This window comes from Tachypleus tridentatus, chromosome 7 (genome assembly GCF_004210375.1).
Source record: "Tachypleus tridentatus isolate NWPU-2018 chromosome 7, ASM421037v1, whole genome shotgun sequence".
NCBI lineage: Eukaryota > Metazoa > Arthropoda > Merostomata > Xiphosura > Limulidae > Tachypleus > Tachypleus tridentatus.
The window spans coordinates 48788174-48932352 of record NC_134831.1 but is presented as its reverse complement, the minus strand read 5'-3'; the positions used below and the strand labels follow the sequence as shown (position 1 = coordinate 48932352).

General features: G+C 33.1%; 2 protein-coding genes across 15 annotated transcripts in view; both read right to left on the bottom strand.

Annotated features, from left to right (window-relative positions):
- The window catches only part of LOC143255611 (homeobox protein HMX3-B-like), a 13984-nt gene extending 763 nt beyond the window's left edge, over positions 1–13221 (bottom strand). The window contains exons 1-2 of the mRNA XM_076511512.1: positions 12543–13221; positions 1–1102 (exon numbers count right to left, since the gene is read on the bottom strand). The exon at positions 1–1102 is cut by the window's left edge and continues 763 nt beyond it. Coding sequence (XP_076367627.1) covers positions 510–1102; positions 12543–12924 — 975 coding nt within the window. The 5' untranslated portion in view covers positions 12925–13221 and the 3' untranslated portion in view covers positions 1–509. The remainder of the gene's footprint in view (positions 1103–12542) is intronic.
- Positions 13222–39731: 26510 nt separating this feature from the next.
- On the bottom strand, positions 39732–123761 carry LOC143255610 (uncharacterized). Of its 14 annotated transcripts, XM_076511498.1 has the most exons (5): positions 123524–123720; positions 120371–120523; positions 106889–107033; positions 73797–73859; positions 73459–73483 (listed from the first exon to the last, which is right to left on the bottom strand). In XM_076511498.1, the coding sequence occupies exons 1-5, from the start codon at positions 123576–123578 to the stop codon at positions 73474–73476; spliced, it is 426 nt and encodes a 141-aa protein (XP_076367613.1). In that variant the 5' UTR covers positions 123579–123720; the 3' UTR covers positions 73459–73473. The 14 variants fall into 14 exon arrangements, with proteins under 14 accessions (XP_076367616.1, XP_076367619.1, XP_076367622.1 ...); XM_076511501.1 differs by lacking the exons at positions 73459–73483; positions 73797–73859 and adding an exon at positions 39732–39789; XM_076511504.1 differs by lacking the exons at positions 73459–73483; positions 73797–73859 and adding an exon at positions 42263–42504.
- Between the last annotated feature and the right edge of the window lie 20418 nt (positions 123762–144179).

Sequence of the window (144179 nt, the reverse complement as noted above, 5' to 3'; positions counted from 1 at the left end):
TTTATTTTATTTGACTAGTACATGATAGAATCCTATATTCTAAGAACAACTAATTACATGGGCCTTTTTGTTGATTTATTTTTATACTGATTTATTGATACAGCTAGGCCTAGTTTAAACAGCTTTCACACAAACAACATCTTAGCACTGTTAGTAAGGAAACAAAGCCTCACGGTGCGAAAAAACATTTTGACAACAAAACCGTCAGGTTTCAAAAGTTTTATACAAACATCTGTGGCAATATAATGGAATATTCCTCTATATTTTGATAGCACATAAGATAGTTGTTACATCCACGGACATACTTAAAGAACTAGCGATATAGTTATGAAATATTGTCATAATTTGTTTTCTTTTTCTGAAATGTCATCGTAAATCAAAATATTTCATTTCTGACTTACTTCCCGCTAGTCTTTCGGTTGATTTTCAATCCCATCATTGTCTTTCACCTGATTCTTTGATGTAATTAGTGCCTTTAGAGAAATTTATATGAAATTGTAATTTATAACTCACACCAAAGATGACAGAGGGCGCATAACATGTTGACTGTGGTTGTAAGAAGGGTGGTAATACAAAGAAGTGCAGGTGGCCAGGCTTACTGGTGGGCCAGGTGGTAAGGTGGTTGTGTCGGGAGAATGAGAACCATTGACGGACGTGCCGCTATCGTGATATAGGATCGGCACGCGGACAACTCTCTGGGCAGCCGCAGCGGCTCGCGCCATGTTAGCGGCTTCAAGCTCGGCAGCCAGCTGCCGCTTCCACTTATTCCTCCGGTTCTGGAACCATATCTTCACCTGGGTCTCAGTGAGATGAAGGCAAGCTGCCAATCCTGCCCGTTCAGAGCTGGAAAGATATCTCTTCATATCGAAGGTCGACTCTAGCTGGAACACCTGGCTTCGCGTGAACACCGTCCTTGTCTTTTTCTTTCTCCGATTTTTCTTGTTCTTGTCGTCTCGTGATCCGGTGCTAATGATCATCTCTTCATCCTCCTCCCGACTATCAGCAGGTACTGTTCGTGATTGGACAGGTGCCATCTCAGGAACTGATGACTCGGCAGGAGGATCTATTACAGTTGGAGAAGTATTCAACGAACGGCTTCTCCCTGTACGAAAAAGATGTATTTGTTGAATTAAAAATTAGCTAGGTTGTTTTCAATTAACAAAGGTTTATGCTCTACTGTTATAAAACACATCAGTTACTAATACAACCAATGTTTTTTGAAATGATGACGATTTAGATGTCTTATCCATTAGAGGTCGAAGAGTTTAACTAATGTTACAATAAGAATCTAAAAAAAGTAAAAATTAAAAAAGGAAAGATCATACTGACATTGATTTATGTATAAAGTATCAGGACTTGATCCTTTAAAACTATGTATATCATGATTAAACTGATTCCATTAATGTAAGTGATAAAACTACTGATAAGATAATTAAATGTTTAGGCAGAATACATATTTATCTTTCGCAAATATTTCATTTCCAGTGTTTTGTAATATGAATAACACTTGTACGAATATATTTAAATTTGAAAGTTTAATCAAAAACATAGGGAAATTATATTACAAGTTAGCTTAAATATTTTAAGATATCTTTTGTTTACGTTGAAGACAGATACGTGTGTGTGTATGCGTGCGCGTCTATGAAAAAATCATTGTTTGTAAGTATTTATACACTGTATATTTAGAAAATGTGTTCTGTTTACAAGAATTTAACTACATTATTTTAAACTACTTTTCCTTAACAATAAAACTTTATTCTTACCTCGAAACAAATTAACTTTATTTTTTCATGTCTTTCCTGTAATTAGACGAAAATTCGTAACTTGTTCCATGTAAATTATTTACTTCAAAGTTATTTTCCACTCAAATGTGCTTATCAGAGAAAACGTTTTGGGAATCGAAAGTAGTATATATCAGTGTCAAATCATATCACACTTTCATATTGTATATCTGCCCTAAAGTACCAAACGTTCACAAATCGTAGGCTTGACTTTAGGTTAGGGTAATCTGATGTACTTGTTGCTATTGTTAACACCTCGGTAAAGTACCCTTGCCGACAGGAGTTTTTGAGATAAAATATTCGAAACCGTAATATACCTGCTTAACATTGCCAAACATTATACGCCAGTATTTAGTGGCTACATAATGTATTTAGTAATTCTAATACTCTACGTGTAATATTAGGTTGTTTATCATGTACTTTTTGCTTCTTTTTTATATAGCGCCATCGTCTTTACATTAATTAAAAAATAATTTTGAAGCCTAATCAGTATGTTACAGTTAACTTCAACACGTCCGGGCATTGTTTATGATTATCGTAGATTCGTGCAGCATAATTTCAATTGTAAAAGGCTCCATCGTAGAGCTTTCATGTCCAAAGTACTACACTCTACGTAAACGATGGTTTCGCAGTGTATTTTTCAAAATTCCATACGCACAAAAATCCACAAGCGTGTGTTTCCGTATGGTACAGCGTGAACACCTGTTTCAGTCTCCAGCTGCTCCAGATTAGCAAGAGTTGAATATGTCGCGAAAGCACCCAGTATAAACGTGTTCTTTTCCAGACGGAGTTCCTTCTTTATTATGTGTCGTACACTGACATTTATGTTCATGGGCTCTCATCTGTGTGTGTTTTCTTATAGTAAAGCCACATCGGGCTACACCGAGGAGAATCAAATCCCTGATTTTAGCGTTGTAAATCCGTAGACTTACCGCTGTACCAGCGGGGAACTCTCATCTGCTAGAACATCACAAACTGTTTTTCAAGATATGGTACGAATTGCAGATTTTTTTAGGTGATCCTGGTGTCCTAAACTGGTCTGAATTCCTTTGATTTTCAATTCAAATAAATACAAAAAATTCTAAATTCGCACACCTTTGTGACCTGAGCTTATGAATATTTTGCATCGGAGAGAACCGTAATCTACCTTTTCGAAAATATATCGAGTTTCGATGGTATCACACCACCAACATGACACTCAAGTGTCGATGGTATCACACTCCCTACAGCAAGTCAAGTAATACTGAAAGGTATTTATGAATCATACATTTCCTCTGCAACTTTACATCGGCTATGGCTGTCACGCGACTTGCTGACATGCAAATTAAAGATCATATTCAGTATAACGAAAGCTATCCCCTACTCTCATTGCACAAAAGAGACAAACCTCATTAGCTAAATTTATCTCACACAAGTAACTACGTGTACAAGGTAATTCAAAATTTACCTCAGAGTATAATTTGAAAAAAATCTACTATAATTGGTACATACAAGTTTCTATGAAGTAATTTAGCTTTCATTAGGTTGATACGATGACTTAAAAATATAATGAAAAATAAACACAACAATATTTTAGTTTATTTGTAATGTGAATTATGTTTTTAAGGAGAAAAACCTTATCTGTATCATATAATACGTTTTTTCAGGTAATTTTAAAATATCTTTATATGGATAAGACCAACGACTCTGATGTTGTTTTGAATTAAGCACAAAGCTACACCTTGGAATATCTGTGCTCTGCCCAACACTGGTATAGAAACCCGGATTTTAGCGTCGTAAGTCCGCAGACGTACCGCTGAGCCATTGTGGGACCCAACGACTTTGAAGGACATCTTATTTTACTTTAAATCAAGCATCTCAAAGCTAATGCATTTTGGTTATAGATGAAAAAGCTGTTAATGTTAGATAACTTACTTAGAATGTGTTACTTTGAGAGTAGCTACTTTTAATGTCAGATAACTTACCTAGAATGTGTTACATTGAGAGTAGCTACTGTTAATGTTAGATAACTTACTTAGAATGTGTTACTTTGAGAGTAGCTACTGTTAATGTTAGATAGCTTACTTAGAATGTAAGTTTATTTGAAAGTAGCTGCTGCTAATGTTCGATAACTTACTTAGAATGTGTTACTTTGAGAGTAGCTACTGTTAATGTTAGATAACTTACTTAAAATGTAAGTTTATTTGAAAGTAGCTGCTGTTAATGTTAGATAACTTACTTAGAATGTAAGTTTATTTGAAAGTAGCTACTGTTAATGTTAGATAACTTACTTAGAATGTGTTACATTGAAAGTAGCTGCTGCTAATGTTCGATAACTTACTTAGAATGTAAGTTTATTTGAAAGTAGCTACTGTTAATGTTAGATAACTTACTTAGAATGTGTTACATTGAAAGTAGCTGCTGCTAATGTTCGATAACTTACTTAGAATGTGTTACTTTGAGAGTAGCTACTGTTAATGTTAGATAACTTACTTAGAATGTGTTACTTTGAGAGTAGCTACTGTTAATGTTCGATAACTTACTTAGAATGTGTTACTTTGAGAGTAGCTACTGTTAATGTTAGATAACTTACTTAGAATGTAAGTTTATTTGAAAGTAGCTGCTGTTAATGTTAGATAACTTACTTAGAATGTAAGTTTATTTGAAAGTAGCTACTGTTAATGTTAGATAACTTACTTAGAATGTAAGTTTATTTGAAAGTAGCCACTGTTAATGTTAGATAACTTACTTAGAATGTAAGTTTATTTGAAAGTAGCCACTGTTAATGTTAGATAACTTACTTAGAATGTAAGTTTATTTGAAAGTAGCTGCTGTTAATGTTAGATAACTTACTTAGAATGTAAGTTTATTTGAAAGTAGCTACTGTTAATGTTAGATAACTTACTTAGAATGTAAGTTTATTTGAAAGTAGCTGCTGTTAATGTTAGATAACTTACTTAGAATGTAAGTTTATTTGAAAGTAGCTACTAATCAAATTGTCAAACAAGAATTTACGCGATATTGCCTATGAAATTATGATTTTATGAACATTATGTTATTCATATGTCAAAATAAACACTATGCTATTAACTTAAAACCATACGGTACACAGTATAAAACATAAAAAGAACGCAATAAAACAGAATTGCAGCAAGCAGAGGGATAACATAGAAATTCAGAACATTAAATAAAACAACTTGAAGTACCTGGTAAAGTGGCAGTAACATTTATGTCAGTTATTTGACTACAATAAATTACAACAGGTAAAAATCATATTTACGTTCATTACGTAATTTACAAGAATACTTTTATGACTTTAAGAACAAAGCAAAGCAAATACACAGAAAACTTTAAGAGATCTGTTCTTTAAAATAAACTAGATGATCTTTATGGAGTTTATTTACTTCTGAATAAGCTGATCTTTCCTTAAACGGTATTCCAGTGTAAAGTAAAAGAAAAAGCTGAATAGATCATACTTTTAAAAACGTTTGTTAGTAACTTATAAACATAGTACAAGCTTATCCTTATAGGAAAGTAAGTAGGTTAAAGAACAAATTGGAATCAAATTAGTTTGGTTTGGTTTATTTTGAATTTCGCACAAAGTTACACGAGAGCTATCTATGCTAGCCGTCCCTAATTTAGCAGTGTAAGACTAGAGGGAAAGTAGCTAGTCATCGCCACACACCGCCAACTCTTGGGTTACTCTTTTACCAAAAAATTCTGGGATTGACCGTAACATTATAACGCCCCCACGGCTGAAAGAGCAAGCATGTTTGGTGGGACAGGATTCGAACCCGCAACCCTTGAATTACGAGTCGAGTGTCTTAACCATCTGGCCATGCCGGGCCGAATCAAATTAGAAAAGACCTGTAAAACAGAGAGAGAGAGAGAAGAGGTCGTTTTTGAATCCCTGTAGTATGTAAACCATTTGTTTCACGCAAGAGCGTTAGTAGGGTAAACCTGAAAACACAGATGGAAACATATTTTGATGACATTTAAGAGCATATATAAAATGCACGACTTTGTTTGAGGCAGGGGGTTTTAACTGCATGAGGATTGAATTACAGAAAGGTTTAACTAATTCCCAATAGTTAAAAATACAAGAGAGTTTTATTCACAATCGCAAGTTTTGTGTGTGATATAAGTATAGAAGCTAGCTTAAGATATTCACCTAATCACCTAATAATCACGCTTAATCGCTTAATAATTCCGTATATTTTACATTAAAAACAAAGTTCATTTAATAACTGTAATAACCACACCACTTAAGGGCGTTGTAGCTACCAATACTGTTGTTGTATATGCTTTTGAATGCTAATAGTGTTTCAAGTTATTTCTATGGCATAATTAATAGTTTAAATAAGAAGTAAAAATTTTACCTGAAGTAGAAGCATCATTCTTAACATTACTAATACATTACATATAAAATTATTTAAAATTAGTGGAATTGCATTTCAGGTATCGCCCGAGAATCAAGTTTCAATTCTACGTTTATTTTACAAACCGCGACGAATACAGATTCCATTTCTTGTTTTGTGTTTAACAAAATTGTGGTGGATTAATTTTAAACAATGCTAAAAGTTAGGTTACTAGTCAGCATGACCAGACTATGAATCCAGGTGCTCGTGGTTTCTGATCCAATCACTCTCCATACTTTGGGACTGTGTTTATGCTATAAAAGTGACGGCTACAACAAATTACTCTATAATCCAAATTTTGGGATAGCTATGTGAAGACAATCCTTGAATAACTTTACACGAAATTCCAAAACAAATAAATTTTAAATATTTTTCTGTTCGGAAAATCTTTCAATCAATTTCAGTGGAAGTCATTTTAATAATCTAAATGTTTATGTAAACTGAATTTGAATGAATCTTTTTTATACAACAGCTAGCAAAACAATAGCAATAAATTACCATAACTGTTGAAAAGACGAAGAAGTGAAAACGAATCAGAACAAAAAGTGGCTTCTTCAGAAATATTTTATAAAAAAAATGTGATATTTCAACAGAAAGCTCTAAATAAAACCATGTTTCAGATCTGTCACCTTTCACTTAAACTGTTTTACCGTGTGATTTTTTTTAATTTAGCAATTTACAATTGTCTTAAATTTACGAAATTATTCTTTGCTAATTCAAGACATATTTGGAACTTAATTTAAACTTAAACTAAATCAATCATTAAGTTTGTCAATGTATATGTGTTTTTCGAAACATAAAACAAAGTAATCGTAGACTAATAATTTTCAAGGTGTTTTTGCTATGTTCATCACAAAAGTATTAATTGCCATTACAACGTTCGTGTAATGTCAAATATAAGAATGTTAATTACGAATATGAAACAAATCTTTTTACTTTAGACTCGTTTCAGGAAAGTGCACAATACACTGGTGTTATGATACTTATGTGAAACTTATTATGTTTCTTGTGAAACTTATGTTTCATAATAAAATACATAACAGTTTAGAATTTACAATCATGGTTTTCTCATGATATCGTAAGCGAATAAATCAAGATACTTGTTATTTTTTCATCACAAGTAAACGAAACTTTTGACATTCGGTTCTTATTGGCTTTATAATTCAGCGGAAAATGTGAGATTGTAACTATAAGTAGCTGATTGACGTATTAGGTGTTGTGTGGTATTGCAGTGTTCACAGAGTGAATGACACATATCAAATCGCAAGAACATTTTTTTTTTACAAAAACCTATAAACGTGTTTTTCAGTTCAGACTATTGTTCAAACCACTGGTTTATTATGTTAACTTAGTAAAATAGTGCATTATCACGAACAGAACAAATCACCCTATGGCAGCACGAACATGTCAAGTAAACAAAAACCCGTTATACAATACCTAAAGAAAATCAATGCAGTTTTTCTTAACTACATCTTTCTAGCAGATTTGTAAATAATATAAATTTCTAACGTATACTGCAATGACATATATATTAAACCTATTTTATTTTATTAAAAAAATGATTTGATGTTAGAAAAGAGTGTTGACCTGTATTAAGTTTAATACAAAAGTAGTAGAAATGTAAAAAAAGCCAAGATAATAAAAAACATAACATAAAAAACATAAAAAGTAACACGTTTGGAAATCTTTGTAAAAGAATTGGTTTGTATAAAATAGCATTGAAAAAACAAGAGACATGATTATTCTAAAAATAATTCCTTGAAAATTTTATTTGTTCTCAAATTAAAACATTAATATTTTCATTTGAGTAAATGGATAAAATTAGGCATTTACAGGCACAAATAAAGACAATTTAATATTAATAATAACATTTTAAGAAAATGCTCTTCTCAACATATCTTATAAACACAAATAACTATTAGTTATCTCTTCATGTTTGTGTCATTTCGGAATGTGTTTGTAGTCATTTCTTTTTTAAAACATTTGTAAGTCCATCACTAGGCATGTATTTTATGTTTTTGTTTTCTTAAAATACATGTGTATATAAATATTGCTGTTGATAACTTTAAGATATAAATTATGAGAAAAGTAGTGTATTTCTATACAATGTAACTTAATGCTTTTTGTGCATTGTAAAATATTTACTTTCTGATTTACGCTGTAGTAGGTTTTCAAAATAAGGAAATGTTTTACCACGAACAAAAATATTACTTTATAGATTTTACAATTTAAATTGTGTTTTCTTGTTTGTTTAAATTGTTTAAAAAGCTGAAAAAATCACTGTTAACATCGTATCAACAAGCACAAAAACCAATATTTTAAAAGCTGAATTGGTATGAAATGCTTGTTAAAACTAGTTCTTTCCCATGCTTATGCATTTTAAAATATATATAAGCTACACAGGTGGTCATATTGTATATATATTAGTGTCTCATTTGTCATTCACAGATTCATATTCAGGCCAATTTATCTCTCATGCTCAGCAGAAGTATTTTAAAATTTAAACAGTGAAAAATGACCTGATAGTGCCATCCTGAAAATACATATAGCCAATTGAAAAGAAATAGATTCTGGTCATTTTACTCACATTCTGACGAAATTAACATGCACAGTTCCATGAGTAATTGATCATGTATTTCCAGTTAACATCTGCAATTGATATTGTACTTTCAGTTAGCTTATGTAATTGATCGTTTCTTACACTTTACTTCCTTCGGCAAAAGACAAAACTTGGGATAATTAAGGAAAGCTGTATGGATATCCGCTTTGAAAAAGTGTTTTATTTATGTTTACTCCATCTAAAACACCCTGTCTTATACTTCTGTACCAATTTTGTTCAGATGCAAGCATAGTATCTCTGTAAATAGTTTTGAGTATTAGGTATTAAATAGCGGAGATAGCCCTCGTGTAGCTTTGAGCGAAAATTCAAATCAAACAAACAAACAGGTATTATATATTGGTCTACAGAGAGACCGAGAAGGGTTCAGGTATTTAGTGTAAAATATTAGGTCACGAGGGCCAGAAACATATTTCGGTGAGAAAATTGCAGGTATTTAAAGTTAGATATTGCATCATTAGGGGCAAGAACAGGTGTTTTTGATAGAATATTTCATGAATTTAGTGTAAAATATTATTTTACGAAAATACAAGAACGGCATATCTTGGAGAGCGGGTTTTAGATACTATACGTAAAATATGAATTCATGCATGACATGTAACTGCATTCACTGAAAGATGCAGTTGTTGAGCGTATATGCTTCACTTAAAACATATCTTTGTTTGAACATTTATACTTAATCAACGAGAACGTGAATTTTGAAATTATATGTGTAAGGTTTTGGCTAAAATGTTTGCCTAGTGTTCTATATTGATGTTATTGTCTACATGCATGAGTAGTAACAGAGAACGTAGCGTTAATTTAGGCAAACATGTACGAGTTGTTATTCTGGTATGTATAAGCTGTTTTGAGTATTTGTTCGTCAAAACACACACATACCCACCTGTTTTATGAAAGCATATGCTTTGGTATGATATTTTTCGAAACAGATCAACACTTTGCTCAGATAAATTACTTTTACTGGTTTAGAGTCATGCCTTATCACCTGGCAGAAGTCATAGAGCAACAAATTGTTCGACTGCCCAAAAACGGCATGAAGCAAACGGGCATTGCCAGAATAGTAGACTTCCCCCATCGAACTACTGGAACCTCTGTTCGAGGTAAGTTTACTGGTAGTCGTCGATAAACTACCGCCCGAGATGACCATATTTTGACCCGGTTAATACGTCAAGGTCGAAAGAATTTTTGCAGTACCTTACAATAGGAAGGTAATGAAGACGTTCATTTTAGGGTTTCCAGAAAAACAGTAAATGGGAGACCGAGGATTCTTGTTCGTCTCTTGCTTGGAGAACAGATGAGGAAAGATTGTCTTTCCCACAGGGAACACACATAAGGTGGTGCAGTATATGTTTGGGTCATTATTTATCATGGTGGAAAAACTACTCTTCATACCCTCCAGGGAAATGTCAATGTTGCCTCCTAGAGGCGTCGCTTGGAGTCGATATTTCTTCCATATAGTAGGGCAAGATTTGGTGATATTTGTGTTCCAGGATGATAATGCTACTCCTTATAGTGTGAGTATTCTACAGGATTATCTCGACCAGGAGGACTTTACAAGACTGACGTGATCAGCAAATTCTACGGATTTAATCCCGTTAAGAACTGTGGATTTAGAGAACTGAGCCGCAAAATTGCTAACCACGTCCATAAACTAGTTGCTGTAGCTGAATTTCAGTGCTCTCTAGCAATAAGCTGGGATGAAGTGATGGTGAATTACAACAATAACCTCATCAATAGCATGTCACGTCGCCTTGAGGAGGTTTTTAAAGTGCGAATAGGATCAACCAAGTTCTGCATGTTTAATACGAACTGATATGTGGTTACAGGCACTCTATTATAATTTGATGTTATATTTGTTATTATATATGTTTTGGCACGATTTTGTTGCGATAGATGAAATGCTGAATTACACATCTGATAAAATTATAATAAATTGTTCATGATGTGCACAGAACCTGTCTCATTATATACATTACATGTGTAGATGTTTAATATAAAACATATTTTTTTTAATTTGACAACTCTAAGTTTATTTGTAATCCATCTTATTATTAATGATCTTATTTGCTACAAAATATACAAACATTTTGGTCAAGACTGTATTTACTTAATAAGCTCACTCAAAATATAACCGAAGGAAATAAGCATAATGAACAGTATCATTTAGCAGGAAATAACGTAACCACGTTATATTTGAAAGATATACTTAGTTAACTTTAATAAATGGTATATGATCGTACTGGTATGCACTATAATAATATTTCACGTTAATATTATTAACACTCTATTAGGGTACGTGTCGCTACTTTACGTGATATATATACATATAATACAAGTCTGAGTTTTGATAATTTCTTAGAATTGCAAATGCACGTAAGAAAAATAAGTAGCAAGAGAAAATACAATAAAATTCATTCTGTTCCAATAATAAACACCTTGCTTACGTTGGTTCCAGCACAAACTATCAGATTCTTCAGTAATTCAACATAGCTTGAACTAATAGTAAATTTTTCGCCTATTGAACCTTGAGTAATTTTTTATATCAGATTTGGATTATGTCGAATTCTATAGTAGCTATTATGAAATATAATTCATATTAAACGCCATTGATCTGAAAAGTATTGAACCATTTGAGGTTAGAAAGTATGGTGAACGGCAATGAAATTATTATGAATAATGTTTATTTTATTTCATGCTTAAATGCCTAGAATATATTTCAAGTAAAATGTCTTTTTAACACTGCAAGTATTTATTTTTAAGTTTCCATATTTAACTAAGCAAATATTTTTAACTTCTTTAAGTGTTACATATATGAATTAAAATTATTCTATTGATCTTGAAGATGACGTATTTTAAGACATAACGGAACACTTTTCTCAGTAGTAGTAGTGACTCTTTTGTTTAAGTTTCTTGATAGTTTTCTCGAAACAACTGTAAATTAGTTCCACTAAGCCTTCAACCTTCAGTTGGATGGGTAATTGAGAGAATATTTAAGTAGGAGCGCAAACAACGCTCTCTATATTTCATTTAATTTTCTATTTTTAAATAATTATTAGATAGAAATATCATATCAGATATCATATAACTAGAATCATTACAATCAAAGTTACGTTTAGTTATTTTGCCTGTTGGTTTCTTATGAGGACTTCCTTTTTTATATATACCTGACGTGTTTATCGTAAATATTTCGTTTCGCACGCAGCATGTTCCCAAGCAGATTGACAACTAATGGTATTTTTTATTTACTCTTTACGTTTAAATTTATTAAATTAAAGGTCCCATATTATTACAATTATCATTATATTAAAATGTATTTTTATATAGGGTGTTTCCACGTTTCAAGAGTGGAAGAAAGTTCCATTAAGAAAACTATATATTTTAAGTTTCATGCTAACCTAACTTACTAAGTTAAAATTGACAAATAATGAAATTATTTATTCCTCAAAGTAACAAATAGCTCTTTGTTAGTACAATAATCACGAATGAAACTTTTCCAGTCCTCATGCTAAGTTTTATAAATTTCTATGTTAATCAATAATTATATATTTAACACTTGACGTAGATTTATTTTTGTCACATTTGATGTTAGATAGTTTGGTTAACAAGCACGTTCCCCATTCGAACGAATATAGATTACATATGTGTGTTATTTTATATTATGTATGTTTGTCTAGCGTAAAGGATTCGTAAAACAATGTTTTTTTTACAAGTTAGTGACTTTACAACAACACGTTACCAATAACTTACCCGTTTCACCGTAGTTTTCCCTTGACACTAAGGTGACGTATTTAGAATTCACTTGCGACCATGGATACCACGGGATGCTGGTTTTCTGGGGCACATGACCAGATTGTAGGGGTAATAACATCGGTGGTCGGATGATGGCGTGAAGGTGAGGGTCAAAGAATAATTGAGTCATGGAGCTGTCAGAAATATTATCATGTTTAGGAAGGTAAGGGATCACTCGTTTTTTAGGTTCAGTTCGATTCAGTATGCTACTTATAGAAAAAGAATTTTTTGAAATAGGTAGGGCAGATTTGGGAGGATCAACAGCTTTCATTATTCTACGCTTATCGTTTGGTTCTGGATCTAGGGCTGAGATTTTTCGATTATTTTCTTCTTGATCCATATCCGTCCACACGTTGCTACTAATTCTAGTACTTAATTTTGCTATACGAATTAATTTCTTGTAAGATTAAAAAAATTGTAGTGTCTAATCATAACTGTGTACTATCATATAATCTAAATGATAAATCACTGACAAAAAATAAAAATCGAATGTCTGGTTAAGACGTCAGGGGTTGGGTGAATAATAAAAAAACGGAGTGAAATAAGCTACATGGACATTAAAGTCCAGTCTTGATTTCACTGTAGACCTTATATGGCGTCAATATTTGATACGATAGACACCGTTTCACAAAGTTGCCCGGTTTGGTTTACGCTTAAACCAGCTCGTGATTAAGTTACTGAGTGCAGTTGATGGTTAGCTGGTTTGGCTCCTGACAGAAGCTCAACTCGCGTGCTGTGGCGCACTCGATTGGCTACTTACAATGACTTGCTGAACGGTCTGAATGGTGCTGAAGGATCAAACCACGCCTCTCATATTACAAGTCAAGGGACGAGGAATAGCTCTACTGCCGGGCGGTTAGGGTTGAGTGGATCATAGTAATCCGTTGTTTGTGTGTACTCAATAGTAATTACTTTAGCTTGATTTCTCTTTGAATGAGAGGAAGAGCTTGGGTGTCTATCAGTGGTATACCTAACCTTTCGTAAGTGGAACTTTTTTCATATTTAAATTGTGTGCAGTTTTTTTTAGTGCATTGAAAGCCCTCTAGTCTGAACTTTTAATGGTCACTGCATAGAATTTACGTTTTAGATATTTAAATTTTATATTAATTAAAATTTGACAAATATTATTCTATATTATTTTGAAATGTTGGTAGACAAATTAAAAACAAAACCCAACACCATAAAATTTATGAAAGCATCAATCGCCAAAGTAATCAAGAACGTGTGTAGTATCTATGTGTTAGGGGATTGTTACACATTAACATTAATTATAATGTTTTTTCTCTGTGTTAATTATTAGGAATTCACACAAGTTTTTTGGTAAATTACTTTATAAAGTTTACCTTTGCTTAATCACGTTTGTAGATTACTATTGTTATAGATTGTTCTGTGATACTTTTTTTTTAATTAAAGTATGCTAGCCTTGGTTCTTTATATGTTTACTTCATATTTCCTAAACGTTATAATATGTATTAATTTTAACAATAGTGTCACGAAGCGATAGATGCTGTCTGCGCCCAAAGTGTGAGTAAATTACGTGCTTCTTTATAGTACGGATCGGAGTAAATATATTATTTAAAACACGTCACACCAGTCAGGGACGAGAAATGAAAAGTAGCGTCGATTAATCAAAACGGAAAATACTCTCCTCTCTTTCACGTGGTCCTTCTAGTTTTTAAGAGTTCATTTATCTTATCTCAAGATGAGTATGAAATCCGGTATCACTGCTGGTCCTATTTCTTTCTCACTCATAATTTTTACAGGTAGATTTTTTTGATAATGTGTGTAATATTAGCAATTATTCCCATATGCATATTAGTTTCCTGAATGAAATAAAGGTCTTGTTAAACAATAAAGTATTACATTTTAAGCGTTTTGGGTTGATGTAACACACACAAATTTCTGAAATCTATCCAAAAACGCTTAAGAAGGAGAGAAAAAGTCAAAATTATGGTTCAGTTTAAATGTACGTAGTACCTTAAGAACAGGCCCGGTTAAGGAACTTGACTCGTAATTCGAGGGTTGCGGTTTCGAATTCCCGTCACACCAAACATGCTTTCCCTTTCAGCCGTGGGAGCATTATAATGTGACGGTCAATCCACAATTCCTTGGTAAAAGAGTAGCCCAAGAGTTGACGGTGAATGGTGATGACTAGCTGCCTTCCCTCTAGTCTTACACTGCTAAATTAGGGACGGCTAGCGCAGATATCCCTCATGTAGCTTTGCGCGAAATTCAAAAACAAACCAATCTTATGAACATAGCAAATCAAAGCAGCTTGAAATTACTCAACTTGAATAATTTTATTCGTGTGCTGCAAAACTGAACTACGTTCAGTTTTGCTCCTAAATCACTATAATTGTGATTAACGTCTGTCAATCGGAAAACCAGGTACGTTTATAGATTTCAAACATTACTAGTTGTTCAATTTAGTGAATTATTTTGAACGTTATTATTTCTATAAGGACATTAAATATCTTCACCAGCCAAGAAACAGAAACAACAGCTGGCTTGTTTGAGCGTGGTGTGGCAATATCAACTCAGAATTAATTTGTTCGTCGATAAAATATTTAGTTCTAAAGTAGATATATGACTCAGAGTTGTTTTTAAGTTTGTAAAACTCTTGTACATTAACCATCATTTATAATAACTATTAGTAATAACCGTTTTTATAAGTTGTATTGTTTTTATGTTTGTATATTAAAATATATTTGGGCTGGAAAACAGAAAACTTTGTGCATCAATCTTGTTAGTAAATAACATAAATTTAATGCATATTAACGCTCAATTAACTGCCAAGATCAAATTCAAATTTGGGGTTTTTGTGTTAGTAATACAAAACGTACATAGTGTAAAAAATTGGAGACTTGTCCGAAATAAAATTATAATACATAATATTGGTATCTAGTCCATACAGAAATTACATTTGACACGTGATTGGGTGCTTTCTTTACAAGGAATAATATTTTATTGGCATCCAGTCTATACAAAGATTTCATTTTTCGCGGTTTACTTGAGTTAGCATGATATTGATGCACAATTTACTTTATTTTTCTTATCTCTACGAACTTTTGACTCACTATTTGAAATGGCCTGAATCTCTGTAAAAAGCTTCACGACATTTTTCTTCCAGTATTTTGAATGTTATATCATCACTGACAGGATGATAACATTCTCCCCAAACTTTTACAGACACTTAAGTGAACATAGACAACACAGCAACAAACCTTTATTTGTCACATAACCATATACCGCTTTCGACAATTCTCTTTCCATCTACTTATATTTTCTGGGAGAGGTTTGTAAAGTTAGTTCTCTTTTGACACTTTTGCAGACTTATGAGAGGTATATATAAATGCTTGTATGTGTATATATACATACTGTAATGAACTATGTAGCTGCCTTTCTTTCCCAATGCCTGCATACACTTTATACAATGTAGTCTACCTAATTTTTAGTTCCAAGAGAAGTTCGTATTTAAATTTCAACAGGCCAGTGTATTCTGGGATTATTTTAGGTGACAGGTGTTCAAACTTTCTGTATATCTTTGTATTAATCGATAATGAAGAAGATGGTTTTTACTCTGCTGTAATTAGACATTCCCTTATTTACTAATATGTTCAGCGTATCAAATAGCGGCTTCGTCTAAACGCTGAAATTGTGTATCCTACGTGATTGTATTCATCGCTTAGAAAGGTTATAATTTGAGCGTCACCCGCACTTCGAACTCCCCAGCCTTCATCTTAATTGAGACAGGGGACAATGTTTTTAACCTGCTTAGTCACAGTCTATCGGGATGACCAGAGCTAATTAGAGATTACATATGTAAATTGCTGTCAGAGATCGTGAATAACCTTTTGTACATGAAAGTGTTTACAAAATACAGTATTCTGCTTTCGCATGTTTCATTCAGCCGAACGCGCTTGTCTCATTGAAATAAATGTAAGGAAAACCTCAGTGCTTGTCCTGAATAATGCCTCAAAACTAGTTATTCCAAACTCATGCTACTGATGATTTGTATGAAAGAGTTGTATCCATTCCAAAAATACATTCGAATGTCCAACGGGAGAGATAGATGCAAATTTTATAAACACATTGTAATAAGTTATATAACTGCCTTTAATTCATGATACTTGTGTACACAGACATAATTTAATGAACTAGTGGTGAGAGAGCTCGGATTGTAACCTAACGGTTGCGGGTTCGAATCCCCGTCACACCAGACATGCTCGTCTCTTCACTTATAATCTTACGGTGAACCTCATTATTTGTAGGTAAAGAGTAGCCCAAGAATTGGTTGTGGGTGATGATGACTAGCTGCCTTCCTTCTAGTGTTACACTGCTAAATTAGGGACGACTAGCGCAGATTGCAAACAAACAAACCTCTTCTTCATAATACTTGTATATGTATAAATACTGTATGAACTGTGTGACCTCTATCCTTTACAATACTTGTGTTTGTATAGATATGTAATGAACTATGTAATTTCCCTTTCCTTCACGACGCATATGTGTGTATGTACTGTAATGAACTATGTAGCTTTCTATCAAGCACAAAACGTTGTAATAAATTATGTAACTTGATCTCTTTCATGACATATATGTATGCATATTGTAATGAACTAAGTAACTTCCTATTCTTCATGACACATATATATGTGCACACAATAATAAGCTATGTAACTTCCTCTCTTTAACCATACGTATGTGTGTACTGTTATGTATTATAATTTATCTCGGTTGAGTATCCAATTTATTGTATTATGTATGTTACGTATTACGATATCAAAGATCCGGAAATTTTAATTTTAATTCATAAATGAATATCGATATGTATCAAATTTATTATATTTGCCATCAAGACTGATACACACAATTTTTTAACAAACTATATTTTAATATACACATAATAATAATACAATTTATATTATCGTTTATTTTAAATAGTTATTATATTACAAACATTGGTGTATATACAAGAGTTTTACAAATTATACTTAGTCTTCTATATGGTCTAGAACTGAATATTTTATCGATGGTCCAGCTTCACGGCGATCAAATTACTTCAGAGTTAATGTCCCCCGCTAGGACAGCGGTACGTTTACGGATTTACAACACTAAAATCAGGGGTTCAACTCCCTCGATGGACACAGCAGATAGCCCGATGTGGCTTTGCTATAAGAAAAACAAAATCTGAGTTAATATTGTTACACCTCACCTAAAATAGTGCTGTCTTTTTCTTGACTGGCTTCACACCGGTTACAAGCTCACTTTTTCCGGCGAAGATGTTTAATTTCTTCGTAGAAATAATAAGGTTGGAAGTTATTCACTGAAGTTGAAAGGTTTATAATGATTGAAATCTATAAACGTTCCTGGTCAAATTTTGTAGTTTTCCGATTAATAAACGTTAATCACAACTATAACTCTCGATGCTTAATGTATATTGACTGTAGCTGACCAATGATAATAATCTGTCTCTTGGTTCATTAGTTTATATAGTTTATATTCTCGAACGTTCAACAACGTTCATAAAACAAATATTGTTGATTCTTACTCTTGAGAATCTACTACAAATTCAGAGAATGGGTGGGATTTGCGCAATACACATTTAATAATATACATCACGTGCATCAAACTGAAACAAACGTATGTGTTAAAATAAACGTATAACAGTAAATCTGTTACAATGTGGATGCTCTAATAAATTATATAACTCTCTATTTTTACGTCACTGTAATGAACCATGTAACTTTTTCCTCCACGATATTTAAGTGTGTATACATACTTTAAATATTTTAACGATATATGCAACTTTTTTCTTCTTTGCAATACTTATATGTGTATACGTACTGTGACGATGTACGTAACTTTCTCTTCTCTACGATGTACATGAGTGTATATAGAAAATGAATTATATAACTTCCTATCTTTTACGATAGTTGTGTAGGTATATACGCTCTAATGAACTATGTAACATTTTTCCCTTTCCATTATTTTTTAATGCATACATTATAATACATTTCGCTTCTACATTACAATTACGTCTTGTAGCTAGAATGAGTAATTTTTTATCGTGAGCGAACAAATGATTTTTGAAAGTTCAGTTAACGTTTTTCGGTTTAATGAAGAAATCTCTTTACCTTCTTGAATGTATTCTATGTATGTTTCCACAATAAATTAGGATATTTAAAATAACATGAGAGTAATAAGTCTTTAATAAATATTAAAGTAAAAGTGCATATGCTATTAAGTAGCTACTAAAAACTAATTTTTCTTTAAGTTAATTTATACTATACTCTGATTACCTGTTTAAACGCTTGCTTAAGGTCAGTGTAACTAACAGTCGTAGAATAATGTTAAATTCAGATGTCTTCACATTATTAACTTTCGTTGAAAAAAGGCTTGTTTTCTAACATTCGTCTCTTAACTGATATAGGCCATTGAAACTTCCTGTCATTAATATTCACGCTTACACTATTATCTGAGTTATAGGTTGTTCTACTCATATGCATCAGTTTCTTATTAATTAAATGTATATTGAAATCTTGGCTATTTACGTTGTTACGTTCATTACATTGTTCAGCATTTGTTTCTAGTTTTTTAAGTACTTTTAACCTAACAGTATCTTCAGTGCTCTGATTTTCTGAAACTTAATAAGAGAAAATATTAAAATAATGATTTGCCAACATCAACATAAGTTATGCTGAGGAGAGGCAATGTGTTATGTTGGTTTAGTTTCGTATAGAAATCCACGTTTTATTTGTCTCTTAGCTGTTGGTTAGGTTTGTCTGTTTGTTAGGTTGTATCTATCATCTGAACGAAACATATTTATACTTGTTGCCACCTTTTGTCCGGTAAACACAAAATAATTTCTTTTTCTGCACTACCTGATACTGAATTTTCTCTTTCGATGGGTGATATGTCGTATCTATCTTTTCAATATCTTCTTCTGGATATTTGTTTCTGTGTTAATATGTAATAGCTGATAATTTTCTATCTATCTCTGAATTACCTATCATATTTTATCTTTTCGCTAACTGATACAGTGCGTGTAGTATTTTCAAACTTAGGATTTGTGTATTTTTCAGCCGAACTGTACATTGGTGACTCTTTATTCGTTGACGCACTCATTTTCTTATTTCTTCTGTTTCAAACCTCCCTGTTCTTGTTTTCTTACAAGACTGATATCGTAACTGCCTACTAGTTGACTGTTACATCGTATCAATCTCATAACTCAGTGTTATTTGCACATGGTTAGTTTAAATACACACTTTATCTATTTTTTACCTGAACTGTTAACGTGTATGCTATATGTGTCGTTTAACCTATTATAGTGTCGTCTGTTTTTAGGTGATTTAAATTATTGGTGACTTTACATCCTACATAACATAAATGTCAAATATATTTGAAAGAAAAGGGAAGTTACGTGGTAGGGTTAAAGACAATAGCAGAATATTCATTACTAGGAAACGACTTTCATAATAACTCGAATTTTCGCAAACGAACGTAAATGTTAAGAACACACACATATAGTTACCGAATTGTGATATTCGTAGTCCCTACGCTCGCTTTAGTAACTCAAAAGTTTTTGTCAACAGGAATGGTTTTGTTTTTGTTTTGAAAATGCGTGTTTCCATAATGTCCAGTCTCATGATCAAATTCCTCTTTTCTTTGAGAACGTGGAAATGTCTCTTACGACACCTTAATTTAACCGTTGTAGTTAATATGTCCGTTTGTCGTTTTAGTCCCTACTTATTAGTTCTTTAATCCACAACAAGTAAAATCGCTGTGATAAGCTAATGCTTACTTTCGCGGCTGCCGTCAGTATGTATGTTTCCGTATCAATTTTAGCTTCTTTCTAAATTCAGTTTAAAAAGACATTTATCTCCAGCAAAGTTCAAGTGGTTAAGGCACTCAACTCGTAATTTGAGGGTCTCAGGTTCGAATCCCCTCCACACCAAACATGCTCGCTCTTTCAGTAAGCCGTGTAGGCGTTATAATAACGGTCAATCCCACTATTCGTTGGTAAAAGAGTAGCCCAAGGATTCGTGGTGGTGGCGATGACTAGCTGCACTTCCCTCTAGTCTTACACTGCAAAATTAGGTATGTTAGGGCAGATAGCACTCGTGTAGTTTTGCGCGAAATTAAAAAAAAAAAATCAAACAAACCAGCAAAGCTAGTAATTATCAAAACATTTAAGTTTAATATTAACTGTAATGTTCAATGCAATAAAGAATTAAGCTTGATGTTATACATCTAATTTCATCTCTTACCTCTATTTTCCCGAAGCAATAACAAATATAGCAGTTCCGACACTGATAAACGAAACTAGTGCCTTGTGTGAGGAAAAGAGAATAATCTTGCCAACTTTGGCTGAGAGTAACTAAATGAGAGATGAAACTCTTGTCTAAGCACTGTTATGTTGTTTTGTTGCAAGCACTCCGATAACAAAACAACCGCCAGTGTCCTCCACTTTTCAACTGTAATGAAATCAAAAGAGACAGGAATGAGTGTAAAGAGTTGTGCAGCCTCCCAGAGACTTAGGATATGATAGTGTAATACCTTCCTTTAAGTGTAATTTAAAGTTGTGTATAGTAATGATACTGGTGACGTCCTATTTGAAATTAGGTAAGAAAGACTCACGAACTGCGAACGTTTCGTTATCCCTTTGGTCTTATCTGACTAACATATTGTATATGTGTCATATCAGGCTTTTACATGTTTTATATGTCTTAACTGAATAACATCTACGCATGTATGGCGCAGCTGACTGTTACGTTGATATTTTGTCTTAACTAACTATATGCTGTATATGTGTTACAGTTGACTATTACGTTGTATTTTTGTCTTAACTGAGTGCATGCTGTATATGTGTCAAACCTAACTATTACGTTGTATTTTTGTCTTAACTGAGTGCATGCTGTATATGTGTCAAACCTAACTATTACGTTGTATTTTTGTCTTAACTGAGTGCATGCTGTATATGTGTCAAACCTAACTATTACGTTGTATTTTTGTCTTAACTGAGTACATGCTGTATATGTGTCAAACCTAACTATTACGTTGTATTTTTGTCTTAACTGAGTACATGCTGTATATGTATCAAAGCTAACTATTACGTTGTATTTTTGTCTTAACTGATTAACATAATTTATTTGTGTTTTAGATAACTTGTTGTAGACAAGTATTAAATTTAGCTGGCCAATTTATTATTAAAAGTACAAAGTAGGACAACTTCCAAGCATCTGTTATATAATAATTTAAAGAAATACAGATACTTTCATATTCAAACTTAATAATTATAACAAAAGATGAGTAAGATGCGTTACACGATGACGCTCTTGGAAATCTTCAGTAAAAAAAAAAAAGAATTAATCACAAAGCTATGTATGTTAAAGGCAGAGAATAACTTTATATTAGTACCTTTTCTTGTTTGTTTCCATAAACAAACTGCATCTAGAACACGAACCTGAAGTATTGTGGCACTAGCTTTGTCTGTCCTTCAACGTTTGCTCTTCCAAATACGTATGTACAAATAACATTTAACGCTCAGTTCTTATCGTAGACTAGTTGTTAAAGCTTGAAATGAACTAAGCCATATACATTGAGTAATGATTGTTTTATTAAAGATAAAATGGCATGTAAACACAGTCGTTTCATAGTTAAAAGAGGATTTACATATGTAAAACAGAATTATCTAACTTTTCTTATTACCTTAAAGAAAGCTCAGAGAACAGAACAAACATTCTCAACGTTTAAAAAACAAAACTGTTCACCTTCCAGCCATAATTATGCGGTGTAAAATTCCTATTAGACTTTAGCGTACATGAAGTCAAGCTAGCTTTTCTAAGTCCAATATTCATTTTTTCTGAGGGTCAACAGTAGTTTACTCACTATGCTTTTTCTGCAATTAGTATCTAGGATTTCAGTTTGTGTGCGAATAAAGTATATTTACATCCGCCAAACAATTTAACATGTAATTTAAATTCGAACGTTAAACAGATAATACTAGTAAAGATGAGAGAACAAAGAAAATGATGTAATTAGGCGCAAAAGTTGAGGTTATGAACTCATTGTTTAAGAAATTCTCTCAGATGATTTGTTTCTAAGAGCTCACAAGCTTCCGTGTGGAGCCGGGTGGGAAAATGGTATCAAACTGCGTCAGCAAGAGTACTCAACTGAGCCATTACTACCCATTAGTACGGTACGGAAATAATGGGTCGTCAGGGCAATGCGGTACTCACGAGCTAATCCTGCCGATGAGGTGGTTATTGTATACCGAGTCTTTACTCTCATCTTCCAGTAGATTAGCCTTTTCTGACGCATAATTCTCGCGAGACCTGGCTGTATAAATATGGTGTACGGTGGCTCATGAGTCGTTGGAAGCACTCACTTTTATTCTGACAAGTAGCGACAACCAGAAGGGAAGCTGTCGCTTGTTTGCCTGTGGTCTCGAACTGTTAGCTGTTTGATCAGCAGTACAAGGAAATAGTTGGGCTAAATTGTTAAACATGTTTTTTTTGTATAAATAACCATTACATATATGTATATATATATATTTCCAAATTCAACTAGAGAAAAAGAATGAAATAGTAAGAGCATAATTCTTAAAAACGTTCGTGTTTCCTTAAGTTGTCAACTAAGAAAGGCGGGATGCGATTTAAAAATAGTAAACACTACATACATTCAAATCATCTGGTCAAAACGTGTTATCAGATAGTCCAAATTTATTAATATTTTGAATAAACAAATGGTTTTGTGAATGTGAAATGTTTACACTGGAAATATATGAACGATATTTCAAGCGTTAACAGCGTGCATAACCGACTTTTGTGTTAATAATTTCCTTCATTGTCGCAATCTGCATTTTTATTTAGTTCATAACAATGTTATGATATGCTTTAGTTCTTTATTTTATTATTATATTTTGATAAACATTTAGCCGTCGAATACAACAAAAAAGAGTCTGAAGAGAAGGAACTGAAATACATGAACATGAAAAAGTTCAAAACTTACAACATAAAACATCTTTAAACTTCTATCTCTGCTGCGTTATTTCTAATACTAAGTTACCCCTTCTTCTCTTGCAGGTATGAGAAAAGTTAGTTTGCTAAATTAAACATAATCTAATAAAAGCCAGTTGACCACTACTGTATTTCCTACCTTCATACAGGTTTGAAATGGAGCTGACGTAAGCAAGCTCACAAAGCCTGAGGCGTGCCACCAACCCTGACACCTGATCTTGGCTTTACGTTCTTTTTACGCCTGAGTAAATACCGATCCAACAACAACAAAAAATAAAAAAATAAATACGTCTCACCCTTCTCCTACACGAAATTATTCTCTTCTCTTTCTTTCCACTTCAACCAAGCGTCTGAAGCCCTGAATTAGAAAAGTTTTACCTACGTAGTTATCAGCTAGAGAAGCTTTATGATTTCTGTTTTACTGTATTAGTAAATTGAAGGCTAGAACTTTCAAAGTAAAGCATGCATTCGTTTTACTACTGTTAAAAAAAAACTCAAAATGTTAACATTTCCTGATTCATGTACATGTTTCCAATAACAAAGACTCTGTACCAATACACATACTAAAATATCATCGTCTTTATGAATGCCAGTAATTATTAGTGAGACATTTCTGAATAATAATAATATATGTATCTCTTCAGAGCTTTTACTGATAATCAACAGTTTGAAAGATGCATTTGACAAGAAGAAATCTAAGGGTCAAAGTGACTAATTGAAGCAAACATGATATAAAACATTACATCTTTATTTAGTATTAAATATCATGCAGCACAAAACTCAGAAACAGTTATATCACCAAAAAGAGTTAAAGTTATACATAAGTTATTAAAGAGACATATTTAAAACAAAAACAGATGAATTTGCAGTTTAAGCTTAAAATAAATAAATGTTAAAATATGCATACTGGTTTTTAGTCGAGACACAAAATTATATGTAAATATTCCCTTTTGGTGTGATAGCAAAATAAAAATCAAAACTCGCACTTTAAAAATACGCTGCAGAAAACAGACTTTTTGGCCACACAAGTGAGAGCATAAAATTCAAAGAAAAAAATAAATGTTTTACATCACAGGAACAAGAGTGAAGGGGTGAAGTTAACGAAGTGATACAAAACTGTACATAAATAACATTCCAATCCATGATAACAGATCTTTAAATTTCCAATGATTAAAAACAGGAAATAATTATCCAAATTTAGTAAATGTGTGGCATAAGGTGTGAAGGCAAGACCACAATTCTTATACTGATTTACTTTTAATGTAGTCCAAAAGGAAATTAACTGAAAACCTGTTATGCTGAACGTAGTGTTCATTCTGTAGGAGTAAAGCGTATGTTTACAATATACCAGGCACTTATTTAACGTCTTCATAACTTCACAAGGAAATCACAAAAATTTCACTTCACAGAAGCGGTTTAAGTACCTATTTTTTAAAAAATTAACTATTATACAAACCACAACGCATTTCATAGACACAGACCTAAATACAAAGAAACTATCCTAACCACTTAACAATGTATTATAGGTAGTGAGTATATCCTGATATGTAATCTTTTATGTTGCTAAGATTAGACAGAGCTAAGTTAAAATTTTAACTTAGCAATTCTACCATTAATCATAAACCATATAATGCATAAACAAATAACAGTAACACAGAATTGTTTTTTTTCTTCTGACTTCCCTCACTTAAATGTTTAACCATAGAATATAATTATAAAAATAACAGCTCGGATAATCGTTAAAGCATAAACTGAAGTTACAGTTAAGATAACATTCACGTAAATCAAATAGACATTTATAAATATAAATTCATAGCCGTGACATTCAATAAAAATCTATATTAAACTATATAAATCAAATATAAATAAACCATGGAATTATTTGGTGAAAAATGAGTATCCACGGAAACTGTTGTAAAAATCTTCAATAAACCTATGAAAATAAGAAATTGAACAATCTTTAGTATTACTATTAATATTAAAATAAAATTAATAGTGTTAGTAAATTATAAATCATTCAATTAAAAAGGAAAAAAGATTTATTTGAATAAAACAAGGGAAAACTAGTGTGAATTTCTCATGAGGTTGGGATTTTCGTTCATCATACGTAAACTTTCTCAAATAATCACAATTCGTGATCATTTCACACATAAGTTTAAATTTGAAAGTTTGCTAAGGAAATGGGGTGCGATGACGTTCGTTGTTAGAATATATAGAAGAATGGAGTGGAGTTTGAAGATTATTGAAATATTTCTTTCCCCCATCTTTTAAATTATTTTTTATAATTTCCTAATACTATTCATTGTATTTTTATACTAGTAATTATACTAAAGATGGTTCATTTTGTTATTTTCAAAGACTTGTTGCAGATGGAATATGTGTAATTCTGAAACGTTCATTAAAGATGTTTACAACTATTTCCATGGAATTATTTTCATTGGTTCCTCAACTGAACAATCTTACTTCTAGGTAACGTACCCATTTATAACTTACCAAAATATATTTCACAAAATTACTTTTGGGTAGGATAGATCTATTTGAGTAAGAAATGCGATGATAAATTTTCAACAAAAATTTCATAATGTGTGTTATGATGGGTTACGCAACACATCCTTTGATAACAAAAAAAAAAAATTCTCAAAAGCCTAAAGTCCGTGTTCCAAACATTTTTAAATATGTATTTTTATCTTTGGATTATAGTTTTAAAGAAAAGTATAGTAAATAAAAAACGATATAATATAATGTATTTTATAATTTAAGAATTGATAAAAATAATGCCATTATTCAAACAGATAAAGGTGATTATTATTATTTTTAACAAAGAAGACTTAAGAAAAAATAATAAGTTCGTTTAAGTCGATTAAAGATAAACTGACTTTTAGGAAAGTATTGTTTACTAACGTGTTTGTTTAAAATTAAAGTAAGAGAAAAGCTTGAATAAAAGTGAACATAAATACGTTATGCCGGTTTGATCATAAGCAGTAATATCTATTTCTGTGTTCTCTCTCCAAGTATATAACAGTTACTGTCAATATTTCAGTATAAGTCGAGCATTGCACTCTATGTTACAATAGTCTGCAATTTTGATTTTAACTCAGCTGTACTGAGGCTTTTTAAACAACCGAAAATGAATAACTGGATAGCATAATGAAAAATATGCTCACTTAACCTAGTCCGAATAAACGAGATTGGTCTGTTACAGTGTTGCTACAACTCACTGCAAGTCACATTATTTTCACTGTAAGACCAAATATTCATATACAGTTACGACAGAAAGTGTTCGTACCCCGGCGTCGTGAGTAATTTTTTCCTTATAACTTAAAAAGTATCATGATTAGGATAATGAAAGTATAGTATATTATAAATATTATACTAACACCCATCTACAAAATTTTTATATAAATTGAACGACAAATAAACTGTTTATAAACAAATAACCAAACATAGGAGGGGCAGAAAGTGTTCGTGCGTCTAGTTTAATGGTCAGTTGTGTAGCCTTTCAGGTGAATTACTTGGCGCAATCTCTCCTCATAGCCCTCCATAATCATTTGACAGTACTCGAATGGTATTTTTTCCATTATTCTTTACAGAAGGCCTCCAACTCTTGCAAGTTTTTCGGATAACGCTGATGAACCCTGGTCTTCAACTCATGCCACACGTTTTTAATTTGGTTGAGATCGGGTGACTGCGATGACCACTCCAGAACGCTTATATGGTTCCTTTGCAACCAGGATTGCACATATTTCGATGTGTGCTTAGGGTCATTGTCGTGCTGGAAGATCCAACAACACCCAAGCTGCAAATTCCGAGCATCATTCTTGATATAAGTGCCTAATATATCAACATATTTTTCTTTTTTCATGATTCTGTTGAAGCAGTTAAGGCTGCCTACACCAGAAGAGCTGAAGGAACCCCGTAGCATGATTGAGCCACCACCGTGTTTAACTGTAGGGACGATGTTCTTTGGAAGATTTCGTTCCCCCTTCTTACGAAAAATATAGCGAACATCATTGTAGCCGAAAAGCTCGATTTTAGTCTCGTCTGACCAAAAAATACTCTTCCAAGAGATAAAGGGTTTATCTACATGCTTTCTTGCATACCTCAATCATGTTTCTAAATGAACAGGCTTTCAATATGGAGTTCTACTAGGACGGCATGCTTTGAACCCAGAAGAGCATAACATGTTCGTAACTGTAGACGTCATTACTTCAACCCCAGTTTCCCTTATCAATTTCTGTATGTCATTACGTGTTAAACGAGGGTTCCTACTAATTTCTCTGAGAACCTTCCTCTTGGTTCTCTCTGGAATTTTGGTGGGGCGTCCGGAACGAGGGAAGTTAGCAGTTGATCCTGTAAGCTTAAACTTGGCAATTATGCTTTGAACAGTATACTTCGGCACATAAGATTGTGTAGCAATACCGGAAAGAGACACATGAGACTTGTATTTTACAATAATTCGGTTTTTTAAATCACTAAACAGTTGTTTCCTGTTCGCCATGATGACCAAGCAGATAATGACAAAGACGGCGCTAAATTGTCAGAAGTAAATTTTTGCTGGCTAAATTCCAATAATTATGAACCCAATTTTAGTTCTGGAATGGTATAATGTAGTTTATTTGCCAAACTAAAGAAAATGTTTATGAGAATATCAGTTTTTCACACGTTCTGAACTGTACGAACACTTTCTGCTCCTCCTATTTTTGATTATTTGTTTATAAACAGTTTATTTGTCGTTTAATTTACATAAAACTTTATGTAGGTGTGTGTTAGTATAATATTTATAATATACCATACGTCTATTACTCTAATCGTGATACTTTTTAAGTTATGAGCATAAAACTACTCGGGACGCAGGGGTACGAACACTTTCTGTCGTAACTGTAAGTGTTTCGGAAACATTAACGGATCTTTAACTTCCTTATGAAAAATATAATAACTACGTATCTAGAAAAGGAATGTGTATATCTAAAAATAACGTGTCACAGGAGCGTGGAGATATCATGTGACATTATTTCAATTCATATTTTCAGTTGCTGGTTTTCGCACTTTATATTTCATGTTCTGTAAAAATTCCTTTCATTTGCACTTATTCTACTTCTTTAGTTTCAACCATTATTATTGTAAACCCGTGTGAAAACAGAATATTTTACTTTATAGTTTCTAGTCACTCAAAACTTTCATTTTTTTCACAATCATTAACGATTCTTTATATACGTGAAAATTTTAAACTTAGATCTATGTAAAATCTTGTAGCATGTAATAATAGAAAAACGATTAACCTAACTGATTTCGTTTTTGTTTCTATGAACTCCAGTGTACTCGTTCTTCGTTTTCTGTAATACTTATCTATTTTTTATCTTGTATACACATTACGTATTGTTATTTTTATTTGTTTACCATGTTAGAAGTGTTAAAACAAATTATACTTTTCAACACACGTAGTGCGCTCTTTAAACCGTCTGAAGACTTGTGTATACATGCCGTTGGAAAGAAGCATTATAAGAACGGGACAAGGATGGCTGTATTCTGACTTTATTTTGATACTTTTTGCACATTTTGGCTTCTCTTTCGTGAAAGTTATAACGTACCAAAACTGTCAAACTATATGACACCTAATACTTTTCTTTGAACCTATAAAAAGTTAAAAAACTATTTTATAATTCTATTTAGTAACAATTTTCAACGTTCACGTAGCATAATAGTCTATTTAAATAAATGTTTAAATTTTTCTATTTAAATAAATGTTTAAACTTTTCTATTTAAATAAATGTTTAAACTTTTCTATTTAAATAAATGTTTAAACTTCTCTATTTAAATAAATGTTTAAACTTTTCTATTTAAATAAATGTTTAAACTTATTACCCCAGTTGCTCTTTTCTTCTGTTTGACATCAGTGGTTCATATTTTCTCACTTCCATTACAAATACATTATCTAAATTATTAAGCTTTTAGTGATCACTCATTTACAGAATATGTATATATATATACGCTTCTAGTCAGTTATACGATTTATCATAAAACATATTCCTACATAAACTCCTTCATGTAATCAGATATAACAGCTGTTACAGACTATATAATTAATAATTATTTGTTTGTTTTTAACTTTCATTCAAAGCTATACGATGGCTATCTGCGCTAGCTGTTTGTTTGTTGTCTTATTTTTAATTTTGTGCAAAGCTACACTAGGGTTATTTGCGCTATCCATTCCTAATTTGGCGGTGTAGGACTAGAAGGAAGGCGGCTAGTCATCACCACCCACCGTCAACTCTTGGGCTACTCTTTTACCAACGAGTACTGGGATTCACCGTAACATTATAACGCTCCCAGGGCTGAAAGGGCAAGCATGTTTTGAGCGACGGGTAGTCGAACCCACGACCCTCAGATTACGAGTCGAGCGCCTTAACCACCTGGCCATGCCAGGCTGGACCGTAATTGATAATAGTCGTCAAAATTACACTTAGCCCACTTAACCAATTAATATTTCTGACAACAAAAGTCTTGATCAATTTAGTCACATCGATTTCTATGTTATCTGATACGTTTAATACTGAAAGATACTAGGATATTTGGAATCTATTTTTATCATCAAGTATTTTTTACTATACACAGAATGCTAAAAAGAATATTTACTTGATATAATTTTAACTACTCTATTATTGTATATGAAATAAGTTAAATTATAAATATAGTGCCAATACAAAATTTGAGGCGGCACAGTGGTATGTCTGCGAAATAACACTGCTAGAAACCGGCTTTTGATACCCTTGTTGGGCAAAGCATAGATGGCCCGTGATGAAGCTTCGCGTTTAACTACAAAGAAACAAAAAAACCAACAGAGCTTAAGACGACTGTACAAAATTACAAATTTTCAACAAGTTAGTTCCAAGTATCATTACGTTTATTTGCAAATAAAATCCGTTTTCCTTTTAAAAAAGACAACTTTTTCATCGGCTTAAATGTTTGAGAGAGAGAAAAAGGAAGACACGATAAGATAGAGAAAGAAAACTTCAAGCAAGTAAGAAATACGTATTTCTTATGTTTTGGATTACTTTTCCGCATATTTTCAAACACAATACGTGATTGAAATACTTATTTTGTCCACATTTTTAATGTCGCGTAATTGTTTCTCCGTGAACATTCAGTTTGTGATGAGAAAACTTACCTCAGCCGAAATGCTATTCAACTGAAACACGTAAGAATGATTTTGTGCATCTTAAATTTCAAAGGTTTCATAAATAATTCAACACATAAAGGCTGAAAAATGTAGTTGCCTTCAGTGGTGAAGCCAGCAGAATCATAAGCTAAACACCATCCGTCAATGGAAATTTCAGCCCTTTAATTTCAGTACTTCCTCGAAGTGCTGGAAGAAACAATGACATTCTATATGCTGTTATCAAAAACATGATCTTGCCTTCATATTCAGCAGCAAATGGTCAAAGATGTCTGATGTTGCTTGAACCTTCATCCATAGGAATATACAGCTTTATTTGATGAATGTGGAACAACATCATTTCTCCAAACAACTTTTTGTATACCTGACACGGTACTCCATTTGGGCATGGAGTAGAAGCTTCTCTTATTCTCAAAATGAATCTCTCAACCTTCTTCAGTTTTGGTTCAAAACTATAGGCTAAGTCTTGTCATCCTTTCCAATCCACTATCTCAGGAATTGGTTTCATCTGATTTCTGTCAGGTTAAGTATTTCTTACTACTCTTGTTCTGCTGAAACAGCTTCCTATGACAACCTTCCTATGACGTTCACTCTTCTTCGTTTTACACTTCTACTGCTCAGCACGTCTCGCTGAGGATAACTTATGACATTTTGTTTTATTGGTTTGTTTTGGAATTTCGCACAAAGCTACTCGAGAGCTATCTGTGCTAGCCATCTCTAATTTAGCAGTGTAAGACTAGAGGGAAGGCAGCTAGTCATCATCACCCACCGCCAACTCTTGGGTTACTCTTTTACCAACGAAGGGTGGGATTGACCGTCACATTATAACGCCCTCACGGCTGAAAGGGCGAGCATGTTTGGCGCGATGGGGATACGAACCCGCGACCCTCAGATTACGAGTCGCACGCCTTAACACGCTTGGCAATGCCGGGCCAACTTATGACATGTCTGCTCGCAAATTTCTGCAAACCCTTGCTTCTTCTCATCACCAACTTTCTTCAGCTGCTGTTCGAGCTCTTTCAGTTTCTTTCTCTAGTCTTCAATTATCTTCTGTCACCTGTTTGTTCTACGCTCAGGATGCTGACTGTCGAATTCTATAATATCAAATATTTCTCTGCTAAAGTCACAGATTATGTCACTTGTTATATGTTATGTCTTTAATTAATTAGTGAGGTTACGGAAGCTCCACTTTTTTGTCCTTAGAATAGACCCATTCTTGGAAAAAAAAAAAATTTCGTTTTGAGTCACCGAGCGTGAACTGTTGGTTAGCATGTTTATATTGTCAACCCTAAAATTGTTGTTCGCGGCCCGTTACCTCAAAAACTTGTCTCGAGCTATGGGGCTTTGCATAAGTTATAAAAGTGACGACTCAACATTCAGTCAGACAAGAGTTTTGTAACTGCTTTCCCTCTAGTCTGCAAGTTAATATAGTAAAATTAATATTTAGGAAATGTATTGATAAAAGTAAAATATATTTTAAACATATTTTAAACTGTAGAGGAAAACAATGGCTCTGAGGTCTGATTTCAGTTTTAAAAACTTAATGTTTTTTAATTAAATAGACAGTTTTAAAATGTTACAGTTCGAAGTATTTATATACATATAACTACAACACTGAAATGGCCAATAATTTGAAACTCTATTCTAACAATGTCAGCAATTTTTAGACAAACATTCAACTGTTTCGACGTCAAATCACATCATCTTGACCAAAATAAAGTTTGAATTGTATACCTATAAAACATTGATCGTTTGAGTGTTTAACAAGTTTTCACTCCCACCTTTAGAAACAATGTTTTCATAATTAATTCTGTGTTTGTTTAAATGATAACGTTCTACAGAAGTTGTGATTCGTTGATTTGTAACAGAAGAAACAAATTACTTTTATCAGCATGACGTTATCAGAATGTGAACAAAATGCCCGTGAACAGATTTACTTTATCTTGTAGGCTTATCTTACTACTGATAAAAGGGAATAGATTATACTCTTTTTTCAAATAATGACTTACTGCTAACAGTGAAGCGAGTGCGTAAAATTCCTTTAGTTTACACGTTTCATCTATTTATCTTGTTATGAGCTGATTTATCTCACTATAGATTCATATATAAATGTACGTATGTGTACATAAACATTTTATACATGTTTAATAATAAACATCTACTTTTAAATTATTCAAAAGGTTTCAGTTCTTTTATATTTGGCGTTCCTTTCATACAGAATTATGACGTGTCATAAAACATTCGCCTTTCATGTTTCCAATTTAGGAAAGTTTATTTTACCTTTAATTTTTCAAATATTTTTCATATTTCTATGAGTTTCAAGAAACATGAACTCACTTATTTTTATTATGTTTTCTATTTAAGATAAACGGTATCCATTCATTTAACATTCATACTGTGTTTTATGTTTACGTGTTAACGACACATCAAGACTCAAAACTTACTTTTGCAAAAAATTTACGCCACTTATAAAATGATTTTGGAAACTGTAACATGCATGACAATAGGTTAAGAATATAATAGTACTAACTCAAGGTGCCTCGCTGGTACACCAGTAAATCTATGGATTTACAACTTTACAATCAGCGGTTTGATTCCTCTCGGTGGATTCAGCAGATAGCCCGATGTAGTTTTGCTATAAGAAAACACTGACGCTAACTCAAGATCAAGACTGATTTTCTAAAATCGTTTATAAAATTGAATAAGTTGTAGTTGCTTAATCTAGCAAAAAATGTTAAAGTATTTTTGAGAAAAGAAGCAGAAACATATAAAATGTTTAAATACAACTACTGTAACTAAAAGGAAAACAACACAAAATTCTTACACTGAAAAGTCACTTTTAGACAGATCCTGAGTTGTTTCTTTAGAAGTTTACAGATGGTTGAAAACTACAGCTAATATAAAGACGAAGCTAAACGATATATGTCAGAATGACATTTTGACATTGTTTTGAATGCATAGGTGATGTTGTGTCACACAAAATAATTACTTTTTGATAGCATATATGCAATAGCCATTTTGACGCAAAATATTCATACCATCAGACCATTAGAATGTTTCCCAATCTGCGATATATAATTTTCCAGACGGTGATATCTGTCATACATAATAGCATTAGAAAACAAAAAAATATGGATCAAGATAGGGAACCAAGACTATCCAGAAATGGAGTTGTAACAAGTCGTATCCAGTCTTTCATGAAAAGAACCGTCCACATGGTCTAATATGTAACATAACAAATAAGGATGCCTCTCAGGAAACTAGACCAACAGGACAGGTTTATTAAGGTAAGATGTCCAAACATACTTAATTTGTCTGGGGACAAAAATTTAATTTCTTATGTTCATCTGTTCTTGAACATCAAAAATATTATTGCCTTTTAACCATTATTCATTGAGAATACTATTAAATAAATGATGACAATGTATAGAAATTATTGTTACTGTAGAATTTTTTTTTACTGCTTTTAATGATTTGGTAACATGAGTTATTTTATAACAATAATAACAATGAGCGAACCTCACTCCTTTGCTATATTTATAACATAAAAGAAAAGACGGAAACAAAGAAAAAAATAGTTGATGCTGCTTTTGTATATGTTAATCTTAAATCACAAACACGAAAAACTGCCACTCCAAAAGAATAGTAGTACAATATATTTATACCGATCTATGCATTTGTTTTCACATAAAATCATCTATGTGTTTAATAATTTTAGTGAAGGTTTATGTCGTACAAAAATGATATGTATTATATTTTAGGTTTTAACTAGATTCCACACATTAGCTAGAGGTCAGTGATTTTTATCCAACATCTTTTCTTTTATTTGTGTTTTCAAGATAAAACATTTGAAATACTTAGATTACTTGCAATAGCATTAATAGAACGGTATTTGTAATGTTACGAACAATTCAAAATACAAGCATATTTTCAACTTCAAAGCAGATGAGATATTTGAAACTAATCCACGTGTAGAGTTCTTATCAAAAGCTAATATATAAAATAATGACATCATATGTGAATAACTCTTACGTATAATTACAGATATAGTTCGGTAAACACCACAGAATAAAAATATTCATCCCATGAACGAAAACATCCGGGGAATAAACCGTATTTTCACGAGATTGCATAGCTAGACGATGGAAAGGCAGTAAAAGTTAGCAAAAAATCGCCGGGTTATTTGGAAAACAACCATCTCTGTACGACCTGAGCACCGAAAACCAACAGAAGTCTCTTCCTGCTGAGAGAAGAACTGTGGAGAACACCCCTGTCAGACGGTTTACATTGCACGTACGGTATCGTATATCGACAACAGTTGATATAATAAATACTATCAAACCCTTCTGCTTTCTGCTATATTGTGATTATCTTAGCCTGTTCAGATTTTCAAAACTCTCGGACAGTAAGGATACCTAGGTGGGAGTCTATCTTTGCGGAACCTTTCGTTGAAATGTGTCACAAGAAAATAGAGTGAAGTTTCAATTATGATATAAGATTCTCTTTGAGAAATTGGACAATCACAGTTGGTCAGTTCTCAAGCAAGGTATTCTACTTCTTTATGCTAATGACCTACTTAACAGTGAAGGCAATGTGTTTTGGTGCAAGATGAGGTCTTGCTCATTCAGCATGAGTGACTAAAACATGGAGGTTGCAACGTTTTCATAGTTTCGTGATCAATGGTGGATATGAACCGTACTAACCAAGTATAGTTCATCATTTATCGTCCTCTGTCAAAGCGACAAAAACAAACAACGTCAAAAATACCTCTGTTAGTTATCTACCAGAAGTAGGATAAAATCACTCATTTTTACATCTAATGTTGTAAGAACTATTTGTAATCGTGTTTACTGTATAATGTAACGCATTTGCCGTTGTATATTTATTTTAGTATCTAAACTTGTTTCTCTACAGTTTTCTTTTTTTCCATGTGATGTATATTCTTGACTGTGTATTGCGCAAATTCTGTCTGTTCTCGAAATTTGTAGGGAATTATTGAAAGTATAAAAATCAACAATACTTGTTTGACGAAAGCACACGAGAACAGCGGTGAAGGTTCTAGAGACCCGCATGATTTGTATAAAGTAACGTGCAAAAATAAAATATTATTGAAAAGTTACAGTTGATGTTCTATAGAGCTAGTAATCTATAATTGTAATTAACGTCTATTAATTGGAAAACTACAGAATTTGACAAGTAACGTTATAAATTGGTAAGTCTAGGAATTTATAATGTTAAAATCAAGGGTTAGATTTCTCTCGGTGAACTCAGCAGATAGCCCGATGTAGCTTTGCTATAAAAAAATAACAACAACTCATCAAAAATAAATAATAATACTTAACACTAAGCAGACATGGAAATCCAGTTTCTAGCAGTAATACTGTTTTGCATAATTTCTACGTGATAACATGAATGTTGTTTATAGTCTTCCGAACGTTTTAATTATATCATGACTTAGAACTCCTTTTAAAATACAACGTTTTGATGAATTCTTATATTAATTTTATATTTATGTTAAAATCAATGACTTCTGCGAAAAATTCGGATTTTACTGTAATTTCAAATTGTATATCTATACAGATAGACATAAATATAAGTGTGTTTCTATTCCTTATACGTTTCCATATTTTTTAATCAATGAAGACCAAATAGTAATACAGGATGACATGAGGGGTGTTGTACTCACCTAATATCATATCTAATTTAGAAAAAGAAACCCAACAACTACTGAATCATCATAACTTGACATTATGATACAGAATGACATGAGGAAGGTCATAAGAGGATTCAACTTCCATCTAATTTCATATTGATAGAATTCTTGAAAAACTGTTTGTATTTCTTTTCAGTATTGGTATTCTTATTCATTTCTATTGCACTTTCAATGTTTATTATAGTACAAAAAAAGATAGAAAATGTTTTGTTTGTTTGTTTTTGGAATTTTGCACAAAGCTACTCGAGGGCTATCTGTGCTAGCCGTCCCTAATTTAGCAGTGTAAGAGAAGGCAGCTAGTCATCACCACCCACCGCCAACTCTTGGGCTACTCTTTTACCAACGAATAGTGGCATTGACCGTAACATTATAACGCCCCCACGGCTGAAAGGGCGAGCATGTTTGGCGCGACCGGGATGCGAACCCGCGACTCTCAGATTACGAGTCGCATGTCTTAACACGCTTGGCCATGCCGGACCAAGAAAGAAAATACATAGGATTTTTCGCGGGTACTTCAGCTAGTGTATATATATATATATATATATATCAGAAATCGGAAGTGTTGCTTGAAACAAGAGGCACGAATATCAGATAAATAAAAAGGTTGCAATGTTTTCTTTCGTATTAAATAGCTCCCCAGTGGACTTACAACGCTAAAATCTGGGTTTCGATACCCGTGGTGGGCAGAGCACAGATAGCTCATTGTGTAGCTTTGTGCTTAATTCAAAACAGCAACAGCATATTAAATATAATTAAATCTCAAGCGAATTCTGTAAAGCTCTTCATTATAATCATACACTTCTGGTAAGAGAAATACATGTTTGTGTGCGCAAAAGTCCAAGCTAATGTTCTTGTTTTTACAAGAATCTGTATCCTGCTGTTATATTTACAAAACCACTTCTTTCAGTAAACCTATATAATGTCTTTAGTAGAAGCTTCATCGCTACAGAGAGTTAATATATAAGCATATCAATATCTCTTTGAAGCAACAACTAACAGGCTTGTAGCCGGTCGATAGGAAAACCGAATACAAAACGTCTAAAAAAACTGCACACACGCACACATATTTAAAAGCTATATATTCTGTGTATTTACTTAAATTTAAGAACTTGGATGCAGAGCTTTGTTCCTTTTGAAGATCATCTATTTATTCTTACACTATTCGTTTACTGTACCAGAAAGATATTCAATGAAAGTACCTCACAACGGTATTAAGATAAAGAACCTCTTTTTCTCAAAGGCCAAACACAAACTAATAAGTCAGCTCCTTTGCCGTCATGTTATAGATGGTTGGGTTGCCATTTCCTGAATCTATTATGTAGAAACATACACCATTACGGGCTTTTACTGAAGGAGCAATGATTCGGAGACGCAACATAGGCTCGTGGTCGGGAGTATTTCAATCCATCATGGTTTATATGATTCGCTTTTGTTGCGTTCTAACAAAAGACCCGACAGCAAATCCAATTTGTGGTTGTATAGGCGAGAAGACGTTTTCGGTCAACGTTTCCGAATGACAAACAAGTCACGTCAATCTAATTTGTAACATGTCACTATGTTGTGAATGCAAATGTTTAGACAGTATAATTCACCTTCGGTTTCGAATACAAACACTAAATCATTGTTGATATAATCTTTCTAAACATTAATACACATTTTTTCTGGTTATCACATACATTTTTTGATATAGTTAAATTTCTTTTGATGGCAACATTTCTTCCATAAAATTACCTCCGATGAATTTTCGGTAAACTTGAGGGCTTGTAGCGGTAAATATTAGAATTTGAGCTCTGCGGTGGGCACAGTACAGGTAACCCATTGTGCAGCTTTGTGCTTAACAAAAACATATCTACAAATCTGCTCAACATTTTAAGCATTAAGATGTTTTAGAAAATGTTTATTAATTTAAGCTCGTTGTTTGTTTGAATCTTTATGAAAATATAATCGAGCGTTATCTGCGCTAATAGTCCTTAATTTTGAAGTATTAGACTACAGTAAAGGTAGGTAGTTAACTCTACTCTTTGCCAACTCTTGTCAGGTCTTTACCACTGACTGTCACATTACAATAACAGTGTAATCTTATTTAACAGCATGTTTCGATCCCGCAGCTTGAAGGTAGCGAGTCGAACACCCTAACAAACAGGCCATGAGCACGTTGTATTTTTAAGATCAACTTAGAACGATTACATTCAAGCTTTAATTCATGTTTTGACGGCCTCTCAATATTCACAGGAACTTAGAAACTAAATACTTGGAAATTATGAGCTTGCATCATAACTTTGTCAAAAGTATTTGTTATTGTGCACCATGTTAAATACACGTGAATATGACAATAAACAGTTTAAGTTAATATACTAATAAAAATGCAGTTATGGTAATCATTATCATTTGAACGTATCAAAGAGTAATATGATTTGAAACTAAAAATATCTTGATCTGTATTTAACTTGTAAATTTTATGGAAAAACAAATGAAAACAAAGATTAAAAGTAGGATTTTATCGGATTCAAACGGCAAATTTCTTTCTTCCGAACTGGATTTGTAGCTGTACTTTTGTTAATCGGATAAAAATGTCGAAACATTTGTAGTTATGATTTTGGTTATTAGAATAAAATTCTAAAAGCCTTAATATTTATTTCAGAAAAAAAATTAAGTAAAACACCACAAGTAGCAATGGCTTCCAAGTTTTAAACATGAACTGTGATAGCTTATGTATTTTGTTGATTTCCTTTCTTATGTTGAAAACTGAGTGAGGTATATGGCATTGAAACCAAAGAATGTTTAGTAGATTAGAACATTTATACAGCTTCGAATCCCACTAGGTTTCAGTTTTCAAGAACCTTTTCACAATGACGAAAGATGAGGTACTATACCAGCGTGTTACGTGAAAGCTTCATTGATTTTTAACATCTTGTTATACAAGTACATATCCCAACACACAATAAACACTTCAATTTTATAAAAGCGTTTCTAAATGACTGGTGTTAATAAACAAGGTACTCAATATATTCTTTATTTTTCAGTTGCACCTTTTGTTAGGTTCTGTTTATTTTTCCTTAGTTATATAATATCTTCTGTCAAGCACAGTTAAACTTTTTAAATGTTTTAACCTCTGAATAACAATTTCATTGCTTTAACACTTCTGTATTTATACCAGTGTGAGAAACAGATCAAAACAGATTTATTAAAAACATTGCAAATCAAAGTTAGGTTTTCTCACTGTTACCAATACTGTCCAATATTCTTTACTACTTTCAGCAACTCGGTGGACTCAGCAGATACCACGATGTGGCTTTGCTATAAGAAAACAGATACACACGTACTTTCAGTAACTACAATTTCAATCAAAACAAGTCTTGTAATAAGAGACATTAAATTGGGGTGGAGCGTACATAGCAGAAAGCGTTTAATGAACTCTTCATTTTCCTACAGGCCACCAGTGGTTATAGTGTACAAATATATATCTTATAAATTTTAGTTAAGTTTAAGTACAGTCTACAGCTGCGTGTGGTAAAGAGCTCGTTCATTAACTTCCATGTAAAAGCACGCAGGTGTGGACTTCAGTTCAGTTGATTAACGTGAGATGTATTGATTTAGTCATAGCTATAGCACAAATTATTTAATTAAATTAGTTAAAAAAAAACCATATTCCCTATATGTATTGGAGGGTTTCAGAATGGAAATAAATTTATATCCGATCATTTATATTATACTAGCAAGATACAAATTTGATAGTAAAGATAACGTTGTTCAACTTGTATTTTTAAAATCAAATTTAAACACCTATACTTATTTTTATACACTTTTCAATTTACTTTTTTATGCCTTAATTAATAAATAGAGTAATAAAATAACCATTCTGTAAGTTTAACACAGTTTAATTTCAAATGAGTAGAATTTGTATATCAAGAGTTTAACATCTTAATAAGCAAAATGATATTACTATATAAAGCTGTGTCAAAAGAGTAATAGTTATTTTGTAAAATATAAATGTGTTAACATATGTTTAATAACATGGACTTTACGAAGGTGTGTATCCATGTGTTTTCTTATAGGAAAGCCACATCTAGCTATCTGCTGAGTCCACCGAGAGGAATCGAACCCATCATTTTAACGTTATAGTTCCAGAAATTTATTGCTGTACCAGCGGGGTGCCTCTCTATCTTTCTTTGATACTAAAACAAGGAATCATTAAATTTTGTAATTTTGATGTGACTTTTGTACTTCCTTATCGTACATGTAGTTAAGAGGGTTAGACGAAATAATTTTGTTTGTTTGTTTGTTTGTTTTTGAATTTCGCACAAAGCTATTCGAGGGCTATCTGTGCTAGCCGTCCCTAATTTAGGAGTGTAAGACTAGAGGGAAGGCAGCTAGTCATCACCACCCACCGCCAACTCTTGGGCTACTCTTTTACCAACGAATAGTGGGATTGACCGTCACATTATAACGCCCTCACGGCTGAAAGGGCGAGCATGTTTGGCGCGATGGGGATGCGAACCCGCGATCCTCAGATTACGAGTCGCACGCCTTAACACGCTTGGCCATGCCGGGCCGCCACGAAATAATTAAACTCTTACCTAATTCTATTTTAATGCTTGAAAAAAGTATATTAGACGTGAGTTTGTCCCGCAGTTTTAACGAGTTGACAAAATTAAAAGAAGAATACAGTAAATATTCATACAACACTAGAATATTCCATTAATTCAGCCTAGTATATTTAAGTTATACTTTTCACAGGGCTATATAAAATGGTAAGCCAGTCAGGCCATGGCCCGACCACTTTTCCATGGCATATGTAACTACAAGCTATGTATTAAAATGTGCTCCTTTTAACTCAGAACATAACGCTTTGTGTATGCAGGACTTGTAGTTAAAATTGTTTAAGATTCAATGTCATACCATTAAAGTTTTTCTTAAAAAAACATATCTGGAAAGATATCCAGAACGGGCGTGATTTGTATGCCTGTAATATGCTTTTCACTCACTGCGTCACATTGTTTAGCTGTGTCAATGATCCGTCCACTCCAAATTTACTTCTTACGGCAAACTCTTACATCACTATTATTTTGGTAACCCAAACAGTGTCATGTTTCAACGTCCTTCTTTAATCAGTATACTTTTTGTAAACTTGTCTAATGTTGTACCTGAAGTATAAAGACATTCAGATAATTTGGATAGTTATGTTGAAAAAAAAACAACACATTCCCTGAATACTTATACACAAAACTAGTTTAAATCTGAGAAAAATAGCTGTGTACAACATTTGTACTTCTTAAATGGTACCCAGGTGTTTCACGGTTAGCCTAGAAGTCTTATACCTCTGAAATGTAGAGTTTGACCATCGTACGCGTCGTAGATAGTTTTTGTATCCTTAAAGCAGATCAAAGGAAATGAATTTCTGCAGCAGTTTTAAGCTTTCCTTTCACATCAAGATATATGATATAGTATTTTTAATACGTTCCTCAGAAGTTAAGAAATGTCTTTACACTACAACTATTGAATATTCAAAGTAAGTTAAATCCAAAAACTCAAAGAGAGTGGTTTTGGATTAGCTTTAAAGAGAAGTTTTCATTTGTTAACTGATAAATTTTTAAGTGAAATACAGTATCCTCAAGTCTCCATACTAGCTAGTAATTAGGTCTATCCACTGAGAGTATATTCAATATATAACAATAAAATCACCTTTTCAGCATCATTAATTAAACAGTTGCCACCTTTTTATGTTTAGATTTCAATACGAACGCTTTTACCTGCGATTCGGTAGGGAAGGTAGAAACATCATGATAGCCAGCAGTAGGATGAGCAGGCAGGAACATTTTGAAAACAGCTACGAATATAATATTGTACTCAGCTTGCTGCACAGTATCTACCAACGTGGTCTGAACGATTCCTGAACATCTCTGTGTGTCACTTGGAGACTTTCACACCTTTTCGTTATTTGTGCTTGGCCATGAAGCTCGTGATGTATTAACGGATTTATGTCACTTTAGACCAGTTTTCGCAGCCACAGCGCTAAAATATTAAGGAAAATGTCTTATTCAAAGCCAGTAAACATGTTCAGAAATTTCAGTTAAAATTAAGAAAAACCACTGGCTCGTGAGAGGCTTGTTAAAATATGATTTACATTTCTTTCAAATATTGACGAAAAATACTTCTGAGGATAATCATCAAGAACTAGCCAGTAGTGAATGTGACAAGTTCTTGAATTTTGCTTATTATGTAACAAACTCATCCCGTCATAATTTTGAGGATACAACTAAAGTGTTTACATTCACAATAACGTAAGTATTATAGTATGCCTAAACCCCTAGTACATTAACTACAAAATACCACATTGGTTAGAAACAGAATACTGTTGGATATACACAACTGTTCAGTGGAAGCATTATTACTTTATTTTGTGATTTAATATTTAATGATCGTTTACTTTTCATAAGAAGAGAGTTAAAAGTAATTATTTTAAAGGTGTTAGTTATGACAAGTTTGGTTGTGTAACTTGGTCAGAGTCATACGATGTGTAATTCAATTGTTGTAGCATTGTCGACGCCAAGTTACTTGACCCCTCTGTATTTTTCTCATTAGAGATAATAGATAATGTAGTAGATAATACAATATACAGTAAATACGTAATAATTGTAAGTGCAGTTAATCTAGTATACGAAACGGAGAAATTAAAAAAGAATGCTATATAAAGCACACTCTCCTCCATCATGAATGAGGTATTAATAATTAAAACAAAAATAAGTATGTTTATATGTATGAAGACGTTAGAGCATGTAATATACTTGATACCGCTAACTCACAATAGTTTTAAAATTTTTAACTATAAAAGTAATTAAACAAATCATAAATTTAATACCAAGTTTTTGAAATATACCTTAAACGTTTTTGGATAGTTGATTTCTTTTGCATCATTAGTTATTTTTACTCTTACATAAGTTATTGAACTTTGATTTACTGATTCTAAAAATGGTATGTGTAAATCAACATTTATTCTTGTATCATGACAATGGAGGTCCTTTTTACTGTTTCTTCTTAATAAAAGGTTCGAAGACTAGATACATTAACGAATTTAGTTTTTATTGTAAATATAAAATTGTCTACTAAATAATAATCTATTTCATAAATATTTTTATATTTTGTATCTATGAAATAACTAACACAGAATCCCAATAGTTGAAACTCAAAGTTACATATAAATATTTTTTCAAATAAGCAACAAACGATTTATATTATATCTGATGAACATCCCTAAGAGTATTTGTAAATAAACGAGATAAAGAAAAAAGTTGGGAATTTAAACACTTGGAAACAGGGATGGTAAAAAAATCAAGGAAACAAGGCTGGAAATACTGCAGACACTATTTACTCAGAATACAAACCCCTATTTTGGCTCCATGCTGTTACCTAAAACTACATTTGGTGGAGTCAAATAGACATTTGTAATTTGAGTGCACAATGTTTACAGTATCTCCTTCCTTGTTTATTTAATTTTTACGATTCCAATTTGCAGGTTTTTATACCCTCAACTTGTTATTTATCTTGTTTGTTGGTTTTTTGGTGCTTGGGTATGGGCAAAATATTAAATTAACTGGTAGCTAATTTCGTAAATTGTAGCTATCTGTTATGGTTCATGATGATTTACTGTAGCTATTTACTATTTGATCGCATTAGTTCAGATGTAAAATATTAAGCTGGAGATCGTTATGAAAATTTGTTTAAGGATATAGTTAAAATCTATAATTTCTGTGTAATTAAATTCTCTATATATAATGCATAGCAATAGGCTAAGACAAGAACTTCCACTAAATGCGTATGAAATTTTATCAGTAGAAAAACAGCATTTTAAAACATACACATTTCAAACATCACTTTAAATATACCTTCATGTCGTTTAAAGTAATTCTTATATGATTTTGTGTAATGAAAGTTAAAATTATGTGTATTGATTTTTCTTATACTTTTTCACTTCGTGCATAATATAGAGGTAAGCTCCTTAGGGACACCAATTGTATACTTTACTATATATATAATTTCTTGATATTATAGTCACCATGTATTCATTTATTATTGTCTAATAATTCCTGTTTTATCTTGTACGTAAACTATTAAAGGAACAACAGATATTTGTAAAAAAAACCTAACTTCAAGGAAGAATGATAACGTTGAGTACACTAGAATTTTGAGGTTTTTTTAGTTTATGTAAAACATAGAAGCAACGAATCGACTTTTCGATACCGTATTCTACAAAAAGTTAGAATACATTATACTAAGCCGTTTTAGCAACAAAAAAAGGATTAATAAAGAGTTGTTTTAAGCGGATTCTCTTTTCCTTGTAAATCTAACATTCGTGCCTTTTTGTGCACTTTTAGCAGTCAAATAATCTGCTTAATAGCATATATATATTCTAGCCATTAGGATCATTTAGTACCATTTGTCTTTATGGTTTTAAAATGTTGTTTGAGCTGAATCTTTACAATTTGAGATGTTTTTTGTCCGAACATTCCATTGTGGCTCATGATTAAATGTGAATAATTAAAAACTATGGTATAAAGTTAGCAAATATTTTGTATTAATTGGTGTTTATGCTATGTATGTCATACCTGTAATCTTGCAATTGTGTTTAGATCAACTTAATTCATCATCAATTGGAATATACAAGAACTTTGTTGATGAGCGTCTTTCAAGCAATACTTTTTCAAATATGTATTTATTTCCTTATTATTAGTATTTTTGTTTTTATTTTTAAAAAGTATAAATAGCTAAGGCTGAGATTTAGTCATCAAATAACAAATTTATCATTTCATTTAAACAATAATGTGCGTCCTGCTATGGCCAAGTGGGTTAAGGCGTTCGAATCTCCGTCACACCAAATATGTTCGTTCTTTTAGCCGTGGGGGCATTATTATGTGACGGTCAATCCCACTAGTCGTTGGTAAAAGAGTAGCCCAAGAGTTGGCGGTGATGACTAGCTGCCTTCCCTCTAGTCTTACCCTGCTAAAATAGGGATGGCTAACGCAGATAGTCCTCGAGTAGTTTTGCGTGAAATGCAAAATAAATCAAACTAAATTATAATTTAACTTAGTTTTTGGCTATTTGAAATTGTAATATATAAAACATTCATTCCTTATTATGAGATAATATTGTAGAATAATTTATGAATAAAATCTGCCTTATATCAAATAAATTTGGCATATCATTAACATATAATAAAAGCAGCAGTAGTCTCATAACAAAGCCATGAAGAATATTTCTTGCATTTATCAGTTTTTCGAAATATTGTTCGTCGATATTAACTATTAAGCTTCTGTTTCTTTTTTAATAATTTTCCAACCAGTTATATAATTTCAGACTCACTCCAATAGCAAATATGTTTTTAAACAATAATTTATAATTTACTTAACCAAATACTCTTCCCTATCTTATTAAAAAACGTTTGACGTAAAGCTTGGATAACTTGTGTCGTTTTTCCCTTTCGAGAAAGGTCCGGCAAGGTTGTTATGGCACTCGACTCGTAATCTGAGAGTAGCGGGCTCGAATCCCCGTCACACCAAACATGCTCGCCCTTTTTGCCGTGAGGGCGTTATATGTTACAATCAATCCCACTATTCGTTGGTAAAAGAGTAGTCCAAGAGATGTCGGTGGGTGGTAATGATTAGCTGCTTTTCCTCTAGTCTTACACTGTTAAATTAGGGACAGCTAGGGCAGATAGCCCTCGTTTACTTTTGCGTGAAGTTCAAAACAAACCCTTTCGAAAATTATGCTGATATTCAGACAACAAATAATGTTTACTAATAAAATACCAATTCTACTAAACTTACCTTTTCTAATATCTTTGAATTTATTTTACTACCTAGTTACTTAGTAGTGGGTGAAAAACCGTTGGCACCCTCTCATTTTAATGTAGTCTATTTTTATGGAGCCTCATAATGTACTACATGCATAGGTACATAGCAGCGTGCAGGCCGTAGATATATGTTTATGTGATAGGCATGATATAAGTATCGTAGCGATTATTAACTCAGTGTTCCAACAGTATTGATGTTGCATATCACTTGTTTACGTCAGCTTCCCTATCCTTTCGAGCACGACGCTGCTGACAGGATCACAATTTGTTATATTACTGTATGCTCGATTTGGGCCATGTTACACGAACGATTAAAACGTTATACAAACATGTAGGCTGTCTCCCACAACTGAAATCTCTACGCCGTAGTTTAAAAGATAACACCAAGTATAGTTTCAAGCATCAGATCGGCAATCGCAATGAAGCTTGATGGTAAGTGTCGAAGTATAACCAACACTCCTTGATTGTGAATTTTATAGATACTGCAGAGTAGCCATCCTTGAATATGACTATAAGGAGTGGGAGGATCGTACAAGGAGGAGATAATGAAAATGATGGTGAAAGTGAGGCAGAAATTTCATAACTGTGTTTTATTTAGAAAATATTTAGTTTCAGTTGAAGTATACAACAGCACCGGCCTACCAGAGTTTAGGGTCGTCACAGTGGAAGACAATTTAAAAGTGTCACAATCTAAACTCCATGAGAAATAGACGGTGGAAAGTTTAATTAACATAATCCATTCATAATTGTAAATTACCACATTCTCAACTTTGTAGAGTATCGTTCTGAGAGGGCATCTAGCCAGCTGCAGTAAAACCATGACTGACCTGACTATAGTCAGTGGAGAGGAGGAAGAAGTGGAGGGAAATATACAACTGCAAGAAATGCTAAAAACGTTTATTTGTATTCATATGTTAATATATTCTGACACATTTTCACACATTTGCATTGGCTACATATCATGCATCTATACAATATGAAAAATTCATGTGACTATTTACATTTATGGCTTCACAACTTAAAAAAGCTATATATATATATATATAGATAAAAATACTAGCCAACATGGATGCATAGAACTCATGAGGTTACAAAATCCAGTCCACGCATCATTCCATTATAGTTCAGTAGTCTTTCCAATCCAATGTTTACAGACTCCCCACGTAGCTAAAATCTATAAATATAGTAGGTATATATATGTCTTATTTTACAAGCATATATATGTATGTGTGTGTATCATATGATATGTTTGTCAACATGTATCATGATGATTTTATATTCAGTATCACTGTCAGCGACAAAATCGTGACAATGATATCAGGAATGATAGCTATCCAAACTATATGAAGTTAATCCAAATGTTGTCATTGTTTCCCTAGAGAGCATTGTACATCAACTATGTATTTCATTAAACTTAATTGTTTCAAATAGAATAGTATTGCTATTATACATATTTACGGTCCATGATGGACACAAAAATTAAAGAAACAAAATTATTAAAAATTGTTACTTTAAAAAGGTTAAATTGGGCTCATAAAATTACAAAAAAGGTAGATGATTTAAAGTGAAAATATTACAGCTTTTGCACGTGGAGGGATTCGGAGCTTTAGGAAATAATGTCAACATTATGTCTCAAACCTTTAACTTGTTTGTTTACTTTTCTTCCAGTTGAATTACCATTTTCGGTTACTTGTCTTGTTTCTGTAACTTTTTTGAATATCCTTATTCCTCTTTTAGAATTAATAATTTTAAATAGTCTTATGTAAATGGAATAATTGAAATGATTTAGATTTAAGAATAAGCTTTTCAGAGATAATCTGAATACCGATCAAAGTCTTTATTTTTACTAATATATATGTTTGTCTAGAATCAGTCATAAAGAACAAAACTACAGAATGAGCTATCTGTTCTCTGTCCACCATGGGTATCGAAATTCGGTTTCTAGTGATGTGAGTCCGCAGACATACCGCTGTGCCACTGGATGAAGACTATTTTTGCTAGATCATGTCAAAGGAAAGACATCTATGATAATTTCAGAGCATGTCTCATATCCTAAAATAAAAGAACGCTAAATTTGAAGCTATCAGTCGTTCGATAGATATTTTATGGATTTATTTAATAAAAATCCTTCCAAACTAACGAGGATATTATTACCTACAAATGTCACATAGTTAATATTTTTGTCCAAATACAAAAGCTATGGAGAAAGTAAAATGTAAGCAATATTACAAATAATAGGTATTTCTGTTATATTTTCCTTTATTATGTCGAAAGATCTTGAAATAATTTATAGACATAAACCAACAAGATTTGTTACAAAGAACCAACACTTGCTACATCATCTTTACAGAATGATTCAAAAGATTTTATCATTCCGTTTTTCTGAAGTGATCAAATTGTGTTTGAAGCTACACTCTGAAATCTTGATGATTGGAGGTACGTTTTAGAACAGACAGATGATTGCCTACCATTCAACGAATAAGCCTTAACACAATTACGTAAAAAGCACTGGGTGAAATATTGATGATAATTTTGGGCGTATCCATGACCATGAATAGTTTATTGTAGTGAATTCATTACTACACTTTCAACCTCTCTAGCTAGCCTATCACTCAGCAAGCTCTCCCCTAAAATATAGCTTTCTTTCACTACAGGTAAGTGTTTGGGAGTTGCCTTAATTGGAAGAGGTTCACGGTGCTTGACTTCTATCAATCATGAAAATTAAGTGAACGCCCTAATGGTCTATTTTCTTTGAGCAACGCCCTAACTCCTTTAATCATATACTATTAGGCCAGGACAAGTAAGTTGGAAGTTTTTGAATCTTAGTTTTAGCATCAATGATTCTATTAATAACTTTCAAAAATGTAATCGATACCCAGAAAATGTAAAGGAATAGTTAGTGCCTCGTGAAAAATAAATTGCTTAGTTATTAAACATATTCCTGATTACCCTTTTCCATTTTTTTTTTCATTTATGATTTAATAGTTCATTAAGTTCTGTACATAAGCTTATTGTTTTATATTTTACATTACCAAATTATACAAATATATTTTATTTAATCAAAATCAAAGAGTTTTTTATGTGTGTTAGTTTGTTTTTAATACAAGGGAACAATACATCTTGTCTACTGTTTGTCTTCCACAAGGAATCGAATCCGGATTTTAATATTATAAGTTCTCAAGCTCACCGCTGCATTACCGATTCACCTAATGATTTATCTAAAATATTCAACAACAATGTTCAGTAGTAGTCTCTAACTAAAGTGAGAATATAAAAATGAAAAATGATTTAAAAATTATTATTTTTATATTAAATTTATAACACTGCACAACAATTTTTTTTAAAAGTTTTGCTTCCTGAATAATTTTTGCTGATTTTGACAGGTACCCGGTGGGTATGCACAAATATAGTTTTGGTTTTGCTTCATCACGTAGGAACTCTGAGAAATAGACAGTGAACTGTTTACTGGCAATAACGTATTTAATTGCGTTTATGTTTCTAATACGCTATTAAGTTCAACATAATTAAAAGTGTTTTGCTCCTGATTTTCGTTTGTATTCAATGTCCGGTGCATCACGTTGCAGTGTCCAACAGTAGTCAGAAAACATTGATGGATTCCAGTTGCCCTGATATCGTTTTTCCATTGTAGCAATGTCCTGGTGAAACTGAATATTTCGATGAAACGGTACGTGATGTGCAAATTTGGATGTGGTTTTCGTGATCAGCAGCCAAAAATCTATAAGGAACACCCAACAGTGTTCAAGAAGCAAAAGCTTTGTTGTGCAGTGTAATTGGATCTTAAGGTTTGATGTTGTATTATATAAATATATATTTTTTAAAAAGTTAAAATATAAAATTTCTATTTAAAGCTACCTAAAAGGTTTAATTAATAAATACTTTGTTTATCTGTGTTTGGAGGATTGAGTAGCATATTCATTTTGTATATCCTTAACAGTGCACAATAGTATTAATTTTGTATATTCAAACACAGATATTTCACTTTCAATATTTAAAGTTTGTATCATTGTGCACTTGACAAATTTAAAATAGTTTTGACATATTTATTTATTTTCATAAATAAAACAATAACTAAAAAAGGAAAACCGTGTATTATGATTGTAATCTTCACGATGACCACTACCCTAATCGTCTATATAAAGAAACATCAGTATATGTATATATCCGTTCTTTATACTTTTCCACACTTTTTGATCAATCAATAGCAAACGTAACATACTGATAGCGGATGGCACGAAGAAATTTATGAGAGGGGAACTGTCCCTCATCTATTTTCATATCAATAGAATTTTTGAAAACTGTGATTTCCTCTCACTATCTGGCCCACATGGCGAGGTGGGTTAAGGCGTTCGACTCGTAATCTTAGGGTCGCGGGTTCGAATCCCCGTCACACCAAACATGCTTGCCCTTTCAGCCGTGGGAGCGTTATAATGTGAAAGTCAATCCCAATATTCTTTTGTAAAAAAAGTAATCCAAAAGTTGACGGTGGGTGGTGATGACTAGTTGTTTTTCCCCTAGTCCTACACTGCTAAATTAGGGACGGCTAGCGCAGATAGCCCTCGAGTAGCTTCGCGCGAAATTCAAAACAAACCAATCATATCCTTTCAGTATTGGTATCTTTATGGATTTGTATTGCATTTTGAATGTTTATTATTTTGAGGAAAAAAAATATAATTTCTTATCCTTTTTTACAAACGACTTTTTACTTCAACCACTAAAGGATGGGCACTACAGTTCGTTATACATCAGTTTGAAATAAAATAACGTTTGGTTAAACTTGTTCACAATTGTTGGTTTGATTAATGTAATAATATAAGATAATCAACAAAAAATATGCTATCAAATGTTACTTTAAATGTTTACCACTTTAATGCCTTCAAAAAGGGAAATTAATGAGAAGAATTTAGTTTGGTCATTGGGCAAACTTATGCATATCTCATAAATATACATTTATATATAACACATAGAGGGTTATTAATTAGTTTAATAATTGTTCTTCTGTTGGTGTGAAATATAATAAACAGTTTCTCGTTACTTGTGTTGTTATCATATAGATTCTATACTGCATGATTAATTATTACAAGTTCAGAGTTGTGTATTTAAAAACCATTATTTCTTTTTTATTTCGCTCTGCAACTTTATATAGTATTTGAAACTGACACAATATGTCATATTAATGGAAACATTCATAAAACTGTGTACAGATTTAATAAATAAAATAACTTTATCTTGTCCATCGGGATTGTCTGGGCCAATATTCCTCATTTTATGTTCTTTCAAGATATAATTTCATGGACATGTGAACACAGAGCTCCTTTGTATGAGTATGGCGTTTATTTGAGAAAAGTGTTTATATCAGTGTGAATATTTATAATGCTCATCTGAATAGTGTTTCCAAAATCAGAAAATCGACACACGGAATTTACTGATGTGAACATAAACACAAAGTTTATTGTGAAGTATTTCATTTTCTTGCTGACAATTCATGCAAATTTCTTTCCTTTTATCTTAAGATTTTCAGTATAAAAGTAAACTTTAGAAGTATTATTATTTCTGGTGAGCCTACCTTCGAGAACCTAATGATAAAGTTACAGAAATAATACTCAATTTTCTTCTAATTCTTGGTTGTCTAGCGCATAACATCATTAAGAAATACGAAAGGAACCAAATGGATATAGAACAAAAAGGTTGTGTCAGAATTATCAAGAGATGTTATATATCTTTCTAAGTGATATTAATTTCAATAATATTTTTTTCACTATACTTGTGCGACAAACCTGCAAGATATACATACGAAGGGTTGATATGGGCTCCCACAAGAAGGGGCAAGAGGGGGCATTTACTCCATTATATTTTACAAAAAAATGCACATATTATGTAAGCTTGATATCGTAGTTAAACAAAATATGTTTAGTAATTCTTTATTAAAACTGTAAATTTGTCTTTGCACTTAAGCACACATAACACTTATACTTTTAGTCTCTTGAGTTGCACTGTAAAAGGTGATCCCCTACATACATTTTTTGTCCCTCTTGATACTATTTCTGTGGGTGCCCGTGAGGGTTGGATATTTTATAACAAAATAATTTTTGTATCAGAACTACATTTAGACATTATTTGACGTTTATAGATATTATGATGCCACTAAAACATTAATCCATTTTGGGAAATGTATGTAACAGCTCTTTGAGACAGAAAATATTGATATAATCAAATCACAAAAGATGCATTCCGATTGATGATTAATGTTAATTGATGAAAATGTTAAGCATTCTCAGCGGGTGTTGTGTTTGATGCTGGAGTTTGGGCATAGTGTTCACGAAACCCTGACGTTGCTGCAGTATCTCTGTTTCACATTCTAGTTCGTCTTCTTATAGAGCTCCGTCGCGGGTGGGTCAATGGTCACTGAAACTTTTTTTATTCATTATGGATTCTCCAATCTTTGAAAAGATAAAATAACATAGTAAAAATCAGCTAACTAGAAAACGTCCACGCATGGATGACTGTCTTGCACAGTCCCCATCACAGTCAGATTACATACCTCAATTTCTCATTCTTTATTCTTTATCTGAGCAATCCTTAGGACAGATGTCTCTCTTTTTCATTTGAAAGGAACTAAAAGGTCATGCTGGCTCACCCAAGTCAGTCAGGAATTTGCGCTCTCGCAAAATTTTGTTGAAAACATCTACACCATAACACAATGAACATCTCATGAACTCAAAGGTCATTGGAGATATACCCATAGACCTTAATCTCCATGCTACTTTGAATTCCTCAAAAGGAGTTATTGTTGAGAGGGAGATAAAGAATATTTTCGAGTCTGAGATCCTCGATAATTTTTTATAGCCAAGGTATTTCTGCAGTGCACCATATTTACTTTCTTAGAACTATATCCTGCTGGTGTCTGTATCCATCGAATGAAATGGTTTCCACATTATCTTCGTCAATGGTAGAATATGCCTGCCAAAAGGCACGTAAGGCCCTAAACGGGACTGGAATACCTTTCATATGTAACCCACACTTCGAATCACATTGCTATCCAGCAGACCCATGTCCATGCTTGAGAGATAATACGTCAAAGTCAGAATGAATCTTAGATGAACTTCACAACTTCTACATTTGTTTCAAAATCGTTTGAGATAAGGTTCTGAAGGTCAGTGGGCATTATATTTCCCACCCCCTTTTCAATTTTTCTCTATAATGGCTGGAAAGTTGCTGATGACTGGAGTATCATCGATACTCTCAGTGAGAGCTTTTCTCATGCATCTAACACGTTTGTTCTTCCCCTGCCTTCTTGAACATCAACTCTTTGGAAGAGTGATCGCCTCTATCCTTTCTGACCAATCGTCTCTACGACTATAATCATTCATTTACACTGGTGGAACTCAAATTTGCTGCTCATCAATTGGACATGATGATGTTCACTATGAGATGCTGTACCCTCTCTTTCCTACTTCTCTTGCTAGTCTTCTAGTTCTTTTAATCGAATATGACAGGAGAGTGTTTTTCCTGAGGTTTGGGGCTAGTCTATTGTTTTCCCTTTCTGATAGCCTGGGAAAGATCTCAGGATTTCTTCTAATTATCATCCAATTACTTTGACGAGTTGTCTTTGTAAGATCTTAGAGACAATAGTTAAGGGTCGTCATGTTTGGTTCCCTGAATTAAACAACCTACCCTCTCAAAAGGACCACCTAATTCATTTTGAAATATCAATCAGGGAAATCTTTCTCGAGTGGCAACATCTTGTTTACACATTCTTTGATATTGAGAAGGTTTACAACACTATGTGCAGACATGGAATTTTGTAAGACAGCATCAAACCACCTTCAGTCGTTTGTTGAAATGGACCACAGGAAAAAGTTGTACCTTTTTTTTTTTGTAGAAAACAGTTTGCATACACTTTTGATCTCCACCTCGGTGATATTTTTCCTGTGCTTACTGAGACAAAAGATTCTTGAGGATTATCTTTGACCATAAGCTGATTTTCATTCCTCGTATCAAGCAGCTACATGTTAAGTATACCAGAGCACTGAACATCCACCACGTATTCACTTCCTCCTCTTGAGGAGTGGATTAATATTCTGTGCTCAAGACTATCGTGCCTTCATTTGATGCAATCTGGACTATGAATCTTTGGTCTATGGTTCTGTCAGGACCTCGGCCTTGAAGATATTTGGTCCCATTCATCATCTGGGACTTCGGCTACGCACAGGGCTTTTTGCACTTCTCCAGCCCACGGTTTGTACATAGAGTCCCACGAATCCCTTCTTCACCTCTGCCATTTGTAACTTTCTTTGCAGTGTACCATTAAATATCGATCCTTACCACAGCATCTCACCTGGGGTTGTATCTTCCTTCCTCAGTAGGCAATGTTTTCCCAGAATAGACAGTTTGTCATTCTTCCTTTGTATCGAGATTCAAATAGCTAAATTGGGTCTGTCCTTGGATGAAGTTGCTGTCTTTACTGATCAGTCCATTCTGCCATAGTTTATTAACACTCCCATCTGCAACATTTCTTTGAGTCATCTGAGGAAGGTGGATACTCCTGATTGGAAGTACTGTCTTCTATTTGCCGAACACATTTCGAACCATTTTTCCATTTCTGTTTATATGGTGGTTCGAAACCAAGTAATACTGTAGGACCTGCCATGGTTTGTTGTGATTCAGTGGCTGCTCACAAGATCCCCTCTACAGTTTCTATGTTCAATGCCGAGTTGTATCCACCTGAATCGCTTAAAACTTGTACAGTACACAGATTATACTATTTTCAATGACTTTGTTATATATTTATTGTCCCTTAAATCGCTTAGCGTTAGTTCTTACCATGTTCTCCTCGATATTCAACAACAGCTCACCGATTTTTCTCTATATTCTGTTCGTATCCAGTTTATCTAGATACCTGGCCACATCGGTATTCGTGAAAACGAGTTAACTGACACTGCTGCCAAGTCCATCTGCTCTAAAGCCGTCGAAGCCGTTGCCTATCCAGTATACGGGCTACTATCAAATGTAGAAGGCTCAGCTTTGCGTCAGTTGGCAGTCGACTTGGCGTGAGCAATATCGTAACAAGCCGTTTCAGATCAAATCTTCTGTTGGTTTTTTTTTGGCTTTTTTTTGGTAAGGATCAGAAGGAAGAGGTTTCCCTAACTAGGCTACGCATTGGTCGCAGTTTTTTAACTCATTGTTTTCTATTATTTATAACTGATCGACCAGTTTGTGGCCTTTGTGATACTCAAATCACAATAGCTCACGCTTTACACTCGTGCCGTCATTACCACCGTGAGCGACGGCACTATTTTAAACGTGTTTTTTTTTCATAGATTTACCCCTGACGCTGGACAGTGTCATCGGTGATTTTGAAACTGTCTAACTTGCTTGTGTTTTTAAGTTTTTGCGAACCATTGGCTTTTTTTATTATTTTATCTGAATTTTGAGCATTGTTTCGTTTTAATTCTATTTATTTTTACATTTTATAATGCTTTTAGTTTTACGTTTTTTACCGGTTGTTTAATGCAGATAGCCTAGTTGTGCAAACAAAAACCAAAAAAGCAACGAGCTTCCAGCCAAACCTTTCGTTCAACTGTTACATACCACAAGCAGCTGGAGAATAAAATAGTTATTTACACTATTCCATAAAAAGACATACGAACAAGTTGCTAGACTTCTATGTGATCGGGACTATTAAAACGAGCGCCAGAGAACCGTTGCTTCATTAAGTAGTTTAATTATGTAAAACATGCAAGGAGGAGTGGTGTGTTTTTGAGATGATAGCCTCAGATGGGCAATTTTGTAATGGTACAATGTTGCAGAGCTGATGGTAAAATGCACGGTTGTCAGATACAGCAAGAACAGACAAAGCTTCGTGGGCTGTAAAGCCATAGTAAGGCTCGAAAATTGTTTTAATATAATATAATATATTATCGCCAAATGAGTTGTTTTGTTTTTTGAATTTTGCGCAAAGCTACAAGAGGGCTATCTGCGCTAGCCGTCCCTAATTTAGCAGTGTAAGACTATAGGTAAGGCAGCTAGTCATCATCAACCACCGACAACTCTTGGGTTACTCTTTTACCAACGAATAGTGGGATTGACCATCACTTTATATCGTCTCCACGGATGAAATAGCGAGCATGTTTCGCGCGTCAAATGAGAATGAAAAAATCTCTTCCTGCTTATCCAGTTTAAGTTATTTATATGAAATAAAAATCAGTGTCTATAATAACACATTTTCAAACATGAATATAATCATTTCTTGTACTATAACTAATACTCCTCCAGTATAAATATAAATGTTTGAACTATCTCACATTTTACAAAATTTAAAATTCAAAAACAGCTAAAGTAAAATAGGAAAAAAGCATCATTTGAAAACAAGGGTGAAATGTTGTTTTTAAAGTATGCATTTTTTACATTCCATTTTATCTCTTTTTGACTTTTAAATTGCTCCAGTATGTTCTTCTATACATTTCTAACGTTTTCAAGAATGTGTCATTATAGTTAGGTCTAAGAAGATATTTATTTTTCAAATAAAAATATATTTGGATTAGTTTTCAGTGGAATCACTGTAAAACGAATATTAGCTAAACTGTATTGTTTTTAACAAAAACGCTTTAGTAAAATTATGCTGACGCGAAATCAAGAAGTTTCAACAGATAGGTTTAAGTTTATTAATTCGTCGTAGATTAAAAATAAAAACAATAACACTGTTTTTTTTATGAAATTCTCTCAAAACCACACAGTTGTATATCATTATTTTCAAAAATGGTTGTATTTTATTTGTTCATCTAAATGACTCCCAATACGCCCAATGAATTAAACCGGCAAGTGAACTATTCCATAATTCAGAAACAGCCTTTCTTATATTTGAGCCGTATATCGGTTTTGAGTTGCATAACCCACCACTTGAAGCGGCTACTTTTAACCGAATGTTTGAATTAACTGCCACTCTTATAAGTACTAGAGCAGCACATCCTGAATACGACTATCGCTGATAGCGAGTTCGATGCAACAACCACGTAGCAGCTCATTCCAAGAAACATCCCTGATTTTGGTCATAATGACAAAACTCAACATTTGCTACATAATTTTTACTGTACAGAAGTACAGGCGGGTCCAGAACTATAAAGAATAATTTTGTATTCCTGTAATTCAGTATTTTAAATCTTCCTTCGCCCAATACACTTTTGGATAATATATACTATCTCTCGATGGTGATTTTAAAGATTCTTTAATGGTAATTAAAAAGTATAACATCTTATTTATTCCCTTGCGCTTGGTACATATTTACGATAAATCTTGTATTATAGAGAGTACCGATTAATTCAAATGTTATTTCGTAATATTTTAACGCATACATTAATATATATATTTAACAAATTTATGTAAAATCCCGGATAAAATAATTTTGAAATAGTGTTACTCAGGATAGAGATTTTAAAATAAGTTCCACAGCCGAAGGACCAGAGGTAACTTTGGGGTAACAACTACTACGTCAACTAGATCAGCTTATCATGAATGTTGTACTTTTTGTTGTTGTTGTTGTTATTATCAGCTTAAACCTAATGAAAATGTGTGAATAATAAGCAGTTATATCATGCAGTTTGTAAAGTAGATTATTATTTTTAATTCATCTTTTACACCGCACCCCAGTGGCTCAGCGGTATGTCTGCGGACTTACAACGCTAAAAAAACCGGGTTTCGATACCCGTGGTGGGCAGAGCACCGATAGCTCCTTGTGTGGCTTTGTGCTTAATTTAAAACAAACAATCTTTTACACTGTATTGTAAAAAGTATATCAGTACTGCTTTAGAACTGTTACGTATTATAATTTATCTCGGACAAGTTTTTAATTTATTACGTTACGTGCGTTAACTTATTACTAACTCAAATAACTAGAAATTTGCATTTCAACTTAGTGGTTAATTAAAGGTTAAAATGCATTAAGTTTATGTTGTTTGCCAACAAGACTGACACACACAATTTCCTTTTTTAAACACAAATATATTTTAATATACAAATATAAAAATAATAGAATTTACAATAATGGTTATTACTAATAACTATTACAAATCACTGCTTATATACAAGAGTTTTACAAATTTACAAACTGTACTAAGTCTTATATCCGGAGAGAGCCTAGTTGCTTTGCGTCATAAAACACCAAACCACACTTATATCCGGTCTAGAACTGAATATTTTATAGATGGTTCAGATCCACGACGAGCAAATTAATTCCGATTGATATTGTTACGTATCGCCTAACCTAACATTGTCTTTTTCTTGACTGGCCACACACCGACTACAAGCTGGCTTTTTCAGTAAAGATATTTAATGCCCTCGTAGAAATATCAATGTCCGTAGTAATTTACTGACGTTGAACAATTTGTAATGTTCAAAATCTATAACTTTCCTAGTCAAACTCTGCAGTTTTTTATCACTAGACGTTAATAATAATTTTCGCTTCTTAGGCCGATAGCACACTGACTGTAGCTGTCCAATAATATTCTCTTTTTAAAGTGTTACTTTTATACAAATCACCCGAGTCTCTAGAACATTCTCCAATATTCTCTCGCGTTTTTGTCAAACAGTTATTATTGATTTTTACTCTTTCAAAAATTCCCTACAAATTTCGAGAACAGGCGGGAACAGTCAAGAATCTACGTCACATGCAGAAAGGAAAACTGCACTGAAAAAAGCGTAGACATTTAAATGTACAACGGTAAACTCGTTACACCTCATAGAAATTCTAACGTCAAAAGTTAATTCTCTGGAGTTAAACGGTTTGTGATGTTTGAAATCTATAAACATTCCTAGTCAAATTCTGTAGTTTTCTTATTAATAGACATTTGTCATAATTATAGCTTCCGAGGCTTACAGTATACTGAATGTAGTAGGCCTCCATTATTCTTTATATCTCTCTCCCCATGTGTTGCACAATTCTGAAAAAATATAATGAGCACGATGAACAGTTGGAGAACTTAATTTCATAGACAACGCTGGTTCTTAGTAAGTGCGATTAATCCTCACTTTGAATACTTTTCGTATAAATAATTTTGTTCAGAACCACTGTTAATGTATTATTCTGAGACAAAACACAATTTCATATATTTTAAGATTATATCAATTGAACATTAACCTATTTTTATTGGGGTTTGAGTCCTTGTTATACTATCATATAGTAACTTAAATTAATTTATATACAAATTATTATCGTATTTTGATTTTGTATTCCTCCAAACAAGCTTATGTATTTTTTTATACAGCGTCACCATTGTTACTTTTTTATATAACATTGTATGTGTGTGTTTTCTTATAGCAAAGCCACGTTGGGATATAATTTTGTAGCTGTAGTATATATTACTGAGGTCTACAAATTTTTAATTATAAAATAAATATTTACCAAATTATTTTAATATTCAGCTTAACGAAGAGCAGTTACTCGAAATAAATTTATATTTCAGCGTTGTGGTTTTGTAGTGGTTTTATTAGGTTGTCAAGAAATAAATGTCGTTTTGAACTGCGAAGTTTGGAAAAGTATAAACCAGTGCTGTAAAACATGCTTTAATTAAAGTAAGCACCATTTGCTTCAACACACTTTTGCCAAAGTGTAACGATACTATTTATTTCCTTGCTGTAGAAATCAGAATTACTATGGTCAAGAAGCTCCCTGAAAGCTTCTTCTGCAGCTGCCTGGTTTTGAAAGCGTTTATTGTCAAAATGTTGTCAAAGTGCTTAAAGAAATGAAAATCTGTAGGGAAAAGGTTTGGGGAATAAGGTAGATGAGGCAGAAACTCGATTCCTAATTCGTTCAATTTTTGGAGCGTCATCCTTGACAGGTCTTATAACAGCGATTTTGTTGATCTTCAGTCAGCTCATGCGGAACCACTTATCTAACTTTTTGTCTTTCCAGTTGCACTCAGATGACTGGCAATGCTTGATTTCTAAGCTGCTTGTGCCTAGCTTTTTTGCAAACTCACGTACTGTTGTACGAGGGTCTATCTCAACTTCTTCCCTTAATGTGTTTTCATCTAAGGATGGCTTCCTTCCGCGATATTCATGGTCTTCAAGACTTTCATCTCCATGTCGAAACCTTTGAAACCAACGCTAAATTATACGTTCAGTTGCAAATCTATGGCCGAATGCCTGGTTGATGTTCCGTGTAGTTTCGAAAGCTTTTCGTCCAAGTTTGAAGTCGAAGAGGAAAATCAAACAAAATTCCTTCTTGTCCATGCTGCCTTAATAGTTGCGAAACTAACTCTGAGTAAAGTTGAAACAGTAGACAATTAAGACACCTTGCAAACGCAACGATAAGTTATTCAGTATTCAGTTTTTAAATGTCATCGTGATAACTCCGAAATTTATTTCTGGACAACCTCATATTTCATCCCTCTCTTATTTCTCACCCTTGTACAGATTCTTGCTCTTCTGCATATAATTGTCACTTAATACAGGCCTAAGTAATAAACTTTTCATGCAGTATATATATTTATGAGGATATTTTAGGGGACATTTTTGCATTTTGTGTCAAATAACAAACCTATTTGTACTTCTAATTCAGTCTTATTTTTTATTTACTTGTTACCTAAACGTTTTAGTTATTAACTTAATTTTTTTATCTTCTGAATTTCAGATATTCGTAAGTACTATTATAAAAATTTTAAAGTTTCAGGTGAAATGATCTTACTTCTTCTAAATAGTGTGACTTTCATTATTGAAATAGACATGCCATTTCATACCATAATATTAAATCTGAGAAGGATAATGATATATATATATATATAAGTTACGATAAAAACAGCGGAGAATAATGGATAGTAAGGAGATATTCTCTTATGTTGCTTGATTGTAAACATGCTTTATTGACTAATTAGTATATCATATAGTCTGATTAGGAGGAATAAATTGGCTCTGTTCCTGGCAAGCATACAAATCAAACATATATTACGCATGAAATAATAATCTATTATACGTAACTATATAACGTTCTACTGATTTTCATAAGCCAGAATATATGTTATTATACTTGTTTATCTACATAGTGAATAAGACATCGCTAATTAAAGCTCTTTAAAAATCCGCCTAGTTTGATATATTTTGTAATTACAGCTTCAATTTACGATTTACGTAGATACAATATTCTACGGAATATTTTCTAATTATAAAACTCCTCTCTTTAAGGTTACCAAATTCGAAAGAAGACACCAGGAAAATATGATTATTCTATCTTCCAGAAAAATAAACGCATAAAAATATATATTTCTAAGTTCGTTTTATGAATGCTGCTGAAAATATAATTCTATGTAAGTTACTAACACACGATACATCAGGAGGAGGTCTCTTTTTGGTGTTATTGTTCGAGGCTTTGCAAATTTGCAAATGCAGTTTTCTTACTTTTAAATCTTACTCATTACATGTCGTCTCTAATTAAAAACTGTATAGCCATATCGTTTTGTATGGAGATGCTTTATGTTTGTGTGTGTGAACCGTAAGTATACGTTTTGTATTTTTAAATTGTTTAATAATGTTTTTTTGTTTGTAGTTAAACACAAAATTGCACAACAAGCTATCTGTCCTCCGCCCACAACGAGAATCGAAACCTGATTTCTAGTGTTGTGAGTCTTGTTACGTGTTACGGTTTCAAATAGCCTGAAATTGGGTTAAATTGTAATTTAAATTTAGAAGTTAATTAAATGTAAAGATGTATAACATTTGTGATGATTGCCAACAAGATTGATACATGTAGTTTTCCTTCTCAATACAAATATATTTTAATATACGTACAGTAATACAATTTATAATAACGGTTAATATAAGTAATTGTTAAAAATAATGATCTCCATACAAAAGTTGTTCCAAACTTATAAACAATATTGAATCTTCTAATTCATCTGGAAATTTCTTGATATCCTATCGAGGATTAACGATAAGGGAATCAATTGCAAATTGATAAAGGTACAATTCTCTTAACGAGGAGCAGGCTAGCTCTTCACTGATCACAAGTGAATGTTTCACCACTGAAGTTATATAATGCCTTCTTAAAAATACTAAAGTTCGATGTTAATCCACTGAAATTAAATAGTTTGTAATGCTTGAAATCTATAAATGTTTCTGGCCAAATATCTGTAGTTTTCCGATTAATAAGTGATTGATTGATTGATTGATTGATTTAGTGTTTTATGGTACAAAGCAGCTAGGCTATCTGCGCCGATTAATAAGTGTTAACCACAGATACATCTTTTGATGTTTATAGCAAACCAACAATAGATACTATCTCTTGACGCTACGCGTAATAAGCGTTTAGAAAAGATTCTAGACATTTCAGCTAGCCTAATAATACGCTAGTGATTTCGTAAAACATATAGTGTTGATTCTTACACTCGAGAATCTTCTACAAATTTAGTGAGTAAAAAGGAATTCACAATACACATTTAACAATATAAGTTACACGCATTTCTAAATACATATTTAGAAATATATTTACGCTTATTCACTAAATGGAAATAACTTTCAACAAAGACAACAAATAACTTGAGATAATGATGAAACTTTGTAGGATGGAGGGCAAGTGCCTGTTGTGGAGACACAAGTGTAGAGGACGACGTTTTGAAAGTCTATCGCCTTTCAGACCTGAAGACGAAAGGTCCATTCTACAAAGTTTCATAATGAATACTCTGCCTAAACAATCTCTCAAAGAAACTTGAGATAAGTTTTTATGCTTTCCTACGTTTCAGATTACGCCTTTTTCAAAGCACCTATGAACATCAAAAGTTAGGAAACTACTTTTAGTTTAGTAGTTGAAACTAATATAAAACTGCAACAATATAATAAAACAATGTACTGTGAAGCGTACAAAAGTAATATTTAACAAGTCAAAATCGCTCACAATAAAAGTAAAGATGAAATGAATTAGTTTTACATGAAATAATAATAGTTTTATAAAGGTCAACCATTGTATCTGTCAAGGTGAAAGAGTGTTTGGATTGAATCAAAAGAGATTCCCTAAACTTCCTGTTAAGAAAATTGTCAGGAGTCTGGAAACTTTTGATTCGATAAGGTTTCTCATTAATTGTGCCACGCATATTTATTTTTTTATCATTTACTTTTATGATCTGTGACTCTAACCCACTTAACAATACTTTTAGCAAATTTCACCATGCACCATTATATAATATTGTCATTTTATATTCATTTCGGTTATTATTATTTAAAATCCCTTTTGTAGCCTGTAACGTTCATGGACAGTTGAAAAAGGCGCAAGTTGAAACATTGGGCAAAATAAAAAATATATACATGAAATTATTTGTCGTCTTAATTAAAAAAAAATCACCTTTTATGTATGGACCAGAACTTTGCTATTCGGTCATACTCAAATGTCGTATAACACAGATATATAGCATATACCATTTTTATATATCTGCTACCTAATATTCGTGTTTCATATTATTATTCTAATTCTATACAATTTATTCTCATTTGAAATTTGTTCTTCAAAATATTCTATCCACTTTACCCACAATAAACATTTAGAAAATAATATGTTTCAGTTCGGTTGTATTTAAACAGATGATTTATTTTTCATTATTAGATATTTTTACCCAAAGGCTGCTAAACCCTACAAAACGAGAAAGATCTTTTATATGGAAATATGAAGAACTTACAATCTCATTCAGCTTGAATATGTAAACTTATTTTGGTTGATAGGTAACTTGTTATTGCTGCAGCAAAAATATCACTTATAACATTTACAATCAACAAGTTATTAAAACATTAAGATTTATCCGCTAAAACATTCACGTATCACTAAATAACATCAAAATATAAATTCTTATATTTCTCTACTACTAACACCTCTGACTACATTATATAGAAAGTAAGGAAATTTAGATAAAATATATTCAGATGTTGAGGAAAAATGAGTCATTTTGTAGAAATTTGTACATTTTTTTTGTTAAATGGCAATAAGTTTATTCTTCAGTATCAATATGTAATTGAATGAAACAAACAAGTTATTGAAGGATATACAAATATCTAGAAACTAGCTTTATGATTATACAATAGCAGTAAGAAAGTACTAAATTTATAGTCAGTCCTTCAACCATCTTGCAAGAACAACCGCATTTGCAACTAAAGCTTCTGTAAATCAGTCATTAGGTAACGAGTTGCCACCTATTTACTGGGCCTGCCGGGAACATAAAGAGGAAAGACGACTGTTCATCTCAATTTTCTTCTCAATCTCAAATGCTATTACGGCATCGTTTTTCTTATTTCTAATTCTATTATTCTCCGCTCTGCAAGCCTACGACACAAGCTTTTAACAAGACTCTACACCTTTACAAAGGGAGAAGGACACTAAATGAAGGAAATGTTACTCTTACAACTCACTTTGTCGGCCCTTCATCTTCCAGTAATGCGCCAGGCGTGACAGAATAGAAGCTTTGATTGGCTTGAACGACATACGCATGAGTTAATGATACCTACCGAGCTTGTCCTGGCTTCGTTTAACTTGAGCAGATGTCGGTTCTTTGGAACCATTTTCTGTGGAGAAATAGAGGAGCTATTCTCTCAGACTTGGCATAGTGATTACTTTACAAGCTTTCTACTCTGACAATGGTGTTTTCTTTACCCAATTGTGGAGGTTCTTGATTACCTTGACGGCTTTTAAGCTCCAATGCGCGGCATTCCTTTCACAAGGGACGCTTCTCTTTTCTCGTAACTTTTGATCGAAAGAGCTTTTATTCCGAATTATAAGGCATGAAATTAAATTGTAATTAAATGGTTTATCTCTAGGGTAGCTGGTTTACTCAGAAGTAGATTAATGTTATTTTATACATATATTGATAGTATAACAATTGAATAGGATGTTAAATGATAAAGAAGAAATGTGAAAAATATGCGAGGCTTACAAAGTCATTAAATTTGGTATTTAAAGGTCATTTATTTCTTGTAGTAAACGTTTATAAATATCCAAGAATAAAATAAAAATTGTAAAATTAGTTTACAAAAGACAGAAACGCTCTATCAAGTTCAATAGAATTTTTGAAATGGAAGTAAACTGATCAGGTAGTGTCGAGCACCTTGGCTCTGTAAGTTTGTTCAAACGATCGTAGTCAAAAATAACTGTTAAAAGCAAAAACGTTTCTGATTATCAGAAGAGCGTGATAATTGATACTTTCTAGTGTAGTATCACTATGAAAGATTAGTCTCTACAGAATTTATTAACAATGGCAGTTAAAAGAGAATACTTTTTACACCAGAAAACTCTATGGCCGTGAATACTGAGCAATGGACTAAGACCGATTCATCCAACAGCTGACAGAATTCGCCAACTATACCAAATAATATGGCAACCAGTCTGAAAACAGATCTAAGAGATGAAGTTTCTGTGGTACTTAGAGCGAAATTGTTAATAATGAATAACTGTGACGTGCGTGATCTGATTAGTCACATTTCATCGGGCTCTGTACTAGTTCTAGTGTCAACTGGTGGAACAGAAGTAAATTACGGACTTACACCAATAAAATCCAGCGTTTGATTCCTCGGGTCCTCTTAAACAAACAAAGAAAAAACTAGCGGTAGTTTAAAAGCCTAAAACTACGTGAAGCACTTGCTCATACTTATACTGTCCGGATAATACAAACGAACGAATATAATACAAAATTACGTATTTTGACAGGATTTGTATTCTCAGATTTCTTTAAAAGGGTGAATAGCTTTCAGGCTTTGATTAATTGCATTTCACTATGCGCTCTTCACAACGTTCGAAGAGCATGACACTGACCTCAATAATTTTCTTTAACGAAAACAATGACGAGCTTGAATGCGTCATCCACCTTAAAAATCTTTTGTCACCATCTGACAGAAAATTGTTGTCAATATTTCTTGCCGAAAGGATAAAAATGAACAAAAAATTCAGGCACCTTGTGGAACTTATGCCATAAAGAGCTTAAATATTGCTGTTGGGAAAAGTAGTTTAAGATATTAGACGAGGACTTCAGTGACGTATACATGGACGTTTTCTACTTCTAGGTGGCATGTTTTATTACCTTGTGTTGTAGGTGTTTTCCATTAGACTAACAATATATTATCCTATCAGCCATTATTATTTTTTAACACCAAAGAAAATATGATGAAAATGTTACTGACGATAGTATTAATATGAGTGAAAACATTAAGTTGAACATGTTTTAGAATTAACTTAATCCCATAAAAACACAATATAAAGATAAAAGAAACTGTAAGCGAACGAATACTTAATAGTTGTCCAATATATTAAAGGTTTGTTTAAATATTTTGAGACATCCTTTCAGAATCCTGTACGAAGACGCTATACAGTTTAAACGTTCAGAAATTCGTTTCAGGCTGACATAGTCCTTTATTTATCATGTTTCTAACTTCAAGTTCATTTCACAGGTGTTAACATAAATCCACACATTCCAGATGCAGCACACTTAGATGTTCTTTTGAATTACTTTGGTAATTGGAAGAAATATTTTTCTACACACACACACACTTACATATTTATAACACATCTATCAGTATATAAATTCACTAAGAAAAAAAATACTATTCTTCGTGCTTCGGAAACAGATATATTCATTAAGCTTATGTAATAGTAAAAATGCATCACTAAATACGTTTGTTTTCTGTACTAAGAAAAACTGTTAATTTATAGAAATTTATATTCGTTAAAGATCTTCTATTGATATAAAGACATATGACAATCCTATAATCAAATATATATATATATATATTACACCATATATATTTAATAACTGTATTGAAATGAAAAGATATAAAACCAAGACCATTGTTGATTATCTAAACATAAACATTTGGAATTCAAATACTGATAAATGTTTCGATACAAATGCTATTGTGCAGACCAAGAGAAACAAACAAAAAGAAATTGAAGTTTAGGTAAAGAATTCGATAGTTTCAAACTAAATTTAAGCTTTAATGAATGTTCAAATATAAATATGAAGCAGAGTTTAGGAGATCTAGACCTTCTCTTTAGAATATGAACTACCACAAAAATATGGAGTCCATCAAAAACATGTATAGTTTAATTTAAAAAAATAACTTCTAAAGAAAATCACATATTCTAAAAAAATATACCCTAAATTACTAGAATTTATGTCTTTATGTGCATTTTACGAGTAAGAGTCAGCTAAAATAATGTAACATTAAGGAGAGGAAATACAATTATTTTAAAAAACGAATGTGTCTTTATCTCTAAAATAGTCAATTACTGCTTAATGAAATCTGTAAACTATTAAAGAGTAAAGAGATCAACATTCGTTGGCGACTACAGCATCTCTCCGTCACGCAATAACAATAACAATATGACCAAATTTGACAACAGAAAAAATCGTGAAAAAGACAGGAAAATCAAAAAGGTTTTATAACACTGCTTGGGATCTGCAAGAAGGTATTTCTGTACCAAATACCATGTAAGCTGGTTGACTCATACATAAATAGTTCACAAGAAACGCTGAATTGTGCTTCTCTCATTGGAAACATGTGCAAAAGACAACAATTTCAAAATTGTCCCCCCTTCTATTACAGTGGTATGTCTACGGATTTACATCGCTAAAATCAGGGGTTCGATTTCCCTTGGTGGGCTCAGCAGATAGCCCGATGTGGCTTTGCAATAAGGAAACACACACAATATTTTCTATATTTCTATTTGGGACGTGTAGCAATATATCTTTGTACAAAATTCTGTATAAATTTGTTAAAGTAATTGTAAAAAAAATCCTAAACTTGTCCTTTTATTTTGGTATCTTGGCCCCAAATGGGCAAATCCAAATTTTTATGTTACTGTGTTGAGGGATGAAAATTGTGCCAACTTTCATCTTGATTGCTATACGTATGAACGCACAAGAGACCAAAATACACATTTTGGATTGTTTGATATTTTATCCTATAACAACATTAAAATAAGGGGTTCGACTCCTCTCGATGCACTCAGCAGATAACCCGATGTGGCTTTACAATCAGAAAAGACACATACACTTGATCCTATAAAATCAATAAAATACCCAAATGAAACATATGAAAAAAGGTGTCTGCGTATATTGGACATAAATATAACTCTTCTAAGTTCCAAGTCAAACCGCCGAGAAATGAAAGAATGGCGGTCTATTACAAAAGAATTTGGGAAATGAAGATACAATAAAAACATTATTTCTCTTTATTGAAACATAATTATAAGTAATTATATAGCGATTCTTATTCCATAGAATATTTGTAAAATATTTATGTCACCATTTCTGTCATCCCACTCAGCAACAGAAAATGCGCCAGATAAAATTGTTAATGTTGAGTTGTAATATGAGCTTTCTAAATACAAACAGTTTCACAGTAAAACTAGTAGCGAAGATATTTTTTTTTATTCTACCCGAGCTATAAAGTAGTCGATTTTCAGCGACTCAAAATACTAAAATGAGCGCTAACCAGATTTATAAAGTATCCGGCCCGGCATGGCCAGCTATTTAAGGCACTCGACTCGTAATCTTAGGCTCGCGGGTTCGAATCCCTGTCACACCAAAAATGCTCGCCCTTTCAGCCGTGGGGGCGTTATAATGTGACGGTCAATCCCACTATTCGTTGGTAAAAGAGTAGCCCAAGAGTTGGCGGTGGATGGTGATGACTAGCTGCTTTCCCTCTAGTCTTGCACTGCTAAACTATGGATGGCTAACGCAGGTAGCCCTAGTGTAGCTTTGCGCGAAATTCAAAACAAACTGACACCTGTAAAGTAACCGACCTTCAGCAAATAAGAATAATATAATGGACAACTAATGAAAATGGAAAATTCTTTGTTCTGATCAAACTCAAACTGAAAAGTTTAGTAATGATACTAGGTTTTCCAAGAGAAAAAAGATAATATTTTTCTACGATTTCAGTTTGAATTATGTTTCAAATGAATAATTTTTTTAAGAACAAAAGGAATCGTTTAGATTTCTACCAATAAAAATATAAAAGTTGGTTAGAAAAATCACCTTAACTTAAATATCATCATTGTTTTTATTTGAAAACAATGAGATAAAATAACTTCGCAATTGAGATTATGATTAAACAACCTCGCAGCGAACCAAAACGAACATGTATTTTTCCTGTCAGCTCATCTTGCTAGATCGGTATAAATAATTGTAATTAGATTCCCAGGACTGTCATAGTGGCTAATTTGTAAAATCCTGTAATGGGAGAGATCTGATTTCAGATTGATATATCTAATGAACCATTTCTACTGTCCAGATTTATCAATATTAAATACTAGTCAGTAGAGAAAAATAACTCGAGTTTCCTGAAAAACTAATTATCATACTTTGCGACAAAATGATCGAGATACACGATGTTTTGGAAAAAATAAATTGCCTTTCTGTAGTTTCTGTTTAGATCACATGCGTCTTAGAAACTAAAGTAAAAAGTTTCATAACCAAACCAAAATTATTGTAAGTTACGCTTACATTTTAACAAGAAAGAAGTATATACCATAATTTGTGCTTTTTTTCAGGTATAAAAATATTAAACTATTATAAGATATAATAATTTAATTCCTACTTTTTCAAAAATAAATAATGCATATATCTTTTTATCTATTATAATGGCCAGCATGTCCAGGTGGTTAGAGACGATCGACTCGTAATCTGAAGGGCGCGGGTTTGAATCACCGTCTCACCAAACATGCTCGCTCTTTAAGCCGTGGGGGCATTATAAAGTTACAATCAATCCCACTATTCGTTAGTAAAAGAATAGCCCAAGAGTTGGCTGTGGGTGGTGATGACCCTGGTCTTACATCCGGATTTACAACGCTAAAATCAGGGGTTCGATTCCCCTCGGTGGGCTGAGCAGACAGCCTTTGTGGCTTTGCTATACAAAAAACACAAACACACACACTGGTCTTACACTGCTAAATTACGGACAGCTAACTCAGATAGCCCTCGTGTAGTTTTGTGTAAAATACAAAAACAAAGCAATCTATTATAATGCACAATTTGGCCTATAGCAACTGTTCATATGCAGAGCAGTAAAAGGGTTAAAATCACACTTGTGTGTACTAAAGACTGATCATATATATGTATATAGTAAAATTAACAATTTAAATTCAAACTGCCATGTAGCCAAATGATACACGAAATCATGTGGTATTTAGATTAAACCTCTGAGAAATTAATCAATATTCTCTCTTCATAGCGTTATAAACCATTATTCAAACTTGGAAAACTGAAATAGATTTCGTCGTGTTTAAGCGTTCGAGAAAATTACTCATGAAACTGTACTTAAACTTATTGGTCGCATTTTTTATAGTTACGAATATACTGTCATTTGTTTTACATATGAAAACAATTGTAATAGACTATAAATAATGTTTAATAGTGCTCAAGTTGCTGTGAATTATAAAAATTAAAGCTTACGTGTACTTTCACAGTTAAAATAAACACCTAACAAAATTGACTTTAGTACCATGATGAAATATTGTACACTTCAATAACAAATACGTTCTTTAATAATGCAATAAATACATAATAAAATTTCTTTTACTAATTAAATACGGCTTGGCATGGCCTAACGTGTAAGGCGTGCGACTCGCAATCCGAGGGTCGCGGGTTCGCGCCCGCGTCGCGCGAAACATGTTAACCCTCCAAAGCCGTGGGGGCGTTATAATGTGACGGTCAATCCCACTATTCTTTACTAGAAGAGTAGATCAAGAGTTGGCGGTGGGTGGTGATGACTAGCTGCCTTCCCTCTAGTCTTACACTGCTAAATTAGGGACGGCTAGCACAGATAGCCCTCGAGTAGCTTTGTGCAAAAACCAAACCACCTAATTAAATATATTAATACACTGTATAACTAGCTTGATAATGGCATTATAAGTATATACTAACTTAGGCTTTGGAAAGAAACGCTCATTATATAGCTGGTATTTTATTGAAAATAATATTGTTATATTAATTCAACTGCTACAGTAAAGAATTGAAACATACTATATGTAGGTACCCCATTTGTCACATTAATCCAGCATGAATGAACTTCATTTATAAAAACCTTCTGCTTTTTTACATCAAGCAGCTTTTCTATCCAATTAAACAACTTATCTCCTATACCTAAAGAGATAATTTTTATTATAAGCCTTTTATGTGACACTTTGTCAAATGCTTTATAAAGATGCAGATACACCAAATCTACACCCTTATATTGGCATGGCATGGCCAGATGGTTAAGGCGTGCGACTAGTAATCTGTGGGTCGCGAATTCGAATCCCGGTCGCACCAAACATGCTCGGCCTTTCAGCCGTGGGGGCGTTATAATGTGACGGTCAATCCCACTATTCGTTGGTAAAAGAGTAGCCCACGAGTTGGCGGTGGGTGGTAATAACTAGCTGCCTTTTCCTAGTCTTACACTGTAAATTAGGAACGGCTAGCGCAGATAGCCTTCAAGTAGCTTTGCGCGAAATTCAAACCAAACAAACTACACCCTTATCCTCATTTACATGAGCAGTAAAATTTTTCTATGTTTGATTTTTATCCTTTTTTAAGTCTTAGGTATAGTAAATATATATTCTGAGACATATGCATCAAAATATAATTAAAAAGGGCAGATGTAAATTGTAGAACTAATTGTTAAATATATTAATAGGCCTAAAAAGTTTCTATTATCACTCATAGGGCTATAATTGCTCCAATTATTTTCCATTTAAAAGATACAAGCGTAATATTGAACCTTATCTTTGAAACAAAAAGAGGTTTGATCGGTTACCTTTTTGTGTGATTTCTATATTTAACCGCCTGATGAATTGTTATAAGCTGAAGTTGAGGGTAGAATGAATGAAAAGAATCTGCTTTGTTTAATCGTCAAAATGTTCAGCTTCGTTTTCTCGACAACTTGACACACCATATAAGGAAAACCTCATATTCAAAATGATGTTAGAATCAACAATTTATATTCTTATGTGCGAGGCTTAGACGTATCTTGATCGAGATACACATATTCGAAATCTATATCACTGTTACGATTCGTTTAACTCAAGTTCCCGCTGTCTTTTGTTAGGTAACGTAATTAACCCTTATTAGCAGTTTTAATACATCGTTATTACAAAAATCTTAAATGGGAGAAAAAGAACTTTTATGCGAAAGGCGCCCAATTCCTTCTATATTAAAATGAAAAGCAAATAAAAAAGAGTTTAATTAAAATAAAGTAATTCTGCTACTAGGTAGAAATTTAGAAATTATCTAATTTTCTGGTAAATACAAATGAAATAAGTTTACTGTTAGTTGAAACTTATTCCTTATCTCCTGCTTTAAGAGAATTCTAGTATTAGCCAGAAGTTATATTTTATCTGTTATTAATCACTAGTGAAATAATAACTAATTGTAAATTACATTTTATCGCCTGTTAACCAGAAGTAAATAACCTCAAATAATATCTTCTGTTAAACCACTAAAAAAAAAAAAAAAGATCAACTACTAACTAAAAGTTAAATGTGTCATTTCGTGTTAATCACAAGTAAAATATCATAACAGCTAGTTAAAAGCTTCGGGTGTTTTTTATATGTTATCTACGAGTAAAATATTTGTTTCTTTTGTGTGTGTTTTTTTTATTTCGCGAGATACACGAGGACTATCTGCGTTAGCCGTCCCTAATTTAGTATAAGACTAGAGGGAAGGTAGCTAGCCATCACCACCCACCGCCAACTCTTGGGCAACTCTTTTACCAACGAATAGTGGGATTGACCTTCTCATTATAATGTTCCCTTGCCTAAAAAGGCTAGAATGTTTGGTGTGACGGGAATTCGAACCCACGACCCTCAGATTATGAGTCGAGCGCCCTAACCACCTGGCCATGCCGGGCCATGAGTAAAGGAAGTTCTCTCTTACAAATATTTACTTATAAGTTCCATACTATCTCCTGTTTTTCATCATTAAAATTATCCCCGTGATACAGCGATATGTCTGCGGATTTACAACGCTAGAAACGAGGTTTCAAAACCCGTCGTGAGCAGAGCAGAGATAGCCCATTGTGTAGTTTTGTGCTTAATTTCAAACAATCAAACAATACTAAAACATCTGTGAGTCAAACAATGTATTTATTTTATTTTTCTTCAAGTCTCCTCTGGTGATTCAGTAGTGTCTGAAATATTATAACACTAAATATTAGATTTCGACACCCGCGGTGGGCAGAAAACAGCTAGCTCTGGGTTTAACTTTGTGCTTAAAATAAACAAAAAATTTTAAATCTTAGTTTCAACAGTTTACTTCATTACATGTTGTAGCCTTAGGTTGTAACCTAAAAAGTAAAAGAACGCTATACTATATTTATTTCAAACAATGTACTCACTTTAATGAAGTTTCTAGTACTTATTCAATTCTATAATGAAACTTTGGTTAATTATCTCTTCCTTCCAAAATCTTTTTTAATATTAGTAGTAGTCTAATGCACTTACCTGACTGATACATCTTGCACTGGATGGTGTGAAAACTTAAGTAATTTAATATAAATAAAGTTCCTGTATAAGGTAGAAAAACGTTTCACAGAGTATAAAAAATCTGATAAGCAGTAATATACATTGCCTTCAAAATTAATCACTACAACTAATAATGTCACATTTTGATGAAATACAAATAATGTAAACACTTTTATTAATGAAGTTGTTTTTATTCAAAATACTAATGATCAAACGTAACACTGTTATGTGTCAAGTAAGTTGAACGTTAGCAAAATCTGCAAAGAAAATACAAAAGCTCAAATTTTCTGATTGAAAACCCTGATTTAGCATTAATTATTGCTGCGAGTCTTTTTGGATAGGTCTTTACTAACTTTGCATAACAAGATGGTATAAGTTTTGCCCATTTTTCTTTGCAAAATAGCTGCAATTCTGACAAGTTCGCTGAATATCTTTAATATAGTGCAATCTTCAAGTCTCGTCATAATTTTTTTATTGGATTCAAGTCAGAACATTGACTGGACTGCTTCAGATTATTCACTCTCTTATCAAACCATTCCAAGATGTTATGGCCTTGCGTTTTGGATCATTGTCCTGCTAAAATGTAAATTTTTGACACAGTTTTAGATCCTTGGCAGAGTCAAGCAGTTATTCCTCTAGGATTCGCTTGTATTTTGCACCATCCATCTTCCTGTTAATCCTGACAAGCTGCAAAGCCCCTGATGATGAGAAGCATTCCTATAACACCATGCTTGACAGTTGGGATAGTGTTGACTGGGTGGTGAGCTACGTTGGGCTTGCGTCAGACGTAACAGTTTGGATTTAGATAAAAAAAAGCTCTCGTATGATGACTAAATATCGTGTCTGCAGTATCTTCATACGCTTTGTCGCAACTCTATACAAGATTTAAAATGATTCTTTTTCAGTAATGACTTTTTTTCTTTATACTCGCTCATACAGGTCAGCTTTGTGTGAGGTATTGTCAACGTATGAACATTGACTTCAATCTCAGGCATGGAACCTTGCAAGTCTTTCAAAGTCAATGTTAGTTTCACAGTGGCATCCTTAACTAGTTGTCTGCCTGCCTGGTTGCTTAGTTTCGAAGGGTGACCTAATCTGGTTAGTGACTTGGTAGTATGAAGCACATTCTTCGTCTTAATGATGAATTTCACCGTACTTAATGGTACTCAGCGACCATGAATGTTTTTTGTAACCTTCTCCTGATCTATGTTTCTCTACCTCTTTATCCTTGAATTGTTTGGAAAGCTTCTTGGTTTTCATGGTTGGTTTGTCGTATCACTATGTGAGCTGCGGCTTGAACAGATATACTTACTTTGAAGTCAAGTTAAACCACTTTGATTACACAGAGAAAAAGACGATTACACTAATTTAGTGACTTTTCCCACTGATCTTTTGCATTTAAGCTGATTCAGAGTTACAGCAGCAAAACGTTTAAATATTTATGCAATTAAAAGATATCAATTTTCTTTGAAAACCTAATTTATTTACATAATATCGGCGTTTTTCAGTTTGGGGTAAATTGTATATATTCATAGATTTTGAATATAAAACCTCATTTGAAAGTTTCCTGATTGCAAGTTCACACAAAGTGTGGAAAATTTGCAGGGGAGTGAATACTTTTGCAAAGCGCTTTAGAAAGTCCTTTATTAGCACAGAAAAGTTATTTTAATATAAAAGATCTTGGAACCATCACGAACACTATTGAATTCTCTTATTTGATTTCATTCTTAAAGATAGAAAAGTGGAACCTTTAAACTGACATAGACTCATGGTCAAGAAGAGGACCTAAGGAATTGAGCATAAAAGTAATATTTGATGAAGCTAAGGTATAAATGTTCAAAAAAGTAAAATATAATTACTATAATATAAATTTCTTAATTAATTAAAAAGTGCAAGACATTCATCTCTTAACTTGCTTCTGAATTTTAAATCAACTCCATGTATTTGTAATTATTCAATTACGAACACATTAACAAAAAAATGTTTTGCGATACATATATTTCATTACCAGCATTCAATGAAAATAAGACGAGAATTGAAACCACAAAAAAATTAAAATGTTGGAAAGACGGTGGAGCTACTTAAAATATCAATATTTTAATAAAAAAAGATTTATTTGAGAAGCTTGTTGTGTACTTTTTATGTGGTTCCCCAATGGCACAGCAGTACGTCTGCAGACATACAACGTTAGAAACCTAGATTTGATGCCCATTGTGGGCAGAGCACAGATAGCCTCTGGTGTAACTTTATGCTTAACTTTAAATAAAATATTCCACACATAAATTTTTATTTGTTTTATTTGAAGTTAAGCATAAAGTTAGCACAGATAGCCTCTGGTGTAACTTTATGCTTAACTTTAAATAAAATATTCCACACATAAATATTTATTTGTTTTATTTGAAGTTAAGCATAAAGTTACACCAGAGGCTATCTGTGCTCTGCCCACAATGGGCATCAAATCTAGGTTGTCTAGGTTAAATATGTCGTTGTATCATACGTGAACTTAATGCATTTATTTCGAAATAGTTCATAAATATCTGTAAGTCATATGTAAATTCAACTATAAGTTCTTATACTAGATGGCAGCACGGTATGGTACTGAATGTACAGACCTTTAGGGATAACGATATACTTACTAAACGATCTATGGTTGGAATTCCAAACACTTTTTTTTTTTTTTTTTAAAGAAAGGATGTACATTATTGTTCATTATGTATTATAACGTAAAACTCTGTATAGTGATTGATTTATGAAGTGCTATTTACTAAGGAGCGTACTAGACTTATACCCCACTATCCGTAATTTATAGCTTAATGTGTACGTTAGTCTGAATACGGCCCGGCATGGCCAGGTGGTGAAGGCAGTTGACTCGTAATTCGATGGTCGTAGGTTTGAATCCCCGTCACACCACCAAACATGCTCGCCCTTTCAGCCGCAGGGGCATTATAAGTGACAGTCAGTCCCAATATTCGTTAATAAAAAGAATAACCCAAGAGTTGATGGAGCGTGGTGATGACTAGCTGCCTTCCTGCTAGTCTTACACTACAAAATTAGAGACGGCAAGCGCAAATAGCCCTAGTGTAGCTTTGCGTGAAGTTTAAAACAAACATTACTCTGAATACAAAATATTTCCTTGACGCAAATATTTTATCGATACCCTATAGAGATGTAATATTCATTTAAATTTAAAACTCTCTTTGTAACTTATCATTGGTATTGTAGTACTTATAGAAAAAATAGGCTAGGTATGCAATACAACTTAAAATCTCAAACACACTGCAAACAACATGTAAAGAAAACTTATATATATAGTACGTTGTTGAGTAGTAAACAAATCAGCTGAAGAGTGACAAGCCGAGAAAGTACGTAAAATAAAAACAAGTATTTCATAAAAATGCAAATTTCTCAGTCTGACTATATGATTAATTGAGAAACGTTGTCGGAAAGGCATAGCTCTCTCCTGATTTCACTTTATACAAATATAAACGCACATGACTGAATTACGTTACTTTTGCTAGAAACGTTTTATCTTACTTTTACTTACAATCTTCGTAAACATAAGTAATAACAAAAACCCCTTTTCAAAATTACCAACGAGCTAACAAGACACTATAGCCGTATTCTGTGGTTACGAGCACGCTCTGCGAGTTGCCATCTAAGAACGCACCCTTATATCATGTGTGGGTGCACAGTTGCTTTTGCGCAAATGCTATGTGATCAGCTTAAAAATGTATTAGCTAGATAAAAATAAATAAAGTGGACTTCTGTAGATTCTCTAAATCTACATTCTACTTATGATGTAATCTTTCAGAGTGAATTTCTCAGTTTTACACATCTGACTCTATAATTTTGTGTTAAGCAAAACAATTTTATCATACAAGTCGATGCCTAAGACGTGTCTCCTATGTGAGGACGAATACTGTCACTGCTGAAGTCTGACACAGATTTGTTCGAGTACTCTGGACTGAAAACAGTAATGATGAGTTTTATAATTTATCTTCGAATTATGTTCAAACTACGTGTGACCTATTCAAATCCAAAGTTGTACTTGAAACAGTTCAATTTTTAATAACGTGCTTTTAAAGAAAACAAGAGAGAAAAAGTAGTTTATAGGTAACCTTGAAAGTTTTTTGTCACAGTAATTACATCATTCTTGCATTTAATAGAGATAAGGTTTAATACAGTAATGTTGAATATGCAAACAAACTTTGGCCATTAATCAAGTCAAAAAAAATGCTACCACACTGGCTAGATGGAAGGAAAACTATAACAGAAAATACTAACAAAAGCCAAGAAATATCGAGAGACCTACATAGCACGAAGAAACTCTCTGAGAAGGACAGGCCTATAGCACCGTCACTCTTAAGAACTAGTTCGAAAACAAAAACATATGGAAATGATAGAACTAGAGCACAATCACTCTCAAGAACCACTTAAGCCTAGGGTACTGACTTTCAAAGGAATTAACTTCAGAAATAGCTCTCATACAAACTTTCATAGAAGTAGAGCTATGTTTCGAATTAGCACAAGCATTCATACTAGAAAAAGGCCAGGTGTAGTTAAAAGTTTACTATGCCATGTTAAAAATGCTCTTTGTTGAATCAAAGGGACAGTGGGTTATCAAAGTCTACTCATAATAAACAGCAGATTTCTCTGAAGAAGATCCAGTAAAAAATGATGGTGCATGAAAAAGATAGTAGTGATTTCGCAAAAGCTTTCATGAACCTCCATCTTAGCCCAGCTCAAAATTTGTCTGTGAAATTATTGAAAAGAGCTTATCATTATGTAAAAAGAAAATGGACTTTGTCTACAAATGAAAACGGAATGTATATCATAGAAGAATTGGTGGTAATTTCTGAAAAAATCTTAAGCCAAAACACGAAGTATGGAAATGTACTGAGAAAAGCAAACCTATGTCTAGTGATGAACTTAACGCCATACTGTCACTAAAGAGGACATTTGATGAAGCCAAGTTAGACAAGTGTTGTAAGGTTGTAATAAAAATTTCTTAATTTGCATCATGACAAAGTTGTTGAATCTAATAGTAATACAATTTTGGTTGACTGCCTTGATTACCCTTTAGTGTGGTACAACGATGAAGAGTGTACTAGTAAGTTATAAATACTCAGTCGTGGAGCTACCCATTACCTAGTGCTGTACACTAGTTTGCAACACTTGTATATTAGATTGATTGATCCAGCACTAAGCAATAGATATATAAATCTATCAAGCTCTTGTCAGTAATGATGTAAATGAAAGCTGTATGCAGGGCCTTCAGATGGCTAGAGATGGAGAACTGGACCCTCTCAAATCCCAACTAATTCAATATGTAAAGTGCTATTTGTGATGGGTAGGTCGATAAGCTAGCCATTGAATTTCGACTATTACAGCCAGTTACAAGTTACTTATATTAAATTGAGGAATGCAGTAGCGAGTAGAGTGCATAAGCACTAACTCCAGGAAGTTTATGGTTAAAGTAATCAATCTGAGTCTTAGACTAAAATTCAAACACAGAAACACTTTTAATATGCTTTTCACAATATTCTCCGTTATAATAAATTTGTAGAATCACTTTTAATAATCTAACAAAAATCTTTCAGCACAACTAACAAATATTCCTTAATTATTCTTACAATAGCATTATTAAATCATATCAATCCAAATATATTTTAACCATGTTATTCAATATTAGGAAAGATAGAATGTGTGTTCGTGTTTTTCTTTTAGCAAAGCCACAAAGGCTATCTGCTCAGCCCACCGAGAGGAATCGAACGCCTGATTTTAGCGTTGTAAATCCGAAGACATACGGCTGTACTAACGGGAGGCAGGAAAGATAGCAATAAGTTACTTACAGAGAGCTTAGGCAAGAAGCGCTGAATAAGATCGTCATAAGGGGAGTCATACTTCTTCAATCCGCCTCCGATACTCTGCTGGCGAGAGTTGAAATTTCTTGACTGACTTTTTGAGTTTTCTGCTCTTTACAAAAGAACTCACTTTTTAGCATCAAACGTGAGTTTTTATGCAGACTTTTTCTGTTATTCTTACGATTTTTCAAATAGTGCACATATCTACCTGCAAGTAGACCTGATACTTCATTGGCTGCTTTTCTTTGATCGTTTGACAATTCTCAAAACCAATTCTCTTTTTTATTAGTTGCAGAAAAAAGGCTGTAAATAAGCAGCCTTCTTACTTCTTTTCTCATAAAAAAGTTTTGAAATTGATATTACATCAAAGTTCCGACTTATTTCCTTTGTCGGCAACTTTATGCAAGATAATGTTAACATTTGCCGTAGTTTCCTCGCTGCTGTAGTGACGCCAGTCCGAAGATAATAATATAATTTCCATTTCTCTAATAAGGTTTACCTAACCCTTCTGCTGACCTTAATAGAGTGGTGTGTAGTTAGCTTGTTTCAGTGATGTCGAGAAACCCACTTGTTGAGAAATTTATATGCAGAAACGGCTCGTTTGGGTTGTAAAATATTTTCTCAACACAAACGAGCCGTTTTTGCATACAAGTTAGCTTGTTTGTTTGTTTTTGAATTTCGCGCAAAGCTACTCAAGAACTATCTGCGCTAGCCGTCCCTAATTTAGCAGTGTAAGACTGGAGGGAAGGCAGCTAGTCATCACCACCCAAGCGCCAACTCTTGGGCTACTCTTTTACCAACGAATAGTGGGATTGACCGTTCATTATAACACCCCCACGGCTGAAAGGGCGAGCATGTTTGGCGCGACGGGGATGCAAACCCGCGACCCTCAGATTACGAGTCGCACGCCTTAACACGCTTGGCCTGCCGGGCCTATGTAATTAGCATAAACAAGAACGTTTATCAACATATCACTCTTCTTAATCAATCGTCATTATATAATAATAATTTTTATATCTTTGTGAACGTGTATGACACTTCTATTTTTGCATATATTCTGTTCTTGAAGCATTTGAAATTCACAGAAATGCCGTAAATGTTCAATTAGGCTACTGTAAAACTAGGTGTGTACACTGGGAAGATTTCCATGTACAATTCTTTTGATGTACGTAAAGATATCATGTTTTCCCTCCGATTGCCACTGAAGAAGATACTTGAAACTCTTGATCAAATTGATTTCACTAAAAAAGTTATTGCTGGATCCAGAACTGTTAATGGAAAACTGGCAAAAACAAACTCATTTGGTGCAGCCTAATCGATGTTAACAAAGTGCAAAAGATAGAATTAAATCAACTGACTTTACAAAGATATAGTTGAACAAGCTGTAGGTGAGCTGTCAAAAAGGTAGTCAAAATTGTCAACTAGAACAATGTTCGAAAAGGCTGACTAGAGTGATGTAACTGGTTTCCGAACTTACACTGTCAGATACTTACCAAACAAGCTGCTATAGGAGTCTGAAATGAATCAGTACAAATTTCTTAGTGTTAAAGAATACCCGCTAAAGAAGAGGCAGTACCACCTCGATCTGATATGTTTCTTACGTCTTCTTTTATTTCAAGGACGTTTTTGAAGAAAAACCGTCCTATTAAAAATTAATGACTCTGACTGAGTATCTTATGTCCCTACTACTGAACAAAGATTCAGAGTTCAGAAAAGATATCCAGTATCTGTTCTACCTACTTTGGCAAAAAGAACCTCATGAATTGTTGGCTGACACCTATAATATTTTATAGAACAGTAGACAACAGTCTATATCAGTCAACACACTACTAAATCAGGTGACCCATTCTGATCAAGAGTTAGAGGCAAATTTGAGTATGATGCTCCTGGGTGTAAGAAGAACTAAACAGTACTGTTTATTCAGGCAAAGTGAAGTAAAGTGTATGATACAGGACTATAGGCCTCCAACGTACCTTTTTACCTTTATCTGTTCACAAAATGAGTTGCCTGACATTGTTCAATATTTGAGAAAAGTCATTGGTATACCCTGAGATCCAGGTGTAATATCATAAGACTGATTCCTGTGAATCCAGTGTCAGTGTCTTGGTAATCCTTCTTTAAATTCCACTCTTTCTTCCAGATTCTGGTTGTTAAAGGTCAGGTAGTTGATAAAGTTCAACATTTTTACTGGAAAAAGAAGTACCGGGCAGATAAAACACCTCACTAACTTGAAGAGACTGTGCACTTATCATTGAACCTCACTAACTTGAAGAGACTGTGCACTTATCATTGACTGAAATTAACTGGAAGAGATGTTGAACTGGAAAGAGACTGTGCACTTATCATTGACTGAAATTAACTAGAAGAGGTGTTGAACTGGAAAGAGACTGTGCACTTATCATTGACTGAAATTAACTAGAAGAGGTGTTGAACTGGAAACAGATAGGATAAATTGTCATGCTCCCGACGAGAAATCCATTCCTGAACTCCACATGCCAATCATCGGGTATCAAATACATAATTGTAGAAGTTACTGCAAAGGGAGATAACTGTTTGGCAAGTATAATTTCATAACTGGATGCAAGTTTGGCTTTCCTAGGAAAGCATGTGGAAGAGCCACATTGAGAATTGATAGAAGAGTCTTATGTATAGAAACAAATTTTACCAGATGGCTAGGTCTATGGAAAGTCAACACAGAAATTTTGAATCATCCTTAGTCCTCGTTCACTACATCATTCATTATATCACCAAAGATGAGAGAAGCAACTCTCAGGAGATCTAGCAAAATGTGAGTGATTACATCTGCTTATAGAGCTGTGGATTTGTAGCTTTGCTTTACAGAGTGTGGCCTGTACAAAGATTTTGATATCCTCCTCAGTTACCATCTCAACAAAAAATGCTATATTGTAAAATGGCTAGATGTTTCAATACTTCAAAAATAAGTCATAGTTTGAAAAGCCATAGTGAGCTTGAAGAAATATATAAGAAGTGATACAGAGTCTAATAGCATTTTGAAGGCAGTCTCATAGAGGCAGACCATCCAAACACACTCAGAAGAGTGAGTGACATATCTCTGTATGATTTTGTTGCGTGGATTGATTCGACAAGCAGGGACAAAAAGAGAAAAAGATACAACAAAAAAATCAAAGAAACCCCTTTATCCCATCACAAACTGTATGATTCAGAATAAAAGAAGCAGTGGGAGAACTACAATTACTCTCTGATCCACCTTTTTATTCCTTTTATTAGAGATAGTGCTCTGCTCCTTTTCAACAAAAAGCAGAAGAGACATTCCACAAAGAAGGAATGAGAATTACTCAATTGATGTATAAAAATTACAAAATATTCTAGAAGATCAGTCAAAGGTGAAAAACATTAAAGAAGCTAGGAAAGAAGATGATGAGGAGGAAGTTGAGTGAAGAGGATGATGATCCTTAGGTCATTAATAAAGCTAACACGGCAATTTACGATGCTTCAGGCATGAATTTTAATAGGCTAAATAAGCTCAATTTAGACACCAGAGTAACCATGATTTATGCTAATCAAAAACATATTTTTTTAAAGTGAGAGGTTACTTTCTCCATCAGAAGCAGTACGAAGATGAGCTGTGCGAGTGGAACTTATAGCATTGCGTATGTTCTTCAATGGCGTAGGGGACACTGGGAAATATTTTAAATTAAAGTAATCAGAACTGCAGTAGCTAGCATTTAGCCTATAGATCTCATCTGTGTCATCACTACTTCCACAGACTTAGCAGCTTTAACATTGGTGGTATCACGATCCACTGTCTCTCTCAGATCCCCATAGAGCACAGAAGCAAAACTGTAGGCTACATATCAATGCTAAAGACTTATTTAAACACATTAAGACCCTCTGAGACACATAAAAGTGTTTATTGCTGATGAGGTATCCATGATTTCTAGTTTGAGTTTGGCCCATTTGCACTTGAGACTGGAAGAATGTTTTTGCAGTCATGAGCGATTCAGTTGTAAGGATGTACTCTTGTTGGAAACATTCTTCCATTGCAACCAGTCAATGGTAACTCGTCTTTGAACATATCACACAAAAGTTTCCCACCCTCATTTGGAGAGATTCAGCTATTTATGATGACTTGACCATTAACTAAGGTGAAAATATTGAAGATTTTTTCACAAATGTTAGACTGTGTGAGATGAGGAGTTCCCACTGATGAACCCATTCCCAACTTTAAACAGAGTCATAGAGATACAAATAGTCAATAAATTTAAAACAATTCTGTCAAACCCCTGTGTGTCTGTTTCTAACAAGAAAATCATATGATGATTTGAATAGTCAAATACTTAGTTATCTTGCTTCTGAAGTAAAAAAGAAAATTGCCAATACAGACGAGACTGCTCACACATCCATCACGTGAAAGTGTGCTAAGAGGGCTACTAATCATCTGGAAAAAAATATTCAGGACTGTAACATGTCACAAAATCTGAAAACCTAACAATGGCTTGTTGTGAATGCACGTGTCATGCTGAGTAAAGAAAAAACAAAACTTAACGAAAGTTGTTTCTATAGGCACTTTATAAAATATCTCATTGGCCCATATTATCATCAAGTTAAGTCACCTGAAAATCTTAATGATATTGAAATAGTCAAAATAGGGTTATGGCCATAAAATCTTTTACATGTACAGAAAGCAACTACCCTTCAATCTAGCTTATGCTGTAACCATTAACAAATGTAAAGTTTTGTCTCTATACTGTGTCTTTGTAGACCTCTCAGTTCAAGTGCTTAGTTCTGGAATGACCTATTTTGCTTTGTCTAGAATCACGTTTCTCTTGGACCTACACCTGTCAGCTTTTGACCCAAAGTTTGTCATGGCTAGTCACAGAAGTTAATAGATTTAGAGACATCTAAAAAAGAACTTCCACTATATAACATTCCAAAAGCTTCTGAGAGCAATCATTAGACTCCAAGTAGCACAGATTTCCCTGAATAAAAAAGTCGAAAAGGTCAAGAAAACTCTTATAAACAAAGTATTATATACAGTCCAACCCGACAGAGAGCCAGCAGCTTATGGAAAGCAAAAAACTCCTGTAACTGTACAAATGATAAATAGTTCAAAAGGTTGTGCGGTCACATGAACTGCGACCCTAGAGACAAAAAGGTGGGGCCTTGCAGATACTGCTGCTTTAATAAGATGTGGCAACATAAAGCCTGTGCTGTCACGCATCTCGAATTCGTATGTGCAAACGATGCCTCAACTGTTAGCTCAAATGTTAATTTACCACGTCCAAATTTGAGAATCTTGGCAAACATAAGAATAATGATCAGTGTATGCTTAGAACATATTAATACATAACGTTCAATTCTTAGTTATAGCACTATGAGGTGCAATTGGTCATTGTTAATCATCTGTTATGAAAATGATGATCTGTTTACGTGCCTTGCATAGGTGGGCTTACATTATAACTATGACAGTATGGCTAAATATATCAATACTACACGTATGGCCGATAAAAGAGTGTGGAAAACCACAGTTACAGTCCTTGCTTTGGCACAGTTATTGACCACAAATATCTTTATTTATTTGAAGGCATTAAGTGGGTACCTTATTCCTCCAGCCACATTTACCCACCCTCCAGAGAGTCTTAAAGTGACACTGTTTGTTAGGTACCAGTTTTTATGCATGCCATTACTTTGACTCGATTTTATGCAGAAAATGTGTAGTTCATGTGACTGCAGTGAGCTCAACTGAGAATCATTGCTTGTCCAAACTGAATTGTCTGGATCAGGAAAACAAACAGCTTGTTATCAAACTGAACGTGAAAATAAGTGTGCTTGTGTGTCTCCCGTTGCACTGTGTAACTCTCATGACAAAATCCAAATAAAAAAGTGTAAAATATTTTAAATAAAAAAATTGGAAAGAAGAATTGTTGTTAAGCACAAAGCTACACAACGGGCTATCTGTGCTCTGCCTACCACCAATATTGAAACCTGGTTTGTAGCGTTATACGTCCGTATACATCACACTGTTGGGCGGGGAAGAAGGGATAAGCACAATAAATACTAAGAAAACAAAGTAGGAACAGGAAGGATAGCATTACAACACAGCGAAACCTCAAAGTGACAGGGCTCTATGTCTGTCTTCGTGATCGTTTTTCTAGTTAGCTCTCGACATTTCCTGGCTTTTGCTGATATATTTGCTACAGTTTTTCTTATTCAGAGTGATAGTCTTTTCATTGACTTGATTAATGGTTAAAGTTTGTTTCACATACTCAGCATTATTATTTTTAATCTTATCTCTGTTACTGGAGGAATGCTGTCATCGCTGTTACGAAACATTTTCAAGGTCATCAGTATGACATTTTCTCCTTTTTCTCGTATAGTTTCCTTAAAAAGCATAATATACTACATACTGTATAATATCTTATAAGTTTCAAAATATTCTAGGTGGCATATTCAGCTTGATTTGTTTGTTTTTATGTAATATCTATTGAACTTGATACTTTACAGATGAGTTCGTAAACAAGAACTTTTACTTAAGTGTTATGTAGATACATCAAGAAGCTAGCTAAGTAGATTTCAATACTCTTGGTGGGCACAGTACAAATAACCTTTTGTTTGTTTTGTGCTTAACAACAAAGAAAGAAACAAATGTATCATAAACATAACTTTAATAGTTAATAAATAGCTTAATGAACTTTTATATCATCTATAGCACTGAAGTATTTACAAACAACTTAGTAGAAAGGATTATGTTTTTAACTTTGATATTCATAAATAGCTGATCAAGATAATAACATATTCATTGCACTACAATACCCTTGAAGAATGTTACAGGTAGTTTATTAGGTTTACGTAAAATTTACCAAACTTAACTATTGTGTAAGGTCTAAATACTTCGCTTTCACTCACTGGTTCTTAAAACTAATAATGTAAATTTGTCCCGTTGATACTGTGGTTGCTTGACCCTCTACTAGAACAAGAAAACTAGCTTGCTGGCTGGACAGTTCTTTTGATTGACGGTAAAGTTAATTCAAATTAAGTATGATAATAATTGCAAATAAAAATGATTGTTGTCGAAAATAAAACAAATAAATAATACTTCGTTATTAATCCTTACTCTGTAAGTATGATTTGTAAATGTCTTAAATAAAAATTGATAATAATTAATATGCATTCACTCAGTCTAGTTCATGCCATATACACTGCACAACAAAGTTTTTGCTTCTTGAACACTGTTGGGTGTTCCTTATAGATTTTTGGCTGCTGATCACGAAAACCACATCCAAATTTGCCCATCACGTACCGTTTCATCGAAATATTCAGTTTCACCAGAACATTGCTACAAGGGAAAAACTATATCAGGGCAACTGGAATCCGTCAATGCTTCCTGACTACTGTTGGACACTGCAACGTGATGCACTGGTCATTGAATACAAACGAAAATCAAGAGCAAAACACTTTTAATTATGTTGAACTTAATAGCGTATTAGAAAGATAAACGCAATAAAATACGTTATTGCCAGTAAACAGTTCACTGTCTATTTCTCAGAGTTCCTACGTGATGAAGCAAAACCAAAACTATATTTGTGCATACCCACCAGGTACCTGTCACAATCAGCAAAAACTTTTCAAAAAAATTGTTGTGCAGTGATATTAGTTGTTCGAGGTAGTTTATGAGATACAGTAAATAATACCTGGATTACTACTGTGTCTGTCAAATTCCTGTCGGCCTGATCAGTCTTAATATTAGACGAAGATCTTCGTCGGCAATGGATATAGAGGACTTAGTTTGACTTACATACTGTAATATATTCTACTTTTCTTCATTAATGGACTCTTAGAATGACTTCTGGAATACAATCCTACATAAAGGAAATCTTCCAATGAGAATAACTTACATAATATGTGTACTTATTCTTAAGCAGATTCGTTTTCACACTTTTCGAATTTTTCAACGTTCTATAACTTGATATATTTTTTATTCAAATAAACACATATTTTGTATAACTTAATAAATTGGCTTTGAACCAGTATCTAAAATCGTGAAAATCATACATGAGCGTATGCGTTCTAATGAAGTTACGTTGTTGCTGGGAAACAACAGGAATATTAGCATTATCATAAACATAAAATAAATTTGTGTATAAATATGCAGTCGTTGTTGCTTTGTCCAAAGCTACACAATGGACTATCTGTGCTCTGCCCACCACGGGTATCGAAACCCGGATTTTAGCGTTGTAAGGCCGCAGACATACCGCTGAGCTACTGGGGGGCGATATGCAGTCTTAATATTTTTTTTCTTATTTGTTTGGAATTAAGCACAGAGCTACACAATGGGCTACCTGTTCCTTGTGCACCACGGGTATCTAGCAGTATAAGTCTGCAGAGATACCACTATGCCACTGGGAGGCTCTTTTTCTTGTTTTGCCGACGAGACGACCAATCTCTTTTCTGATTGCATGTAACACTTGGAAGAATATGTGTGTGTATGTTCTACTATTGTTCTAGTAATCGAATTAGGAATTATTTTTATACATTGTAAACTACTCCATAAGGGTGTGCACAGGTCAAAGTTGAAAATATTTTACAGTTATGTTACTACATCCAGTTTTGGGCTTGATAAAACTGTTTTTCTGAGCATGTTCCACTTTTTAAGGGCTTGGGTTTCTCACAGTAGAGTTTGTGTTTTCCAGTCAGGTGCAATACATGCAGAAAATCAGTACAGTTTAAAATTAAATGTTGGTGAGAAAGACATCTTTACCAGAAATAATACACAAATAATTTGTATAGCTACAGAAACAAACAGCATAAACTCTACTGAAGTGATGCTAGGTCACTGATTTGGAAAGTTGAAGCATTATTAAGGTATACTAGCTTCATTTCAGGTTTCTGACATGTTTAAAGAAAGTAAACATTAAAAACCAAAAGTGGAACATATATATATACATACATACATACAAGTTATTATTTTATTTAAGAAAAAATACAGTATAATTCACTGTATTATTTCCAAATGTGAAATGACAAACATTTGCATACAGAAACATCAAAGTACCATTGAACAACTGGTGTAGCCTAAATTACGTTAATCAAGAGTAGTATTTATTAACTTTAAATAGTCTCAAGCTTATATTATCTTATTTAACACAGATATCTCCATGTATTTTATAGGGAAGAAATATTATCCTTTGAGTTAGTTACTAAGAGTTAGTATTTATTAAACTTCAACTTATTTAGGAGTCGTAGTTTTTCAAATTCAGTAGTTTCCATATATTCACAAAACTATCTAGAGTACTAGTAGCATAATATTTGACATTTTGCTTTGTGGAGTGACTAAAGTAATTAGCTTTTCTTGTAAATGAAGACGTAATTTACTCTTTATCAGTATCTTATACAAGTAATTAAGTCCCTCCTACCCAATGAAAAGTCCTGTCGGAGTACGAAGCTGAAGCTACACTTGTTCTCTCTCCCTCCTGCACAAAATTTGATAAAGGAGGTTTAGTAAATGAAATATTATCCTTTATCACAGGTAATTGACAAAGGACCCATCGAATTTTCTAAATGAGGATCAAGAGACGAATACATAGATCTGGTACAATCATACAGAGGCGTAGATCCTGGAGGGGATGGGTGGGATACATCCCCCCTTCATTTGAGGTGGGGGGTATGGTGCATACAATCATCATCCCCCCTACAGTTCGGTCTGTTGAATTGTTTTATTGCATCACAGGCCTACAAATTGTGTGTTTGTTCTTGTGATTCTCGTGTTCTTACAATCCAATTACATAATTAGGCCTAGATGTAGGCTTTTTCAGCAGCCGAAATGTACATCTTTAATATTGACGTGTTTCTAAGCTTTTCGATATAAGCGATAGTTCATAAGTGTCAGTCAGTAGGCCTAAGTATGCATGCAAGGTTTGCAAGCACTATCACAGAATCTACCTACGTCTTGTACGTAGTGTAAGATTACGTAAAATTTTCATCACAACAGATTGAACAGAGCATGAAATTTGAAAATATTACTCTCAAGCGTAAACTCCTGTGATCTAGATCTGACAGGCCATTTGTAGTTTGTAGCTGCATCAATCCTATATGTATATTGTGTAGTTTTCCTACGCCATTTGTTCTTATTCATGTCTAACCGGTTTTATTGTCGAGCGCCTTACTCTTCTTAGCTGCCGAAGCTGCTGACCATAGTGTACGTTTAGTGTACAGTTAACGACAGGTTCGGGTCGCTCGGATCCAGCGCGCCCTACATCACCCCCCTCCACTCCCTTTAGTCTGAGCCTCGATTTTACAACAGGGCATATTAGACCTGTGTTTGTGGCTTTCATTAATCCATGAAATTTCAGATTATCACCGCCCTGTAATAAAGTGCTTGTGTTTTATGGTAAAAAAACAATATATTCACTTATCATAGATAATAAAAAATATTGTATTTTCTTGTGTAATTAAAACACAAAAGGAGCGATTTCAACAGCCTGAAGCCTCAACTCGAATTGTATTGCTAGTTTTTGTTTAGGTGTTTTTAATTAATGGACGTGCTTATAGACATTACATCACAACGTGTTTGCCTTTTGATGAACTTTAACAGGAATATAATATATTTGTGATTGTTTAAGTATTTTTCGAGAAACTTGCAATTACTTGTGTTGTAACTAGCACACATTGTTGTCCCAGCGATGCCCAGGCGGTCAGTCGGCTCGGTAGTCACTTGAGGTTCGCGCGTTTGACTTAAATACATTGTACAGTTCAGTCCTACTTCCATTCTGTTCTATCTTCGTTCGTTGTACGTTAGAGTTTTTCAATAAAGACTGTATTTTAGCCTGTTGAGTCATCTGGGAAACAGATTCCAATTATGACAAGCCAGCGTCTGAAACTTTCCGATATTCAACAGTTCTGCAAGCCAGTTACAAGTACTACAAGTGACAATGCAGATGCAGATAATCCAACAACCTCAAGCAAAGGAATAGAAACTTGCCATACAGAGGAAATACCATGTTCATCAGAGGACGAGTCTGAAAATGCTTGTGCAACTATTGCACATCATGAACCACCAGATAGTTGTGAAACAAGTTTGTGCAGTAATGAAAAGTATGACACTCCACAGATACAGTGTGGAAAGCCATATCATCCAGACGCACAACAAATATCATGACAGAAAGCAAAATCTCAAAATATCAACTTCCAGGGCAAGTGGTTTGATGAGTTCCCATGGCTGCACTTCGACAATCACACTCAAAAAGTCATATGCTTTCATTGTGCCAAGACGGAATATAGAGGCCTTCCTACAGAGAAATTGGAGAGGCCAGTGGAGTATACCTTCATATTCACCGGTTTTTGCAACTGGAAAAAGGCAAAACAAAAATTCAACGAATACCAATCCTCCTCTCAGCACAGATTTGCTATATCTCCAGAAGGTTCACTTGATATAACTTCAGTGACTATGCAGCGACATGATGGAAAAAAGAAGCAGCAGGAAGAATGCAAAAGAAGTCTAGACAAAATATTCAGAAGTTTACGTTTCTTACTGCGTCAAGGTTTAGCATTACGTGGACATACTGATACGGAGGGGAACTTCCTGCAGTTAATCAAGCTCTTGGAAGAGGAAGATCCTGAGTTGACGGCCTACTTGTCAAAGAAAACCACATTCACATCAGCCCAGGCTCAGAATGAAATAATGGAGATGTTCAGCCATCAAATACTGAGGAACATAGCACACGAAGTGCAGCAAAGTAAAATCTTTGCATTAATAGTTGATGGCACTCAAGATGTTACAGGTGCCAAACAGGTAGCAATATGTGTACGATACGTAGATGAGAACCTTGACGTCCATGAGACATTTCTTGGTTTGTACAGTGTTTCCAATACAACTGGTGAAACAATATCCTCGACAATACTCGATGTACTGACTAGACTCAATTTACCACTGTCAGGATTAAAAGCACAAACTTATGATGAAGCCGCTAACATGAGTGGTGCGTACAGTAAATTCCAGGCAAAAATAAAAGAGGAGCAACTGTCAGCTTTGTTTTTTCACTGCGGAGCACACAAGGCTAATTTAATAATGCAACATGCAGTTGAAGCTTGTAAATGTGTTCGAGATTCTATCCAGTGGATACATGAGCTTGGTGTCTTGCTTCAGAGGTCAGGCAAATACAAGACAATATTTAAAAATACTGTATCGTCAGACAGCCACAATGGTCCAGTTAAATACATCTACCCACTGTGTCCAACAAGCTGGTTATGCCGCCTATCTGCAATTACATGTGCTAATGATAACTACAGTGACATTGTTGATTTTTTGTCTGAATTAGCAAATGAAAAATCAGATGTAGTAGTGAAAGCACTAAGTCTGCTGGACAGATTTGACAAAGAAAAGACAGTTTTAGGATTGTTGATGTCTCAGCATCCATTAGTTGCATTAGAGGAACTAAACCGTGCATTCCAAGCAAAATTAGCGACAGTATCTGGCATGATTGCAGCATCTGCAATGACAGTTGGGCAATTGCGGGTATTGCGAACAGAGGAAAATTACAACAAGATATTTGATGAAGCTGAGAAAAAGGTAACGTCCTTAGATCTGGTGCCTATTGAACTAACACGCATTCGCAGACCCCAGAAGGATCACAGGTAATGGCTCAGCACACCGTTCTGCAGCAGCTAGATATTACTACAGAAGCCAATATTTTGAATTTGTTTACACAGTCATAGAACATCTAACCACTAGATTCAATGCAGACAACAATGACTTTAGGCAATATCTGGCACTTGAGAACATGATCACATCTGGCAAGATTAACAACTCGGTTATAAACTTCTATCCAGAAATCTCTGCACAACAGCTCGAGTTTCAGTTGCCCATGTTCAAAGGAACAATAAAAGCAGTATCTCTGAAAGGTGTGAAGGATGCTTACTGTAAAATGCATGAAACAAGCCAGCAGATGTTTAGTGAAGTGTTTCTTCTCATGAAAAGTTTGTTTGTATGTCCAGTATCCAGCTGCGAATGTGAACGCAGTTTTTCTGCATTAAGACGGCTGAAGACGTGGTTAAGGTCTACTATGTCTCAGTGCCGCCTTAACCATGTGGCAGTTTGTCACACTCACAAAGATGAGGTCGACAAGATAAATATTGAAGAGCTTATGAATGAATTCATAAACAGATCATCACAAACGAGGTCTACGTTTGGGAACATGTAGACTAGAAGACTAAATGAATCTTAGTTCAATGAAAAGTATGAATAATTATGTGCTACATTGTATTGATGTGTAATTTTCAAGAGTTCGCAAAGACATTTTAATTATTTTTATCGAACAACATGAACAGTTATTAGTAACCTTGTCAAGTATAATGTCCATCTTTTATACTGTGCAGTGTGCAGGAATAAATTCATGTAGCAGTTAATTTATGACACATTTGTCTTTATTCTATTAACATTTTGAAAACTGTTCACAACACCTCACTTATACAAACCAACATGGAAACCTTGAAGTATCGTGGCAACAAGATTACTTTGTGACTGCATGTTTACTGCTTCCAGGTTCACGTAATCAGAGATTACTAATTTTCAAATTGAACAGTCCACATAAGTGGTTGCAAAAATCATTCCCCCCATCGGGTGTAAAAAAATCCATGCCCCTGTAATCATATATGTACATGCTGTTAAACGTGATGGAACAAACATAAAAAAGACATTAGGATAAGTCTGTCCATCTCTTTCTTCATTCTCTATTTTATCAACTAGGTGTATAACGAAATAATAAAACCATTTTATAATCTCACATCCTCTATGCCGATAAGTCACACATAGAAACACTAATGAGTTATAACGAAGAAGCCAAGAGAAGACATATGACTACACGTATGTGAGGAATGGCCACAGCATTCTAACTTTGACAATCTAGAATTTAAAGATGGAGATAACGATGGAAACTAAGACAGACACACAGCTAGCTAATAAAGGTACTCAAACTGTCGACATGATTAGCTATTAATATTCAGATATCTTTTTCCAAAATAAGCTATTGCTTAATTATGTTACTTTAAGACTACGCCTCAAAGATTATTCTACCATACCTTTGTATTTATGTTAAAAAAGTCAGAATTGGTTTGTCAGTGGATCTGTCACATGCAAAAGCCTTTCAGAAAAGAACTGCTAAATATCCTTTTGCAGTATACAGAGTGCAAATACTTTTCAAGAATCTATCACTAATGCAATTTTACTCAAGTAACTGCACGTCTTGTTGAAGGATGTGTTGGTAATGAAGCATTTAAAGAATCGTGGAAAAAATCCGGACAATTTAAAACATTACAATATCAAATGCTCAGCAAGAAATCTGGATTGGAAGAAAATTCCTGGACAGCCCTTATAACCGATTTTGATGCCTATTTGTATTCGCGAAGCCATACAACGTTATTAATGGAAAGAAAAAACTGTTTGAAGGTCAATGAATCGATAAATGATATGGCATATACGCAAGAGAATAAACACCGTTTTATTTTTTATCTTACACCCGATTTATCCAATAGCAATTTACACTTTAACTTGATGCAACAGGAAAATGTATGTACTGAAATGTGGTTTAGTAAAACATTACTCAACACTACAAATGTCTTACCTGTGCAGATTTTCAGTCTATTACAGAAATTAATCAGTATAGAAACATCATCACTGATGTCTAAGAAGCACTGAAGAGATTTATACTATACTCTCACAAGTTTATGTGTGCAAAATAAACTGGAAGGTATTTTTGCCAGTAATCGACTACCTTACTATGGAGACAAACAGATGTGCATCATCAACTCGGATTCGGGTCATAAGCTTGGAAGTATTTACTTTGGTCAAAATAAGAAAGGAGAATATATTGATTGCATTGATCTTCCTTTACCTAATTACAACATAAAAAATTCATGAAAAAGAACTTTCAAACGTGAAAGTAATAAGAAGGTAGTGTGGTCAATATTTTATATATTATGGCTATTAGGGATCTAGACCCATATCGAAATCAAAACTATTACCTAAATTTGGATCTCATAAAGACACAAACCTATTAATAATATATTTCTTCATACTTTTGTTACAAAACGATTTAATGTAAAAGCGACTTTACCAAATATGTATTTTTTACGTAGATCAAACATCAAAATGATTATTGTATGAAGATTAATAAAGGTTTTAAAAATTGAAAATATTATCAAAGTAATTTACATTAACCAGTAGGAGATACTGATCTTCATAAATTATAACAGACTTAGTTGTATATCACTTGAAACTAAACAATTCTCACGAAAATCTTTTTTACTCATCATAACAATACAAAATATAAAGGTTCAACCGTATATGTTCAACTTTTTTATTAAAGGAAATCAGATGGCTGTTCAATAACTTACTCATTTTTAACAAAATGAAAGAATTTTAAATTTTTAACTGGTATAATTTTAGTCTAGTATCTCTACATTGTAAGAAATGTAATAAATTGATTATATTCACTTGAATGGGATCTTTGATTTCGCAAGGCCAGCAATTCTTCTTTCTACATTTTTGTATGACAGTATATTTTCAGTATAAACATTGAATAACAATTTTTAATGTTATCATTAATTGGACAGAGGTATTTCACTGTAGTTCTTATAACGTATCCATGATTCCAAAGTGCATAGTTTTGTGGCACTCTTAACTACTATTCCTCGCGTAATCCAAGTCATTGCTTTTCAAGTTACACAAGACATCCGTAATCTTCCTGCTATGGATAATTAATGCATATTTTATTTATTTATTTTGTCAGTACAACTAGCAACTAATAAACCCAACATTCCTTTAAGCACACATTTTTAAATATATTTTTGGGTGTACTAACATAAGCATATAAGTTTTGAATTCAAAACAACATATAATGTCTTGCGTATTCAAATAAACTATAATACACACTTGCTTCCTATCTAACACCTTCTAGCTATGATTGTTGTTCTAAAAAAGTGTTGACCACCTACGTAGAGGTCCCATGCTAGGGAGCGATAGCTGCATGACCTGAAGGTGCGTCAATTATTTTTTATTGGGTTATTCACATCTCATGGTTATCTATAATTAATGTAAATATCATAGATTCAAATGAAATAGTGTAATAAATACAATTTCAAAAGTCAGTCAAAACGTATGTGTGTGTGTGTGTTTTCTTACAGCATAACTACATCGGGCTATCTGCTGAGTCTACCGAGGGGAATCGAACCCCTTATTTTAGCTTTGTAAATCCGTAGACTTACCGCTTTACCAGCAGGAAACAAAACGTAAGTAAAAATACATCTTATTTCGCGAATCGGCTCTTATGTAACACAGCTGAAATACAGACACTATAGCGTTGTCATTAACCACTACAAATATAGATAATAAAAAGACAGTTAACTTTTTATTCAATTTAAAACGATATACGTAATCTATTGTTAATAAGTAACACATGTCATATGCAGAGATCCTGTGGTATAAGTAAGTAATATACAATACATTGATATTGTTACTAAGAATTTACAAAAACGCAGACAAATTCTGTTGACGTTAAATATTATTATGTACTAAATACAAATATTCGGTATTTTCTACCTAAACAATACCTTACGGAACAAACTGGTTAAATGGTTACGTGAGAGACCTCATGGATCACGCATAGTTATCAACAACGTAAAATCCAACAGCATCTATTGTCTTTGCGACTGGTATTAACATAAAGGATTATGAACTGGTTCTAACAATTAGAAACCTTAACCAGATGAAATACATGGCATATTCAAAAGACACTTCGTGATTTAAATACTGAACCTTCAGATTTGTAGTCCAAAATGCACTTGGGCATACCCGATGTATGAAACACACTAAAAGTTATGTTACTGTTTTATTATACAAATTAAAATCAGAAGTGATGCTACTATTAAATAATTTTAGCATATACGATAACAAGTAATTCATATCAAAATACATATACAACTATGTAATTAAACGCTGATATGCATTCAGTTGTTACAAAATACTGCACATAAATAAAAAACATATGAAACAGCAACTTGTTCTCACTAGTGATACATTACTTACAATGTTTTTCACCATCTCTCATACGTTACTTTAATAATGGTTGCTGCTTTTGTCATCATGCTTAGCGTGACAAAGTGACAGTTGTAATGTTGCACCTTCTCTTATAGCAAGCCATTGGGTCCATAACGTATTAGTTCTACGGACTGCTGAACACGCCCACGATAAGGTAGTTTTCAGTTACTTGCGTTTCTCAAGAATCAACGCATTATAGCTACGTAGATTGATACCCAAAGCAATCATAACATCTGGACTCAACTTGTCTAAATAGTCAACAAGCCATCGTAATTTTTGCTACCCTCGTATTTTTAATAATGGTTAAAATAATAATAATATCGCATTGATTCAACCTATGCTTTGAATTAACTCTATAGCTCTGTTGGCTAACAACTACAGTCGAAAGTTTGGAGCAATACACCAGGACCTCGATGATTCGCCATATTCTACAGACTACTGCTGTCGGTTATAAGAAAGATAAATCTAAGGTAGGAATGTGTGGATTTCTGTCAGTTATTTGAATAGTTTTATTTAATTATCAGAACATATAATATATGTCATATACACTACATGGGCAAAAGTATATAGACACCCTATCATCACACCCATATGTGCTTGTTGAACATCTCATTCCAAAACCATGGCCATTAATGTGGAGTTGGTCCCCCCCTTAGCTACTATAACAGCCTCCACTCTTCTGCGAAGGCTTTTCACTGGATTCTGAAACATGGCTGCAGGGATTCGTTCCTATTCAGCCACAAAAGCATTAGTGAGTTCGGGCACTGATGTCGAGCTAGAAGGCCTGGCTTGCAGTCGTCGTTCCAATTCATCCCAAAGGTGTTTGATGGGGTTGAGGTCAAGGCTCAGTGCAGACTAGTCAAGTTCTTTCATATCAACCTCGGCAAACCATGTATTTATGAACCTCGCTTTGCGCACAGGGGCATGGTCATTCTGAAACAAAAAGGGCCTCCTCCACACTGTTGCCACAAAATTGAAAGCACATAATTCTCTAGAATGTCATTGTATACTGTAGCATTAAGATTTCCTTTCACTGAAACTAACGAGCCCAAACCATGAAAAACGGCCCTAGACCATTATTCCTCCTCCACAAAACTTTAAAGTTGGCACTATGCACTAATGCAGGTAGCATTCTCCTGGCATTCGCCAAACCCAGATTCGTCCGTCAGACTGCCAGATAGTGAAGTGTGATTCATCACTCCAGAGAATGCGTTTCCACTGCTCAAGAGTCAAATGGCAGTGTGCTTTACATCATTCCATGGAAACCTATTTCATGAAGCTACCGACGAACATTTATTGTGCTGACGTTGCTTCCAGAGACAGTTTAAAACTCGGTAGAGAGTGTTGCAACTGTTGAGAGACGATTTTTATGCGCTTCACCACTCAACGGTCCCGTTCTGTGAGCTTGTGTGGCCTACCACTTCGTGGCTGAGCTGTTGTTGCTCCTAGACGTTTCCACTTCACAATAACAGCACTTACAGTTGACCGAAGCAGCTCTAGCAGCGCAGAAGTTTGACGAACTGATTTTTTGGAAAGGTGACAACCTATGACAGTGCCACGTTGAAAGTGACTGAGCTTTTTAGTAGGACCCATTCTACTGCCAATGTTTGTCTATGGAGATTGCATGGCTGTATGCTTGATTTTATACACCTATTAGCAATGGGTGTGGCTGAAATAGCCGAACTCACTAATTAAAATGTATAAGTCACATTTTCAGTTTGGCCAGATTACAGAGTAACACATAACAAATACTCTAAAGCTAATGTTATGCTGTATTAATCACTTATAGCTTTATATATCCACTTAACTACTCCCATAGTTGTAGAGCTAGTAATACCAAACTTGCCAGGCTGACTTGGGGTAGCGTGTTCTTATCCATGTGATGATCCAAGAGGATCATGCAGACATAATGTGGATCTAACAGCAGGTTTCCATAGTCGCTGAATTTAAATATGGCATCAGATTTTGTGTTTCTGATTCATCTCAGGATCTCGAGACGCTATTTTTGAAACAATGTTATTATTTTTACTTATAAGCTACCGAAACTAAAGCTGGCACACGTGTTCATGGCCGTATGTTCTACCTTTTTTTTGGGGGGGGCGTAAGACATACTCGTGGTAACTATAGAAGCACGTGGGAATAGTAGAAGAGATGTATTATTACACTTGGGCTTCTGTAACTATTGCTAGAAAACATCGGTATTCATACTGGGTCTCGGATTCCTGTAACACAAAGAGAGTTTTCTTTGGATTATTTCAGCAACTATAAATAAAAATTTTAACACAACAAATAACAAAATTTTGATGTTCTGTTACCTATGTAACTTTTTATAATGTACTTTCTGTTCGACACAAACATTTTAAAACTTAGGCGGCGAATTTCCTATTTTGATTATTTCTACAGTCGCGAAATTTATTTTCATAAAATGAGTGTACATCAACTTTTAATTTGAACATGACTTGCAAATTTAATAAAAGCAGTGTTATCTATGCTCATACAAGTACAATAAATAAAAATTACGAGTTTGGCCAACGGTATTTTGTTTTTGTATATATTCATGTAATTGGGTCAAATGCATATTAGAGATATAAGAAATATACAAAAGACACCTAAAAGAAAATAGGAACATACACCTCTGACGCATTTACTATTATGTAGTATTCTAATATTGATGTTGGTTTTAGTTAAATAAATATATATTTAGAAATGTATGGAACTTATGTTATTAGATGTGTTTTGTGAAAGTCTCGCCTGGTCTCTAAATTTGTAGCAGATTCTCGAGAGTGAGAATCAACAATATACCGAGTTTGTTAAATTTTAGTGATTGCCAGTATTATTCCCAAATGAACTTTCGATAACCTCGCCTTAAAGTTTATAAACCGATACGCGAAGAGACAGTTTATTGTTGTTAATTTGCTACAGCTGCTATACTATAAGCCTCTGAAGCTAAAACTGTGATAAACGGTTATAAATCAGGAACAGCAGATATTTGACCGTGGTGTTTATAGATTTCGAACATTACAAACCGTGTAACTTCGGTTAATTAACTTTGGACGATAGTATTTCTACGAGAACATTACATATTTTCGTCCGGAAAAAGCTCACTTGTAAAGAAGCTACATAGATGGCTTCTCGTCAACTGAAGTGTGCCTGTACATCAACGTATAATTAATTCGCTCATCCTGTAACTTCGATAAAATATTCAGTTCGAAACCGGATAGAAAACTCAGTATTGTTCGTAATTTTGTAAAATTTTTGTATATAAATCATTATTTGTAAAAACTGTTAAGCTAGCACTACACACAAATTTAAAATGTTATGAAAGGAGTGTTTTCTTATAGCAAAGCTACATCAGGCTATCTGTTGAATTCACCAAGGGGAATCGAACCTCTGATTTTAGCGTTGTAAATCCGTAAATATACCGTTGTACTAGCGTGGGGTGTTATGAAAGGAGCAGGGCAGGATGGAGAAATTTTTTACCAGTGATATAGAAAATAATAAAAATATGACTGATAATATGAAAATAAACATGAACTTTTGTAATGATAATACAATACTACCAAATTAGGTCTGAGCTAGTAATAGCACTGCCGATTTGTCTACAACAAACCTAGGTTTCGAGATCTAGTCAAGGCATACAAAAATGCTCTACTTGTTCGTTTCATATAGCTGATATGAAAATTTTCATTTCAGAAACAACCATTTGTTTAAAGCAGACACACCTGCTACTGATAAACAGTTCCAAGCAAATCAACAAGCTCTATAAAAAAAATAAAGTTATTTGTTTCAAATATTCGTACAAAACTAAACAAAGACTATCTGCGCAAGACTTCTTTATTTTTGAACTGGTAAACTAAAAGAAAGGCAGCTAGTCAACAGAACTCATCAGCAACTCTTAGGCTACTTTAATTAGCCTATAACGAAATTCCATTACTTTTATAGTTTTTCACATTTCAAAAGTACATTTTATAGAATGCATTTTTTCCTATTCTTAGAGTTTGAATAATTTTATTTTTTCAGCATTTAAATCAAGCTCTATATTATTTATTAAAGGATTTTTTTTATATTCTATATCTCTAATTTTCATTAATTCTTTTATTTGATTTCTGATTCATGGTTCTTCAATCTGTTTATTTGATAACATTCTATATTATGGCTTGCTTGCTTGTTTGTTTATTTGGACTTGAGCATAAAGCTACACTATGGGCTCTCTGCCCACCACGAGTATCGAGACCAGAGTGTGCAGACATACCACTGTGCCACGAGGGGAGATGAATTGCCTTGTCTCGCAGTTGGATGAAGATAAGTCTATTGACTTACAATGTTAAAATTCGGAGTTCAATTCCCCTCAATGAACACAGCAGATAACACAATATATTTTATTTAATGTTTTCAATGGTTAATTATGGTGGATTATATTATTGTTTAATTTTATCTGTGTGTGTTTTCTTATAGCAAAGCCACATCGGACTACCCCTGTGTTCACCGAGGGAATCGAACTCCCTGGTTGTAGCGTTGTAATCTGAAAGACTTACCGCTGTGCCAGCGGAAGAGTTGATTTGACCTACTTGCGATTTTAAATTGTAAACTTGAATTTTAAATTTATTTTGAATCTGATTTAATTTTGTTTTTCTAACTAATAGCTAGATGTCTTGAGCTATAATTTTGAGTAACATGTTCGATATAACATGAAAAGGATTGAGCTTACCTCAAATGTGACATAGAAACTTCTACAATTTGGAATAAACTAAAGGTTTCTTCACATGAATGTTGTTTGAAATAGTCTGTAAACTATATATAGTAATGAATTATGGTACATTGTACTCTTAACGTTCTTGTCTGAATTTGGGAGATAAATTAGAATTCCACTTATTTTTGTCTTGTGTCAATGTATATAGATTGTTTTAGACTTTATCAAGTATTCATGTTTCAAAGAAAGTCTTCTTCAGCCCTAATAGTCAGTTCACGTCACAACAAAAATGTAGAATGGTCTTTATGGGAAATACTTGACGACACATTTTTTATAATGAACAAATATTTTGTTTATTCGTTCACTTGTGTTTGTTGCTTCTGTCTTTGAGTTCAAAACTATTATTTTGTACAGTAAACTTCTTCAACCTAGATTCCGTATACACTTTTAAACTTACCTGTTAAACATCATTGTATCTGAATACCATACTTTTAGAAAGTAAAAACTGAGTCTAGCCAATAAAAATAAAGTTAGAAACAACACTCTCAGGACAATTATTGTCTGCGTCATTATTTTCAAGAGCAAAATGGAATGATTTTAACAACATTTCTATCAATTTTCAAAACAAATATCAACTTGTTTTAACAAGAATGATGAAAGCTATTTCCCATTTTTTTCATATGTAGATAAATATCATTATTTTTGATGTAAGAGAGTGTAAGTAAGTTAAATAAGTGCAAAATAATTTTAAAAGTATCCCAAAATGTAAAACATAGTTGCAAGTTACTTTATTGTTTTATAAATTTTACTGTTCACTGATATAAAACTGTTTTATATATATGTGAATTTTTATAGTTTGTCCAGTTGTATGAATAAGAATATTCACTTACTGACTTTTTAGAGTTCAGAGTAACGTTATATAACATTTTCTTAGTTCATCTCGGTTCAATAATATGCTCTATCACAATGATTTCCAGATTATTATAAAAAGATGTCACAGAACTATTTCTAAACACTTCCCTGTTAAAATGAGATGAATAGCAGTGTAAAGTCGGAATTAATAAAATATTTTATAAGTGTCTAAATCAATTTCTTATTTTTTTTTCATTAGAAACAACAAAGATTTTTTCATCATGAAATAGAAAACAATAGTTTATAGCTCATTTCTCACATTATAATTCAGTTAAGTTACTATAGGAAAAGTTTTATTAGAAGTTCTTAAGTTGCATTCTTAAAGTATTCGATTTTAGTCCTTTAGATCTTAAATAATTAAAAAGATCTATTCTCATTTATATTTTCTTTTCTTTATCCTTTAGCGTCATATGACTTGATTTAGTTGTTTTTACAGATATTTTTGAATTTTAAAGAACCAAACAGAACATTTTAAAACTTCTTTTCACATAGAGAACTATCTTACCCTTATCTTACTTGTATGATGTTTCATAAATATTAATTAATACTCAGAAACAACAATGTTTATTATGCTCCAAACTTTGTCTTTCTTATGAGGGTAACACCTAACGAGGGGTACTCCTGTGATTAGTTAAAAGAGGATATATGATGTAACAAAAATTTATAAATATTCCCTGCTTGATAAGATAAACTTGTATTTTCTTCAAGTATAAACATCAAAAATCATTAACTTGCCATATAGAACAGAAGAAGCCACCAGTCTATACCTGTTGCTATAATTATTGTAATTAAATGACATTCCTTGACTGCTCCAGTTACACCACTAACTAATAAACTAAAGAAATTTAGCAAGACAGTTAAATAGCACTATTAAATCCAGAAACCGACGAACTTTGATAAAATGTTACTGTAGGAGATACAATAAAATTTAAATGGGCGAACTTGTGAACGACAAGTATATTCCTATATATTTAAAACAACAAGCATTTCAATCAACACTCTAAAAGAGAAATGTAACAAGTACCAAACACCAGATACCACCTTAAATACTTGAAGTGTCACATATTTAGGAATTCTCTAAAGTAAAATTTAAGAACAGAGACAAAGAAGATCAGTACTTTAACAAAACTTGCAGAAAGTATGAAAATTTTGTCCCACGTTAAATTACGGATTTGTTAGTCTCCAACTGATTCATAGACGCCATTATGGACGAAGATATGGTAATTCTGTAAAACAAAGTCAGTTTTCAGTTGGTAATGTCACTTAAATCAAATAAAGTTATATATAAACAAGGAAAAGAATCATCCAGAAGTTATTGTGTAATCACATCATATAGTGTGGAAACATCAACTCATTCTGATAGAAGTATAAAACTCGAAAAATTAAGTAAACCACTGTTTTCTCTGAAAATAACAACTTCACATCAGGACAAATGGTGTTTCGTTTCAAGTGCATTTTAATGGGAACTGCAAGCGAAAACGTTCAAAAAATAAAAATTGGTCCCATTATTTGATAGAAAACGGAAAATGTTCTTAGTGTAAAAACATGGATATTATCTTCGAGAGTGAGATAAATTACTTTTGGAAACATTAATTCTAAGGCTAGAAAATATCATGAAGATCAGGATACTTTAGCTTCTACAACTGAGAGGAGGTTTATTTTACTTAAATAAATCACTCCATGGGCCAGTGAGCTCATTGATACTACATGGTAATTAAATTTCGTTCGAAATTTAGTACTGTCGAATTGATCTAATGATAAAGATTGAAAATGTATCTCCAAGGATGAATTAAGAAGATGGATTTACGCAAACAACAAGTCATCATAAGGATCCAATAATAAGAAAGTTGAGAATTAGAACCCTGTGAGATGTGTCTGATTTGTAAGAACTGCAAGTGAAAAATAATGAATATTGGGAATGGACTTCATGTAAAAGCGCAGATATTATGTTATATTTGCTTCAACCAATTTCACAGTCTATGACCACTAAATCTCTGAGTACAACATGATAATTACACTTTATATGTTTCATTAAGAACATCTATCAAAACTGAGCGTTTCATTTGTACTTCAAGAGTAAAATAAAATTATATCAGGCAGACGGTAGCCCTGCTTATGTACGAATGGCTTTGATTGTTCCTTTAAATGGTATTTTAGATATCTCTTCAATATGTCATCAGAACTTTAAAATAATATATAATATGTTTTATTTTATAACAATATCTATGTAATGATTGAGTCACAAGTTTTGGTAATATCTAAACTATCATAAAAAAGTTTCAAATTCTTGTTCTTCTTTTTACTACTTCTTTTTATTACATGATAACTCGAAAACTACAAAACTGTGTCAACCAAATTCACTGGAATAACACAGTTTCAAACGTATTCTCATGACAGCTGTTACGAGTATTAGCACTTTAATTAAAATAAAGTACAGACCAATATTTTCACCTTCTTAGGTCATCTTCAGGTTCTTCTTTTTAACCTGAAGATGACCTAAGAAGGTCATAACGTTGTTCTGTACTATAATTTTATTAAAGTGCTAATACCTATACCAAGTGTCTTGAGAATACATTTTTACTTCAAGTGAGTACCTCATCATCATGATTAGTCTCAAACGGAGTATTAGCTTTTATAAATATTGTTAATTAGAAACCATTTTATTAATATCATAATTATAGTGTAAGCGATATTACCATTATTCTTAAAGTTAGATTTCGTACAGTTTGTTTGTTTTCTTGAATTTCGCGCAAAGCTACCCGAGGGCTATCTGCGCTAGCCATCCCTAATTTAGCAGTGTAAGACTAGAGAGAAGGCAGCTAGTCATCACCACCCACCGCCAACTCTTGGGCTACTCTTTTACCAACATATAGTGGGATTGATCGTGACATGTTAACAACCCCACGGCTGAAAGGGCGAGCATGTTTACTGTGACGGTAATTCAAAAGCGCGACCCTCAGATAAGAAGTGAAGAGCCTTTACCCACTTGGCCATGCCGGACCACTAAAAAGTAAACTATTAATAAAGGAAATTAAGAAATAAATCAATGACAACAGATATCTAAGTAAGAAATATTCATAACTAAGCATACACTTATACATAGCGAAACTATTAAGCAGACGTCATAATTCAAAAATAAAACATTTCAGTAATAATAGTTAAAATGTTCTCAATGCAATAAAAGAGAAATTAATTTCAAAACAAAATATTCTAACATTCTCCAGATATACTTATTATTACGAGATTAAGTTTTCTAATGTAAGTGATTACAGTAGTTAAAATACTGATCCAATAGGTCTATTTTGTTTTTCTTTAGACTTTTAATTTGATACTGGTTTCAATACAAATGAGAAACAAAACCATCCATTGAGCAACCAGGCTGGTTGAGGTGTAACTTAATTCTAAGGTCATTCTCAGGATTTGTCGTTATTAAAGCCGCATTTAAGAGTAGTCTATGTTTATCCAACATACTGGTGGTTATACCTTGTGCACTGTATAAGATGAATCGTGTTTTAAATTTGACAAAAAATTAGTTTCGTTATGGTTTTATGGTTTTTAAAGTTAGTCAGAAGCAATACATAAGTTTTTATCATCAAGAAAAATTCAGCTTTTTCGGTTTGTAACCTTTTTCTTTCGTGGATATGTTTATTATCTTGGTATGTTTTATAATCATTATAGATGTTTTTCATGGGAAGGTTTTGATTGTAAGTAATGTTGCGTTTGATATAGACGAATGACAGTTTTAGTAGTGAAGGTATTGTGGTTTTTTGTTTATTTTAGTATGTAGAAAGCCATATTTTAAATATAGCTACATTAACAGGGTGTATTTGTGTTAGCAAATATCCAAGTGTGAATTTGATTGATTGAAGGAAAGATCAAAAGGAAGGCTGAATACTCGATAAGTTAGAGAAAAAACGTCATGTGTTTGAAATAAAATGGAAGAAAACTGGGAAGATCTTTTATATGGTGATAAACATAAGCAGGTAACCTTTTGGTAGGTATATTTGTGTTAGAAATGATATGACGGCCAAGATGTTTTGGTTTACGGATTTGGGGAAACAAGGAACCTCTTTTGTAGGTTTATTTTGATGTCAAGTGTTCAAAAATATTTTCATCAGTCTGATTTGTCTAAAGAGGCTATTATAAAATGGTATTTATAAACTCATTAGTTGGGTCATAAAAAGATATTTTGTAAAAAGCTGTATCGCTGAGTTATCGATGAACTTCAGTGATATTTTTTTACGAAGTAGAATAATTACCTCATCTTAAAAGGCAGGTTTTGTAAAAGTGTTACCGTCATTACCTTATAAATGTTGGATAAGTTGTCAAATAATTTTATATAAACCACTTCTTTTCTTTATCTCCTTGTCTCAGTTGTCCATTGGTTTTAAGTTTGCGGAGGATTCCCTCTCATTTTTTTCTTTAAAATTGCCCATAACTTCCAAATTGTTTTGTGTAACTATAATTGTGTATATACATATTTCTTCAAGTTACAGCCTAACCAAAATAGTTATATGTATGTTGCTGAACGTACCTCGAAATAAAATTGCACATTCCACACATCCAAATGGTGAAAACACTAAGGACGATAACGACACCAATGAGAACCACAATAACAACTAGACTTACTTTACTGACCTTTTCTTTGCTGCGAGAAACAACAACTTGTTCCCAGGTTCCTTAAAAAAGAAATATTGATAATATAATAATTTTGGTAAAGATGTGATATACATATTTTGTAAACGAGAGTTTTTAAACGTGGGCGTCCTTAAACATAAACAGTTTCTCTCTTCTGTTTTTAGATATAATTAGCATGCAATATAGACACCACTAAGAATTTACAAACGTTATACTTCATGAGGCAGTACTCAAAAATTGGGAATTGACTACCAAATGGAAGGACACAAATTTACAATGGTTTTCAGTTATCCTGATGTCTAAAGTATCTGAAAACGTGTAATGGGCATTCAGGTTCCTATCTAAATATATTTTTGGTATCCAAGTCTAAAATTAGGCTAGTTAATTTATAGTATTATATTTAAAACTCAGATTTATAAAATGATTTAGTACAAATCGTAATGACTCTTGCAATAATGGATTAACAACCATCATTTTATGTTTTATAGCTAAGTGAGAGAACTTATGATTAAGTGAATTTATTATTTGCAAAAGTGTGTAACTTTTATAGAACGTTTTAGGGGAAAATCTCCCATGAAATTGACCCCTAATTTTTCAGTATGTACTTGAGTTCAGTTAAAGCATGCACTATGGAATAAAACTATAAGTAAACACACTGAATTTATTTTCTAAAAGCTAAACTAACAAAATGCATGTGTTAACCATGAGACAAAGACCTGTTCATCTTCGCAACTTCTTTAAACGATTGTTTAAATAAATACCTGAGTGTCATTTTGAGATTGCTACATCTATAAAAGTAGGTATTAAGGAAACTTAATGGTCGTTTACGTTTAGTCTTGATACAACTTCTGTAGGATAAAATATGTTAAAACAAGTGCCTGCACGTTAAGATATAGATAACTTGACCTTAACTGCCCATTTCTGTAATTTTTGAAATTTTATGGGCCCGGCATAGCCATGTGGTTAGGGCACCTGACTCATAAGCCGAGGGTCGCGGGTTCGAATCTCCGTCGCACTAAACATGCTCACCCTTTCAGCCGTGGGGGCGTTATAATGTAACGGTCAATCACACTATTCGTTGTTAAAAAGTATCCTGGGAATTGGCGGTGAGTGGTGATGACTAGCTGCCTTTCTCTCTAGCCTTACATTGCTAACTTAGAGGCGACTAGCGCAGACAGTCCTCCTGTAGCTTTGCGCAATATTCAAACCAAAATGAAATTTTACTGGAATAATAGTAAAACATCGTCAACTTGCGGCGTCCAGTAGAGTGAGTACAGACAGAACGCGGTTCTTCTTAAAAAATGGTAGATTGAACTTGATTTGTCATTAAGTACTAGTGGCATTTATGTTAGTGAATTCAGTGATACTTGCATCAATTCCTTGTCTCTCCTTAACTAAACTCACAAGCCTTTGCATTTTTCATAGAGGATTACCGAGTGTGTATCAGGTCAGACAGTTTGTAACTGGAATCAGTCACTATAGATTAAGTACATTTGAAAGATAAACATGAGGAATATGCTGAATAACGAAAGTCCAACCAAATAGAAACCGATACATGTCTACTGCGACAAGTAAAGGATGATGCAGAAAGCTGCCCATGTGTGATCGATCTGATTACAGGTGATACAGATGTCTTCATCAAACGCCTTAGATATTAATAACAAAATATTCATCAGAAAGGTCATTAAACGTTGTGTGAAATTTAATGATGTCACAGAATTGGTTTTAGCATTGTGAGTTGTGTGCACTGCGTTGTTGGGACTTCATCCACAGACTAGGTGTAATACTCTCAGCGTACTGACCAGAGAAGGAAAGTTGAAGATTCTTCTTTGAGATCAGGAGTTCAGGAAAACATTTTTAATAACTTGGAACCAAATCAAAACTTCCCATAAAATTGTGCAACATCATCCACAAATTTACTTCCCAAGTGTACTGTACCAACAACAAAATGGTCAAGATGAATTAACTGCATAGAAAAATTTCATGGTAGAGATCGAACCTAGGATCTACTACCATGTAAGCACACCCTGCTGCAGCACACAAACTATCAGGCTGCTATTTGGATGTGGAGCATCGAGAAATTCCCTGAAATTCATTATCACACTAAATCATGTGGCTGAAGAACAAAGAAAGTATTGTTATCCAATAGATTACAGGTTCTCCAGCTCCAGGGATCGTCCTCGGTTTAGTAACATGCAAGAATACTTAAGTTGCCAGTCTTTTGAATAAATTCAAATGCGTGTTATCAAGTAAGCTTTTAATTAGCACAAATGAAGCTGATAATGATAAGGAGACGCAACTGTCGAATGCAGAAGATTAGTGTAATAGTAATGTTGACTACACTGACATTTTTTCTAATATTCTTTGTTTCTGTAAAAACAGTTTGCTATACCGATGTACTTTGTTATTCTTCAGAAGCAGCGTAGTTTGTTGTACTTTTGTTGTAATGCATTGCTCTCGGGCCTGGCATGGCCAAGCGCGTTAAGGCGTGCGCTTCGTAATCTGAGGGTCGCGGGTTCGCGCCCGAGTCGCGCCAAACATGCTCGCCCTCCCAGCCGTGGGGGCGTTATAATGTCACGATCAATCCCACTATTCGTTGGTAAAAGAGTAGCCCAAGAGTTGGCGGTGGGTGGTGATGACTAGCTGCATTCCCTCTAGTCTTACACTGCTAAATTAGGGACGGCTAGCACAGATAGACCTCGAGTAGCTTTGTGCGAAATTCCAAAACAAACAAACAAAAAACAAGCATTGCTGTTACAATACATAAAAAGTGTATACTGTATTTCCACAAATATATCAAGACATTTCATACAAAATTTACATTAATATACGCAGAAACTAGTAGTGAATGATATTCAATGAATCAAATATGTCTAAAAAATAATCATTTCAAAACTAAATGCCAGTTTTGAGGTATGTCATATGAGGTGCAAAACGGGCTTTAGCTAAGAACCTGGGTTGTCCACTCACATAACTCTAAATAGTTTTGACATCAAAATAAGTGGAAGCATTAGTAGTTATTAGTCCATTCATATGGTGACTAGTTCAGTGACCAATTTCTAACACAACTTTATATTATGCTATGGGATTTTTAACTTGTTTATGTGTTTTATTTATGAAGTAATCAAATTTGCCTAGTCATAGTAAGCTTCCCATTTTGTTTTCAATCCCACTGGGTTAAAGTATTCTTCTCAAGTGAAGTTTTATTTTAAAGAGTAATAGCTTGCAATGGAAAATAATTGAATTTTAGAGTTAATTTCACTTCATACCCATGCCATATCTATGTTGTAATTAAGTTTAAAATCATGAAATTTAAACCTAAAAATGTATTGTAATTTCACTATTACACTTTTTTTACACGTCAGACTTAATTATGACTCATGACTAATTAAAGTGGTTATAGTAATTACTTCCATTCTTATTTCATTACTTTTGTTCAAAACCCTTTGTTTTTTATGATGTTACACACACATAAAAAATAACTTTTATATTATTGTTGTAACCTGTCATATCATTTACTAGGTCCTTCTCAATTATTTAGTAAAAATAATACATAGTTTAGTCCAGAAGAGGATATTTCTTAAATCAGATTTCTTTCAGCTAAATTCACTTATACGCCTAATTTCATAAATAAACATTTCAGCATAAACTTTTTAACTTAATACGGGTTTCACTTTAAACACAATGTTTCAATAACACTAGAGGGCATATGCCTAATTTAAAATTACGTTTGATAGCAAAACAATTAACACACCAAGTAATTGAATAATATTACAGATTCAATGGTTAACATTGATTATTTTTTCTGACGTTAAACTAACTTCTCATAAACAATCTACAAACTAAATACTTCACACAATTCTTATTAGCTTCTCATTGAATACTCCTGATTCATCATTAGCTGGTTACTTGTATTTATAAACAATGCAAGCTTGTCTCTAAATATTGTCGAAAATGTCAAGATTCTTGACATAATTTAAATGATATTTCCATCAATTATTTAAATAACAACATTAAAAGCAGAACTTAAAACAGTGTGTGACATTTTAAGTACCTTATAGAGCCATTCAAAAATTACAAATGTATTTTATTTTTACTGCTATAAAGTTACTTTTTAAAGCAACATATTTAATTTTACATAGTGGGGAAGTGTGTTTAGCATGCCTTTTTTACTAAATCATTAAAACATCCATAGAAAATCAGACAACACTCTTTCATTTTTTTTAATTATAAAAGCATGTAATTTGCACAGTGGTATTAGTGCACATTTGGCGAGATTGAGGAAAGTACTTATATTTTCCAGGATTAAATCAAATCTCAGATGTTTTCTACGTAAAAGTATCTTCAGTGAGATAATAACCTCAGTTATTTTATATACGTATCTGGGTATCCAGGTAAAGGAATCTAAAGTGTTATACATATTATACGTAATACCTTTTCAATTATCACTATTATCAACGCTAACTATTCACAAGATAAAACCTGTGCAAGAAATTTAAAGTGAGAAAATCTTTTAAATGATTTATCAATTTTAGAACATACGAAATAGATAATCTCTAATAGTTTTATAAAGTTCTGAAAAACAGCTATGAGAAAATCTAAGAGAAAATGCATCTGGTTAGCAGAAATTATAAGATTGTATTTGTTCTGTGTTTTATTCATATCAAGTCCACGTTTATTAAAGACTCAAATATGACAAGCCTCTACACATATTCTCTCCCACCTTGTTTTCACTCGTTCTGTAAAAGATTCTAATTATGTGTATGTGTGTATATATATATATATAGATATGTTTATGTCTATATATATATCAATCTACCTTCCTTTTTCTTTCTGAATATCAATGTGGATATTTGTGTTCTGAAAACACGCTAAGAAGCGTCATGAATGTGAAGAAGAAATACAATTCACATTTTTAAAGTTAAATTCAGTTGAACACTAGGTGGCAATTCCAAAGATAACAGATACCAATTTTCAGTAACAATGGCCTTCTTGCTGTATACTCTTCTACTGATTCTCAATATTTTATTTTTCCAGTTACTTCATACATTGTCTTCTGACAGTCTTGTTTCCTTTGGATGTTTATTAATGCTTTCCATGATTACCTGGTTCTCTTCACTAGGGCAGAAGAGATCCATACCCTGCCCTGTAGTTTTGCAGAATTTGACAAAGGATTTCTATTAAGAGATTGTCAGCTTCCTCGACCTAACTCTAATACATGTGTCCAAGTGATGGTTCACCCATGCAATTGCTTTGTTCTCTTTTTACCGTATAGGAAGTAACTGTGCTGAGTTTTACATAGTGCATGAGAAAATAATATGAAAATATTATATTGGTAACATTGTCTATTTGTGGTTCATTGTTTTCAGAAATCTAGAAGAGCCCTTGCTTTATGGTATTCAGCTCACATTTGTGCTGATTGTTGGAAGCTTGAATATTCCACTAGTCTTATACGAGATCTAGTTACTCCAAATAACTATTAATACACAGCCAATTAAATTGTTCTGGATATGATACATCCCATGAATAGTTTTAAAAAATCTTTTGTTTCTTTTAATTATTATCTACCAACATAAAACTCTGGGCTTAGGCCATAGCAAAGAAGGTGACATATTTTAGTTTTATTTCCAGCAATATGTTTCAGTGCATTGACGTCTTTGGTTATCATGATGTGAATGTGGATGGTTCAGTTGAATTTCATTTCAGAGGTTATGCATAGGTACTTCAATGTTTTTTTGTTGTTGTTTTCGTTGCTTTGTTTTTATAGGGAGGTAGTAATTCCTGCAAATGATAGTGGTAGTATATCCTCATCAGTCTCTCTATTGTTGAATGTGCAGAACATGGTTGTGACTTTTACATCATTGATAACAATTCCTGTATTGCTAAATCATTTGACCACCCTATAAAGAAATGATTGATTATATTTTGGATTTCAGCTTTGTTGGAACCTTTACTGTACACTACAATGTCATAAGTAAAAGTACATGGAATCTGACAAACTAGATCCATTGTTTAGATGTTGAAGAGGACTGGTTGAATTTGTGATCCTTGAGATAGACTAATATTAATGGTGATGCAATCTGTTTACCAGTTTCCATGCCCCATAATAGATATTTTGAAAGTTAGTACAGCTATTATCCAGCTTACACATATTACATTGATTCCATGCCTCAGCATTTTGTCAGCAAGAAAGGGCTGAACTTTACTGTAGGCATCTTTCATACACAAAACTATTATCAAAGTGTTTTAACTGGCTTTAAAGTCTTCCCATGCATCAGATGCAAATTTAATGGTACTAAACCAGATTTCTTTCCCACTGAGATAACGCTTTAATGATAATGGTAGTAATGGTTCAGCCAAATAGGGTAGTTTTTCAGCTAAATCTTTATGGACAACGTTTTATAAAACCATGATCCAATGGAAGTTGAAACAAAAGTAATCTTTCATGGGTCTGGGTAAGGATTTGATAAAGGCATCATTCTGTTTGCTAGATACTTTGAGCTTTGATACTTTTACAAGGTTGTTTCTGTTAGTTTCTTGAAGTTGAACATTCTTGCACTATTTTGACCTGGAGTTACATCATTAGGTATATTTATGGTTCTGTATATAACATTCAAGATAAAGATGTTATTGTATTTCAGATCAGGATTGCTATACCTAATGGCTCTTTTGCATACAATCATAGTCACATTGATTATGTATCTATCTTGCCTTGTCTTGTTCTATATTGATCGGAAAATAACAGACAGCATCATGTTTTTGGTTCCCGTACTACCAATAAACTTTGGGAAATCATTTAAATGAAGTGCATGTGAAAATGGCAAAGCTAACTAACTTGACTTTACTTGATGGCAAACAAATGTTCAAATGTAGGAATGTTGCTAGACAGTTTGGCATACTCATATAGGATTTTAGATTATTTTATACCATTTTTTCTAGTTTTCACAAAAGCACCTTACAGCTGAAGTGACTACTATAAACATTAAAGGTTGATTAACAAAAGAAAGATCTATACAGGAGTATTGGTCTCCTTAGCACTCAGCAATTTGTTGTTAATTCACTTGAATTTAGCAGTACAAATTTAGTGAGTGGCTATAAAGTGAAGAGAATATAAACATTTCTCGTTAATGTATTCATCTTAAGTAAAGTGACTCCAAATGTTAGATACAAAGGAGTGTTATCATGTTAACAGCCCGCAATCATTAACATGACGTGTGGCATACATACTGATCATTTGTATGTGTGAAGATAACTTTGAATCATATATATGGGCAATTTCTAATGTTGCTTTTCTGTAAAGCTGCAGTGGTTTTCTCAGCCTCTGAGTCATAATTTTGTATCAAGTTAAGTAAAGCCACTGAGTGAGTTCTTCACAGTCTGAGCTCAGTCTTTTAAAAGATTATAATGGCATAAAATTCAGAAAACTTCTAAAGGGTAGTAATTATATCTCCTGATTCCCCTAAACATAAATTAGCTTATCAAAATATAAGAATGACAGAATCGAGTGCACTTTTTATGCATTTTTTCACTTACTATCTTGTTATTTATGCCTCAGAATCTCCTGCTGGTCTGCTAATGAATACAAAAGCTCTGTGTTATCTGCAGAAGCCTGTCAGAAAGATATCTTTAATGTATCATTGTATGTAGACATGGGTTACTATGTCATCATAATATAGGATTAAATCATTATATATGTAAAAACGGCTTGTTTGGGTTGAGAAAATATTTTACGTAGAGGAGCAAACAATGTTTCAAAGAAGGTCAAAACGTTGTTTGCTCATCTACATAAAATATTTTCTCAACCCAAACAAGCCATTTTTACATATATATTTCTCTACAAGTGGGTTTTCTCGACATCACTGAGGATTAAATCATTGATTTAACATTTAATGAAAAAATAAAACTGTACTGTTTTGCATAAGTAGCAATTTCAGATGCTTTCAAGGAATAAGAAACATAGCAGGGTAAGATAGTGTGTTAGACCTTATCCCCCACTAAGTTAGTGTTTTTATTGTGTTTACAACTGATGCTACTCCCAATGCAATGACCACCTGTGGTATAGAGTGGTAACAGAGGGGTGAGTCTGATATCTTTAAACTACCTAACACCTACATGCATTGTGATTATTAGGATTCCAACTTTTTAAAATCTGAGAAAATTACTAGATTGTTTTTCATACCAAAACAGTTTAATTTAGATCATAAACATGGTAGTTTCACAGATTTTTTAAAGAGAAACTGAACTTCGAATGATACATAAGTTATTGTTATATCTCTTTCTAACATAATAAGTTTAATGGCCTTCAGTTATCAAAAAAAGTTTATAAATTCTATATATCTCTTTTACATTTTTATACAAATATATAAAAATATCAAAATTAAGAATACCACCTGATTTCATAAGACAATACCTAAACTTATACTGGTGCTAATTAAATTGTATTCATGTTCTGTCTGATACAATAAACAAGATACAGAATCCCCCACATGTAAAATACAGTTGAAAAGACTGTTCATGTTTCTTTACCAATTTTATTTTTACAATAAAAATCAGCATTGCATAATTAATTATAAAACATACAAGAATAAGGGAACAAAAATTGTCAGAAGACTTGATGTTGGAGAAAATAATTTCATCTTCACATTGGCATCTGGCAGGAAAATTAGTCTACAGTACCAACATGACCTCGTATTCAAATTCCCTTAAACACACAGGAAGTCAGAAAATTATTTAGATTAAATTGATCTTAGGATATCTTGAAATTCTGCAAGATTTTGAATAACTAACTTTCGATTATTTTTTTATGAAGTCATCTGTTTTGAATAAAATGACTGTTGATTTCCAATTAATTTTGTGAAAAGAATGTATGATATTAAAAAAATTATAATATTTGTGTTTCCATATTTAATGTCTATTTTTATGTTCAGAAACTGTTGTTGAATATCATTATATATATATGTAATTTCAGGCAGATTATTACCATAACCATGCAAGCCCACAGGAGCCACTTTTGCTTTCTCAATAGCTACAGTACTTTATATGTTGTCATCTATGAGCCAATAATTTCAACACATTTTATTTTGGCATTAAAAATAAATAATCCCCAGCAGAATTCAACTGAATTCAGATTTTGCAATAAAACGTTCTTATGGTCATGGTTAATATTAATGTTGCATTATAGTACACATTAATACACACTCAGAAAGCTATGTACACTATTCCACTGTAAAACACATTTCATAACAAAAACAGTTACAAACACCAGTAGCCAAACTATCAAGACATTGTGTCTCCATACTCACACTAAAGACGACATAACAGAAAAATAAATATAAGCAAAATTTTCCTAAAGTATAACTAGTGCACTATAATTCATTACAATGTTACTACTACTTGACTGAAAAAGAAACACAACAAACTGACTGCACACAGAGGAGCTATATGTAAACACTTAATGCTCTGAAACTATAAAAGAAAAGCACATGGTCTAATCTACATACATTTTACTACAAGTAAGAGTGTGGGAGGTTTGCAAAATATTGGTTCAGAATTTTATCTTAGAAAAACACTTGATAATTAGGAAAGTTAACTTTGTGATCATCTAACCAATGTAACTTTAATAATCAAATGGCAATCAAATTTTACTATGAAAAGTAACTTGATATTTGGAGATTTAAGAATGCAAATTTATTTCAGTCATTGAACTTATGAGCCAGTGACAATGCTAACTGCTGATTATCTAGCTAAAACCTTAAGATCGTTGTTGGCATCTGTACTCTACTACTCTACTGGTATTTTCTTGTGTGATATTTCTTGTACAACTGGATAAGTACTGTCAGAATGTTTTTTAATCCACTGTTGCACTGCTTATCCATAATTCCATTTATTCTACAAAGTGATTTATCTGAAATGTTTAAGGAAATAATAAGACTTTTGTCCTCATGCAGAAGCCAATCTGAGACATCCTGAACATTAAGAATACAGTGTAATAGAAACTGAGCTGATCATTAGTTTAGTACCTCAGAGAGGCAAAAAGATTAATTTCTGAAGGGTTGGTTTGTTTTGAATTTTGCGCAAAGCTACACAAGGGCCATCTACACTAGCTGTCCCTAATTTAGCAGTGTAAGTCTAGAGAGAAGGCAGCTAGTCATCACCACCCACTGCCAACTCTTGGGCTACTCTTTTACCAATGAATAGTGGGATTGATCATCACATTATAACAGTCAATATGCTGAAAGGGCAAGCATGTTTGATGTGAGAGGAAGTTCAACCCACGACCCTCAGATTACAAGTCGAGTGCCTTAACCACCTGGCCATGCCGGGCCAATTTCTGAAGGAATCTTGTTTCAGATTTCTACATAACCTATGGTGTTCCTTGTAGTATTCCTCCTCTCAAATAAAAGCTCATTATTTTCATGTAAATAACCATCTTCACCTTGGACTTTTACTATCACCCATTGGTAAAACAGCTCAATCTAGCAAATGTGGACATTCTTCACCAGTAACACCTCAGTCTCTCAGTTTTAAGTAGCATTTACCAGAGCTGTGGCTGAGATAACAGGCTTGAGAATCCTGAAGAGAACATACCATTCAGCCTCAGATTCAATGGACCATAGGCTACCTCAAAGATCATCTGTTGGACATAACATAAGCAATGAGCTTAATCAAGGAAGAGAACTCTATTGGCCATTCTGGTTGCACCAGATTGTTTTCATAATTAGCAAAAATCCATTGTCCAAGAAAAGGCTTATTGTAATACCAAAAACCTTTTCTAACAGCCATCTATTCTTTTGGTTATAAATCTTATAGCTTGACTTAAATCTGAGGGTGGTGGGTTCGAATCCCCATCACACCAAACATGCTCACCCTTTCAGCTGTAGGCACTTTGTAATGTTACTGTCATTCCCATTATTCACTGGTAAAAGGGTAGTCCAATAGTTGACAGTGAGTGATGATGACTATTTGCCTTCCCTCTTTCTTACACTGATAATTTGGAACGACTTGCACAGACAGCCCTCATGTAGCTTTGCGTGAAATTCAAAAGCCAAGACTATCGATAAATGCAAACTTATTAAAAGCTGGTGTGAATTAAATTTATCATAATAATTAAAACTTTTCATTTTTTCATATCTCCAAGATCATTTATTCACACCATTGTATTATAAAAATTAATTATAAATTCACCTCATAGTATGTCACGTTTTTCATGCATAGTATTTAATTACATGGAGCTCTCACACCTTATCTATCTTATTTATTTAGACAATCAAGTTTATTTTGATGTTGCTACCATTTATTTGCTCCAGTACAATGAATATAGCAGTTTCTAGCACTTAAAGTGCTGTTTTTGCAACTTCTTTTGCCCCAGCACATGATAAGCTCCAAACAGCTATTTATAAAAATGGGTTTTATTTAGTATGTTTCATTACATTTTTGATTTCACTAAACATCAAATTCAGATTTTATTTCTAATTTATATTTGCTTGTGACTTACACTACTGAAAGCTGACATTAGTTGTTTGCCAAGACCGTCGTGTTATAATATGGTCTCTGAATTTTGTCATTCATTCAAATCTCATGTGTATCGTTCTGTGTGTTTGAACATCAGTGCAGAAAGAATAAATGCAACTGGCGCCATCCATAATCCGGATACAAGGAAAAATGTCAATATTTGATTAGGAATTTTAAACTATTTTTGATGCCTTATGTCGATGTTTTGGAATCCATTTAATGTTTTTAGTTGTTGTTGCATAAACCTAGGTATTCCTTTTACACTTTTAAACTTAAATAATAATAATGGTCAAATTGTAGTATAATAATAATAAGTAAAAATGATAGTCTATGTGCCAGTGTTGTTGTCTTTGATATTCTTTGAGCTAATAATCAAAATATTTAGAGATGTGTCTTTAGTTGTATTTATATGCTGGGTAGAACGAAATAAATTTAATTGAATAAATTGATTGGTTCTACACTGAAATAAACACTTTACTGGATTTTCTCAACTACGTTATTTAATTAAATAAAATTCTATTTAAAAATATAATTATGAAAGAATAACAAAAAGTCATTAATAATAGGTGCAAATACTGAAATAATTTAAAACTAATCCTACATTTCAAAACTTTAATTTGTGCTCTTTATATGATTTCAACTTACAAGTTTGAAGATGAATCCATAAATTTCATAACATGGAATGTCTAGAAAAACTCTATTTAAAAATTATTATGAGTACGAAAAAACATTTTTCAATAATCATAAGAATCAATACAGTTTTACGTCTACACTTTGTTTATAAAATTTGAAAATAAATTATTTTGTAAAAACATTAAGCGGGCCCAGCATGGCCAAGCGTGTTAAGGCGTGCGACTCGTAATCCCAGGGTCGCGGGTTCGGATCGCGGTCGCACCAACCGTGTTTGCCTTTTCAGCCGTGGGGGAGTTATAATGTGACGGTCAATCCCGCAATTCGTTGGTAAGAGAGTAGCCCAAGAGTTGGCGGTGGGTGGTGATGACTAGCTGCCTTCTCTCTAGTCTTACACTGCTAAATTATGGACGGCTAGCACAAATAGCCCTCGAGTAGCTTTGCGCGAAATTCAAAAAACAAACAAACAAAAACGTGAAGCAGCGCAAATTTTATAAGATAAAAAATTCAATGAGAACATTAATACTATTTAATTTTCTAGAAAAACATATTTAGTAACAGTTCATTTATTAAATATTACACTCTACAAAAATTTATCCATTATTGTCAGTTTAACTATTAAAAGCAGAAAGAAAAGGTAAGCGAAATTACACTCAACCAGCTACAATAATATTAATATTGAGAATTAAAATGAAATATTCACTATACCAAAAAACAGTTTAACTCTTTAAACTGAATTTATGTAAATTAATTATATTCATAGGAAAATAAGACAACAGTTCGACGGAGAGTATAACTTGAAAGATCAGTATTATTTCCCTACTGCTTCAGATGTAAATGCCGATAAAGGTACAAACATAAGTCAGTTAAATTTGGAGAAAGTTGGTTTCTATTAAAATAAAAATTATTCATTAGGTACTATAAAGTTATGATAAATAAGTTTTTACACTGTACTTTGGTAAAATTACATTTGAATACAATAATTATTCACTGCAGAATGTAATCAAAGAGCATGTTAAATTCTGAAATAAATATCTAAAATTTTATATTGTTTTATATTTTCATCAAGTCGCTGATGTTTTTAGTCTTAATAATTGGTTAATGTTTATTGGGTTCGTTACTTTTCTGTTATCTTCTTGAAGATAAAGAAAATAATATAATATATCACTTCATTCAAAAAATTTGATTTCAGTAACATGAATTTTATGTTATTCATTATATTTTAAGCAATTCTTACCTAGCAAACAATATTTTCCTTTAGTAGTTGTTACTTCTTCGTAGCCTTCTTGGCAAGTACATATTCCAATACCTCTATCAAATTTACATCCACTATTGTTGCTCATTACTTGACACTGTTCGTCTGACTGACAAAGTTCCCGCAAATCGGAACCTGAAAAAGTAATAATTTCGCACTAACTGGGAACCACAAAACATTTGTGTTACTTTTCATCTGTTTCTCTTGAATTTTCTTTATTCTAACATTTTCATGCATGTCATTTAAGTAACATTTCTTTCAGGCTCTAATAGTACTTTATTTGAATACAAGGCTTCTAGAATAATACAAAAGAATTCTAATTATAGAAACAAAATTTATAACTTTATTTATCTCATGCATCAAGTATTAGTTAAGCCTGTATTAAGTACGGCCTATATTCGATAATAAATTACAATGTAATTTGTGTACGATTTTTGGTTTAGTTTAATTAGGGTTAAATACTTTTTAGGCTGAATACTTTTGTTTGTTTGGAATTTCGCACAAATCTACACGAGGACTATCTGTGCTAGCTTTCCCTAATTTAGTGGGATTGATTGTAACATTATAACGCCCCCACGGCTGGGAGAGCGAGTATATTTGGCGCGACGCAGATGCAAACCCGCGACTCTCAGATTACGAGTCGCACGCCTTAACGCGCTTGGCCGTGCCGGGCCGGTGCTGAATACTATCAATAAGTAAACATATTAATATTATACTATAGTCTAATGCTGGACTAATGTTTTATCAAAACTTTGATAAAACATATGTTGCTGTACAAGGTGTCTAATTAATTATATTTGCATCTGTTTTTTGTTTATATATCTTAAAGTGCGCATGCATGTGCAGTTAGTCTATCTGAGTCGTTTGCCTTTTTTCAGAACAAACAAGAACTGAATATTATTATATTATAATTTGCATTTAATTATTTTGTGCAAGGTAGGCTTAATATATGCGCTGTAATATTTTACCGATTTCAATGTAAAAGGAAACTAGTATCGTTAAATTAATCTCATTAGCACTTTCATACGCACATTGACACGTTACCTGAAACATTGTGATTTTCTTAAACTCCAATACTTTTTAAGTAAATCAAGTTATCATGAGGTCTCAAATTAGTAATCGATACTGAAGTTAAATATTTATTCGTAAAGTACCAAATATATTATCCATAAGAATACTTCTCTGATATTTCTTTGGTTTTAGTGTTAAATTTCACAAATATTATTCAGGTGATATTTGTTTTATTTACTGAAAGATTTATTTTTCAAATCACTGAGTTTGCAGCCCATAAACTTATTGAAATCTGCGAACAATCCTACAAGGAACAATAGATACTCATGAAGTACCATATTATCTATTAAGATTGTGAAGCATAATGTAAGAAATATTTAATATAGAGTTTCATATTATTTATAGCTTATAAAGCAAAATACCAGAATTGTTAATTTTTTCCTTCTTTATGACCTTAACCCCAACTAGTTCAGGGTCGGTTGGTTTTATTTTTCTAAGCTTGTTTTAGTTTGTTTTTAGAATTTCGCACAAAACTACTCGAGGGCTATCTGTGCTAGCCGTCCCTAATTTAGCAGTGTAAGACTAGAAGGAAGGCAGCTAGTCATCACCACCCACCGCCAACTCTTGGGCTACTCTTTTACCAACGAATAGTGGGATTGACCCTCACATTATAACGCCCCACGGCTGAAAGGGCGAGCATGTTTGGCGCGACGGGGATGCAAACCCGCGACCCTCAGATTACGAGTCGCACGCCTTAACACGCTTGGCCATGCCGGGCCATTTTCTAAGCTAAAAATTTGTTCACCAGTTGGTGGCCGAGCCAGACGGCAACAGCATCACATAGGACGAGCATTCTAAGTAACGGATTTTTGAATCCACAGTTCTCGGATTTTGTTTGTTGTTGTTTTTTTCTGATTCTGCACAAAGCTACACAAGGGTTATCTGCGCTAATTTTTCCTAAGTTAGCAGTGTAAGACTGGAGGGAAGGCAGCTAGTCATCACCACCCACTGCCAACTCTGGGGCCACTATTTTACCAACGAATTGTGGGATTGATCGTCACATTGTAATACCCAAACGGCAGAAAAGACGAGCACGTTTGGCGTAACGGAGATTCGAGCCCGCGACCCTTGGATTATGATTAGAGTTCCCTAACCACTTGGCCATGCCGGGCCTTACGCAATACTTGGTGGGCCCTTAATCACCAACCCATACCAGACCTACAATTATTAATATTTCGAATGTTCCATTTTTCCAAAAAATATATTTTACTTAAGTCACTAGACTTCTAAATATTATGGGAAATGCTGTGAATGCAACTGGAATTCATTAAATAATGTTTTTAGCATTTGAAAGCAGGTGATCTATGAAATTATTTACATAATATTTGGCCCCAGTGGCACAACGGTAGGTGTGGGGACTTACAACACTAGTATCTGGGTTTTGATATCCGTGTTGGATAGAGCACAGATAACCCATTGTGTTGCTTTGTGCTTAACTTCAAACAAACCAAACCATAATAGTTAGTTTCTGAATTTTCATATCAGATATTATTGAAAAATATTTCATATTCATTCGTTTCTGTGATAAAAAGGATCAAACTTCTTATCTTTAATTAATTAGAGAAGTACTTTTACAATGGAACCGCGATAAGAAAAACATTTCGAATATTGGTCACTGCTTTTCTGATAAAACCATAAACATTAAGTAAATGTATCTCATGAACTTGAAAATAACTAAACCATTAACTCCTATCCTCATTTAATGAAATATGTTTAGTGACCTGGTTGGTAATTATCAATCAAAAATAAAATTTTATTCAACTTTTAACATCCATATATTTGTTTCTAAATTAAGCACAAATTTACACACTGAATTATCGATAGTCTGCCCATCACGAGTATCGAAACGCAGTTTCCAGCGTTACAAGTCGGTAGACATACCACTGTACCACCAGGGACAACATTCCTCTATAAAACTACGATATTTTATAGCCACATTCTATATGAAAAGCAGCTACTTAGTCTTAATTTGAATATTTATGTTCACTTTTTACATACATGAAACAAATTCACCTGTTTTCATTAAGTTCTATTAAAATTTCAAAAAGATGAGTCGTACGTTACCTCCAATGACAAAAAGTATTCCACCTAAGAAAGCATTCCACCAAAAATAAAACATTTTTCCTTACTGAATCAAATCTAATTACAGTACAATTAAACAACACAAACCGTTTATAAACTATTGAAAATCGCTTGCAGCAAGAAGGGCGTGCATTTATATATACTATGTATTGTGATGCAGTCTTATTGTTTGTTTCACACTTACGTGCATCTAACATGCCTGAAGTATACTTCCGTATCGTGTCATAATTTCCTTTTCAACTTCCTGGAAGATATAACTCAGTCCTGGGATGGTCGTGGTGGGATACCCCAGATTTATCTTCTCCTGGGGCCTACATTTCGTTTTTAGCATAAAGAATTATGTTTGAGTTGACCTCGATTTGAGAACTATTTTAAACATGTTGAATATATTTTATTATAGTATGTAGCGGCTTATGCTGGCAAAGCGGGATCTATTGATCTGTAGTTTCTCTGGCACAATATAACAATAAAACCGATAATTGTTTTTTTATAAATCTGCCTTTACTGGTTTTTTACTAGTTGCCAATAAAAATATAATAGTATATTGTGTAGCACACTGGTAACATCAGTAAAGGAATTATTTTTTACCTCTTCCGAGGCAGCAGATCCCTACATGAAGAATTGGAACTTGCCAATATAACTCACAATATAGGTATCTAGTGTTCACCTCAACTCACAACTGACTTGATAAGATACGGTAATAAGCAAAATTCCTCGTAGCAGAAGTCTACGGCTCTCGAGTTATGTTGTCAAAAGACCTGATTAGCAGTGATGTTCTCTTTAGTCAGTTGTTATAGTAGTAAAGAAGGATATGCAAAACATAAGAAAAAGTATTGTCAGGTTGATTGTATTGTCGAATATCTCTAAATATTAATCTTTAATAAAATTTCACATTATAAATCATTTACCCTTGTTTTTCTATTTTTGTATTGTATTGTGATTGTATGAATAAACAGTTTTTACTTGTGAAACTGTTAGCGCTTTTGTTGATTTTCCTACATAATCCCGTTATGTACTGGTGAACTAATTATGCTTTAAGTGGTCCAGTATTTTTTGAACCTACAGAGAGCGAACTTACTTGACTGTTGTTTACTTGGAATACAATAGGTATTAATCATTCTATAACATTTTCTGTCATGTTATTAAACATGTAATTACTGACACTGTTATTAGCTTTCAGGTGTTGGTGTAAGATAAGTCCAACGACATGTCAAATTTCGAGCCGAGAGTTGCTGAAATTCAAGTTTCTTTCACCTACAATGGCTTAGTGCAGGCCTATAGGCCTTAGTGTTTATTTGTCGCACTGATATACAACTGGTTAATTAATAACTATACACCTAGGAGGGCTAAAAATGTAATCTTAAGTAGCAAAATGTTTGATGAAACTTAAATCTATCAGGTTAGAAAAACTATCAAAAGTATGAATTAAGACTGTAATAGCCCAATAAGAGCAGCCCTCTACCTTAAATTTTCCTTTAGGAGCAGAACGTGAGAAAATAAATATGAAATGATGCTTATAGATATTCGTGTTTAACTGTCCTTAATCCCTAATAGCTGAAGATATGTTAGTCGATGCAAATTTCCTCTATAATTCATCTTAACCTGGATCCATTGCATCACTCTACGATGTCGTCCGTAACATTACAATACTCCACAGCAGTTCTCAAGCTCTACCATATTACCTCTGTAACTGTGTAATTGTTACACAAAACAAATCCCAAGTCTGGTGAAAAAGTAATAGAGAAGAGGAGGAGGAGGGACAGACTGCAGTGTTAAGAATTCCCACTAGTAGCTCAAATGGATCAAATACCTCAGATATGATAACCTCATTTTCCTTACAGTGATAGCTCACTAATACCATCATCTTGCCTCCCTCTCGACTTTTTTGAATAAAAGTTTAGAATGGAAACGAGCAACTGTTATTTATTGCCATCCGCAGTACATGAATGTCATGCATTATAACTAGCTTTATCATGCATTATGACTAGACTTATCAAGGAATGATGGTAAGAAACTATATTAAGAAAATGATACACTTTTAAAATATTTCAATCTCCACAATTGCATGGGTACACGAATTTAAAGTTGCTATTCTATGTGCTTGTGTTTGTGAAGAATGAAAAAGTCTGTTTTTTTATTTTTATCTCTTTCCACAAATTTCACTACTTACTGAAATATTAAAATCAATATGTTTTCACACCAGTATCAATGAAGACAACAGACACTGTGTGTTTTCAAATAAAACTCCACAAGCCAGTGACCACAACTAACTATAACTCGAGATTTTAACCATTTAAATGTTGTCTACTAGTATTGTTCAAATTAATTTTGTTTTGTTGTTATACAACACTCTCAAGCTATTTTATATAAAATTTCATATATGTGTGCAATCCCTCACACATATATTTACAGAAAAAAAATTGTCATATAAAGATGTCTCTAATTTCCATAGTAAACCAAATACACCAATAGCTTTTGCTACTTCCATGGCCTAGCGTGGCCAAGCGCGTAAGGCGTGCGATTCGTAATCCGCGGGTTCGCGCCCGCGTCGCGCCAAACATGCTCGCCTTCCCAGCCGTGGGGGCGTTATAATGTGACGGTCAATCCCACTATTCGTTGGTAAAAGAGTAGCCCAAGAGTTGGCGGTGGGTGGTGATGACTAGCTGCCTTCCCTCTAGTCTTACACTGCTAAATTAGGGACGGCTAGCACAGATAGCCCTCGAGTAGCTTTGTGCGAAATTCCAAAACAAACAAACAATGCTACTTCCATAAATTACTTGGGAGTAGTTTTTAGTTTTTTTGCGGTTCGCAAGGAATGAAACTCAATAAATATTTTTAGCCCTCACAAAATAAATAATTACTGACAGAATTTAGTTCAGTTAGATTATTCAACTAAATTCTCTTATCACTTTAATTAATATTAATCTTGTTACTACTTCTTTGTATTATTACTGACTCAAACCAGTTTTGGCTGAATAAATTTCTTTATTGTGAACATGCTTCACTCCCTGGCACAGCAACCAAACGTGGACCATCAGGACACTGTTTTGCCTTACATAAGTTGTTCCTCTTGTGTCAGTTGGCATCACAGAAAATTAAATATAGGCAACCCTCAATAATTCACATTTACAAAATCATAAGGAATCAATCCATAATTTACCAACCAGAATTTTTAAAAGCTAGCTAGCAACTCGATTTTATATCATTTTCCTCTCAACTATATCGAAAAATATATAACTGTGGAAAAATTCATACTAACTCAGACTTATACTACTACAACATACAAAATATTTCAATTATAAAAAAATAAATTTAAGAAAGAGAAAATTAAATAAATAAGCATTTATGTATGTAATATTATCATACTATTTTGAAATTGAAGTATTTAATGAAACCACTAGGAAATTTTAACGTATGTAGCACATATGTACAAAATGTTAAAAAATAGAAAGTATTGATTACAGTTAAAGCTTGAAATTTTCCATTTCAGTAAATTTTCAGTTGAAATGAAAAGGGCGTGCGTTCTGCTTCTAATATTTGAATTTTAAACTCAGCTTTAGAAGGTCCAAAAGTCTACTCTGCTTAGGATCCCAACCAGTCTCTGTCTAATCCTATAACTTGAGATACAGGTTTACGCCTTGTTTGAATATTGCAAGCTGATTGAAAATCACGAGATTACTGGGATTAGTGCTAAAAATATCTACGCTAAAGACACCCAACTAGTGAAATAATGCTTTCTAACCTTTATGGGTAGGCCGGCGTTTTGTTCTGATCTGTATAGGTTGCCTGGTCCATCAGAAGTCAATATTAATTTCGAAAGTGTACTGTTGCTAAAGCATGTTCAATCATGTCAATGTGATATATTGAATAAAAACGTTTGTGCTTTCGCCCACAATAATTACTTTTATCTATAAATATTGAGAAGAACCATTGAGACTTTCATGCATCCAAAGCTAAATTAGCAACTAATAAATATAATTTATTACAACAGCTAAAAATACTTGTCTCTAATACTTGTACATAGATAAACAAGTATTTGCACGAACTGCCCATAATTTTTAACTTATAGACTAGCTATAAAACAGTTAGTAAACAGATTCCTCTGCTAACTCTTAGACTACTCTAATCAGCCAGTAGGGTTCAAATTGACTGTCATTCTCTTAATTCAGTCATTTTCCCAAAGTGTGGAGTACAATTTATTATTATTCTTATACCAATAGATTTGCAATCTAGCACACTAACAATTAGCTCATGCCCTACAAATTAAGATTTGACACACGGGGTAGGCAACTTGAAAAAATTTTTAACTTATTGATACATCTGCAGCATTTTGAGACGTTTTACTCTCTTTTCGAACGCTTCAAGAGATATGAAATATAATTTTATAAAACTACATATGTGACATACCATCATGCGATATGATTGTTTGTTTGTTTTTTAAATTTTGCGCAAAGCTACTTGAGGGCTATCTGCGCTAGCCGTCCCTAATTTAGCAGTGTAAGACTAGAGGGAAGGCAGCTAGTCATCACCACCCACCGACAACTCTTGGGCTACTCTTTTACCAACGAGTAGTGGGATTGATGGTCACATTATAACGCCCCAACGGCTGAAAGGGCAAGCATGTTTGGTGCGACCGAGATTCGAACCCGCGACCCTCGGATTACGAGTCGAATCCCTTAACACGCTTGGCCATGCCGAGCCCATGCGATATGAAGAAAAATTGTGCACATCGACTGATGCGTAAATGAAGTTACATAACAACCAAGATAGGAAATGTATATATCAAGTATGAACTAAGAAACATTCTAGAAGTTAATGTGAACCAACTGTTTATCTCTTTTATATAAACAGGCGTAACTGTAACAGAGAGTGCGATGAAAAACGTTTATATTAACTTTGTTAAAGGCAGGAAACGAATTCTATAAAAAAGACAAAAAAAGACTTAGACAACCAGAAACGACTGGCTACACTTTAATCAGAGAGAAGATGACTACTGCTACATACAAATAGACAATATTGTCTATACAAGAAATATTAGCCTCTAGAAAATTAACTTACATGGTAGATTATGATTATAAAAGAGAAATACAGTGTTGTGCAAAAGTGTCAGGACAGAACCAAAATTAAATTTCAGGCTAATTTCGAAAAACAAACGAAGGCGAATAAAAGCTGAAACATCAACATTTTATTAATCTTCATATTTAGTACAACATAAACCCAGTGGGAGTGCCAGCAAACTATTAATATTTGTGTGTCTCTCTTTTGCTTTAACAACTGCAGAAAGTCTTTCAGGTATTGCTGCAACATATTTAATCAAACTGTTCTTTGGAATTTTACTCCAAATGTCTCTAATACACTTCCATAAAGTGTCTTTGAAAGTAACGTTTAATTTCTCAAATTTTTGATATATCAAGTCCCTTATTTGCTCAGATGGGTTAAGATCAGTGCTCTGATGTTATTGTGGGGACCAATACATCACTTGAATTACTCCAGTAACTTCTTTTAAAGATAATGACCTCAAACAGTTTTTTAACCTATGCAGAAATTTAAGTACTTAGCTAAGGTAACAGGAAAACACTACTAACTATATATGTGCTCTTTCCGTGTTTCATGGTTGGTACTATGCATTTAGGTAAATATCTTTCATCTTTCTTTTGCCGAATGTAAAACCTATACTTTGAACCAAATATTTCAAATTTGAACTCATCTGTCAACAATACCCTTTTACAATCATTCAATTTCAGTTTTGTACTTTTTAATACATTTAAGTCTCTTTAAAATATTTGGAGATTGAAATAAATGTTTTTTAACTGCTAAACGGCCAAATATTCCATTATTATTGAGTCTTCTTATTACTGTAGATCTCGACACTTTCTGTCGTTTGGTAAGTAATCGTTTATAAAATTCTTGAGATCAGTGACAGTCTTCTTTCTGTCCTGAAGGATACATAAAAGTAGATATTTAACATCAGTATTATTGAGTTAAGGGGTTATACCTCTTCTTTTCCTATTTTCAAATTTATCTGTCTCGTTCTCACGAACTAGGGTATACTTTACAGTGTTTGGTGAGCATTTCAAGTCTGCATCAATTTATGGGAGAGTCCAGTTAGCATAATGTAAAGCTTTTATGCAAAATATTTGCTTTACTAACAATTCTTTACGGTTTTTTTGTGTTTTTTTTTGGGGGGGCGTGGCATGACAAGAAAACTTAATATATAGTGAAATCGCTTCTTCTAGCATATATCGATATCATATGCTAGCTCCTTACTAGCTTCTTTTTCTATAGTTAACACACTGCATGATATTCTATGACAGTCATTTCAGATCCTAAATTTGGTCATTCGAGCAGAGTCCTTACGACATGCCCTTGATACAAATATATGGGAATTCTAAAGAAATGCTAAGTATTCTCTCCCTGGCTAATTAAATTGTCAACAGGGACCAGTGTGGCATTACCATAGTGTCGAAATTTACATTCTGTAATGACATAGAAGAATCAGCCCCATAAATGGAAAATAATAACAACATATTCTCTTTTTCTAACACTTTTTCACAATAGTTTATTATAACGGGAGCAACTAACATCTGACTAAAGCAGCTGGGCACAAAGAGCAACAAGCAAATAAAAGAGCATAGGTTGTTGCAATAAGGTAAGGAGATAAATTGCTACTATGCACGCCAAAAGTTAAAAAAAAAAACATTAAAAAGCTGGCAAACTAAAAAATGACCATTTAGAGTCATTAAACAAAATCCAGTTAGTTTTCAAATCCAAGAGATTTATGAAAAAAGTATACAGCTAATGCACTCAATATGAATGTTTAACTGATGAGGCAAAAACAAATGATCAAAATGAGAATATGCAAACAGACACTGAGAATTCAGGTAAGATTGACTTATTCCGTGAGGATAAAATGACAGATATAGAAGAATTGGAATGAGAAGAAAACGGTATAATATTAAATGAAGTTATGACAACAGAGAATATTGCAGTTAGTGACATCAGTAGTGAACGTAATACACAAGAACTGACAGTATATTAAATACACTAGTGACAACACAAGCTGATATAGTGACTCATGAATATAATCTTGGGTCATGCAGCTCCATACTATCTCAGTCAGAAGTGGCCCCTATAACTAGAATGAGATGAATGAGATTTGCTTCCCAAATAGACGTACAAAAATCCAAAAGTTTGTGAAGGTAGTCAATATTGTCTCCAGTGAAATAAAAGATAGTGTATTAGAGGCCTTCAACAATATAGCAGACAATTTCAGAAATTGTAATTAAGTTAAGCAAAATAACGTTGCATATGTTTAATATGCGTTTCAATGAGTACCTTAATTATACTTATTAGAAGTATTTCTGGTTTACCATGATCCTTATAGTACTGATAGAAGGAGTTGTAGCTAAACAGAACGTGAGTACAATTCAATTTGAAAATAAGGTGAGTATGGTATTTCTTGAAGAAAATTTTATACTATTTGGAGATAAATAGATAATTGTCAAGAGCATACCATTTTCACATTATGTTCGATTCTTGATTCATATACAAGAAGAATTAATGGCTTTTAACAAACTGGTTGACAATAATACTCGAGGAAACTTTTATCCAAAAAGTGCGACAACTATGACGTCATATGGCATATCATGACACAGCTATCTTAAAATCAATATGAATATTACAGAAAGGACTTATTAGAACATCAAAAAAGTTAGTTAAAAATATCACAATGAAATAAGTGATCTATTACAAGAACTTAAAATATTAAAGACAACGTATGGATATTGTATCAAAACTGATAAAAACGTGGTTTCATAAATTCTGGTGGAAAAACTTAAAAATTCTTATGTGGAACCACAACTACAGAAGATTTACGTGAATTAAAAAAGAAAGCAGATCATCAGAGACAAATATCCAGAGAAATGATTCATTTGATGGATGAACAGGCGATCTATAATGAATTAATTGAATTTCATGACAAAGACATAAGAAAAATGTCTAGAGCATTAGTACATACATATTACTTATGCATTAATACATGCTAGAATTTAACAAATTGAAATCATCAGAGCTGGAAATGAGATGGTAGTTTAAAATGATAGGACTTAGAAAATGTGTAACAATATATTTTACTGTAGGAAGTAGCAGAACTTAGTTAGCTAAGCTTGTAAAGTTACTTTTACGTGACTCCAGATAAATAATTAATTTCGTATTTTCTGCCCCCAAGCAAATTAGAATGTTAAATAAAATTGAAAAAATATTATCCCACATTTACCGTTTGTGATCCCCACACATAGTGATCGTGCTTATGTGTATTATACGTGGACTGATGTAAAGACAACTGCAGTATGGAATACCTTAAAAATTTAAGGGTAATCTTGAAAGCAACAGATAAAATGTGTAAGCTATACAGAATTCTATTCTTACTTGTAGCATTGAACAGCTCTTTAGCTTTAACTATAGCGGGTGAAAACCCATATATTACTGTTTCTAGTAGTCAGCATACTTACTTTGAAATGACAAAAGAAGAATTGTTAAGGTGTATAGAGGAACCCGTTCGAGTATGTGATCCTAATTCATGAATGTATTCAGTACCCATTGTAACTTGTAACTATGTTATACTTTCATGGTTTAGGAATGGGATAGGAGAACTATGTAAAAATAAAGCAATTATCCCTAAACCATTCTACTTCTGTAATATAAGGACCTTGTAACATGCTATTTAATGTAAGGAATTAATTAACTTTATCAATAGCATGTCCTAAATCTGTTGTTCATCTGTTTGGTTATAAGACTAAAATGGCTTGGTTAAGAAATAAAAATATTTAAAATTAGCTAGAAATTGCTCTGCACCTTGACAGTTTTAGAAATAAATTTAAGTATACAAAAGTACGGTTAAATATTTGAATACCCAAACTACAAGGACTGTTAACAGAAAACGAATTGCTGTTACATAAAAATATAAATATATATTCAGAAATTAGGGAGCTGACAAAGTTATTAAAAGAAACACGGAATCTGTATGTAAAAGATTCAAGTTAACTATTAAGTTCAACAGCAAAATGATTGGTTATGAGTTACAACAGAGAGAAACAGACTAGATAAGTGGAATTTATCAAATTCAATGTTCACAGCACTAAGCTTAAAAGTTGTAGAAGTAAGCACACTATTCTAAAAAGTACATGACAAATTGGCTTTCATTAACTTGTTTTGTTAAAATTAGATGGTCTGTACAAATTAAAAGAAAGAGAGCAGGATCAGGCAACAAAATTGTCATATTCAGAGGTTACTGAAGTAGTCGAACTGAATGATTGTGAATATGTCAGAACAAAGATGAAGAACATGAATTGATAATTTATTATAAGTTTTTGTAAGATAAACAATGTTTCAACTGGTTTTAACATATATTACTATTACAGGAAAAGAAGAGAGAAATCTGCAATAATCGAAATAAAGGGATTTTGAGTTCCAGATGTGTATGTGATAAAAGAACTAGCCATTAAGAATTGCTACATTAGGAGGGTAAATAACATCTACAATTTTAAGACTCCTTTTCCCATGATAGTAAGAAGATATTTGTCATATTAATTAATGGGCAACATTCCTGCAACAGATGGAGTAGGAAGAAGAGCAGTAGAATTGTTTTTATATCTCATTGCCATTTGTTGAGAAATAAAGTATAAATATCTAATTTAGAAAAAAACAGATAAATGTGTGTAAACGTGGAAGATTTCAAATACCCTGCTTACAGTGCACAACAAAGTTTTTGCTTCTTGAACACTGTTGGGTGTTCCTTTTAGATTTTTGGCTGCTGATCACGAAAATCACATCCAAATTTGCTCATCACGTACCATTTCATCGAAATATTGGTTTCACCAGAACATTGCTACAATGGAAAAACTGTATCAGGGCAACTGGAATCTGTCAATTCTTGCAGATTACTGTTGAGCACTGCAACGTGATGCACCGTACATTGAATACAAACGAAAATCAGGAGCAAAACACTTTTAATTATGTTGAACTTAATAGTGTATTAGAAAGATAAACGCAATTAAATACATTATTGCCGGTAAACAGTTCACTGTCTATTTCTCAGAGTTCTTACGTGGTGAAGCAAAACCAAAACTATATTTGTGCATACCCACCGGGTACCTGTCACAATCAGCAAAAACTTTTCAGGAAGCAAAACTTTTCAAAAATTGTTGTGTAGTGTTATTGATTATTGTCAACTTCAGTGCATGTAATTTGTGATTACTTTGCTGATCCAGCAGAACACTGTGTCATTGTTTATTTTTGTTTTGTTTAATTTTGTGCCAAGCTACATGAGGGCTATCTGCACTAGCTATCCCTAATTTAGCAGTGATAGACTGGAAGGAAGGCAGCTAGTCATCACCATCCACCAACTATTTTATCAATGAATAATGGGATTGTCCATTACATTATAATGCTCCCATGGCTAAATTGGCGAAAATGTTTGGTGTGACAGAGATTCAAACCTACGACTCTCAGACAATAAGTTGAGCACCCTAATCACCTGGTCATGCTGGGCAATTGCCAAATTGAAATTGTGAGAATTGTATTGGTAGATGATAAACGTTTCACTTCTTTCATTGCAAGTTTTGAAGACAATAACAGAGGAAGAAAGAAGACAACTTTTGATTGTAACTATAATTTATTCAATTTGCTGTGATTTTAATTATTCTAATTTTAAGTTACTATGATTAAAGTGTTATCTTGTATTAATCAATATTATATATGACATGAAATGTTACAATGTTATATTATGTACAAAACTTTACCATTTAATTGCTTTGTTTATGGATTTGCACTAGCAATTTAATCAATATACATATGGCAATGAATTTTCATGAGTTATAACATGGTATCATGATGCTGATTGTAGTATCATTAATATTACTAATTGGGAAAATTGATGATTAATGGCACATTATTAGTGTTTTACTTTCTATATTATGGATTGTTAAAGAACTATTGAAAATGTATGAAGTTTTAACAACTGTGATAATTTTGTATTAATTAATTGGCATATAAACACATTTTTTCACCCAAGAAACATCATACAGATTTGATTGGCTTATGTATTTTTAAAGTTTCAAAAGATAAGAAAAAAGATGACTTCAGAAGATTCAGTAGTACAAATTTAATATTGTGCATCACTGTAGGTGGAACCATAAAACCATCAACAATTATCCAAAAACATTGTGTTAATGACAAAAATAAACACTGTAAAGAGAGAGAAGCATAGGATATTAAATCTTACCAACCTAAAGTACAAATGAGTATAACCCATGATGCAATATTCATCAGTGATAATAAAGAATTAATGTAGTTGAATACTCAACTAGAAATTGATCAGGCAAATAACATAACTCTAAAATAAATTATTTAGTGCCTTAGGAATGGTACAGGATATTTGTTTTGGCAAATAGACATTGCATACAGCTCAAAGACAAATATGTACTATACAGAGGAGGATTGGTTGTAGCAACAGAAAAGCTTGTGATGTCAGAAATTGGAAGATTCCAATGTACAGAATCTATGTCTATGGTTGACTCTTCCACAATCACTAGAACAAAAAGCACTTCTTCATCTCCACAACCTTCTAACTAACCAACTAAATAGACACTAGAAAGATTAAGAGAACATTTATTGGATTGGGTGCTGGAGCTCTATCAACTGCATGAGACATTCTGTGAGAAAAAGGTCCACAAGAGAAACACCATGGGCAAAAACAGTAGTGTTGTGTTGGAGCATCACTTTAGTGAATTGCTGCTCATATTCTTGGTTCACTTCCACAAAATAAAAATGGGAATAAATACATAATAATGGTGATAGACTATTCCATCAATGGCAAGTGCTATATGTTTTTTTATAATCAGGAAGCAGAAGCTTTAGGGAAAACTTGTTAATCGATTTGTTTCAATATTTAGGATACTCATAAAACTTTACCTACATCAAGGATGTAACTTTAAAATTTGCCCTTTATTAATCTTTAGATAGAACTGTGAAGATATATGACTATACACTTTTAAATCAGTTAACCATTTATTTGAATGAATGTCAGAAAACTTGTAATAAATAGCTTCCATTGCTATTTATGAGTTATCAAACAGCAAGTAATTCATGTATTCACTGACATCACGCCAACACCATTAATATTTGTGAGAGAAACCAAAGTACCACTAGACCTTCTGTACTCACATCCAGAGAATAATAATTGAGGGGCACCTCTAATGCCATATTTGACTTCAAGTAAGAAAACATAAATCAGCCTGTGATAAGATAAAACGTCGAAATTTGTGGCATGTTCCCTAAAACAAAACAACTTCATTATACTCATAAATTGTTATTTGTCAATCTAATATTAAATTATCATAACCTTCTGCCATATACAGGTAGGTGAGAATATCATTAACACTACATACATTATCAAGTAGATTACATTGTTTGGAAAGTGTGTTTCATTTAAGAATGACAACATGTCAAAAATGACACAAGTAGTGACAACAGATGACATTCTGAGTTGAACTATGCAAAAATCAACTCTTTGAACCAGAATGATAAAATGAAGGAAAAAAGGGTATTATTATTATTATTAGTGAGTATTCTTTCACATTCATAGTTAATGTGGAATACTTTAAATAATAAATACTTATTTAGAAATTTAAAAAAGTAAGCAACTGATTCAGGAAAGTAGATGTAGATTGAATTTTTTGCTTCATACCGCTAGTGCTAATGTATATATATATATATATATATATATTCGTTTGTTATAACTCAAAAACAAGCCGAAACAAAAAACGCTGCACTAACTGAAAACATCCCAAAGTACAGCTATAACGTGGAATTATAAGATGTACCCTAGGTTTTGGAGGTGACTAAAGAGGTAGGACCCACATTGCGGTGAGGATACACCGTCTATCACTCTTAACCTCCATTTGCCAGTCTCGCATAAAAAATAAAAGAGTAGCAACAGATATAGAAAAAGAAATTAAGAGAGCAAGATGTGGGTGCTCAAGCCCACAAGTCCCACATCTATATCACCCTTTACTGCTTGCAGACAGTTATGGGAAGGTGACTGCACTCCCAATTAAAGAAGAAATTTAAATAAGGAATAAGCTGCTACCATCTGGGGCTAAGTAATTTGAAAATTTACCTCTTGAAGTTGGCATTCCAGACCCCAGTATGGTAGAAAGGTACTAATTGACAGCACAGCAAATGAACTATACCAGCATGAAGCGTCCCATTCAGCTATTCAAAGAAACTAGTATACCCCCCAAACACCACCATTCCCCAAGTCAACTGTGACTATTATGTTCTAAACAAGCCTTTATATGAAGCAAGATGTATATCCGCATAAAGTAGTGCCAAGTTATTAAATGACCTTATTCACAACTAAAAATAGTTATTAGAAATCTTAAGTAAAATTTCTTTAATATTTATTTCTTTATGTATATATATATATATATATAAAGCCAAAGTCATAATCACCAGGTGCTCATATTGCACTCTTTCATTCCAGCATTTACTATTACAATTAGCGTATTTAGTTTCAGAGATAATTCCTTTAGCGACAAATAACGACAAGTTATTGTCTATGTTTAAAGCAGATTTCACATTTTTTTTAGAATCAACATTTGCAAAAGTATTCACACTGATTTTTCCTCTCCATATTCATACCACTAAGAAAAAAATACTTTTACCATCTTTTCAATTACCAAGCACAGATTGGGTCTGGAAATATTTGAAAATTTTCCATGGTTCTAGAATGTAAAGCAAGAGCTGATAAATCAAAGTTTGAAGACCTGTTCTAAAGATAAAAAATGTTTAGAATTGAGTAAGAATTTGCCATTTTTAATTCTTCAGAAGATTAATAAGCATGCATATCGAACAAACTATGTAAACAGAAAAGATGACACAATTTAGTTTTTACTTTTTCTTTTGCTCCCAGTTACACAGCGGTATGTCTGAGAACTTACAATACTAGAAAGCGGGTTTTGATACCCGTGGTCGGAAAAGCAGAGATAGGCCATTGTGTAGCTTTTTGCCTGATACAAAACCAAACCTTTTACTTTTTTATTACAAACTTGTCATTTTGTTTGATGTGCACATGGCAATGATTTGAAGAGGATTTGTTTGTTTGTTTGGGAATTTCGCACAAAGTAACTCAAGAGCTATCTGTGCTAGCCGTCCCTAATTTAGCAGTGTAAGACTAGAGGGAAGACAGCTAGTCATCACCACCCACCGCCAACTCTTGGGCTACTCTTTTACCAACGAATAGTGGGATTGACCGTCACATTATAACGCCCCCACGGCTGGGAGGGCGAGCATGTTTTGGCGCGACTCGGAATATATATACAAATGCCCATGACGGTGCTGTACAAGGATATATATTAAATGCAATACAAGTTGGAGCAAATCATCTTTACCCATTTAAAAAAATTAATGACAAAAGTAATCTCAACTGATCTAAACAGCGAGTATATATATCAATTATTTTGGTTATTCATGGCTTCACATCAATACTAAATAGATTAAAACATTTATTTCACTTAATACAAACCTCAAATTCATGGTTTAAAAATTATTTAAGTCAGTTTAATCATGGCTGAAAGACAACTATTTAAGTGCAGCAATGCAAACAAGGGCTTATTTGGAACTCTGCAAATTTCGTGACAGTGTATATTTTTTTGAAGTCGCCCGCTGGTACAGCGATAAATCTACAAATTTACAACGTTAAAAATTGGAAGCTTATCGCCAAAAGTTTTGAGGTTACTGCAAGCAAGATAGCCAAACTTATATGTAATTTGACAACGAAAAACGAGGTATGGTTTGATTGGTTGTGTAATTCTAAGCATATTGGCAACAGTTTTGACAAACTAAGCCAATTATGTCTAACTGATGAAGTTATGTACTGTACAAGATGTTACGTGTTATACTTTATTTCAGACGAGTCTTTCATTTATTATTATTTTACGAATGTTACTTATTACTATTTCAAGAAACCAGAAATTTGAATTTGAATTTAGAAATTAATTAAGTGTTAATATTTAATACATTTATGATATTTGCCAACCAGATTGATACACACAATTATCTTTTTTAACACAAATATATTTACTAATCAGAAACAATACAATTTATAATAACGGATATTACAAATAGTTATTACAGATAATGATTTGTAAACAACTTTTACAAACTTGCAGATAATACTGAGTCTTTTATTTGGTCTAGAAATTAATATTTTACCAATGATCCAGGACCATGACGAGCAAATTAATTCTGATCGATACTGTTACATTTTGCTTGATCTAGCTAGCTGCAGTTTCTTGGTTAGCTTCACACCACTTACAAGCTCACTTCTTACTGAAGAAGATATTTAATATCCCTGTAGAAATATTAAGTTCGAAGCTGAAATCGAACGGTTTGTAACGTTCAAAATCTATAAACTCTGTAGTTTTCCGATTAATAATGGTTAATCATAATTATTGCTTATAATCCTATAGCACACTGACTCTGATTGACAAACAATAGCAATTATCTGTCGATGCGTCAGTTTTATATACTAATCACTCAAGATTCTCGAGCTTTCAATACTGTTATAAAACGAGCTGGCATTTTCGTAAAACAAATATTATTGATTCTTTCTCTCAAGAATTGTCTACAATTTTCGAGAACAGGTGGCATTTGCGCAATACACATCCAACAATATACGTCACATGCACAAAAACTATACTGAAACAAACGTGTAATAGTAAATCTGTTTCAAAGTAACGACCTCAAGACTTACTTGGATGAAAAGACAGTTGAAACATTACAAGAAGCAGCTGCTCTTTCGGATGATTACACTTGAACACGTAAAACCATTAAGAAATTTCTACGATTTTTGAAAGAAAAAAAAACTGTATCTGTTCACTCAACTAAATTTTAGGATTGTTTTTAAAAATCCAATTCCTCAAGTTCAAAATCATATTACAGGCAGGATAAAACTTCAACAAAGTCATCAAGGCCTGTCTGCCTTAAAAAACAACAACAACCTGGTTATGTTATGTCTGGTTGTTTGTGTTTGAAAGAGAAAAGGACAACACCCAATATGTTTGTGTCCACATGTGGGTGTAGTTTTACCAAATGTCGATTTAGCCACTGATGAAAAGGTCGATATAGTTAGTGAGGAATTTAGACCTTTTGTGTCTGTTGGTTCTGTGTCTTGGATAAAAGATACAGCTAATCCTATAAACACACGTATTTTACGTGATATTGGGGCAGCTCAATAATTGTTGTTAGACGGTATAGTGCCCTTAGATTCGAATTCTGCTACTGGTGAGTCTGTTATTGCTCAGGGTATTGAGGGTGTTTTTTAATGTTCCTCTTCATTGCATTTCTTTAACGTCAGACATAATTTCAGGACTAGCTGTGGTTGGAATAAGATTTATTCTGTCAATTAAGGGTGTATCATTATTGTTGAAAAACTATTTGGCTAGGAAAATAGTTATTGCAGAGTCCAAGATGGTTAGTAAGCCAATCAATGTTTCATATAAGGTTGACGTTGTTGTTCAAGAAAATTCAGACGTGTTTCCCTCGAGCTTAGCCTAAGAAATCAAACCAAAAACAAATGATAGCAACGTGTTCATAGGACAACATTATAGATTTGTCTCAAACATTTTTTTTTGACACAAAGTGACTCTTGTGAATAATTGTCCTACTAACAATTCATTGGTGAGTGACTATGACGAACGTGAGGAATCTGGTTCATCGGGTGATGTTCCATTTGCTGGAAGTAAACTAATCACCGAGCAAGAAATGAATCTACAGACCTCATCACTATTTAAACTATTTATTTAAAAATAAACTGAAGAAAGTTCAATATGGTTTCTTTTTCAAAAGTGGTGTAATTATGAAAAAATGGGGACCACCAAATGTATCAGTTTCAGAGAACTGGGCTTTGTTTATCAAATTGCTTTTCCTAAAACATATCATTCTGAAATATTGAATGTTGCCCATAAGCTTCCCATGAGAGGTCGCCTAGGTGACAACAAGTACTATGACAAAATTATGAGACATTTCTTTTCACCAAAAATGAGGCAAGATGTTTCTCAATTTTGCAAAACTTGTAATGTATGTCAATTGATTAGAAAACCTAACTAGGAAATTCCTGTCGATCCTTTGAAACCTATCCCAGCTTTTGGTTTGGTTTGAATTTCGCTCAAAGCTGCAAAAGGGCTATCTGCCCCTAATTTAATAGTGTAAAACTAGAGGAAAGTCAGTTAGTGATCACCACCCACTGCCAACTCTTGGGCTACTTTTTACCAACGAGTGGTGGGATTGGCCATAACATTATAACGCCCACACGGCTGAAAGGGCAAGCATGGTGGGTGTAACGGGGATTCGAGCCCGCGACCCTCAGATTACGAGTAGAGTGCCTTAACCACTTGGCCATGCTGGACCTCCCAGCTTTGAAGAACATTTTCGTCGTGCAATTGTTGATTATGTTAAACCAAAAAGATACAATTAATGTTTAAGCATTCTTATGAGCTATGTAATTTTATTATCTTAAGGTTGTTTGTATTGACTGTGCTGTATATTGTCATGATTATTGAAGTTATACAAGTACTTAACAATCTATTACATTTAATTTATTGTTCGCAATGTATATGTATGTGAATAATATATTACTTACAGTTATCCGACGCCAATTTTCTAAGGGGAGAGGTGTAACAGATTTAATGTTATACATCTATTTCGGTGTCTGCGTATGTTTCAGTTTGATACATGTGATGTGTATTGCGCAAGTCCGGCCTTTTTTATAAACTTGTAAAAGACTCTCGACAGCAATAATCAGCAATATAAGGTTTACGAGAATACTAGTGCATCTTCAAATATTGTTGAACGTTCCAGAATCTCGCTTAATTGATATAAAATCTAGCCGAGTGACAGTAAGAAAATGTTATTGATCAGGTAAAATCAATATACTATAAGCCTCAAAAATTGTGATTAATTCTTATTAATCTGAAAACTACAGAATTTGACTAGGAACATTTATAGATTTCGAACATTACGAATCGTTCAACTTCAATATTAACTTTGGACGTTAGTATTTCTACGAGAACGTTAAATATCTATCTTCCTCTGTGAAAAGTAAGCTTGTAAACCACGTGAGACCAGCCAAGAATAGAGCTAGCTGGCATTCCCATCAGGTGAAGTTTATCTGTGTATCAACATAAAAGTAATTCGCGCCTTATAAACCTGGACTGTCGATAAAATATTAAGTTTCAAACGAGATAGAACGGAATATTATTCAAACGGAATATTATTTATGAATTTGTAAATTTTTTTGTGTATAAATAATTATTTGTAATATAGTTTATTATAAATTGTATTTTTTGTATATTAAAATATATTTGTGTAAAGAAAGAAAATTGTGCGTATCAGTCTTGTTAGCAAATATCACACATGTTAACAGTTAATTAACTTCTAAACTAAAATTAACATTTCCGGCTATTTGAAATATTAGTACGCAACATAATAAATCGGGCACTCGTCCGAAATAAATTATAATAAGTAGCTCCATCTTTCACTAATGTAGTAAATACAATGAAATTTATTATAGTCCGATTCTATATAGCTTTCCTATGAGCGCTTGGTCTAGTAAAATGTGGTTTTCATTCAAGTCACCTTTGTTGTACTCAAAAATACAATATCTGTTCTGCCCATTTGGGTGTTGCTGCATCTTTGCACATTGCCCACAAGAGATAAACCATAGAAATGCTTTTCATTGACCAAAAACATATCTTGAAGTTACAGCCTTAACTATGTTGTACGAAAATGACTAGTACTGGGAGTGGTGCTATTTCTTATTGGTAAATCCAGTGTTTCTCTCTTTATTACGAAGCATTGCATTAACAACAATTTTATTTGGTTAGCACAGTGAAAGATATTTTGTGAGAAGAAAGTTGTTAATTAACATACAGATCCTGAAGGAAACGAACGTCCAGAGTCAACTCAAGTTTACATACTGCGTTTCTTTACCTTACAACATAAACAAAGATTCACCTTATATCACATGTCCAGACTTACTTAATAATTTTTCTGGTGGATTCTCCCGTTGTAAAAACAATCTGTTTAATACTTGTGTAGAAATCAGCTTCAAAAGAAAATGGTGTATATAATATGCATGGTGTTTTGAGATGTCTTTTAGTTACATAATAAACCTATATTTATACAAGATATTCAAGAATATGCAGCTTGAATTATATTAATTTATTTTCATGAGTTATTTAGGAGATAAGTAGTTTTAAAATGCTAGAAGACTGATGTGAAGCCCGATCTATTATTTTATTTACCACTCTTTACTGAATTATAGTGATTGCTATTTGACAGTGTTCCGAATTCCCTCCTAGTTGGTGTCTTGATAAATCATAATAGGAACCATGATCAATATTACACTGAAACGCCAAAAATTTACGCGTCCCGAACCTGTTACATACTTTTACCTTTGGAAATAATGCACTGAATTAGAAATTCATCTTTAGTTTTCGTAAGCCAGTGTACACTGATGTTTTTGCTCAAAGGTATTTCTCAATTAACGCTTTCTGATCGTCTTATACTATATTATAATTTCAACAACAATTTATTTAAACATTTTTATTTAATATATTTGTTGAGGTGATTAAACTTCTTTTTACCAAGGACGCACACATAGTACGTTGAAAGAGAGAAAAGAAACCACAGTATTTTTTATGGAAAATAAATGATAAAATGTACAGTTCCTAAACTGGTTAAATAGCAATAAATCGAAAACATTACATATTAACAAAAAACAACAACAACAACAAAGAAGGACAGAAGAAGCATTCCAGAAAATGTAAAATTCTGAGTAGTAAAAACAACAGTGCTTTACTTTTTAGTCCATCTATACTTTCTTCACATTTTAATGAAGAACAGTGTTTGTTGATTAATATGTACACATTTCTAATGGCGTCATATCATTTCCATAACCAGAGGTACATCATTGTAGTTACTACCAACTTCAACGATAATATACAACTAAATATTACGACATCAATTTACAAAATATTCTAAAAAATACGCTGACGACAAAACAGTGAAAACAAAATCTGTAAATTCAAAATGTGATCCATTACATGACACTGTCAAAAATACCACAGTTAATAATAACCAACGTGACATATTGAACACAGTTAATACCCCCATTACGATACTTTGGACAAAGCAAACTAATTGCTATCTCAATATGACAACATGGAAACTTAATTTTAATCAATTGATTCGCGTTCTTCTTCAACCAACCTGGAACACCCATTTCCAGACGCTAAATTTTAACTTCTTCGCATCTCTTCAACTAGAGAAGAAAGTTTTCTGAATTAAAGTAAAATGTCAAGAATATTCGATGACATCGTTCAAAATGCTCTAACACCAATCTCAGACAAAGAAAAATATTCTTAATTGAACTAAAAAACAAAACTTTTCAAATAATTTGCCCACCCCAGTGGCTTAGCACATGTCTGTATACTCATAACAATATCGATACCAATGGTGCGCACATCACACATAGCCAATTTTGTAGCTTTATAAACACATTAGACCAATTTGATAA

Excerpts from the sequence above, each read along its gene's own strand:
- LOC143255610 (XM_076511497.1), bottom strand. The coding sequence starts at position 123,578 with ATGTTTTATTTTTGGTGGAATGCTTTCTTAGGTGGAATACTTTTTGTC. Across the intron at positions 120,524-123,523 it reads AATACTTTTTGTCATTGGAG|GTTCCGATTTGCGGGAACTT; the intron begins GTAACGTACGAC and ends TTACTTTTTCAG. Across the intron at positions 107,034-120,370 it reads AGGAAAATATTGTTTGCTAG|GAACCTGGGAACAAGTTGTT; the intron begins GTAAGAATTGCT and ends TTCTTTTTTAAG.